Source organism: Ranitomeya imitator, chromosome 5 (assembly GCF_032444005.1).
Source record: "Ranitomeya imitator isolate aRanImi1 chromosome 5, aRanImi1.pri, whole genome shotgun sequence".
Classification (NCBI taxonomy): domain Eukaryota; kingdom Metazoa; phylum Chordata; class Amphibia; order Anura; family Dendrobatidae; genus Ranitomeya; species Ranitomeya imitator.
In genome coordinates, this window is record NC_091286.1 from 570,029,172 (window position 1) to 570,173,350 (window position 144,179).

The following is a 144,179-nucleotide window of genomic DNA, read 5'->3' on the forward strand; positions in this document are numbered from 1 at the left end:
GGCAATCCAGAAACACAGTGTGCTTAGTAATTAGAGCGCACACAGTGATCTGACAAGTACCCAAAAATACAAGAACGAGCTCTGAGACGTGGAAACTCTGTAGACTGCACACCTGATCCTATCCTAAACACAACTAAAAGCGGCTGTGGATTGCGCCTAACAACTACCTAGGCAACTCGGCACAGCCTAAGAAACTAGCTAGCCTGAAGATAGAAAAATAGGCCTGACTTGCCCCAGAGAAATTCCCCAAAGGAAAAGGCAGCCCCCCACATATAATGACTGTGAGTAAGATGAAAAGACAAAACGTAGGGATGAAATAGATTCAGCAAAGTGGGGCCCGATATTCTAGGACAGAGCGAGGACAGTAAAGCGAACTTTGCAGTCTACACAAAACCCTAAAGCAAAACCACGCAAAGGGGGCAAAAAAAAACCCACCGTGCCGAACTAACGGCACGGCGGTACACCCTTTGCGTCTCAGAGCTTCCAGCAAAACAAAAGACAAGCTGGACAGAAAAAAAGCAACAAAAAAGCAAAAAGCACTTAGCTATACAGAGCAGCAGGTCACAGGAACAATCAGGAGAAGCTCAGATCCAACACTGAAACATTGACAAGGAGCAAGGATAGCAGCATCAGGCGGAGTTAAGTAATGAAGCAGTTAACGAGCTCACCAGAACACCTGAGGGAGGAAGCTCAGAAGCTGCAGTACCACTTGTGACCACAGGAGTGAATTCAGCCACAGAATTCACAACAGTACCCCCCCCCCTTGAGGAGGGGTCACCGAACCCTCACCAGAGCCCCCAGGCCGACCAGGATGAGCCGCATGAAAGGCACGAACAAGATCGGAAGCATGAACATCAGAGGCAAAAACCCAGGAATTATCTTCCTGAGCATAACCCTTCCATTTAACCAGATACTGGAGTTTCCGTCTAGAAACACGAGAATCCAAAATCTTCTCCACAATATACTCCAATTCCCCCTCCACCAAAACCGGGGCAGGAGGCTCAACAGATGGAACCATAGGTGCCACGTATCTCCGCAACAACGACCTATGGAATACATTATGTATGGAAAAGGAGTCTGGGAGGGTCAAACGAAAAGACACAGGATTGAGAACCTCAGAAATCCTATACGGACCAATAAAACGAGGTTTAAATTTAGGAGAGGAAACCTTCATAGGAATATGACGAGAAGATAACCAAACCAGATCCCCAACACGAAGTCGGGGACCCACACGGCGTCTGCGATTAGCGAAAAGTTGAGCTTTCTCCTGGGACAAGATCAAATTGTCCACTACCTGAGTCCAGATCTGCTGCAACCTATCCACCACAGAATCCACACCAGGACAGTCCGAAGACTCAACCTGTCCTGAAGAGAAACGAGGATGGAACCCAGAATTGCAAAAAAATGGAGAAACCAAGGTAGCCGAGCTGGCCCGATTATTAAGGGCGAACTCAGCCAACGGCAAAAAGGACACCCAATCATCCTGGTCTGCAGAAACAAAACATCTCAGATATGTTTCCAAGGTCTGATTGGTTCGTTCGGTCTGGCCATTAGTCTGAGGATGGAAAGCCGAGGAAAAGGATAGGTCAATGCCCATCCTACCACAAAAGGCTCGCCAAAACCTTGAAACAAACTGGGAACCTCTGTCAGAAACAATATTCTCAGGAATGCCATGCAACCGAACCACATGCTGAAAGAACAAAGGTACCAAATCAGAGGAGGAAGGCAATTTAGCCAAGGGCACCAGATGGACCATTTTAGAAAAGCGATCACAGACCACCCAAATGACTGACATCTTTTGAGAAACGGGAAGGTCAGAAATGAAATCCATCGAAAAATGTGTCCAAGGCCTCTTTGGGACCGGCAAGGGCAAAAGCAACCCACTGGCACGAGAACAGCAGGGCTTAGCCCTAGCACAAATCCCACAGGACTGCACAAAAGTACGCACATCCCGTGACAGAGATGGCCACCAGAAGGATCTAGCCACTAACTCTCTGGTACCAAAGATTCCAGGATGACCAGCCAACACCGAACAATGAAGTTCAGAGATAAGTTTATTAGTCCACCTATCAGGGACGAACAGTTTCTCTGCTGGACAACGATCAGGTTTATTCGCCTGAAATTTTTGCAGCACCCGCCGCAAATCAGGGGAGATGGCAGACACAATGACTCCTTCCTTGAGGATACCCGCTGGCTCAGATAAACCCGGAGAGTCGGGCACAAAACTCCTAGACAGAGCATCCGCCTTCACATTTTTAGAGCCCGGAAGGTACGAAATCACAAAGTCGAAGCGGGCAAAAAATAACAACCAACGGGCCTGTCTAGGATTCAAGCGCTTGGCAGACTCGAGATAAGTCAAGTTCTTATGATCAGTCAATACCACCACGCGATGCTTAGCTCCTTCAAGCCAATGACGCCACTCCTCGAATGCCCACTTCATGGCCAGCAACTCTCGATTGCCCACATCATAATTACGCTCAGCGGGCGAAAACTTCCTGGAAAAGAAAGCACATGGTTTCATCACTGAGCAATCAGAACCTCTCTGTGACAAAACCGCCCCTGCTCCAATCTCAGAAGCATCAACCTCGACCTGGAACGGAAGAGAAACATCTGGCTGACACAACACAGGGGCAGAACAAAAACGACGCTTCAACTCCTGAAAAGCTTCCACAGCAGCAGAAGACCAATTAACCAAATCAGCACCCTTCTTGGTCAAATCGGTCAATGGTTTGGCAATGCTAGAAAAATTACAGATGAAGCGACGATAAAAATTAGCAAAGCCCAGGAACTTTTGCAGACTTTTCAGAGATGTCGGCTGAATCCAATCCTGGATGGCTTGGACCTTAACTGGATCCATCTCGATAGTAGAAGGGGTAAAGATGAACCCCAAAAATGAAACTTTCTGCACACCGAAGAGACACTTTGATCCCTTCACAAACAAAGAGTTAGCACACAGGACCTGAAAAACCATTCTGACCTGCTTCACATGAGACTCCCAATCATCTGAGAAGATCAAAATGTCATCCAAGTAAACAATCAGGAATTTATCCAGATACTCATGGAAGATGTCATGCATAAAAGACTGAAACACAGATGGAGCATTGGCAAGTCCGAACGGCATCACTAGATACTCAAAATGACCCTCGGGCGTATTGAATGCAGTTTTCCATTCATCTCCTTGCCTGATTCTCACCAGATTATACGCACCACGAAGATCTATCTTAGTGAACCAACTAGCCCCCTTAATCCGAGCAAACAAGTCAGATAACAATGGCAAGGGATACTGAAATTTAACAGTGATCTTATTAAGAAGGCGGTAATCAATACACGGTCTCAGCGAACCATCCTTCTTGGCTACAAAGAAGAACCCTGCTCCCAGTGGTGATGACGATGGGCGAATATGTCCCTTCTCCAGGGATTCCTTCACATAACTGCGCATAGCGGCGTGTTCGGGCACGGATAAATTAAATAATCGACCTTTAGGGAATTTACTACCAGGAATCAAATTGATAGCACAATCACAATCCCTATGCGGAGGTAGAGCATCGGACTTGGGCTCTTCAAATACATCCTGATAATCAGACAAGAACTCTGGGACCTCAGAAGGGGTGGATGACGAAATCGACAAAAATGGAACATCACCATGTACCCCCTGACAACCCCAGCTGGATACCGACATGGAATTCCAATCCAATACTGGATTATGGGTTTGTAGCCATGGCAACCCCAACACGACCACATCATGCAGATTATGCAACACCAGAAAGCGAATAACTTCCTGATGTGCAGGAGCCATGCACATGGTCAGCTGGGCCCAGTATTGAGGTTTATTCTTGGCCAAAGGTGTAGCATCAATTCCTCTCAATGGAATAGGACACCGCAAAGGCTCCAAGAAAAACCCACAACGTTTAGCATAATCCAAATCCATCAGATTCAGGGCAGCGCCCGAATCCACAAACGCCATGACAGAAAACGACGACAAAGAGCATATCAAGGTAATGGACAGAAGGAATTTGGACTGTACAGTACCAATGATGGCAGACCTAGCGGACCGCTTAGTGCGCTTAGGACAATCAGAAATAGCATGAGTGGAATCACCACAGTAGAAACACAGACCATTCAGACGTCTGTATTCCTGCCGTTCAACTCTGGTCATAGTCCTATCGCACTGCATAGGCTCAGGTTTAACCTCAGGCAGTACCGCCAAATGGTGCACAGATTTACGCTCGCGCAAGCGTCGACCGATCTGAATGGCCAAAGACAAAGACTCATTCAAACCAGCAGACATAGGAAATCCCACCATGACATCCTTAAGAGCCTCAGAGAGACCCTTTCTGAACAAAGCTGCCAGCGCAGATTCATTCCACTGAGTGAGTACTGACCATTTCCTAAATTTCTGACAATATACTTCTATATCATCCTGACCCTGGCACAAAGCCAGCAAATTTTTCTCAGCCTGATCCACTGAATTAGGCTCATCGTACAGCAATCCGAGCGCCAGGAAAAACGCATCGACACTACTCAATGCAGGGTCTCCTGGCGCTAGAGAAAATGCCCAGTCTTGAGGGTCGCCGCGCAAAAAAGAAATAATAATCAAAACCTGTTGAATAGGATTACCAGAAGAATGAGGTTTCAAGGCCAGAAATAGCTTACAATTATTTTTGAAACTTAGAAACTTAGTTCTATCTCCAAAAAACAAATCAGGAATAGGAATTCTTGGTTCTAACATAGATTTCTGATCAATAGTATCTTGAATTTTTTGTACATTTATAACGAGATTATCCATTGAAGAGCACAGACCCTGAATATCCATGTCCACACCTGTGTCCAGAATCACCCAAATGTCTAGGGGAGAAAAAAAAAGTGAACACAGAGCAGAAAAAAAAAAAAATGATGTCAGAACTTTTTCTTTCCCTCTATTGAGAATCATTAGTTTGGCTCCTTGTACTGTTATGTTTGCTAATGACAGGTGTTATGAAGGCAATCCAGAAACACAGTGTGCTTAGTGATCAGAGCGCACACAGTGATCTGGCAAATACCCAAAAATACAAGAACGAGCTCTGAGACGTGGAAACTCTGTAGACTGCACACCTGATCCTATCCTAAACACAACTAAAAGCGGCTGTGGATTGCGCCTAACAACTACCTAGGCAACTCGGCACAGCCTAAGAAACTAGCTAGCCTGAAGATAGAAAAATAGGCCTGACTTGCCCCAGAGAAATTCCCCAAAGGAAAAGGCAGCCCCCCACATATAATGACTGTGAGTAAGATGAAAAGACAAAACGTAGGGATGAAATAGATTCAGCAAAGTGGGGCCCGATATTCTAGGACAGAGCGAGGACAGTAAAGCGAACTTTGCAGTCTACACAAAACCCTAAAGCAAAACCACGCAAAGGGGGCAAAAAAAAACCCACCGTGCCGAACTAACGGCACGGCGGTACACCCTTTGCGTCTCAGAGCTTCCAGCAAAACAAAAGACAAGCTGGACAGAAAAAAAGCAACAAAAAAGCAAAAAGCACTTAGCTATACAGAGCAGCAGGTCACAGGAACAATCAGGAGAAGCTCAGATCCAACACTGAAACATTGACAAGGAGCAAGGATAGCAGCATCAGGCGGAGTTAAGTAATGAAGCAGTTAACGAGCTCACCAGAACACCTGAGGGAGGAAGCTCAGAAGCTGCAGTACCACTTGTGACCACAGGAGTGAATTCAGCCACAGAATTCACAACAGGCACACAAGCAGAAAGGCCAATATTAATCTCCCACTGATTTTTTTTTATTTTTTCAGGGAGACTTTAGAAACCAAGTAAAAAAAATGATTTTTTCAGGGAGAATTTAGAAACCAAATTAAAAAAAAATAGGCTTTCTATGGCCCACTATTTGAGAGAGAGAGATGGCACACCCAGGAGTCAGGAATGGCACACAAGCAGAAAGGCCAATATTAATCTCCCACTGATTTTGTTTGATTTTTTCAGGGAGAATTTAGAAACCAAATAAAAAATAAATAAATAGGCTTTCTATGGCCCACTATTTGAGAGAGAGAGATGGCACACCCAGGAGTCAGGAATGGCACACAAGCAGAAAGGGCAATATTAATCTCCCACTGATTTTGTTTTATTTTTTCAGGGAGAATTTAGAAACCAAATAAAAAAAAAATAAATAGGCTCTTAGGAGTCGAGTTTCCTCTGCTGCACAGGGGGAATCTCGATCCATCTACGCTGCGGTCTCCCATTCTTCTCCAGCCGCAGTGGAGTCTGCTCAGCAGGGACGTCGATCCCAGCGTCTCGCTCAGTCTGACTCTGTGCGAAGAGTTACTGCTGCTTTTCCTGCTTCTGCCATTGAAGCCAGTGCTGGGCAGCGGCGAGTGGACGTTTCTGGATCTAAGTCCTGCTTTTCTCTGTCTGAGCATGCCCAGGGCAGGATCTCTCGTTGGAGATCGAGGGTCACATGCTCAGGTACTGCAGCACATCCCATTGGTCCTTTTGACAGGTCCTGAAAGGGCAAAACTTCTGTAGCTGTTTCCTGTGCTGCAGCTATATAAACTGCGCATGACCGCACGGCCATGCGCTAGTATTGTCTTGTAAATATGTGTGTGTGTTGTGAGTGAAAGTCGCTCTTTAAATAACCCTCCCTATTGAATGTCTGTTCGCGGAAGGTGTATGTTTGCTATCTAGCGCCCGACTTATCCAACAGCACGTAACACACATTACAGCTACCAGTTGCTGTGTCCGCCAGTACGGCGCTGTGCACTTGCTCTGCGCTTTCCTGACCCAAGCCTGGGTGGTTAGTGGCGTCCGTCAGTGCGGCACCGCACGCACTCTTGTGCCTTAATATTATTATTTACGTTCCTCTGACACACCCAGTTGCGGTGTTGTGCCAGCAAGTGTCTAATCGGACTTCAATCCTGTGTAGGGGTTGAGTCCGCTGACTTCTTGCTCACGCTTTATGTGCGGTACTGCGGTCCTGTGACACAACAGGATCACTTCCTTCATGCAGGGTGAAGTTAACCCATGTGTGTATACTTAGTACCGCCATATAGTCCGTCTTACTAGCAGCAGGGTCTTTTACCTGCACGGTGGACCTCGGACTGCGAACGCACCTAATACCATAGCATCTGATTCTTGGTGCGTTCCGCCAGTCCCTAACATAGGCTTTCTATGGCCCACTATTTGAGAGACAGAGATGGCACACCCAGGAGTCAAGACTGGCACACAAGCAGAAAGGCCAATATTAATCTCCCAATGATTTTTTTTATTTTTTCAGGGAGAATTTAGAAACCAAATAAAAAAATAAATAAATAGGCTTTCTATGGCCCACTATTTGAGAGAGAGAGATGGCACACCCAGGAGTCAAGACTGGCACACAAGCAGAAAGGGCAATATTAATCTCCCACTGATTTTTTTTTTATTTTTTCAGGGAGAATTTAGAAACCAAATAAAAAAAAAATAGGCTTTCTATGGCCCACTATTTGAGAGACAGAGATGGCACACCCAGGAGTCAGGAATGGCACACAAGCAGAAAGGCCAATATTAATCTCCCACTGATTTTTTTTTATTTTTTCAGGGAGACTAGAAACCAAATAAAAAAAATGATTTTTTCAGGGAGAATTTAGAAACCAAATTAAAAAAAATAAATAAATAGGCTTTCTATGGCCCACTATTTGAGAGAGAGAGATGGCACACCCAGGAGTCAGGAGTGGCACACAAGCAGAAAGGCCAATATTAATCTCCCACTGATTTTGTTTGATTTTTTCAGGGAGACTTTAGAAACCAAATAAAAAAATAAATAGGCTTTCTATGGCCCACTATTTGAGAGAGAGATGGCACACCCAGGAGTCAGGAATGGCACACAAGCAGAAAGGGCAATATTAATCTCCCACTGATTTTGTTTGATTTTTTCAGGGAGAATTTAGAAACCAAATAAAAAAATAAATAAATAGGCTTTCTATGGCCCACTATTTGAGAGAGAGATGGCACACTCAGGACTGGCACACAAGCCCAAAGGCCAATATTAATCTCCCACTGTTTTTTTTTTTTCAGGGAGAATTTATAAACCCCACAAAAAAAAAAAACAGAAAAATAAAAAGGCTTTCTATGGCCCACTATGTGAGAGAGATGGCACACACAGGGATGGCACTCTAGCAGAAATGCCAATCTTAATCTCCCACAACTTATTTTTTTAGGGAGAATTAAAAAAAATTAAAAAAAAAATCAGGGACTGTCCTACAATTACTATCTCCCTGCAGTAATCTCAGCCAGGTATGGCAGGCAGCAATAAGGAGTGTACTGATGCACAAATTAAATAAAAAGTGTGGACAAACAAACAAGATAGCTGTGCAGAAAGGAAGGAACAACAGGATTTGTGCTTTGAAAAAAGCAGTTGGTTTGCACAGCGGCGTACACACAGCAATGCAGCTATCAGGGAGCCTTCTAGGGCAGCCCAATGAGCTACAGCGCTGAGGGAAAAAAAATGTAGCTTCCACTGTCCCTGCAAACAAAAGGTGGTGTTGGACAGTGGAAATCGCTACAGCACAAGCGGTTTGGTGGTTAATGGACCCTGCCTAACGCTATCCCTGCTTCTGACGAAGCGGCAGCAACCTCTCCCTAGGCTCAGATCAGCAGCAGTAAGATGGCGGTCGGCGGGAACGCCTCTTTATAGCCCCTGTGACGCCGCAGACAGCAAGCCAATCACTGCAATGCCCTTCTCTAAGATGGTGGGGACCAGGACCTATGTCATCACGCTGCCCACACTCTGCGTCCACCATCATTGGCTGAGAAATGGCGCTTTTCGCGTCATTGAAACGCGACTTTGGCGTGAAAGTCGCGTACCGCATGGCCGACCCCACACAGGGGTCAGGTCGGGTTTCATGAAACCCGACTTTGCCAAAAGTCGGCGACTTTTGAAAATGAACGATCCGTTTCGCTCAACCCTACTCACAGTCATTATTTGTGGGGGGCTGCCTATTCTTTGGGGTTCTGCTCTGAGGCAAGGTAGAATTCCTATTTCCATCTATAGGGGTATTTAGTCCTCCGGCTGTGTCGAGGTGTCTAGGTTTTGTTAGGCACACCCCACGGCTACTTCTAGTTGCGGTGTTAAGATCAGGGTTTGCGGTCAGTATAGTTACCACCTACTCCAGTGAAAGTTTTCATGCTGCTCCAAGGTCACCTGATCATAGCACTGGGAACCTGTGGGGCACATTCGGGCTCCGCTGCTCATTGCAGCTTTTAAGCGTAGCGAGGCTCAAGAAGGGGGGCCCTAGGAGGGGGGGTAATGTTAGGAGTCTAGTTCCCGCCGCTGCACAGGGGGAATCTCGAACCATGTCTGCTGCGGTCTCCCATTCTGCATCGGCCACAGTGGAGCCTGCTGAGCGGAGACGTCGGTCCCAGCCTCTCACTGAATATGATACTGTGCAAAAGGTTACTGCTGCCTCTCCAGGCTCTACTATTGTACCCTGCACTGGTCTGCGGCAAGCAGGCTTTTCTGGGACTAAGTCCTGCTTTGCACACACTTAGCATGCCCAAGGTAAGATCTCTCAGTGGAGATCAAGGGTCACATGCTCAGTTACTGGAGCAACTTCCATTGGTCCTCCAGGAAGGTCCTGTACCTGATCAAGTTCTGTGGCAGCCTTCCATTGGTCCTTCTTGGAAGGTCCTGTAGGTGCTTCAGCCATAAAAGGTTCTCATGACCACACGGCCATGCGCTAGTATCAAATAGGTACGAGCTCAGCGCCAGTGTGGTCGTGTGTGTGGTCAGGGACCCGGCTGAAATAAGCCCCTAGAATGCTGGCACCTCCGGCGAGGAGTTTTGTGTATGCAGTCAGGGACCCGGCTGAAATAAGCCATTAGAATTCCGGCTCCACCGGGGAGCAGCTGCGTGTTGGTTGGACTGCATGACCACTGTCGGCTCTACACAGTAGCTGTGTCCCCTGTGAGCTAAACAGGGCACAGCGTTCTCTTTACTACGGGCTCTGTTTGTATTCATTTGCTTCACCGCCTTGCTTAGCAGCAGGTTCTTTCCTGCATGGTGCACCCCGGGTTGCGAACGCACCTGTCTCAGCCAATAAATATATTCGGTGCGTTCTGCCAACCCTAACATATGATGGCTTGGGTTTTTTTTGCAGAAAGGTTTGTAGTTTTGAATGATACTGTGACAACTCTGTTGTCAGTTGTCCCAAGAAAAGGGCTCCATCCCTGTCCCTAACGCAAGTGGCGCCCTAGCTCGCCCTGTTCCCTGGATTACTTCTGATGGTGAAGATGTCGGGGCCACGTACCTTGCCATAGCTCCTGAATCCAGTTTTTTTGGGGGCTATTTTTATGGCATTAATTGTGCTGTAGAAATGACTTGTAAACATCTCCAGATCAGTACAATTACAGGGATACCAAACAGTTACATTTTTTTTTTACTATTTTACTGGCTTAGAAAAATTCAAAATTCAAAATTAATTGTTTGGGTTGCTATTTTCTGAAAACCGGAACCTTTTCCATAACCATCAGCGTGGCTGGTTGGTGAATTAGACTGAAACAGCGAAGTCTAATTAAATAAGACGAAGGAATAGAAATTGTGTGTAAAAAATTATCCGTATTTAATTCCCACAAAGTTATCATTAAGTAAACAGTTTATTTTGAACTGGTGGTCTCCCTCATTGACGTCCTTAACATCTGGTCCTGGCCAAACAAAATTATCGCTAACATGTGGCTTGCGAGGGTGTAGCGCGCCCATAGCACAAGCCCACACACCCATCCAGGACCCCCACTTTCATGAAACGCGACGTGGCATAGGAAACGTATACTTCACCCATAGCTACCACCCAGCGCCACGTTACAGCATCATGGGGGGGAGGACATGGGTGCCTGAACTAATGTAAGTGTCAGACTGCTGCGGATAAAATGACTTGTTACATGAAGAAAGGATATGTTAAAAAACGTTCCTGTGCTGAGATAATCGTATAAATGTGCCCCTGCTGTGTACTGTGTAATGGCCGTGTCTGACTGTGCAGGAACATGGTCTGTTCATACCACATCTCTTGGCCAAAGGACGAAAGAAAAAAGAGTAGAAAAGTGAGTATACAGATGACACAACAGGGGCTTGCAACTCATTCTCTTGTGATGTAAAACATGGTTTAACCACTTAACGCCCTATGACGGATATATCCGTCATAGGGTGCCTCCCCCTCTTTGGTGCGAGCTCAGGCGCTGAGCCCACACCTTTTCTGGCACATGACAGTTGATCTGATTTAGCTGTCATATGCCCCTAACAGCTGCAGGTGGAATAGCGATCCACCTGCAGCTGTTAACATGTTAAATGCCGCTATCAAACTTTGTCAGCTATATTTAACATGACCACACCAGAAGCACGTCTTAGCGCCACACATTGGCGCCCATGTCACATGATTGTGGGTCGCTGATGGGTTGGCATGACAACCCGGGATTTTGCAGGAGACCCCTATGGTTGCCACTGCCTGACTGCTATGAGTGCTGCCCCGTTCAAATCATCCCTCATTTGCCTAATTCAAAATAAAACAATTAATAAAAAATTAAAAATACACACATTTTACATCGCCACATTGAGAATCGCTGGATTTATCAAGATATAAAAAGAATTAATCCGATTGGTAAACTGCGTAATGGGAAAAAAAATCAAGACTGCAGAATTACGTTTTTTTGGTCGCTGCAACATTGCAATACAATGCAATAACGGGTGATCAAAAGTTCTTACCTACTCCAAAATGGTATCAATAAAAACGTCAGCTCTACGCCCAAAAAATAAGCCCTCACCCAACCCCAGATCCCGAAAACTAAAGACGCTACAGGGCTCGGAAAATAGTGACTTTTTTTTTTTAAACTTTGGATTTTTTTTCCACCGCTTAAATATAAAAGAATGCAAATTGTTTCTTCAGAGAGGAAGAGGACCAGAACTCTAGTGCCACCTATTGGAAGTAGCAATCCTAACAGTCAATGTCGACCCTTTAAGGTGGCACTAGAGTTCTAGTCCTCTTACTCTCTGAAGAGACAATTTGCATATTTCCCAGAGGAGCATTGCGGCTTAAAGTCTCCTCATCTCGACATGCTTAACATGTCACTCTCTGCAAGGAGAAACAATACTTCTTGGATCCTAAATATAAAAGAACTTAGATATGTTTGGTGTCTACGAACTCGTAATGACATTGGGAATCATAGTGTCAAGTCAATTTTAGCATTTAATGAACATGGTAAAAAAAAAAAACAATTGTGGAATTGCACTTTCTTTGCAATTTCACCGCACTTGGAATTTGTTTCCCGTACATTGTATGGTAAAATCAATGGTGATGTACAACTTACCCCGCCTAAAGACAAGCCCTCACATGGCCAAATTGACAGGAAAATTTCAAAGTTATGGCTCTGGGAAGAATGGGAGCAAAAACTGAAATGCAATAACGGAAATACCCTTGGTCCTTAAGAGGTTAAAAACGGACATGGAGATGTTTTACCGCACAGAAAGCAGTAGCTGCGATCCCATGCTGTAATGTCTGTATATTCTCTTTTGCTTCCTCCTCTGTCAAGAGCTATGTTATCGTATGTATTGTATAACTGATACAGTGGATTACTAATTCAGTTTATCTGTTTCTTAAATGGAACAAACAGAATATCACAAATGGACATGTGAACAGAGACCTATAGTTATGTCACAATAAACACATACTGTGTACATATAATGTGACAACACAAAGATAAGACACATAGTATGTCACAGTTCAGGAATGATGTACAGAATTAGAAAGTGATAATGCACAGTAATTACACAGAAAAAAACAAACAAAACAAACATCTATATTAATGCAACATTACAGGGAAATGAGAATAGTAATGATAGTAGTGTGCCAGGCCAGGGTCAATGTGCACATCAGTGTCTAAATACAGGGAAGAGGCACGTCGTTGTTTCAAGTACACCGTAAAATAACAATGCATACAGTAATATCACAGCAGAGATACTCCACATAATGTGCAAATAGTGATATCATAATAGTGCAAAATGCGATATCATAATAGTGCACATAGTGATATCATAATAGTGCACATAGTGATATCATAATAATGCACATAGTGATATCATAATACTGCACATAGTGATATCATAATAGTGTACATAGTGATATCACAGGAGTGCACATAGTGTCAGCATAATAATGCACATATTCATATCATAATAGTGCACATAGTGATATCATAATAATCAGGGCCGCATTAAGGGCAGGCAAACCAGGCAGCCGCCTAGGGCTCCCAGCCAGTAGCCGCTATGGGATCCCTGAGCCAGAGGGGCTCGGCACTGCCCCTCCCCACATCTCACATTCAACTTATAGGCATTGTAGATGCTGATGAAGTTGAAAGCAGTGATGAAGGAAAGAGCTTCATGTGACACTCCTTCACTGCCTGTGACTCAGCATATTTTAGCAAAGGAGCTGAGATGCTCTGCAGAATTCAGAACAGCTGTGTGTGGGGGCTGCACTATACTGTGTGTTGGGGGAGCTGCATTACACTGTGCGTGTGGAGGGGTTAGATTATACTGAGTGTGTGTGGGGGCTGCACTATACTGTGTGTGTGTTTGTAGGGGGCTGAATTATACTGTGTGTAGGGCTGCATTATACTCTGAGTGGGTTGCTTTATACTCTGGGGGGCTGCATTATACTGTGTGTGGAGGGTTGTGTTACACTGTGTGTGTGGGGGCTGCATTATACTGTGTGGGGGGCTGCACTATACTCTGTGTGCTTCGGGGGGCTGAATTATACTGTGTGGGCATGGAGTCTGCATTATACTGTGTGTGCGGCTGCACTATACTCTGGGGGGCTGCAATATACTGTGTGTGGGGGGGCTGCATTACACTGTGTGTGAAGGGGGCCGCACTATACTGTGTGTGTTTGTGGGGTGTGCATTATACTGTGTGTATGGGGCTTTATTATACTCTTATACTCTGAGGGGGCTGCATTATACTCTGAGGGGGCTGCAGTATACTCTGAGGGGGGCTGCAGTATACTCATAGAGGGGTGCTGCAGTATACTTTACGAATGACCATGGGGAGTGCATTTTACTATATGTACTATATGGGACCTGCATTGTACTGTATTGAGGACTATCTGTACCAATCATTCTTCCTCAGCCGGAGTAAGGGTAGGTGTACACGGTCAGTAAACGATGCAGGGTTTGACAGATGTTACAGCATAGTGGATGGGATTTTAAGAAATCCCATGCCCACTGTGCATGCACAGACGCCCGCAGCTCACCCATGGAGACGGAGATGTCTCCGCAAGATAAATTTCACCCGTACAATGTATGGGACGTGGTGATTCCGTACGGTTCAATGACGTGCGGATTCACCTGCGTTCATTAGATAGCAACGCTTTGGACGCAGTGGACATGTGCTGCGTCCAAAGCGCTGCCAATTACTGAACGTGTGCACAGACCCTAAAGGGGCCGGGAAACAAGCATCGAATGACTTTAATATTGTCGATCAAGTTCTTTTAGTGTCCTGAACTTAGCGCTTGTAAATACAACAGAAATGGTTCTGTCTGATGGTGCGATATGTGAGCATTTGGGGCTCCACTTTAAACTTTTGCCCAGGGCCTCACTTTGTCTAAAACCGGCCCTGATAATAATGCACATAGTGATATCATAATAATGCACATAGTGTTATCATATGAGTGCACACACATAATAATATCATAGCAGTGCACATAAATAATATCATAATAGCGTACATAGTGATATCATAATAGTGCCAAAACCGAGCCTGTTCACCACTCTGAGGTTTTACATCCTCTATTATTTAAAATAAGTCCATCTTAACTTGTCTGCAACTTCCACCTGACTCCTAAACCACAAAGCTGTGACAGGTTATAAATTCCAAGCCAAATATGACATTTTTAGCCATTTTTACATTTTTTTAAATAAACCACTGTGGTATAAAGTAGATGCCCCTGCAAAAAGCATTAAGGGACGAATCTTGGCAAACCTCCAACTGAGAATAATATCTAAGAAACTCAGAGCATGGAAAAATTACACACTGAATAAAGCTAAAACAACCATATGGAAAAATGTAAGTACCCATCAAGTGATGACCATAATGTGATGTCTAGCTTAGTTTTAGAGTGAATGGCAGACCATTCGGAGAATAGATGTACACAAAGAAGAAAAAAACGAACTAAATGGTCTAATGCAAAAGTAAGCACCAATATGTGGATAAAGTATCAAAAAATGTTTATTAAGGACAAATAAGGAGATAAATCAGTGATGACAGGTAGTAAACAACAGTGTTAATCTGCCAATAACAAAAAAGATGACCACAAAAAGAAAAATAGCAAACTGACATTAATAAATATTAATGGTAAAACAATCACATTGAAGGGAGTAAATGAAAATAACACCAATAGATATTAAATATATAACCATCCCAAAAACTGCACACAATGTGCAAAAAAAGATACCAGGTGAAAGAGTATGTATAATAAAAGTCAGTACGGCAAAAGACCACAGATGTAATAGATAAATAGAACCATGTAATTCACATATGATCTCATGTATGTAACAGGCCAGTGTAAATAAAGTGTGTAATAGAGTACAGGGTTGAGTATGTCACCATTGAACAGACAGACCAACAGTTGAGGAGTTTATTAACAGGAATCAGGTTCTCCTCGCAGGGAGGAAGCAGTGGGAAATAACTAGCAATAAAACTGCACAAATATGGGAGTCAAACGATGTAACAGGAATAAGCAAGATTTCTTGAGAAAAAAACACTTATCAGTCTGATGAGGACTTGCTTGAAGGGTCGTCTTCTCCAACGTAAGCGCCGAGAAACAGTGGCACTTGTCGTCCCTCTGTTGTCCGTGGGCTGAGTAGTCTCTAGGAGCCTGCTGCCTGGGGTTTCGGGAGTTAATGTGGTATGCACAGGCTCTGAGTCTTTAGCTTTTACAGCACAGCCAGGAATCAGGGGCTCTGCACTGTTAAGTCTCTGTACCAGGAATCACAGTCTCTGTACTGATACAGCAGAGACCAGGGGATAGAAGTTTCTTCTCTGTCTCCTGGAAACTGGAAACTACGGGGTTAAGCCTCTGCAGCCTGTTCTCCCTGTGCAGCTGGAAGCAGGAAGTCACACAGCCACTCTGCTGCGAGTCTCTGGATATCAGGCCGACAGTCTCTTTCTGCAGCACGAACACACACACACTGAGCAGTTTCCTTAGTCACACTCAGGGGTCCTGGCTTGTCAGTGCAGTAACCAGGGCTGCGCGCTCAGGTCACTGTAAGGGGATACATAGTCTCAGATTATGGAGGCTTCCAAGTCCCCACTCTCACTCCAGCCTTAGTGCTCTCACGGAGAGCACTCTGTCATGGGGAGCGCGGCACTGCAGCCTGCTTTCTCTCTGGCACGCTGTCCCCTCTGTCTCGCGCGCTCTGCTCTCCCGCACTTTTCTGACCACACCCCCATCTCTTCCTCTGTGCCCCAGCCGTCAGATGGTCCTTTCTGTCCAGGGAAGAAAGTCTTCCCCTCGACAACCCAGCTGTCTGACTAAGTGGTTCCAGGTAAGGAGCAGGGAAAGCAACCTCCTTACAAGTGCATGTGCTCAGAGAATGTGGAAATCATAGTAGATTACCAGACCATGAAAAGAGTATTAATAACAATCAAAAGAAATATCCCCGTGCTGCAGAATAGGAGATCACGGTACAAATAGGAAAATAATCATCCAACAGTCAGGTAAGACTAGTTATAATAGACGCTAATTACCTGTGTAGTCATGGTAGTGTAGGGCAGACACGCGCCCCGACGCGCGTTTCGGATAGAAAATCCTTCGTCAGAGTATGCAAAGCAGTCATCAAAGCAAAAGGTGGATGCATTGAAAAACCTAGAATATAAGACATATTTTCAGTTGTTTCACAGTTTTTTGTTAAGTATATAATTCCACATAGTTTTGATGCCTTCAGTGTGAATTTACAATTTTCATAGTCATGAAAATACAGAAACATCTTTAAATGAGAAGGTGTGTCCAAACTTTTGGACTGTACTGTATATAATGAGAGGTGACTGGAAAAAAAAAATATATATATGTAGCTTGGTCGCCGTAAAAGGAAGGGGGCCCAAAACATATTTCTTGCACATGTCTTGCCCCTGCAGACACTGTATGTTTCCATGCTCTGTCCTCCCATTATTATACGGTAATGGCAGTTATCTGCTTACATCCCTTATTATATAGTCACCAGCACCCAGAACTAACGAAGAATCTGTATAATACAGCAGTAATGTGTCATATATCAGCCATGTCTGCAGGGAGATCACACAGGAGCGGCCTCTTCAGTGTGTGAGGTAAGTTGTAGCAGACACATGAGAGGACATGGTGGCTACATGAATTTCTGAGGTAATATTGATCAAATATATCATGTTGACGGTACTAATACACTAGTGCATGATGTCTGAGGTGAATGTGCTCCTATCATCTGTAATGTGAGGTGATAACACAATTTTTATTCTCCCTGACACTGCAGACATGTGAACTCCAGTTCTTCATTTGAGAGAAAGAGGGAGAGAGAGATAAGACAGAGACTAACATCCTCTATATAAGCCCCACCCTCCTCACAGTAACACCCCAGGCACAGACATACTGTGTTAGGGCTAGCGGAACGCACCAAATAATAAGACTGATAGTGTACGGTGCGTTCGTAGCCCGGGGTCCACCGTGCAGAGATGGAACCTGCTGCTGAGTAATGACGGACTATATGGCGGTACTCATAAGTATACTCGCGTGGGTTAAACTTCATCCAACGTGAAGGAAGCGATCCTGTTGCGTCACAGGATCGCGGTACCGCACATAGAAGGCGAGCAAGCAGTCAGCGAACTTAACCCCAACTAGGATTGAAGTCCGATTAGACCACTTGCTGACACAACACCGCAACAGGGTGTGTTAGGCAAATCTTATAATTAGAGCACCGAAGTGCGAACTGTGCCGTGCTGGCAGGCACCACTAAGCACCCAGACGTGGGTCAGGAAGCGCACTACTGGCGCGTGGCGCCGCACTGGCGGTCACAGCAATAGACGCTGATACGTGTGTGACACGTTGAGTGATTTGTCGGGCGCTAGATAGCAGCCATACACCATACGCGAACAGTCATACAATAGGGTAGGGTGTTGTGAGTTCTGTTTTTGGGCTCCCTCTGGTGGTTACTGATGGTACTGGGTGACTTGTGTTCTCTGCGGTCTCTGGTGTCCACCTGTTCCATCAGGTTATGGGTGTTTCCTATTTAACCTGGCTTTTTTGTCATTTCCTCGCCGGCTATCAATGTAATCAGCGTGTCTTTTTACCTCTTCTCCCTGCGTCTGTTATCTTCAGGACAAGCTAAGTTTTGATTTTCCTGTTCCACGTTTTGCTTAATTTTTGTCTTAGTCCAGCTTGCAGATATGTGATTCCTTGCTGCTGGTTGCTCTAGTGGGCTGAAATTACTCCTCATGTTCCATGAGTTGGCACATGAGTTTAAGTAATTTCAGGATGGTTTTTTGAAGGGTTTTTCGCTGACCGCGCAGTTCACTTTTGTATCCTCTGCTGTCTAGCTTTAGCGGGCCTCATTTTTGCTGATTCTATTTTCATAACTACGTATGTGCTTTCCTCTCATTTCACCGTTATTACATGTGGGGGGCTGCTATTTCTGTGGGGTGTTTCTCTGGAGGCAAGTGAGGTCTGTGTTTCTTCTTATAGGGGAAGTTAATCCTTCGGCTGGCGCGAGACGTTTAGGAATCATCGTAGGCACGTTCCCCGGCTATTGCTAGTTGTGTGTTTAGGTTCAGGATCGCGGTCAGCTCAGGTTCCATCACCCTAGAGCTTGTTTTGTTTTTGTGCTTGTCCTTTTGTGATCCCCTGCCATTGGGATCATGGCAGTATAGCCGGCCATAAAAAATTGGTCATCGTTTTGGCTGAAGTAGGAGGAAAAGTAGTCTGAGGAAGTTTTTTGTTTTTTTTTCCCTCCTCAGTGTTTGCTGCCTAGCCTTAATTGCAGCTTGACTGCTTCTTTCCTCCTCTTAATCCTTGAATGGCTCTGACCTCAGCTGTTTATCATGGACGTCCAGAGTTTGGCTTCCAGCCTGAATAATTTTGCTGCTAAGGTTCAAAATATACAAGATTTTGTTGTACATACGCCTATGTCTGAACCTAGAATTCCTGTCCCAGAGTTTTTTTCTGGAGATAGATCTAGTTTTCTGAATTTTAGGAACAATTGCAAGTTGTTTCTTTCCTTGAAATCTCGCTCCTCTGGAGACCCTGCTCAGCAGGTCAAGATTGTTATATCTTTCCTGCGGGGTGACCCTCAGAATTGGGCATTTGCATTGGCACCAGGGGATCCTGCGTTGCTCAATGTGGATGCGTTTTTTCTGGCATTGGGTTTGCTCTATGAGAAACCTAACCTAGAGATTCAGGCTGAAAAAGCTTTATTGGCTCTCTCTCAGAGGCAAGATGAAGCAGAAATATATTGTCAGAAATTTCGGAAATGGTCGGTGCTTACTCAGTGGAATGAGTGCGCTCTGGCTGCAAAATTCAGAGATGACCTTTCTGAGGCCATTTAAGATGTTATGGTGGGGTTCCCGGCACCTACAGGTCTGAATGAGTCCATGACTATGGCTATTCAGATTGATCGGCGTTTACGGGAGTGCAAACCTGTGCACCATTTGGCGGTGTCTTCTGAACAGGCACCTGAGATAATGCAATGTGATAGAATTCAGTCCAGAAGTGAACGGCAAAATTATAGGCGGAAAAATGGATTGTGTTTTTATTGTGGTGATTCAGCTCATGTTATATCAGCATGCTCTAAACGCACAAAAAAGGTTGATAAGTCTGTTGCCATTGGTACTTTACAGTCTAAGTTCATTCTGTCTGTGACGCTGATTTGTTCATTATCATCCATTTCCGTCGATGCCTATGTGGATTCAGGCGCTGCCCTGAGTCTTATGGATTGGTCATTTGCCAATCGCTGTGGGTTTAGCCTGGAACCTCTGGAAGTTCCTATTCGTTTGAAAGGAATTGACTCTACACCTTTGGCTATGAATAAACCTCAGTACTGGACACAAGTGACCATGCGTATGACTCCCGTTCATCAGGAGGTGATTCGCTTCCTGGTACTGTATAATTTACATGATGTCTTAGTGCTTGGTCTGCCATGGTTACAAACTCATAACCCAGTCCTGGACTGGAAAACAATGTCTGTGTTAAGCTGGGGATGTCAGGGGGTTCATGATGATGCATCTCCGATTTCTATCGCTTCATCTACTCCTTCTGAGGTTCCGGTATTTTTGTCTGATTATCGGGAGGTTTTTGAGGAGCCTAAGCTCAGTTCGCTTCCTCCTCACAGGGATTGCGATTGTGCTATAGATTTGATTCCTGGCAGTAAATTCCCTAAAGGTTGTTTGTTCAATCTGTCAGTGCCAGAGCATACTGCTATGCGGAATTATGTTAAGGAGTCCTTGGAAAAGGGACATATCCGTCCATCTTCGTCCCCTTTGGGAGCAGGTTTTTTTTTTGTGGCCAAAAAAGATGGTTCCTTGAGGCCTTGCATAGATTATCGTCTTTTGAATAAGATTACAGTCAAATATCAGTATCCTTTGCCATTGTTGACTGATTTGTTCGCTCGCATTAAGGGGGCTAAATGGTTCACTAAGATTGATCTTCGGGGTGCGTATAATCTTGTGCGGATAAGGCAGGGTGATGAGTGGAAAACCGCATTTAATACGCCTGAGGGCCATTTCGAGTATTTGGTGATGCCTTTTGGACTTTCTAATGCTCCTTCTGTCTTCCAGTCTTTTATGCACGATATTTTCCGTGAATATCTGGATAAATTTATTATCGTGTATTTGGATGATGTTTTGGTTTTTTCTGATGACTGGGAGTCTCATGTTCAGCAGGTCAGGAAGGTGTTTCAGGTCCTGCGGGCCAATTCTTTGTTTGTAAAGGGTTCTAAATGTCTCTTTGGAGTCCAGAAGATTTCTTTTTTGGGGTATATTTTTTCCCCTTCTACTATTGAGATGGATCCCGTCAAGGTTCAGGCTATTTGTGACTGGACGCAGCCTACATCTCTTAAGAGTCTACAGAAGTTCTTGGGCTTTGCTAATTTTTATCGTCGCTTCATAACTAATTTTTCTAGTGTTGTTAAGCCTTTGACGGATTTGACTAAAAAGGGTGCTGATGTTACTGATTGGTCTCCTGCGGCTGTGGAGGCCTTTCAGGAACTTAAGCGCCGGTTTTCTTCTGCTCCTGTGTTGCGTCAGCCAGATACGTCGCTTCCTTTTCAGGTTGAGGTTGATGCTTCCGAGATCGGAGCGGGGGCGGTTTTGTCACAGAGAAGCTCCGATGGCTCAGTGATGAAGCCATGTGCGTTCTTTTCTAGAATATTTTCGCCCGCTGAACGGAATTATGATGTTGGTAATCGGGAGCTTTTGGCCATGAAGTGGGCATTTGAGGAGTGGCGTCATTGGCTGAGGGTGCTAGACATCGTGTGGTGGTCTTGACTGATCACAAAAATCTGATGTACCTTGAGTCTGCCAAGCGTCTGAATCCTAGACAGGCTCGTTGGTCACTGTTTTTCTCCCGTTTCAATTTTGTGGTTTCATACCTGCCAGGTTCAAAGAATGTGAAGGCGGATGCTCTTTCTAGGAGTTTTGTGCCTGACTCCCCTGGAAATTCTGAGCCCACTGGTATCCTTAGGGATGGGGTGATTTTGTCGGCTGTCTCCCCAGACTTGCGACGTGCTTTGCAGGAGTTTCAGGCGGATAGACCTGATCGTTGTCCGCCGGAAAGACTGTTTGTTCCGGATAATTGGACCAGTAGAGTCATCTCCGAGGTCCATTCTTCTGTGTTGGCAGGTCATCCTGGAATATTTGGTACTAGAGACTTGGTGGCCAGGTCTTTTTGGTGGCCTTCCTTGTCGAGGGATGTGCGTTCTTTCGTGCAGTCTTGTGGAGTTTGCGCTCGGGCTAAGCCTTGCTGTTCTCGGGCCAGTGGATTGTTGATACCTTTGCCTATCCCGAAGAGGCCTTGGACGCACATTTCCATGGACTTTATTTCGGATCTCCCTGTCTCTCAAAAAATGTCCGTCATATGGGTTGTGTGTGACCGCTTTTCTAAGATGGTTCATCTGGTACCCTTGCCTAAGTTACCTTCCTCCTCTGAGTTGGTCCCTCTGTTTTTTCAAAACATGGTCCGTTTGCATGGCATTCCGGAGAACATCGTTTCTGACAGGGGATCCCAGTTTGTGTCTAGATTTTGGCGGACGTTCTGTGCTAAGATGGGCATGGATTTGTCCTTTTCGTCTGCATTCCATCCCCAGACGAATGGCCAGACGGAACGAACTAATCAGACTTTAGAAACTTATTTAAGGTGTTTTGTTTCTGCTGATCAAGATGACTGGGTTTCCTTTTTGCCGCTTGCTGAGTTTGCCCTTAATAATCGGGCTAGTTCTGCTACCTTGGTTTCTCCTTTCTTTTGTAATTCGGGGTTTCATCCTCGTTTTTCCTCTGGTCAGGTGGAGCCTCCTGATTGTCCTGGAGTGGACATGGTGGTGGATAGGTTGCATCGGATTTGGAGTCATATGGTGGACAATTTGAAGTTGTCCCAGGAGAGGGCTCAGCAGTTTGCTAATCGCCGTCGCCGCGTGGGTCCTCGACTTCTTGTTGGGGACTTGGTGTGGTTGTCTTCTCGTTTTGTTCCTATGAAGGTCTCTTCTCCTAAGTTCAAGCCTCGGTTCATCGGTCCCTATAGGATCTTGGAAATTCTTAACCCTGTGTCATTTCGTTTGGATCTCCCGGCATCGTTTGCTATTCATAATGTGTTCCATCGGTCGTTGTTGCGGAAGTATGAGGTACCTGTCGTTCCTTCGCTTGAGCCTCCTGCTCCGGTGCTGGTGGAGGGTGAATTGGAGTATGTTGTGGAGAAGATCTTGGATTCTCGTGTTTCCAGACGGAAACTCCAGTATTTGGTCAAGTGGAAGGGTTATGGTCAGGAGGATAATTCTTGGGTGATTGCCTTTGATGTTCATGCTGCCGATTTGGTCCGTGCTTTTCATAGGGCTCATCCTGGTCGCCCTGGTGGTTCACGTGAGGGTTCGGTGACCCCTCCTCAAGGGGGGGGTACTGTTGTGAGTTCTGTTTTTGGGCTCCCTCTGGTGGTTACTGATGGTACTGGGTGACTTGTGTTCTCTGCGGTCTCTGGTGTCCACCTGTTCCATCAGGTTATGGGTGTTTCCTATTTAACCTGGCTTTTTTGTCATTTCCTCGCCGGCTATCAATGTAATCAGCGTGTCTTTTTACCTCTGCTCCCTGCGTCTGTTATCTTCAGGACAAGCTAAGTTTTGATTTTCCTGTTCCACGTTTTGCTCAATTTTTGTCTTAGTCCAGCTTGCAGATATGTGATTCCTTGCTGCTGGTTGCTCTAGTGGGCTGAAATTACTCCTCATGTTCCATGAGTTGGCACATGAGTTTAAGTAATTTCAGGATGTTTTTTTGAAGGATTTTTCGCTGACCGCGCAGTTCACTTTTGTATCCTCTGCTATCTAGCTTTAGCGGGCCTCATTTTTGCTGATTCTATTTTCATAACTACGTATGTGCTTTCCTCTCATTTCACCGTTATTACATGTGGGGGGCTGCTATTTCTGTGGGGTGTTTCTCTGGAGGCAAGTGAGGTCTGTGTTTCTTCTTATAGGGGAAGTTAATCCTTCGGCTGGCGCGAGACGTCTAGGAATCATCGTAGGCACGTTCCCCGGCTATTGCTAGTTGTGTGTTTAGGTTCAGGATCGCGGTCAGCTCAGGTTCCATCACCCTAGAGCTTGTTTTGTTTTTGTGCTTGTCCTTTTGTGATCCCCTGCCATTGGGATCATGACAGTAGGGGTATTTAATGAACGACTTGCACTCACAACAAACACACGTATTCAAATGTACACTAGCGCATGGCCGTGCGGTCATGCGCAGTTTATATAATTGCAGGACAGGAAGTGGCCACAGAAACTTTGCCCTTCCAGGGCCTGCCAAGAGGACCAATGGAATGCGCTGCAGAGCCAGAGCACATGATCCTCGATCTCCAACGGGAGATCTTGCTCTGGGCATGCTCAGTGTGCGCAAACAAGGACTTAGTCCCAGGGAAGTCCGCTCGCCGCTGACCAGCACTGACTTTAATGGCAGGAGCTGAAGAAGCAGCAGTAACTCTCTGTACAGAGTGAGAGCGAGCAAGACACTGGGAGCGACGTCCCTGCTGAGCAGACTCCACTGCGGCTGGAGGAGAATGGGAGACCGCATCGGAGACGGATCGAGATTCCCCCTGTGCAGCAGAGGAAACTCGACTCCTAACATTACCCCCCCTCCTAGGGCCCCCCCTCCTTGGACCTCGCTACGCTCGAAGGCAGCAATGAGCTGTGGGGCTCGAATGTTTTCAGCAGGCTCCCAAGACCTGTCCTCTGGACCATAACCCTTCCAATCTACCAAATAAAACTTTTTGCCGCGTACCACCTTGCACCCCAAAATAGCGTTCACCTCGTAATCGTCCGTAGACGAACCCGATGTCCCGGCAGATGACTCGGAAAACCGGGACATATATACGGGTTTCAAGAGGGACACATGAAAGGTGTCGGTGATACCCAAGCGTGGAGGAAGAGCCAGGCGGTAGACCACAGGATTAACCTGTACGAGAACCTTGAAGGGACCCAAGTAGCGAGGAGCAAACTTAGTGGACTCAACTCGCAGCCTGATGTTACGGGTGGAGAGCCACACCAAGTCGCCAGGGGCAAAAGTCGGAGCGGGGCGCCGATGAACATCGGCGGAGGACCTCATTCTCTCCTTGGAGGCCCGAATGGCATCCTGCGTGCGATCCCAAATGTCCCGTGCCTCCACAGCCCAGTCTGCCACCCTGGGATCAGCGGAAGACACAGGCATGGGCACAGGAACACGCGGATGCTGGCCGTAATTTAAGAGGAATGGAGTCTGACCAGTAGAGTCGGCTACGGCATTGTTAAGTGCAAACTCTGCCCACGGTAGCAAGGATGCCCAGTCATCCTGTCTGGCAGAAACAAAATGTCGCAGATATGGGACCAAGGTCTGGTTGGCCCTTTCTACCAACCCATTCATCTCGGGATGATATGCCGAAGAGAGATTTAACTCAATACTGAGTAGACGACATAGCTCCCTCCAGAATCGAGACGCAAACTGGGGACCCCGGTCACTAACAATTTTGTCTGGCATACCGTGTAAGCGAAAGATATGCTTGATAAACAAGACAGCCAACGCCCGTGCAGATGGTAGCCGTGGAAGAGGCACCAAATGCACCATTTTGGAAAAATGATCGGTTATCACCCAGATAATGGTGCAATTACGAGACTTGGGTAAGCCAACCACAAAGTCCATCCCGACCATCTCCCAGGGCCTGTCAGCCACGGGCAGAGGATAAAGCAACCCAGCTGGCCGTTGCCGAGGAGTCTTGTTCCTGGCGCAAGAGACACACGCCCGAACGTACTCCGCGACATCACGAGCCATATGCGGCCACCAGTATGTCCTCGCCAGTAACTCTGATGTCCTTTTAGTACCAAAATGTCCACCCACCCTGGACGAGTGCGCCCAAGAGAGAATCTCCGGTCGCAAACTAGATGGAACAAAAGTCTTGCCCGGGGGCACAGACTCCAGCGAAACCGGGGCCACGGTTCTCAAACTCTCGGTGGGGACAATAAGCCGAGGCTCCTCCTCCTCCGCAGATGACACAACGGAGCGAGAGAGAGCGTCGTCCCGAATGTTCTTCTCCCCAGAAAGGAAATGGAGGGTGAAATGAAACCGGGAGAAGAACAAGGACCATCTGGCCTGGCGAGAATTCAACCGCTGAGCTGTCTGCAGATACACCAAATTTTTGTGATCTGTGAAGACTTGGAAGGGAAAACGTGCTCCCTCCAAGAGATGTCTCCACTCCGAGAAAGCCAACTTCATGGCTAGCAACTCCCTGTCCCCGATGGAATAATTCCTCTCTGCTGGTGCGAAGGTCTTGGAGAAAAAGAAGCAAGGATGCTTCCGACCTTGAGCATCCTTTTGGAAGAGGACTGCTCCAGCACCAACAGAAGAGGCATCCACCTCCATGATAAATGGCTTATCAACATCGGGGCGATGAAGAATGGGAGCGCTAGCGAAGTGTGACTTTATAGAGATAAAAGCCTTGGAGACCTCCTCAGACAACAATTGGGGATTCGCCCCCTTCTTGGTGAGGGCAACCAAGGGAGCTACCAAAGTTGAGAAATGCGGGATGAACTGGCGATAATAATTGATGAACCCCATAAAGCGCTGCACCACTTTAAGAGAATGGGGTTCCTGCCAGTCCATCACAGCCTGTAGTTTGGCAGGATCCATAGCCAATCCCTGGGCTGAGATGATGTAGCCTAGGAAAGGTAAGGACTCCTGCTCAAACATACATTTCTCCAACTTGGCATAGAGGGAGTTTGCCCGTAGGAGGTCGAAGACTTTGCAAACATCTCTCCGGTGGGAGTCAATATCTGGAGAGTAGATGAGAATATCATCCAGATAGACTACGACCGAGGTGGAAAGCATATCCCGGAAGATATCGTTCACAAAGTCTTGGAAAACGGCTGGGGCATTACAGAGCCCAAAGGGCATCACCAGATATTCATAGTGCCCATCCCTGGTGTTAAAAGCTGTCTTCCATTCGTCCCCCTCACGGATGCGAATCAGGTTGTAAGCACCCCGCAGATCTAATTAAGTAAATACCCTTGCTCCCCGAAGCCTATCGAACAGTTCAGATATCAAAGGCAAAGGGTATTTATTCTTAACGGTGATGGCGTTAAGACCCCTGTAGTCTATGCATGGACGCAATTCCCCACTCTTCTTCTGCACCAAGAAGAACCCTGCCCCAGCAGGTGACACTGACTTCCTGATGAACCCTCTTGCCAGATTTTCCTGGATGTACTGTGACATTGCCTCCGTCTCCGGGAGAGATAGCGGATAGACTCGACCCCGGGGAGGCTCAGCACCAGGCAAGAGGTCAATAGGACAGTCATAGGGGCGATGGGGCGGAAGGGTCTCCGCCGCCTTTTTGGAGAATACGTCTGCATACGACCAATACAGCTTGGGGAGAGAGGAAAGATCTGCGGGTACCTCAGTTGTAGCTACCTGAACGCACTCCCTCTGACACCTACCCCCACAAGATTCACCCCATCCCAGAATTCTGCCTGAGGACCACTCGATATGAGGAAAGTGGTACCGTAGCCAAGGTATTCCCAACAGGACTTCATCAATTCCCTCTGGAATGACGAGCAGGGAAATAATCTCCTGATGAGATGGCGACATGGACAGAGTAAAAGGGATGGTCTGGTGAGTTATCTGTGAGGGCAGAGTCGACCCATTCACCACTCGTACCGTTACAGGTTGAGCTAGCATAACCAGAGGTATTGCGTGGCGTTGGGCGAAGGCAGAAGACATAAAATTGCCCTCCGCCCCAGAATCCACGCAGAGCTCTACCGAGTGGGAGAATGAGCCTATAGTAATTGTCCCCTTAAAGGACAATTTAGAGGCAAACGTCGCCGTGTCTAGTGTACCTCCACCTACGACCACTAGACGCTGACGTTTCCTCGACCGCTGAGGACATCTGGTGGCTAAATGTCCAGACTGCTGGCAAACATGACAGACCCTGAGTGCACATGCGGTCCGGGACTTAGGTCCCGCTTGTGACACTTCCCTGGCCTCATGTGACTCAGGAACCAGGACCGGAGATTCCAGAGGTTTGGCGAAAGTAGGAGCCAGCCGAAACCTCTGCCTACACTGGGCTCGCTCTAAAATCCGCTTGTTAAAACGGAGGTCAATTCGAGTGGAGACTGTTATTAACTCCTCCAGTGTGGCAGGAATCTCCCTAGTGGCCAGAGCGTCCTTTACATGGTCAGCCAAGCCCCTCCAAAATATGGGGATAAGAGCTTTATCCGACCATTCCAGCTCAGATGCTAAAGTGCGGAATTGGACAGCAAAATGACTGACCAAGGACTCACCCTGAGTTAATGCCAGCAGTTGGAGCGCAGTGTCATGGGTGACTTGAGGTCCTAAAAAGACCTGTTTTAAAGTGCTCAAAAACAGAGGAGCACTCTGCACCACATGATCGCCACGCTCCAACAGCGGCGTAGCCCATTCCAACGCCCTGTCCGACAATAGAGACACAATAAATCCCACCTTAGCCCGCTCTGTGGGGAAACGTGCAGCCAGAAGCTCGAGATGAATAGAGCACTGACTCACGAATCCCCTACAAAATTTGCTATTATCAGAAAATTTTTCTGGCAGCGGGAGGCGAGAAAATGTCGGAACAGGGGTGGCAATGGACAAAGTTGCTGCAGCCACGCTGGCAGCCTGTACAGCAACTGCGGTAACATCCACAGCTGAGGTTGCGCTTTCGAGAGCCGCCAACCTACCCTCCAGCTGCTGTATATACCGCAGGGATTGCTGTTTGTCCGTCATCACTAGCCAGACCCTGGCGCTAGTGTAATGTTAGGGCTAGCAGAACGCACCAAATAATAAGACTGATAGTGTACGGTGCGTTCGTAGCCCGGGGTCCACCGTGCATAGATGGAACCTGCTGCTGAGTAATGACGGACTATATGGCGGTACTCATAAGTATACTCGCGTGGGTTAAACTTCACCCAACGTGAAGGAAGCGATCCTGTTGCGTCACAGGATCGCGGTACCGCACATAGAAGGTGAGCAAGCAGTCAGCGAACTTAACCCCAACTAGGATTGAAGTCCGATTAGACCACTTGCTGACACAACACCGCAACAGGGTGTTAGGCAAATCTTATAATTAGAGCACCGAAGTGCGAACTGTGCCGTGCTGGCGTGCACCACTAAGCACCCAGACGTGGGTCAGGAAGCGCACTACTGGCGCGTGGCGCCGCACTGGCGGTCACAGCAATAGACGCTGATACGTGTGTGACACGTTGAGTGATTTTTCGGGCGCTAAATAGCAGCCATACACCATACGCGAACAGTCATACAATAGGGTAGGGGTATTTAATGAACCACTTGCACTCACAACAAACACACGTATTCAAATGTACACTAGCGCATGGCCGTGCGGTCATGCGCAGTTTATATAATTGCAGGACAGGAAGTGGCTACAGAAACTTTGCCCTTCCAGGGCCTGCCAAGAGGACCAATGGAATGCGCTGCAGAGCCAGAGCACATGATCCTCGATCTCCAACGGGAGATCTTGCTCTGGGCATGCTCAGTGAGCGCAAACAAGGACTTAGTCCCAGGGAAGTCCGCTCGCCGCTGACCAGCACTGACTTTAATGGCAGGAGCTGAAGAAGCAGCAGTAACTCTCTGTACAGAGTGAGAGCGAGCAAGACACTGGGAGTGACGTCCCTGCTGAGCAGACTCCACTGCGGCTGGAGGAGAATGGGAGACCGCATCGGAGACGGATCGAGATTCCCCCTGTGCAGCAGAGGAAACTCGACTCCTAACATACTGTGCTCCTTCTTAACCCCTTTCTACCATTGGACATACTATTCCATCCATTTGACTTGGGCCCTAATTCCCATGGATGGAATAGTACGTCCAATGCGATCAGCCATGCTCACCGGGGGAGCGCGGTCGATCGTGGCCGGGTGTCAGCTGATTATCACAGCTGACATCCGGTACTAACTGCCAGGATCGGTCACGGACCGCTCCTGGCACTTTAACCCTCAGAACACTGTGATCAAACAAGATCGCAGCATTCGGGTGGCATAGGGAAGCATTGCGCAGGGAGGCGGCGTGCTTCCCTGAGACCCTCAGAACAACGCGATGTAATAGCATTTTTCCGAGGGTCTCCGAGGTTCTCCTCCCTGCCGGCCCCCAGATCGAAGATGGCCTCCTGCACCTGTCAGATCGCTAATCTGACACAGTGCTCTGCAAAGTGTCAAATCAGCAATCTGACACTAGATAGTCATGTCCCTTCTTGAAACAATGTAAAAAAGTAAAAAATTTTGTTTTAAATTCCTAAATAAAGAAAAAAATAAAAAATTAATATTGTTCCAATAAATACATTATGCACAGTACAGACCAAAAGTTTGGACACACCTTCTCATTTAAAGATTTTTCTGTATTTTCATGACTATGAAAATTGTACATTCACACTGAAGGCATCAAAACTATGAATTAAGGCTACGTTCACATTAGTGTTGCGCGCCGGTGCGTCGGCGACGCAACGGCGACGCAACGCGCGACGCACCAAAAACGCGCGCAAAAACGCTGCGTTTTGCGACGCGTGCGTCGTTTTTTGACGAAAATCGGACGCACAAAAAATGCAACTTGTTGCATTTTCGTGCGTCCGACGCTAGCGTCGAAAACAACGCACATGTCGAAAAACGCAAACAAAAAAAACGCACGCGTCCCGACGCAACAGCGACGCACATTAGCGTAACGCTAATGTGAACGTAGCCTAACACATGTGGAATTATATACTTAACAAAAAAGTGTGAAAGAACTGAACTGTTGTCTTATATTCTAGGTTCTTCAAAATAGCCACCTTTTGCTTTGATGACTGCTTTGCACACTCTTGACATTCTCTTGATGAGCTTCACCGGGAATGGTTTTCAATTCACAGGTGTGCCCTGTCAGGTTTAATAAGTGGGATTTCTTGCCTTACAAATGTGGTTGGGACCATCAGTTGTGTTGTGCAGAAGTCTGGTGGATACACAGCTGATAGTCCTACTGAATAGACTGTTAGAATTTGTATTATGGCTAGAAAAAAGCAGCTAAGTAAGGAAAAACGAGTGGCCATCATTACTTTAAGAAATGAAGGTCAGTCAGTCCCAAAAATTGGGCAAACTTTGAAAGTGTCCCCAAGTGCAGTGGCAAAAACCATCAAGCGCTACAAAGAAACTGGCTCACACGAGGACCAACCCAGGAAGGGAAGACCAAGAGTCACCTCTGCTTCTGAGGATAAGTTTATCCGAGTCATCAGCCTCATAAATCGCAGGTTAACTGCAGCTCAGATAAGAGACCAGGTCAATGCCACACAGAGTTCTAGCAGCAGACACATCTCTACAACTGTTAAGAGGAGACTTTGTGCAGCAGGCCTTCATGGTAAAATAGCTGCTAGGAAACCACTGCTAAGGACAGGCAACAAGCAGAGGAGACTTTTTTGGGCTAAAGAACACAGGGAATGGATATTAGACCAGTGGAAATCTGTGCTTTGGTCTGATGAGTCCAAATTTGAGATCTTTGATTCCAATCACCGTGTCTTTGTGCGACGCAGAAAAGGTGAACGGATGGACTCTACATGCCAGGTTCCCACTGTGAAGCATGGAGGAGGAGGTGTGATGGTGTGGGGGTGCTTTGCTGGTTACACTGTTGGGGATTTATTCAAAATTGAAGGCATACTGAACCAGCATGGCTACCACAGCATCTTGCAGCGGCATGCAATTCCATCCGGTTTGTGTTTAGTTAGACCATCATTTATTTTTCAACAGCACAATGACCCCAAACACACCTCCAGGCTGTGTAAGGGCTATTTGACCAAGAAGGAGAGTGATGGGGTGCTACGCCAGATGACCTGGCCTCCACAGTCACCAGACCTGAACCCAATCGAGATGGTTTGGGGTGAGCTGGACTGCAGAGTGAAGGCAAAAGGCCAACAAGTGCTAAGCATCTCTGGGAACTCCTTCAAGATTGTTGGAAGACCATTCCCGGTGACTACCTCTTGAAGCTCATCAAGAGAATGCCAAGAGTGTGCAAAGCAGTCATCAAAGCAGAAGGTGGCTACTTTGAATAACCTAGAATATAAGACAAAATTTCAGTTTCACACTTTTTTGGTGAGTATATAATTCCACGTGTTAATTCATAGTTTTGATGCCTTCAGTGTGAATGTACAACTTTCATAGTCATGAAAATACAGAAAAATCTTTAAATGAGAACGTGTGTCCAAACTTTTGGTCTGTACTGTAAATAATAAAACAAACAATAAAAGTATCCATATTTAGTATCGCCGCATCTGTAACAATAACAACCCGACCTATAAAACTGTCCCACTAGTTAACCCCTTCAGTGAACACTGTAAAAAATAAAAATAAAAAACTAGGCAAAAAGCAATGCTTTGTCATCATACCGCTGAACAAAAAGTGGAATAACACGCAATCAAAAAGACGGATATAAATAAATAAATAAATATGGTACCGCTGAAAACAGTATCTTGTCCCGCAAAAAAAGAGCTGCATACAGCATCATCAGCAAATAAATAAAAAAAGTTATAGCCCTCAGAATAAAGCGATGCAAAAATAATTATTTTTTATATAAAATAGTTTTTATTGTATAAAAGCGCCAAAACATAAAAAAAATATAAATGAGGTATCGCTGTCATCGTACGGACCCGAAGAATAAAACTGCTTCATCAATTTTACCAAACACGGAACGGTATAAACGACTCCCCACAAAAGAAATTCATGAATAGCTGGTTTTTCGTCATTCTGCTTCACAAAAATCGGAATAAAAAGTGATAAAAAAGTGATGTGCCCGAAAATGGTACCAATAAAAACATCAACTCATCCCGCAAAAAACAAGACCTCACATGACTCTGTGGACCAAAATATGGAAAAATTATAGCTCTCAAAATGTAGTGATGCAAAAACTATTTTTTGCAATAAAAAGAGTCTTTCAGTGTGTGACAGCTGCCAAACATAAAAACCGGCTATAAATAGTAAATCAAACCCCCTTTATCTCCCCCTTAGTTAGGGAAAAATAATAAAATAAAAAAAGGATTTATTTCCATTTTCCAGTTAGGGTTAGGGCTAAAGTTAGGGTTGGGGCTAGAGTTAGGGTTAGGGTTTGGATTACGTTTGCGGTTCGGGTTAGGGTTGGGATTAGGGTTGGAAATAGGGTTAGGGGTGTGTCAGGGTTAGAGGTGTGGTTAAGGTTGGGATTAGGGTTAGGGATGTGTAGGGGTTAGGGGTGTGGTTAGGGTTCGGATTATGGATAGGGGTGTGTTCAGGTTAGGGGTGTGGTTAGGGTTATGGTTAGGGTTGGGATTAGGGTTAGGGGTGTGTTGTGTGGTGGGATTAGGGGTGTGGTTAGGGTTGGGGTTAGGGGTGTGTTGGGGTTAGGGCTGGAGTTAGAATTGGGGTGTTTCTGGGTTTCCACTGTTTAGGCACATCAGAGGCTCTCCAATCGCAACATGGCATCCGATCTCAATTCCAGCCAATTCTGCATTGAAAAAGTAAAACGGTGCTCCTTCCCTTCCGAGCTCTGTTGTGCAGTCAAACAGTGGTTTACCCCCACATATAGGGTATCAGCATTCCATCGTCTGCATTCCAAAACGCCACTACTTCCCTTACAAGCCATGACATGTGCCCAAACAGTAGTTTTCTCCTACATATGGGGTATCAGCGTACTCACAGCAAATTGGACAACAACGTTTGGCAGCCAATTTCTCCTGTTACCCTTGGGAAAATACAAAACTGGGGGCTAAAAAAATAATTTTTGTGGAAAAAAAAAGATTTCTTATTTTCACGGCTCTGTGTTATAAACTTTAGTGAAATAGTTGGGGGTTCAAAGCTCTCACAATACATCTAGATAAATTCCTTGGGGTCTAGTTTCCAATATGGGGTCACTTGTGGGGGGTTTCTACTGTTTAGGTACATCAGGGGCTTTGCAAATGCAACGTGACGCCTGCAGACCAATCCATCTAAGTCTGCATTCCAAAACGGTGCTCCTTCCCTTCTGAGCGCTGGGGTAAACAGTGCTTTACCCCAACATATGGGGTATTAGCGTGCTCAGGACAAATTGCACAACTTTTGGGGTCCAATTTCTTTTGTTACCCTTGAGAAAATAAAAATTGGAGGCGAAAAGATCATTTATGTGAAAAAAAATATGATTTTTTATTTTTACGGCTCTATATTATAAACTTCTGCTCACCACACATCTAGATAAGTTGCTTGGGGGTCTGTTTTCGAAAATGGTGTCACTTGTAGGGGGTTTCCACCGTTTAGGCACATCAGGGGCTCTCCAAACGCAACATGGCGTCCTATCTGAATTCCAGCTAATTTTGCATTGAAAAGTCAAATGGCATTCCTTCCCTTCCGAGCTCTGCCATGCTCCCAAACAGTGGTTTACCCCCACATATGGGGTATCGGCATACTCAGGACAAATTGTACAACTTTTGGGATCCAATTTCTCCTGTTACCCTTGGTAAAATAAAACAAATTGGATCTGAAGTAATTTTTTTGGGAAAAACATTAAATGTTCATTTTTTTTATAAACATTCCAAAAATTCCTGTGAAGCACCTGAATGGTTAATAAACTTCTTAAATGTGGTTTTGAGCACCTTGAGGGGTGCAGTTTTTAGTCTGGTGTCACTTTTGGGTATTTTTCTATCATATAGACCCCTCAAAGTGACTCAAAATGTGATGTGGTCTCTAAAAAAAATGGTGTTGTAAAAATGAGAAATCGCTGGTCAACTTTTAACCCTTATAACTTCCTAACAAAAAAAAATTGGTTTCAAAATTAAGCCGATGTAAAGTAGACATGTGGGAAATTTTAGTTATTAAGTATGACAATATGTCATGAGAAAACAATGTCAGAATCACCGGGATCCGTTGAAGCGTTCCAGAGTTATAACCTCATAAAGGGACAGTGGTCAGAATTGTAAAAATTGGCCCAGTCATTAACATGCAAACTACCATTGGAGGTAAAGTGGTTAACCCCCGGAGGTATTTTTGGCTTTGCATTTTCGTTTTTTGCTCCCCTTCTTAGAGTCATAACTTTTTTTATTTTGACGTCAATATGGTCATGTGAGGGCTTGTTTTTTGCAGGATGAGTTGTACTTTTGATCGACATCATTGGTTTTACCATGTGGTGTACTAGAAAACGGGGGGAAAAAAATCCAAGTGCGGTGGAATTGCAAAACAATTGCAATCCCACACTTGTTTATTGTTTGACTTTTTACTAGGTTCACTAAATGCCCCAGCTCCTATCTGCCGTATTTTACTGATCCGTATTATACGGCTTTCTACGGCCATAGAAAATCGCAGCATGCTGCATTTGTCACCGTATTGCGCAATAAAATCGTCAATGCAAGTTTATGGGGGCCCGAAAAATACGGATTACACACGGACCAGCAGTGTGACTTGCGAGAAATATGCAGCGGTGTTAGTGAGAAAAGCCGGCAACTCAGTGCGGTGTACAGTAAAATCACACTGACAGCTTACATTAGAATAGGTAGAATAAATGTGTACACATAGAATAGGTATATATATATATATATATATATATGTCATTGAGACACATATATGTATATATATTAATATTTCATCCAGCGCTATATAGCTTAAAAGCCGGTAATTCAATTGCCGGCTTTTGCTATCTCCTTCCTAAACCCGACATGATATGAGACATGGTTTACATACAGTAAACCATGTCATATCCCTCTTTTTTTTGCATATTCCACACTACTAATGTTAGTAGTGTGTATGTGCAAAATTTGGCCGTTCTAGCTATTAAATTAAAGGGTTAAATGGTGGAAAAAATTGGCGTGGGCTCCCGCGCAATTTTCTCCGCCAGAGTAGTAAAGCCAGTGACTGAGGGCAGATATTAATAGCTTGGAGAGGGTCCATGGTTTTTGGACCCCCTGGCTAAAAACATCTGCCCCCAGCCACCCCAGAAAATGCACATCTGGAAGATGCGCCTATTCTGGCACTTGGCCACTCTCTTCCCATTCCCGTGTAGCGGTGGGATATGGGGTAATGAAGGGTTAATGTCACCTTGCTATTGTAAGGTGACATTAAGCCAGATTAATAATGGAGAGGCGTCAATTATGACACCTATCCATTATTAATCCAATTGTATGAAAGAGTTAAAAAAAACACACATTATTAAAAAGTATTTTAATGAAATAAACACACCGTTTGTGGTAATCTTTTATTGTACGCTCAATCCACTGGCTGAAGACCCTCGCTCTGTGACAAAGAAAAAATAATAAACCAACAATATACATACCTTCCGAGGATCTGTAACGTCCCACGTTGTAAATCCATCTGAAGGGGTTAATTTTTTTACAGCCAGGAGCTCTGCTATAATGCAGCTATGCTCCTGGCTGTAAAACCCCAGCGAATGAATGGAAACTAGGTCAATGACCTGTAGTTACCTTCATTCGCGGTGAGGCGCCCTCTGCTGGATGTCCTTCGAGCGTGGGAAAAATTCAGAAAAGTTCCCAGGCTCGAGTTCATATGAGGACAACCAGCAGAGGGCCATATCCCACCGCTACACGGGAATGGGAAGAGAGTGGCCAAGTGCCAGAATAGGCGCATCTTCCAGATGTGCCTTTTCTGGGGTGGCTGGGGGCAGATGTTTTTAGCCAGGGGGGGCCAATAACCATGGACCCTCTCCAGGCTATTAATATCTGCCCTCAGTGTTAGGACTGGCAGAACGCACCAAGAAAGGTGATATAGATGCGTTCGCAGTCCGGGGTCCACCGTGCAGGTGAAAATCTGCTGCTAGTAAATGCAGACTATATGGTGGTACACTAAAGTATATACACGTGGGTTCAACCTCACCCAGCGTGAAGGGAGCAATCCTGTTGCGTCACAGGATCGCGGTACCGCACCTAAAGCGCGAGCGAGTAGTCAGCGTACTTAACCCCAACTGGGATTGAAGTCCGATTAGACCCTCGCTGGCACTACACCACAACTGGGTGTGTAAGGAAACTAAGTTTAAATATATAAATGCACAGGAGTGCGAGCAATGCCGCACAGACGGACGCCACCAACCACACTGGCTTGGGTATGGAAAGCCCAAGGCAAGCGCACGGCGCCGTACAGGCGGACACAGCAAGAGGACGCTGTAATGTGTGTATCGTGCAGATGATTAGTCGGGCGCTAGATAGCTACCAACATCCGCGAGCAGACAACAACTCTAGGGAGGGATATTTAGGAGCTTTCATCCATCGACATACATTCATCTACACACACACATATAACGTTATGAGACAATACTAGCGCATGGCCGTGCGGTCATGCGCAGTTTATATAGTTGCAGCACAGGAAGTGGCTACAGCACTTTTGCCCTTCCAAGACCTGCCAAGAGGACCAATGGAATGTGCTGCAGAGCCTGACCACATGACCCTCGATCTCCAACGGGAGATCTTACCCTGGGCATGCTCAGTACGTGCAGACAAGGACTTAGTCCCAGAGAAGTCCGCTCGCTGCTGACCAGCACTGACTTTAATGGCAGAGACTGGAGAAGCAGCAGCAACTCTTCGCACAGAGTCAGACTGAGCGAGACGCTGGGATCGACGTCCCTGCTGAGCAGAGAATGGGAGACCGCAGCGGAGACGGATCGAGATTCCCCCTGTGCAGCAGAGGAAACTCGACTCCTAACATTACCCCCCCCTCCTAGGGCCCCCCCCTCCTTGGGCCTCGCTACGTTCGAAGGCAGCAATGAACTGCGGAGCCCGAATGTGCTCAACAGGCTCCCAGGACCTGTCCTCGGGGCCATAACCCTTCCAGTCTACCAAATAAAATTTTTTACCACGCACCACCTTGCACCCCAAAATAGCGTTCACCTCATAATCGTCCGTAGACGAACCCGATGTCCCAGCAGATGACTCGGAAAACCGGGACATATACACGGGCTTCAAGAGGGACACATGAAAGGTGTCGGTGATACCCAGGCGTGGTGGAAGGGCCAAACGATAGACCACAGGATTAACCTGCTCGAGGACCTTGAATGGGCCCAAGTAGCGAGGAGCAAATTTAGTGGACTCAATTCGCAGCCTGATGTTACGGACGGAGAGCCACACCAAGTCGCCAGGAGCAAAGGTCGGAGCGGGGCGCCGATGAGCATCGGCGGAGGACCTCATTCTCTCCTTAGAGGCCCGAATGGCATCCTGAGTGCGGTCCCAAATATCCCGTGCCTCCACAGCCCAGTCTGCCACCCTGGAGTCGGCGGAAGACACGGGCATAGGCACAGGTACCCGTGGATGCTGACCATAGTTGAGGAGGAATGGGGTTTGTCCAGTGGAGTCGGCTACGGCGTTGTTCAGTGCAAACTCTGCCCATGATAGCAAGGATGCCCAGTCATCCTGCCTGGCTGAAACAAAATGTCGCAGGTATTTGACCAAGGTCTGGTTGGCCCTCTCTACCAACCCATTCGTCTCGGGATGATAAGCGGAAGAGAGATTCAACTCAATACTGAGAAGACGACAGAGCTCTCTCCAGAACCGAGACGCAAACTGGGGACCCCGGTCACTGACAATTTTGTCTGGCATACCATGCAGGCGGAAGATATGTCTAATGAACAACGCTGCCAAGGCCCGTGCAGAAGGTAACCGCGGCAGCGGCACCAAATGCACCATTTTTGAGAAATGATCGGTGATGACCCAAATGATGGTACAGCCGCGAGACTTGGGCAAACCCACAACAAAGTCCATCCCGACCATCTCCCAGGGCCTATCTGCCACCGGCAAGGGATAGAGCAAACCAGCTGGCCTTTGACGCGGAGATTTATTTTTGGTGCAGGAGACACACGCCAGAACATAATCCCTGACATCCCGGACCATATGCGGCCACCAGTACGTCCTCGCCAGTAACTCAGATGTCCTCTTTGTCCCAAAGTGTCCACCCACCTTGGACGAATGAGCCCAAGAGAGAACCTCCAGTCGCAAATTAATGGGCACAAAAGTCTTGCCCGGAGGCACAGACTCTAGCGAAACCGGCGCCACGGTTCTCAGGCTCTCGGAAGGGACAATAAGCCGAGGCTCCTCTTCCTCCTCCTCAGTTGACATAAGTGAGCGAGAGAGAGCTTCAGCACGGATATTCTTCTCCCCGGCGAGATAATGAAGGGAAAAGTGGAACCGGGAGAAGAACAGAGACCATCTGGCCTGGCGAGAATTTAGCCGCTGAGCTGTCTGCAAATAGACCAAATTTTTGTGGTCCGCGTAAACTTGGAAGGGAAACCGCGCACCTTCCAGAAGGTGTCTCCACTCCGAAAAGGCCAACTTCATTGCTAGCAACTCCCTGTCCCCGATGGAGTAGTTCCTCTCCGCTGGCGTGAAGGTCTTGGAGAAGAAGAAGCATGGATGCTTCCGACCTTGAGCATCCTTTTGGTAGAGGACTGCTCCAGCACCAACGGACGAGGCATCCACCTCCAGTAGGAATGGCTTATCCACATCGGGACGATGTAAGATGGGAGAGCTAGCAAAGTGGGACTTAATAGAAGTGAAGGCCTTGGAGACCTCTTCTGACCACAATTTGGGATTCGCTCCCTTCTTGGTGAGGGCTACCAAGGGAGCTACCAGAGTTGAGAAGTGGGGAATGAACTGGCGGTAATAGTTTATGAACCCCATAAAGCGCTGCACCGCTTTAAGAGAATGGGGCTCTTGCCAGTCCATCACAGCCTGTAGTTTGGCAGGATCCATAGCCAATCCCTGGGCGGAGATAATATAGCCCAGGAAAGGTAAGGACTCCTGCTCAAACACACACTTCTCCAACTTTGCGTAAAGAGAGTTTGCCCGTAGGAGGTCGAAGACTCTGCCAACATCTCTCCGGTGGGAGTCAATATCTGGAGAAAAGATGAGAATATCATCCAGATAGACTACTACCGAGGTGGAAAGCATATCCCGGAAGATGTCGTTGACAAAGTCTTGGAAAACGGCAGGTGCATTACAGAGCCCGAAGGGCATCACCAGATACTCATAGTGCCCATCTCTGGTGTTAAATGCCGTTTTCCACTCGTCCCCCTCATGGATGCGAATCAGGTTATAAGCACCCCGCAGATCTAATTTAGTAAACACTCTAGCTCCCCGAAGCATATCGAAAAGCTCAGATATCAACGGCAAAGGGTACTTGTTCTTAACTGTGATAGCATTAAGACCCCTGTAGTCTATGCATGGACGTAGTTCTCCATTCTTCTTCTGCACGAAAAAGAACCCTGCCCCAGCAGGTGACACTGACTTCCTGATGAACCCTCTTGCCAGATTCTCTTGTATGTACTGAGACATTGCCTCCGTTTCCGGGAGAGATAATGGATAGACTCGACCCCGGGGAGGCTCAGCACCAGGCAAGAGATCAATAGGACAGTCATAGGGGCGATGGGGCGGAAGAGTCTCCGCTGCCTTTTTGGAGAATACGTCTGCATAAGACCAATATTGCTTGGGGAGAGAGGAGAGATCTGCGGGTACCTCTGTAGTAGTAACCTGAACGCACTCTCGATGACACCTGTTCCCACAAGATTCACCCCATCCCAGAATTCTGCCTGAGGACCACTCGATGTGAGGAGAGTGGTACCGTAACCAAGGTATCCCCAAGAGAACCTCATCAATTCCCTCAGGAATGACGAGTAGAGATATAATCTCCTGATGAGATGGTGACATGGACAGAGTAAAAGGGATAGTTTGATGTGTAATCTGTGTGGGCAGTGTCGACCCATTCACCACTCGTACCGTTACTGATTGAGATAGCATGACCAGAGGAATTGCGTGACGTTGGGCGAAGGCTGAAGACATAAAATTGCCCTCCGCCCCAGAATCCACGCAGAGTTCCACCGAGTGAGAGGATGAGCCCAATGTTATTGTCCCCTTAAAGGACAATTTGGAGGCAAACGTCGCCGTGTCTAGTGCACCTCCACCAACTACCACTAGACGCTGACGTTTCCTCGACCGCTGGAGACATCTGGAGGCAAGATGTCCAGACTGTTGGCAAAGATGACAAATCTGGAGTGCACGAGCGGTCCGGGACTTAGATCCTACTCGAGACTCTACTACAGGCTCATGGGGCTCAGGAGCCTGGTCTGGAGATTCCAAAGGTTTGGCGAAGGTGGGAGCCAGCCGAAACCTCTGCCTACACTGGGCTCGCTCTAACCTCCGCTCGTGAAAACGGAGATCAATACGAGTGGATAGAGTAATTAATTCCTCCAGTGTGGCGGGAATCTCCCTAGTGGCCAGGGCGTCCTTAACGTGGTCAGCCAGCCCCCTCCAAAATATTGGAATGAGGGCTTTATCCGACCACTCCAGCTCAGATGCTAAGGTGCGGAAGTGGACGGCAAAATGACTGACCAAAGACGAGCCCTGAGTCAATGCCAACAATTGGAGCGCCGTATCATGGGTGACACGAGGTCCTAAAAAGACCTGTTTCAGAGTGCTCAGAAACAACGGAGCACTCTGCACCACATGATCGCTACGCTCCCATAGCGGCGTAGCCCACTGCAACGCTCTGTCCGACAGAAGAGACGCTATAAATCCCACCTTAGCCCGCTCTGTAGGGAAACGAGAGGCCAGAAGCTCGAGATGGATAGAGCACTGACTCAGGAAACCCCTACAAGACTTACTGTCACCAGAGAATTTCTCTGGAAGCGGGAGGCGAGTTAGAGTCGGGACAGGAGCGGCAGTGGACAAGGTGGCTGCAGCAACACTAGCAGCCTGAACAGAGACAGCAGTGACATCCACAGCTGAAGTTGAACGCTCAAGAGCCGCCAACCTTCCCTCCAGTTGCTGGATGTACCGCTGTGAACGCTGATCGTCCATCATTTACGAGCCAGACCCTGGCGCTAGTATTCTGTTAGGACTGGCGGAACGCACCAAGAAAGGTGATATAGATGCGTTCGCAGTCCGGGGTCCACCGTGCAGGTGAAAACCTGCTGCTAGTAAATACAGACTATATGGCGGTACACTAAAGTATATACACGTGGGTTCAACCTCACCCAGCGTGAAGGGAGCAATCCTGTTGCGTCACAGGATCGCGGTACCGCACCTAAAGCGCGAGCGAGTAGTCAGCGTACTTAACCCCAACTGGGATTGAAGTCCGATTAGACCCTCGCTGGCACTACACCACAACTGGGTGTGTAAGGAAACTAAGTTTAAATATATAAATGCACAGGAGTGCGAGCAATGCCGCACAGACGGACGCCACCAACCACACTGGCTTGGGTATGGAAAGCGTAAGGCAAGCGCACGGCGCCGTACAGGCGGACACAGCAAGAGGACGCTGTAATGTGTGTATCGTGCAGATGATTAGTCGGGCGCTAGATAGCTACCAACATCCGCGAGCAGACAACAACTCTAGGGAGGGATATTTAGGAGCTTTCACCCATCGACATACATTCATCTACACACACACACATATAACGTTATGAGACAATACTAGCGCATGGCCGTGCGGTCATGCGCAGTTTATATAGTTGCAGCACAGGAAGTGGCTACAGCACTTTTGCCCTTCCAAGACCTGCCAAGAGGACCAATGGAATGTGCTGCAGAGCCTGAGCACATGACCCTCGATCTCCAACGGGAGATCTTACCCTGGGCATGCTCAGTACGTGCAGACAAGGACTTAGTCCCAGAGAAGTCCGCTCGCTGCTGACCAGCACTGACTTTAATGGCAGAGACTGGAGAAGCAGCAGCAACTCTTCGCACAGAGTCAGACTGAGTGAGACGCTGGGATCGACGTCCCTGCTGAGCAGACTCCACTGCGGCTGGAGGAGAATGGGAGACCGCAGCGGAGACGGATCGAGATTCCCCCTGTGCAGCAGAGGAAACTCGACTCCTAACACTCAGTCACTGGCTTTACTACTCTGGCGGAGAAAATTGCGCGGGAGCCCACGCCAATTTTTTCCGCCATTTAACCCTTTAATTTAATAGCTATAACGGCTAAATTTTGCACATACACACTACTATCATTAGTAGTGTGGAATATGCAAAAAAAAGGGGGATATGACATGGTTTACTGTATGTAAACCATGTCTCATATCATGTCGGGTTTGTGAAGGCAATAGCAAAAGCCGGCAATTGAATTACCGGCTTTTAAGCTATCTCGCGCTGGATGAAATATTAATATATATATGTGTCTCACTAACATATATATATATATATATAGACAGTATATATGTTTTTATTATTTTTTGAGCACATGGATGCCTTGTATATCCGTATGTCGGTTCTGCAAGCCTGCGAGAAAATCTCACAGTACGGATGCCATACGGATTACATACGGAGGATGCCATGCACAAAATACGCTGACACACCCTGCCTACGGAGGAGATACGGACCACTATTTTGGGGACTTTTCAGCGTATTACGGCCGTAAAATACGGACCGTATTGTCTTACGCCGAGTGTGATGCCGGCCTTAATAGCTGCGGGTGGATCGTGATTCTACCTGCGGCTATTTTGGGCATATGTCAGCTGTTTGAAACAGCTGACAAGTACCTGGAAAGATGTGGGCTCACTGCCAGAGCTCACATCAAAGGGAGTGAGTCCGACATCGGCGTACTATTACGCCCGATGTCGGAGAGGGGTTAAAGCAGACTCACTCTTGCTTAAAGTCTACACAGTGATACAAACAAAGCTGCAAGAGTTAAAGTTCCACCCTTCCTAAAATCACGTTCCTATCTGCTTAACGCTCCGGGGTTTCTTTCGTTGCAGAATTATTTTAATTTAATTACATTAGGGAGTGTTAATGCAAAATGTCAATGGGATTCAAAACAGATGTAAATCATTCAGGTGCGGCAATGAAAACTAAATCTCCGAGCACTAAAAAATACTCGGAGGTACCTGAGCATGCTCGGGAAATCTCGAGTCATGAGTATATTCGCTCATCACTAATGCTGAAAGTATTCAAGGGCCCTTGGGTTCGGACATGCAGTAGCCATGATGGCTCATACTTTTATTTTTGCCTATAGGTTATCATACAGAATAGTAATTTGAAATACTCATCAGAGGGGCCAAGATTAAAAGTTGTCCCACCAGCTCCTCCACACCTGCCATAGCCTAATACTCAGCTGTAACATTCAGTCGGAAACATCTCTACATTTGTCCACTCCTGCAAGTTTTTATGACGATCCTAAGGCCTACCGTGGATTTGTGAACCAATGTACTGTATACTTTGAGTTGTGTTCTCAGCATTTTTTTTGTGAATGGTTCCAAGTGGCATACAGTGGGGAAAAAAGTATTTAGTCAGCGTCCAATTGTGCAAGTTCTCCCACTCAAAAAGATGATAGAGGCCTTTAGTTGACATCATAGGTAGACCACAACTATGAGAGTCAAAATGAGAAAACAAATCCAGAAAATTACCTTGTCTGATTTAGCAAGATTTATTTTGCAAAATATGGTGGAAAATAAGTATTTGATCACCTAAAAACATGCAAGATTTCTGGCTCTCACAGACCTGTAACTTCTTCTTTAAAAGGCTCCTCTGTCCTCCACTCACTGCCTGTAGTAAAAGCACCTGTTTGAAATTGTTATAAGTATAAAAGTCATCTGTCCACAACCTCAAACAGTCACACTCTAAATTCCACTATGGTGAAGACTAAAGATCTGTCGAAGGACACCAGAAACAAAATTGTAGCCCTGCACCAGGCTGGGAAGACTGAATCTGCAATAGCCAACCAGCTTGGAGTGAAGAAATCAACAGTGGGAGCAATAATTAGAAAATGGAAGACATACAAGACCACTGATAACCTCCCTCGATCTGGAGCTCCACGCAAGATCACACCCCGTGGGGTCAAAATGATCACAACAACGGTGAGCAAAAATGCCAGAACCACACGGGGGGACCTAGTGAATGACCTGCAGAGAGCTGGGACCACCGGTGGGAGTTTGATGGAACACTGACCTGAAGGACACAGCACCAGGCTGGCGTTTCTGCACTGGAGAACTGTGAGTAAAGTGTTGGAAACTGCACCTTACTGTGTCCTTGCGTTATTTCTACGACACTGCCCGGCCTACCACAGCCACCATCATCTCATCATTTAATTCATACAGTTGCCGTGGGGTCTAGCTCTACCTGTGGAGAGCTGTACCAACACTGCTTCATCAACTTCAGCCCCATCGGACTCTGAAGCAGCGTCGGCTAACATCTTCTATTTGCCGAATACCACAGGTGGCGTCACAAACTAACTTTTATAAACTTTATTCCCATTTACTTCAGCCCTTTTCATTGGATGCCCAGGGCCATGGACCGGGTTACTGCTGCCATGACACATCCCCTTTAAGAACTGGCCCGGTACCGAGTATTCCCATGGCCCTTGGGGATGCTCCACCAACCTTGTGAAGACTTACAGAAAATGTTTGACCACTCTCATTGCCAACAAAATATTGAGATGAAATTTTGTTAATGACCAAATACTTATTTTCCTCCATAATTTGCAAAATAAATCTTGCCAAATAAGACAAGGTGATTTTCTGGATTTGCTTTCTCATTTTGACTCTCATGGTTGTGGTCTACCTATGATGTCAGTTACAGGCCTCTCTATTCTTTTTAAGTGGGAGAACTTGCATAATTAGTAGCTGACTAAATATTTTTTTCCTCGGGCCCATGTCTGTTTCCTTTAGTTCCTCTGTGTTCACAGGACAAGCATTCATTGATTCTAGAGCAGCAGATTAATTTATGAACTTCCCTCAAGCTAAAAGGATGAAAATTACTTTAGTTTTTTTGCAGAATGGCTCAACAATTCCAGGTGGTTATATCTAATTCCGGCCAGTGAAAGTAATTCTTTAGGTTGATGCACTTCATGTTGAGGATATTTATTTTTTAATGTTGCCACTTTATGATGCACTGGTGCTTTTGTGACGTCGGTGGATATGGCTATGTGAGTGGTAGCAGGGCCGTAGTCATGGCTGACATATATTGCTCAATTGCGTCATGGTTCCCCGTCACATGAATACAATGTCCCCTTTTCAGCATACCTTCTGCTCTACCTTGTGCACCGTCAGAATCCCATCGGGGCTGCTGAAGTTCTGCTGCTGGCGTTGTTACGCATAAAGATACAGAGTCCAAGTTCAACTTAAAACAGAGAACTTTACTGGTTCCTTTCTCTGCACGTCCAAATCCATTACAGCATTGACATAGGGTTCTGCACAGCTGATATATTTCTCTTTCCCTATGCTCTACCTCATGTCCTTCAGCATGTTCCTGGCTCGTGCCACCTGGTTCGGGACCACAGCGTCCTCCCTGTCCAGCTTCACTACTTTTAGGTGTTCCCCTGCCTGTTTCGCAAAATACATAAGGGATTCTGCCCATGTAGTAAGCTTCCACATGATAAAGCCACCTGCGTTCCTGTGCTGCTGTAATCTCCATTTCTTAAGCTCTGGTCTTATCTTGTGAACATTGCGGGGTCACTGTTTTGTCACGGGCTCTAGGCCCTACAGGACTGTCTGGGCTCCCTGGCACTACTGACTATGATCAGGAAATGCTCCTGGCTTACCCACAGTAGACTCCTCTTACGTGAACTATGTACACTAATATACCCCATCTAGTGTCCTAATTAACGTATTACACTATCACTATTCACAATATGCACATCACAGCAGTTAGGTAGATAATACAATATACATAGCAGCATTTGGTAGTAAAACATACACAGTTAGAACATTAAACAGCAAGAGAAGGGTGGGGATCTTCTCAGTCTTTGTAACCCCTCTCACTTCATCTTCATAACTGCTTCAAAATTCTGCCTCACTTTTCAAGCAGTCTGCTCTGCATCCGCTGCCTCTAACTTTTCTGCCCCCATCAGAACTTCTTAGATGTCAAAGGGAACCACAAAGAAAGACATGACTGAGCCTGAGTGTGTCATTGCTTCTGCCTCTTTGGTTTCCAACTCTCCAGGCTGTTCTCTGACCCTCAGCAAGTCCTCTTCTACAGTTAAAGCAGTTCCTGATTCTGAACTAATAACGGCCTATTAAAGCAACCTAGTTCTGGACTGTGAAATAACTCCTTCCTGGTCCTAAGAAGAGATGCTGGGTACCTAAAAAAGACATAGATGCAGCTATTCTGCTCAAGACATGTTAAGAGAGGCCGTACGGGGCACCCGGCCCTAAGGGGAGGTCAGCATGACTGGGTAACATGGGAGTTAGTGAGCTGACAGGGGTTTTTGGGAGGGGTGGTGTGCTTGGGGTTAATGGTACATGTGGAGAGGGGTAATGTTTAGCTTTGAAATCAAGGAGGAGGCGGGGTTAAGGGAGAAGGGGCAGTATAAGAGGGGGCACCCATCATTTTGAGTACCCACCTGAGGAATAAGGAAGCTCCCACCCACCCTCCCTTTGTTAGGAGTTAGGGTCGAGGGCTTGTTTATGGTCATGTTTTCCGACGATGGGGAATGTTTTAAAAAGCTAATTGTTTTGTGGTATTATTGAATATTAGCATAACAAGTTGTCATGGCAGTGTGCCGGGGGGAGGTCCTCAAAGTCGGTGGAAGTAGAAAATGGCGGATTAGTGGGGGGGGGGGATCTTGAGAGGTCCTGGACTCCCCCTGGGTGAATTTAAGTAAGCAGGGTTCGAATATCCCACTGGAGTGGTATTCAAGGAACCTTGGATGGGTGTTTGGTTTGACCAGGTTGTTATCTATCCCTGAGCTGGTGCATAGCGGCTGGTGGTAAGACTTAACCTGGGGGGCCAAAGTGGGATTTGGATATTTGAGGTTTATAATTTTGAGGCTTTGAGGACCACCCCCTGTCCGGTAGTTTATTGTTAAAATTGTTTTATACTTTATGTTATGGCCATTTAAATCCAAATAACGCTTCGAGTGTTTATAGGGTTTTTACATTAGGTTGGTTTGGTTGGGGGACTTGTTATCAAAGGTAAAAGGGAGGATTATCTTTTAAGCTCACAGGAGTCATGTATACCCTTTTGTCATGCCAAATATCCTCTTTTTGTTATCACTGACTCATCTGGGAGGGGGCCTAAGAGGAGCAAGGGGTATTGCTACACACCTGTCCTGGGTATCCCGATCTCTGCTTCCTTCCCCTGGGTCCACTGCCCTCTGTTGTGCTACACATTAGGTTTTGCAAGTTGCTTGGTGTGGATCAATGACATTATCTCCTTAGACCTATTTAACGCCCATTTAGACGTGCACCTGGGTTTTGGAATTGAGACTCTAGTACTATGTTTGCTCTGATCCACTAGCACATGATAATGTGTCATGTGGCTGGCTTTCACGGGGCTAGTTCCCAACTATGTTCTTGTTCAGGCCTCTCCCAGCTTCTCACTAAGCTGTATTCCCAGGTTATAGCTTCTGTCACTTTCTTGAAGGATTCCTGTTCTGACAGACTCTGCTTCCTGTCTGGCTGATGTTCACTTTTGTTGTAACTACAGGCACTCCGGTGAATTAGGCCCCAACAGCCCCTTATATAACCGAAGCTCCTCCCTAAACATCGCAATAATTGCTAACCCTTTCCTTACCATGCAGTACACAACACAATACAATCAATATATTATCTTCAGAGGTGCAGATCATTTTCCACTCCTACAACATCATCAAATGAATGCGCTTGACATAACAGCATTTAAAAAGAGCTCAGAGTGAATTCTCAGTACAGAAAGCTAAATATTGGTGATATGTTGTCATAGTACTGACAAAAACCATATAAAAATGTATTTTAACATGTCATCTACCATACAGAAGTTGATGACGCAGTGCAGGCATTATCCAATACTATAAGGTAGCGATAGCACAGAAATAATGTGAACGGTGATGACACGTGTAGGAATGATGCACATTGTGATGTTTCACTAGAGCAGGGGTGTGGAACCTCAGGCCCCAGGGCCATTTACGGCCCTCGATGACCTTTTATCAGGCCCCCGAGCAGATTCTCAGGGACCACATTCTTGGGTAGGGAGGTGTATTTTGATTGTTACAAGCTCATTAATTTCTTCTTGCTCTGTTAGCACACACACGCAGTGTTCACTACTGAACACTGAAGGGCATGCAATGAAAGATTACGTGCTGACACCAGTGTCAGAGTCAGGATGCAGTTTGTGGGTGGTGTTTGTACGGCCCCCAAGGGTGGTATAAATATCCAAATGGCCCTTGGCAGAGCAAAATATTCCCCACCCCTGCACTAGAGGAATAATCTACAATTTGATGTCACGGTACAAGTCTAATCTATAGTGTGATTTTACAGCATAGAAATAATGAAAGCAGTAATGTGCCAGTGAATTAGGAATATTTTGCTTGTTGGTCAGGATGCCATCTAATACTAAGATTGTGAAAATGTTAATAAATGTGTAATTATATCAGCCATGGAACGTGAGAAAATGTGTAATTCCAGGGCAATCATTCCAATCACATACGCTGATATGAATGTTGGAGCATTATTAAGCACATTTCTGTATCATGTCCAGGCAAGTCATTTGCCAAAGGCAAAACACAGAATTTCAGCAGTCAGCTTGCTGTAATCTGTCCCCTAAAGCACTTGTGTGTCAAGAATATTGTATATCAATACCTGGGACAAGAAGCCCGTGGGAAGATAAAAGGGGATTATGGGTCAGAGAAGAGTCAATTGTGCTTGCAGATGTATATCGCCTACAGTTAGTACGGTAACTCTTTCATTACTAGCTGTCTATAATTCAATAATCATATCTTAACGCTCATGTAAGAAAATGATTATAATGGGACTGTATGTGTGTAACACTGTAAATGGCAAAATATTCATTTTTTCCTCCATCTCTTTGACTCTCATCAAACAACAATGGTATTTTTAGACTTTTTTTTTATTTTTACTGTTTTTAAATTAATCCTACCCAGAGTCGTTATGGAGTTTTGAAGTCTTTTTTTTATTTTTACATTTTTAAATTGTATGCTAAATGTTTTGGCCCCCATTCATTTAGCAGTTTTTGACAATTTTCTGGAGTAAGAATGGTTGAAATGTTGGAAAAAGAATTTTGCGACGTTGGTGTTTTTAAGACAGTCCTGACATTTTTTTTTTTTAAAGTGTGAAAATCTTAGCCAAAAGATGATGCGGCCAAGCACAGCCGACAAAGTCATCATAATTTATACCAAAAAGTAGTGTAAATTAAGTCGAAAATGTTCTCCAGGTGTAAGGCAGTTGAGAGATGAGAAAAATTCATTAAAAGGCACACGCCTTTGTAATGAATTTAGTTCATTCTTCTCCAGTGGATCTTCATTTTGATAAATCAGGACCCTTTACTTTTTCTATATTTGCAAAACATATTTGCTCTTCTTTTACCATCAAAATGGATCTATTATTTATTCAGTTTGTGGGCATTATATTGGAAAAAAAGACAAAATGAAATAAAAAAATTTCTCTTGTATATTGGTTGCTTTTATATGTGTCATTTTGATGCAGTTTTATGTGGTTTTTTAAAGCTGATCAAGTAGTTGATACTAATGTGTGGGAGAGATTCTACTTCTCTACATTGCATTGGACATGCAATTTTACAGGCTAAGTTCACAAAAGCGTATAAAATAATTGTAAAAATTTTATATAATAACCTCCAATTTTTTTCCTCTCTTGTCATCGATGAAACAATCCATTTATTTACAGCAGCAGCTATTAATAATTTACAGGACCATTTACAGTTTCCTTTGATACAGAATTGCAATACTGTATATCCGTACAAAACGAATGCTATACTACAGCATCCGATTTTTTAATCCAACATTCAGAAGAATCTAGTGCATGCTGCAAATCTTTTACCTCACAGATTTGGGTAGCAAAAAAAAAATCGCTCATTTGTACTGCCCAATTAAATACAGTACCTTGCAAAAGTATTCGGCCCCCTGGAACTTTTCAACCTTTTCCCACATATCATGCTTCAAACATAAAGATACCAAATGTAAATTTTTGGTAAAGAATCAACAACAAGTGGAACACAATTGTGAAGTTGAATGAAATTTATTGGTTATTTTAAATTTTTGTGGAATTCAAAACCTGAAAAGTGGGGCGTGCAATATTATTCGGCCCCTTTACTTTCAGTGCAGCAAACTCACTCCAGAAGTTCATTGTGGATCTCTGAATGATCCAATGTTGTCCTAAATGCCTAATGATGATAAATTTAATCCACCTGTGTGTAATCAAGCCTCCGTATAAATGCAGCTGCTTTGTGATAGGAACACGACAGGCAGGTCCGTGATGCTGTTGTGGAGAAGTTTAAAGCTGGATTTGGATACAAAATGATTTCCAAAACTTTAAACATCCCAAGGAGCACTGTGCAAGCGATCATATTGAAATGGAAGGAGTATCACATCACTGCAAATCTACCAAGACCCGGCCGTCCCTCTAAACTTTCATCTCTAACAAGGAGAAGACTGATCAGAGATGCAGCTAAGAGGCTCATGATCACTCTGGATGAACTGCAGAGATCTACAGCTGAGGTGGGACAGTCTTTCCATAGGACAACAATCAGTCGTACACTGCAAAAATCTGGCCTTTATGGAAGAGTGGCAAGAAGAAAGCATTTCTCAAAGATATCCATAAAAAGTGTTGTTTAAAGTTTGCAACAAGCCACCTGGGAGACACACCAAACATGCGGAAGAAGGTGCTCTGGTCAGATGAAACCAAAATTGAACTTTTTGGCAACAATGCCAAACGACATGTTTGGCGTAAAGACAACACAGCTCATCACCCTGAACACACCATCCCCACTGTCAAACATGGTGGTGGCAGCATCATGGTTTGGGCCTGCTATTCTTCAGCAGGGACAGGGAAGAGGATTAAAATTGATGGGAAGATAGATGGAGCAAAATACAGGACCATTCTTGAAGAAAACCTGATGGAGTCTGCAAAAGACCTGAGACTGGAACGAAGATTTGTTTTCCCAACAAGACAATGATCTCAAACATAAAGCAAAATCTACAATGGAATCGTTCACAAATAAACGTATCCAGGTGTTAGAATGGCCAAGTCAAAGTCCAGACCTCAATCCAATCAAGAATCTGTGGAAAGAGCTGAAAAACTGTCGTTCACAAACGATCTCCATCAAAACTCACTGAGCTCGAGCTGTTTGCCAAGGAAGAATGGGCAAGAATTTCAGTCTCTCAATGTACAAAACTGATAGAGACATACCCCAAGCGACATGCAGCTGTAATCGCAGCAAAAAGTGGCGCAACAAAGTATTAAGTTAAAGGGGCCGAATAATATTGCACGCCCCACTTTTCAGTTTTTGAATTTCCACAAAAATTTTAAATAACCAATAAATTTTGTTCAACTTCACAATTGTGTTCCACAAAAATTTACATTTGGTATCTTTATGTTTGAAGCATGATATGTGGGAAAAGGTTGAAAAGTTCCAGGGGGCCGAATACTTTCGCAAGGCACTGTAACATTGGTCATGGTGCTGTCTACATGCGGTCTATTTTTCACAGACAGCACTCTGTCTGAAAATACGTTTGTGTGAACTTGAACAAATAGCTGTTTCAGGCAAGACATGCATCCATTTAACAATCAGTTTGAAAAACCACATAAGCTGCATTATTCCACCATCCCTTTCAGCAGCATCAAGGCCATGTCACTTCTGTCTTGTCTGGTCTTACCCGAAGTTATTTGATGATATGTTTGGGTCCTTCAGCTGGGAACTAAAAGATCAAAGGGAATACAGCACGTGACAATCTTCCCAGAGTCTTCTGTGTTAGTTTTAGATTAGCTTACCTTTGGAAGACCACCTAAACCTGTATTGTAAAAAGACACCACTGTCATCCAAGGCAATTCTCACAATTTTTGTTATGCAAAATTGCAGTTCTTAACTAAATTAAAAAGTGTCACATACTTAAATGCCATCCTTCCACATGTGTCCTCACTCCTCACTAACCTCTTCTAGCCTACTGCTAAAGACACTGATGACCACAGCAACTTGACAACTGAGCAGTACTGGCTGGAGCCACCGGCGTTGCTGCTTAGAAAATACTGCAACAACCAACCACCGCACTTGACATCCGTTGTTTTGTCTCTGGGTCAGCCACAGTTTAGTAGACTAAAGTGGGGGATTTCTGATATTACAGAATTCTGGTAATTAAAATTTTTAGATGCTTTACATTATAGGTCAACAACTGAATTTAGATGAACCTTACATGAAAAATCAAAGCATTAAAAGTGAACAAGAAAAAGTCCTTAATTTATGTCTGACGTGTATTTACCTTCACTTTCAATATTAGCTTAAAACACCACTCCAGTGTTTTTTTTATTACGGCAGTGGAGTGCTTCCACTAATTTAAGTTCCCTGCCTTTAGTACTTTAGTATTCTACTTACCAGCTGCCATCTTCTCCTCTTCCCGATGTCACTCCAACACCATCTTGTAACCGCAACTTCTAACTGACTGGAAGTTAGAGGTTCCGGTCATAAGTTCTCAATGTAAGTCTATGAGGCCTCGTTCTGAGCCCATAGACTTGCTCCTCTGAGTTGTGACCTTCAGCTCGCCCAGCAAACACTGAAGCAACCCGGAAGGTCACAACTTGCAGAAGACCGACCAGATCGGTATCAAGAAAAGAAGAATGCTGTGGCTGGTAGGTATAATACTAGGGGCAATGAACTTAGATTAGAGACATCACTTCAGCGGTAAATAAAAAAAAACGCTCTTGTGGTGCTTTAAATAAGCTGTTAATATGGAGGAAACAAAAATATACAAAAAAAAATTCTGGCAACTGAAAAAAGTGTATCTATCGATCTATGACAAATAAGGGGTTAAATATGAGGAGGATGTGTTAATGATCAATAACAAGAGGAAAGTCTATGCAGGTGAGCTGCTGATCGAACTGTTTTACCTAACTCCTCTCCATTGATCGGTGCATACACATATATTTGTTTCTTGCAGCAGTAATAGATGGAGAAGTAAAAGCTATAGGCCATTTGTTTTGTCTTTCATTGAAAAACGCATCATGGCATAAGTTAAGTAGGCTAAAGTCAGAGCATGTGGACACTGCATGAGACATTGCTAGCTTCCTGCTACTATAATGAGTTTCTACACCCTTTAAAAAAGCGCCCAGAATTCTGTAAACTAATGAATAAATCATTACTCAAAGACGTATTACTCCCCTGCTACCATTCCAATGTGGCTCAGGTCCAATCCTGTACCCTGCACCCCAGGGCTCTGCTCTTCCTGTTTGCCGCAGCCAGTAGGTGGTGCCAACTTCACATGCCCATCTAGACACTGCACATAACAGGAAGTACAGGGAATGGTGGGGAAACCAGGCAGCTAGAGAATGGGAGTGTTAGGCTGCCGTCACACTCGCAGTATTTGGTCAGTATTTTACATCAGTATTTCTAATCCAAAACCAGGAGTGGAACAATTAGAGGAAAAGTATAATAGAAACATGTCACCACTTCTGTATTTATCACCCACTCCTGGTTTTGGCTTACAAATACTGAGGTAAAATACTGACCAAATACTGATAGTGTGAGGGCAGCCTTAGGGCTAGCGGAACGCACCAAATAATTAGGGAAAAGGAATAAGGTGCGTTCGCAGCACGGGGTCCACCGTGCAGAGATGGATCCTGCTGCTAAGCAATGACGGACTATATGGCGGTACAATGAGGATGCACACACGGGATAGCTTCACCCTGTGTGAAAGAAGCGAACCCTGTTGCGTCACAAGGCCGCAGTTCCGCACGTAACAGAAATAATAATTAAGTAGCACGAGAGTGCATGCGGTGCCGCACTGGCGGACGCCACTAACCACCCATACTTGAGTTTGAAAAGCGTGGTGATAGCGCACGGCGCCGCACTGGCAGTTCACAGTAATAGACGCTGTTTGTGTACCAGTGTTGGTAACAAGTCGGGCACTAGATTACAATCATCCTCCTTACGCGAGCATTCAAACACAAGGGAGGGGATGATTAAAGAGCGACTTTCACTCACAACACACACACACGTAAACAAGTGTATACTAGCGCATGGCCATGCGGCCATGCAAACCTTTTATAGCTGCAGCAAGTTCAGGACCTTCCTAGAGGACCAATGAGAACTGCTACAGTAACTGAGCAGCTTCAGGACCTTCCTAGAGGACCAATAGGAGCTGCTGCTGTACCTGAGCATGTGACCCAAGACCTCCACTGAGAGGTCTTCCTTTGGGCATGCTCAGAAGGGGAAAAGCTGGACTTAGTCTCAGAGACGTCTGCTCGCCGCTGATCAGTACAGGCTACAATGGCAGAGCCTGGAAAGGCAGCAGTAACCCTTTGCACAGAATCAGACTGAGCAAGACGCTGGGACCGACGTCTCTGCTGAGCAGGCTCCACTGCGGCTGATGCAGATTGAGAGACCGCAGCAGACATGGTTTGAGATTCCCCCTGTGCAGCGGCGAGAACTCGACTCCTAACAGGGAGTGGTGGGGGATTGGTAAGCTAAGTATTACTTATTTTATTATTTTACAGCATTCTTCGTGATTTTAAAAACAACGTTAGTGACTGGACAACCGCTGCTAGATTTTTCATCTATATGACATGATGTTTTAATATATGTGACCTTACTACAGCAGCAGGTAAAGCTCCATAACGGTGGTCCTCCCACGCAGAACCTTAGCAATGAACCAGAGTGGCCATTCAGGCAGGCCAGTATTGAATGCTACTTTTCTGTGCTGTGGCCATAAATGTCCAGACATGGCTTATAGCAGTATGCCCGTGGTTAGATAAGCCAGGACTGTGGCAGGCCAACTTTTCTTTCAGTAGGAATTTTCTTCATGAGACAACCTGTCATCTGATTATTGCTGCCAAAATCAATGGCAGCATGAATCAGATCCTGGCTACATATTTCAGAGAAATTATAGTTTGAAAATCTAGCTGGGGAGTACAGCTAGAAATGAGACTAATCCAGTGCCGCACTGCACCCTTTTCCCAGCATCAGTCCAGGTAATTAACCGGTCTCTCACATAGCATGGCAAGAAATCTCTCAATTACTTGGAGAGGTGCTGGAAGAAGCCGGCGCATGCATGGGGAAAGGGTGCCGTTACATGGTGCACTACATTACTTTGCTCTGTCCTCAGCAGGGCACACAGAAGTATGCCTGTGCAGAAGCGCGATGGGGGCACGATGTAGATTATGTAGGACGCATCATCCACATGAAGCAAGAAAGAGAATGACGATCGCGAGAAAAGAGGAAGCGCCGTATCAAGACCAGAGACGCCCATCGGACCGGACCATGCTGTAGATGAGTATGATAAAGGCTATTTTTGTGCTATGCAGAGCACAATGGGGACTTATATACAACATTATAGAATGTTGTATATAAGGGTGTACAGGTGCTGGCCGTACTCTATATGAGAAAAATTTGGTGACAGGTTCCCTTTAAATATGGAAAGTAATAATACAAAAATGTTGTGCTATGTTTACGTAGATTCCTTTTTCAGAACAACACTTTGCTTATAAATCAAGGAACATTGCTAAACAGGCAAATTTCTTTAGTAATTAGGTGTATATTGAATATCGAACTAGAACTTGTCATCTCATACTAGAACCATTGTGTGAATCATCGGTTACATCCCGGCAGAAGTGACTGTTACAAGAACAATAAACTTCAGTATGTGAGAACTTTGCAGTTAGATAAGATGTAGGATGTGTGGAAATGTGTGTGTCACACTAATGATGGGCTTGAAACTCCTTATCACACACTGTAGCGTCAGACCAAAGAGCAAAGGTCCAGCGGTTTTATCTAACCGGGAAATCCGTGATGGGAAGTCGTGTCTTTCATTTCAGAAGATCTTAACTTATACGTTTTCTCAGGGTTTTAAGGTTTTTAGGGTCATTTTTGTGAATCTGCCGTCATGTCTACTGCCTTGGAATTGGTTGGATTTTGCTTGGGCTTGGTTGGAAGTTTGGTAACTGGAGTCACTTTGTCAACTGAAAGGTGGAAAACGTCGACTTTAAGCGGCAGCGTGATCACTTCGTCCATCCTATATGAGAACTTGTGGAAGAGCTGTGCGACGGCCAGTACTGGAATCACCAACTGCAAGACGTTCGACTCTTTGCTGGATCTACCTTGTAAGTTCACTATACATGCCCTAAGTACTGGTAATATAGCCCAGGCTTGTATACTTCACATAGACTTCGCTTAGGATAGATTTCACGTGCAGCTCTTGTACCTATTATAGTCTATGGAACTCTTCACATGTTCGTGTATTTTTGCAGACCGAAGGGTCCATTTAAAATTATGGAGACCTGTCTGATTTTGTCACAGATCAAACTCAACAATGCAAGTCTATGGTCAGTGATAAAATAGGGAGCTCTCAAATGCCGTCTGTGTGCTGTTTTTAACAGACTGTTTGATGGGAGAAGCTAAAAAAAATCTTCAGCATTTTTTAACTGAGAAAAATGAATGAAACTCTGTTGTTAAAAACTGACACACTGACCAAACTCTGATGAAAATCTGATAAAAAAAATAAGGAAACTCGGATCATTTTTTTTGCTAACGATCACTGACGACTGAATGAGCCCAAATTTGTTCAATTCCATCTTAAAATTATTTATTTTTTTCTAAAAACATTACAATTTCGTCTCTGAACAGATCCTAGGTAGGACAGAATATTCCCTAGTTAGAAGACTTCATGTCTAATAGATCCTAAGGGAGTGACCGATTTACAGCCGCCATTTTATAGTCTCCACCGAATTGCCACGTGTGTGCCAGAAACAATGTAAGAACATTTATATCAAGCGAGCTGAAATAGGATAGACTAGCTGTATTTTTGTGATCCCTGAGACGTCAATGAAGACCAAATGCACCGAGATCCCTCTTAATAAACTGTAATGCATTTCTACCTCCCCATGCACCCGTTGCAGTTACAGTATGTGAAGTCTGAAGAGAGGCACAATGAGTCCCTCTGGCTCCAAAAATAAAAAACTTGTGGCATTTTAAGGTCATTATTTGCAGATTCTTGGAGTCACTTTTCTTTTTTTATGTTTTTTTGTATTCGCTGATTTTTTTTTGTGCCAAATTCTTCAAAATAGCGCACGCAGAAAATCCAAAATGCTCTTTAGTTTTGTCTTCATCTGTTTTTTTTGTGACCGTTTTAGCACCAAAAATGAATGACTTTTAAAAAGTCATTCATTTTTTGAAAAAAATAAATAAAAAATGCGACAAATAGAAACCTGACTCTAGATAGAGACTGCAGATGAGCTCAAAAGATGCGACAATTCTAAAACATTAGGATAAGGAAAGAAATGCCTAATAAAGAGACCCGACTAGTCTTGAGAGCTTGCCATTATAATAATAATAATTTTTATTTATATAGCGCCAACATATTCCGCAGCACTTTACAATTAAGCGGGGACATGTACAGACAATAAATTCAGTATAAGTTAAGACAATTTAACCCCTTAATGACCGCCAATACGTCTTTTAACCCCTTCCCGACCTGTGACACAGCGTATGCGTCATGAAAGTCGGTGCCAATCCGACCTGTGACGCATATGCTGTGTCACAGAAAGATCGCGTCCCTGCAGGCCGGGTGAAAGGGTTAACTCCCATTTCACCCGATCTGCAGGGACAGGGGGAGTGGTAGTTTAGCCCAGGGGGGGTGGCTTCACCCCCTCGTGGCTACGATCGCTCTGATTGGCTGTTGAAAGTGAAACTGCCAATCAGAGCGATTTGTAATATTTCACCTAAAAAAATGGTGAAATATTACAATCCAGCCATGGCCGATGCTGCAATATCATCGGCCATGGCTGGAAATACTAATGTGCCCCCACCCCACCGATCGCCCCCCCAGCCCCCCGATCTGTGGCCCGCTCCCCTCCGTCCTGTGCTCCGCTCCCCCGTCCTCCTGTCCGCTCCCCCCGTGCTCCAATCACACCCCCCCGTGCTCCAATCAAACCCCCCCGCACTCCGATCCCCCCCCGTGCTCCGAACCACCCCCCCTGCACACCGATCCACCCCCCCTGCACACCGATCCACCCGCCCGCACACCGATCACTCTCCCCCATGCTCCGATCCCTCCCCCCCCGTGCTCCGACGCCCCCCCCGTGCCCTGATCTCCCCCCCCTGTGCCCTGATCTCCCCCCCTTATACTTACCGATCCTGGCGGGGTCCCGTCCGTCTTCTTCCCCGAGCGCCGCCATGTTCCAAAATGGCGGGCGCATGCGCAGTGCGCCCGCCGAATCTGCCGGCCGGCAGATTCGTTCCAATGTGAATTTTGATCACTGTGATATAATCTATCACAGTGGTCAAAATAAAAAAACAGTAAATGACCCCCCCCATTTGTCCCCCATAGATAGGGACAATAATAAAATAAAGAATTTTTTTTTTTTTTCACTAAGGTTGGAGTTAGAACTAGGGTTAGGGTTAGGGTTAGGGGTAGGGTTAGGGGTAGGGTTAGGGGTAGGGGTAGGGGTAGGGTTAGGGGTAGGGTTAGGGGTAGGGTTAGGGGTAGGGTTAGGGGTAGGGTTAGGGGTAGGGTTAGGGTTAGGGTTAGGGTTTCGGTATGTGCACACGTATTCTGGTCCTCTGCGGATTTTTCCGCAGCGGATTTGATAAATCCGCAGTGCTAAACCGCTGCGGATTTATGGCAGATTTACCGCGGTTTTTCTGCGCATTTCACTGCGGTTTTACAACTGCGATTTTCTATTGGAGCAGTTGTAAAACCGCTGTGGAATCCGCAGAAAGAAGTGACATGCTGCGGAATGTAAACCGCTGCGTTTCCGTGCAGTTTTTCCGCAGCATGTGTACAGCGATTTTTGTTTCCCATAGGTTTACATTGAAATGTAAACTCATGGGAAACTGCTGCGGATCCGCAGCGTTTTCCGAAGCGTGTGCACATACCTTTAGAATTAGGCTATGTGCACACGGTGCGGATTTGGCTGCGGATCCACAGCGGATTGGCCGCTGCGGATCCGCAGCAGTGTTCCATCAGGTTTACAGTACCATGTAAACCTATGGAAAACCAAATCCGCTGTGCCCATGGTGCGGAAAATACCGCACGGAAACGCTGCGTTGTATTTTCCGCAGCATGTCAATTCTTTGTGCGGATTCCGCAGCGTTTTACACCTATTCCTCAATAGGAATCCGCAGGTGAAATCCGCAGTAAATCCGCAGGTAAAACGTAGTGCCTTTTACCCGCGGATTTTTCAAAAATGGTGCGGAAAAATCTCACACGAATCCGCAACGTGGGTACATAGCCTTAGGGTTAGGGTTGGGTTGGAATTAGGGTTGTGGTTAGGGTTAGGGGTGTGTTGGGGTTAGGGTTGTGGTTAGGGGTGTGTTGCGGTTAGGGTTGTGGTTAGGGTTACGGCTACAGTTGGGATAAGGGTTAGGGGTGTGTTGGCGTTAGAATTGAGGGGTTTCCACTGTTTAGGCACATCAGGGGGTCTCCAAACGCAACATGGCGCCACCATTGATTCCAGCCAATCTTTTATTCAAAAAGTCAAATGGTGCTCCTTCCCTTCCGAGCCCCGACGTGTGCCCAAACAGTGGTTTACCCCCACATATGGGGTATCAGTGTACTCAGGACAAACTGGGCAACAATTACTGGGGTCCAATTTCTCCTGTTACCCTTGAGAAAATAAAAAATTGCTTGCTAAAACATCATTTTTGAGGAAAGTAAAATGATTTTTTATTTTCACGGCTCTGCGTTGTAAACGTCTGTGAAGCACTTGGGGGTTCAAAGTGCTCACCACATATCTAGATAAGTTCCTTGGGGGGTCTAGTTTCCAAAATGGGGTCACTTGTGGGGGGTTTCTACTGTTTAGGCACACCAGGGGCTCTGCAAACGCAACGTGACGCCCGCAGACCATTCCATCAAAGTCTGCATTTCAAAAGTCACTACTTCCCTTCTGAGCCCCGACGTGTGCCCAAACAGTGGTTTACCCCCACATATGGGGTATCAGCGTACTCAGGAGAAACTGGACAACAACTTTTGGGGTCCAATTTCTCCTGTAACCCTTGGGAAAATAAAAAATTCTGGGCTAAAAAATTATTTTTGAGGAAAGAAAACGTATTTATTATTTTCACTGCTCTGTGTTATAAACTTCTGTGAAGCACCTGGGGGTTTAAAGTGCTCAATATGCATCTAGATAAGTTCCTTGGGGGGTCTAGTTTCCAAAATGGGGTCATATGTGGGGGATCTCCAATGTTTAGGCACACAGGGGCTCTCCAAACGTGACATGGTGTCCGCTAATGATTGGAGCTAATTTTCCATTTAAAAAGCCAATTGGCGTGCCTTCCCTTCCGAGCCCTGCCGTGCGCCCAAACAGTGGTTTACCCCCACATATGGGGTATCAGCGTACTCAGGACAAACTGGACAACAACATTTGCGGTCCAATTTCTCCTATTACCCTTGGCAAAATAGGAAATTCCAGGCTAAAAATCATTTTTGAGGAAAGAAAAATTATTTTTTATTTTCATGGCTCTGCATTATAAACTTCTGTGAAGCACCTGGGGGTTTAAAGTGCTCAATATGCATCTAGATAAGTTCCTTGGGGGGTCTAGTTTCCAAAATGGGGTCACTTGTGGGGGAGCTCCAATGCATAGGCACACAGGGGCTCTCTAAACGCGACATGGTGTCCGCTAACAATTGGAGCTAATTTTCCATTCAAAAAGTCAAATGGCGCGCCTTCCCTTCCGAGCCCTGCCGTGTGCCCAAACAGTGGTTTACCCCCACATATGAGGTATCGGCGTACTCGGGAGAAATTGCCCAACAAATTTTAGGATTCATTTTATCCTATTGCCCATGTGAAAATGAAAAACTGAGGCGAAAAGAATTTTTTTGTGAAAAAAAAAGTACTTTTTCATTTTTACAGATCAATTTGTGAAGCACCTGAGGGTTTAAAGTGCTCAATATGCATCTAGATAAGTTCCTTGGGGGGTCTAGTTTCCAAAATGGGGTCATTTGTGGGGGAGCTCCAATGTTTAGGCACACGGGGGCTCTCCAAACACGACATGGTGTCCGCTAACGATGGAGATAATTTTTCATTCAAAAAGTCAAATGGCGCTCCTTCCCTTCCGAACCTTACCATGTGCCCAAACAGTGGTTTACCCCCACATGTGAGGTATCGGTGTACTCATGAGAAATTGCCCAACAAATTTTAGGATCCATTTTATCCTGTTGCCCATGTGAAAATGAAACAAATTGAGGCTAAAAGAATTTTTTTGTGAAAAAAAAGTACTTTTTCATTTTTACGGATCAATTTGTGAAGCCCCCGGGGGTTCAAAGTTCTCACTATGCATCTAGATAAGTTCCTTGGGGCGTCTAGTTTCCAAAATGGGGTCACGTGTGGGGGAGCTCCAATTTTTAGGCACACGGGGGCTCTCCAAACGTGACATGGTGTCCGCTAAAGAGTGGAGCCAATTTTTCATTCAAAAAGTCAAATGGCGCTCCTTCCCTTCCAAGCCCTGCCGTGCGCCCAAACAGTGGTTTACCCCCACATATGAGGTATCAGCGTACTCAGGACAAATTGGACAACAACTTTCGTGGTTCAGTTTCTCCTTGTACCATTGGGAAAATAAAAAAAATGTTGCTAAAAGATAATTTTTGTGACTAAAAAGTTAAATGTTCATTTTTTCCTTCCATGTTGCTTCTGCTGCTGTGAAGCACCTGAAGGGTTAAAAAACTTCTTGAATGTGGTTTTGAGCACCTTGAGGGGTGCATTTTTTAGAATGGTGTCACTTTTGGGTATTTTCAGCCATATAGACCCCTCAAACTGACTTCAAATGTGAGGTGGTCCCTAAAAAAAATGGTTTTGTAAATTTCGTTGTAAAAATGAGAAATCGCTGGTCAAATTTTAACTCTTATAACTTCCTAGCAAAAAAAAATTTTGTTTCCAAAATTGTGCTGGTATAAAGTAGACATGTGGGAAATGTTATTTATTAACTATTTTGTGTCACATAACTCTCTGGTTTAACAGAATAAAAATTCAAAATGTGAAAATTGCGAAATTTTCAAAATTTTCGCCAAATTTCCGTTTTTATCACAAATAAACGCAGAATTTATTGACCTAAATTTACCACTAACATGAAGCCCAATATGTCACGAAAAAACAATCTCAGAACCGCTAGGATCCGTTGAAGCGTTCCTGAGTTATTACCTCATAAAGGGACACTGGTCAGAATTGCAAAAAACGGCCAGGTCATTAAGGTCAAAATAGGCTGGGTCATGAAGGGGTTAACTGACCTGAGATATAAGAGAATAGTATCCCCATACAGATGACAATCCAGCATCTGTTGGTTGTACACTATAGCTGACAACTTGCTGTATCAGCCACGATCAGTATTTGCACCTTCTAAATCTGTTTAACCCCTTAGATGCTGCTGTCAATAGTGACTACATCATTATAAATGGTTAACAGAGTGTGGGGGCTTCTTCGTTGTCACAATTGGTGCCCTCAGATCATGATTCTGTTGTCCTGATGTTTGCCATGGCAATTCATGACCAAATAGCGGCCTTAGAGTCTGACGGCTGTAGTAATCTGTTTAGAAGTTAGCAACATTTAGGTGGTAAAAATACACATTTTCATTTCTGTCATACCACTTTGCATTAATTCCTGTAAAGCACCTGAAGGGTTAATAAACTACCTGACAGCAGTTTTCAATATGTTTAGGGGTGCTGTTTCTAAAATGGTATCACGTTTGGGGGTTTCCCAATATATGGGACCCCTAAAGTCACTTCAAACATGGATAAGTCCCTAAAAAATAAATGTGGTAAATTTCTTTGAAAAAATGAAAAATTGCTGCTACATTTTTAAACCTCCTAAAATGCTAACAAAATAAAATAACATTTTACAAATGGTGCTGATGTAAAGCAGACATGTGGGAAATGTTATTTATTAATGGTTTGCTGTTGTATGACTATCTGGATTAAAGGGATAATCATTCAAATTTAGAAAATTGCTAATTTTGTAACATTTTTCTCAAATTTTTAATATTTTTTTATAAATAAACACAAAAAATGTTGAACTAAATTTACCATTATCATAAAGTATAATGTGTCACGAAAAAACAGTCTCAAAATCACTGGGATTTGTTGAAGCGTTGCAGAGTTATTACCACATAAAGTGACACTGGTCAGATTTCAAAAATTTGGCTCGGTCACTAAGGGGTTAAACAGTGACATTAGGGGTGAGGTCCCTGCTCCCAAGCTTACAATCTACAAGGCCATTAAAAACTATCAACTACTGAGGACTCTCAATTTTTTATATTTTTCTAAAGAGGAATAAAAAAAGACTTAGGAAATAGATAACTTAAAACGTCACAAAATGTATAAAGAATAAGGCGCATATACTAAAGACACTGAAAAAAGAGCAAATTACTCCAGAAAAATATAGAAACAGCAATTATAAATTGGGGCCATTGCTTCTGGAATTGCCTCCATAAGGCGGCATCTAGTAGGATTTGCAACATTATCTTTTGGACAAAATGGTTAAAGACAAGCATAAAAACAATGTCTTTTTTTTAATGCAAACTTTATAAACCACGTTCACCATTTTGAAGAATTTCTCATAAGAACGGCAACAAATACTACAATGCAAAAAATAAAAGTAAAAAAAATGCAAATGTTCAATGGGGTCTATACGCATTATGTACCCTCTGCATTGTAAAGTCTTTAACCTGCTGTGGAAAGTGTATTTGTTCAAAAGAACGGGCAAGCAGCATGGTTAAAAATCTGTAAAATATACTGATTAATGCAGTATGTGAAAGAGGATTTGAAATGTACTGCCGTATACTGTAATTAATCACAGACTTTTGGCTCATAATCCACATTAAAAATCTATGGCAAGTTCTATAAATATGGCCTAAGTGTGAATGAACCATTAAAGGAAGCCTGTCAGCAGGATTGTGCACAGTAACCTACACAAAGTGTCAGGTCGGCGCCGTTAGGCCGGCTTCACACTCAGCGTATGAAAATACGGTCCGTATATTACGGCCGTAATACGCTGAAAAGTCCCGAAAATAGTGGTCCGTAGCTCCTCCGTAGGCAGAGTGTTTCAGCGTTTTTTGCGCATGGCATCCTCCGTATGTAATCCGTATGTCATCCGTACTGCGTGTTTTTATCGCAGGCTTGCAAAACCGACATACGGATATACAAGGGATCCATGTGTAAAAAAAAAAACATATATACTGTCTATATATATATATATATATATATATATATATATATACGTCAGTAGACACATATATGTATATATATTAATATTTCATCCAGCGCGATATAGCAGAAAGCCGGTAATTCAATTACCGGCTTTTGCTTTCTCCTTCCTAAAACCCGACATGATATGAGACCTGGTTTACATACAGTAAACCATCTCATATCACCATTTTTTTTGCATATTCCACACTACTAATGTTAGTAGTGTGTCTATGCAAAATTTGGCTGTTCTAGCTAGTAAATTAAGGGGTTAAATGGCGGAAAAAATTGGCGTGGGCTCCGCTAGAGTGGTAAAGCCAGTGACTGAGGGCAGATATTAATAGCCTGGAAAGGGTCCATGGTTATTGGCCCCACCCTGGCTAAAAACACCTGCCCCCAGCCACCCCAGAAAAGGCACATCTGGAAGATGCGCCTATTCTGGCACTTGGCCACTCTCTTCCCATTCCCGTGTAGCGGTGGGATATGGGGTAATGAAGGGTTAATGCCACCTTGCTATTGTAAGGTGACATTAAGCCAAATTAATAATGGAGAGGCGTCAATTATGACACCTATCCATTATTAATCCAATACTAGTAAAGGGTTAAAAAATACACAAACACATTATTAAAAATTATTTTAATGAAATAAAAACAAAGGTTGTTGTAATATTTTATTTAACGCCCAATCCAATCACTGAAGACCCGCGTTCTGTAACACATAATAAACCAACAATATCCATACCTTCCGCAGATCTGTAAAGTCCAACGATGTAAATCCATCTGAAAGGGTTAAAATATTTTGCAGACACGAGCTTTGCTAATGCAATGTTGATCATGTCTGCAAAACCCCGGAGAATGAAGGTAAAGTAGGTCAATGACCTATATTTACCTGCATTTGCGGTGAGGCGCCCTCTGCTGGTTGTTCCTAGATCGTGGGAACTTTCCTAGAAAGCTCCCAGGCTCGAGTTCATATGAGGACAACCAGCAGAGGGCGCCTCTTATGATCTCGAGCCTGCGCTTCTTATTGGTTAAACAGGAAGTTAGGGACAAGCCGCTGTGGTGGAAGCAGATAAATACCTTGATAAAGGCCGGTGATGGCGAAACGTTGGTTACTGTGTGACTGATCATAATAAATTTATGAGTTTTGCATAAGATTTTCTAATTTTTGTGCCTCAGGTTTTTCATCTTATATAGTTACTGTTTTTCCTGAGCGGCACTAAACCTTGTGGATTGCTATTCCCCTCATCTTTTTTTTGTAAATTAATTACGTGCACATTCCATATCCATATGCGATTATGCCACAGCGCAGGCACCATCGCCACTGCCTGCCTGCAGAAGGGTTTAATTTTCCCCCAAGCTATATATATAATATTCATTATAGAAAATAGGGAGCAGGACCTGTCAGAAGCCCATAGACATGAACACTTAAGCAGAGCACCACATGAAGACCCCCACAGGCCGCCCCGGAGCACGAGGATATAATTAACGCAAAACTGAAAATAAAGATTAAACAACAACCACAAGACAGATTTCACCAACCAAGGTATCATTTTAATCAGTATAACAGTGCCGACCTGACACTGTCTGTAGGTTACTGTGCACAATCCTGCTGACAGGTTCCCTTTAAGACTGGTGCTACATGATGAGATTGCAAAACCAATGTCGTCTTAAGCCGTTGCTGCATTGTATAGTAACCTGAGTGTATGGGATTGCAAAAAATCTAACTGGTTCTGGTTTTTTGCAACTTGCATGTTGCAGTCACAGTACCTTGTGGGTCGCAATGCAACCTCATTGACCAGAATCATACTGCAATGTAGCATCAGCATAGGAAGATTTTTTTGTCATATGGCCTATGTCACAGACAAAATCATTGTGTAGCCCCAGCCTAAGGCTACTTTCACACATCAGGTTTTCGTCGTCAGGCATAATCCGGCGAATTTTGAAAAAAATGGATCCGTCGGAAATTGATGCAACAAATCTGTTTTTCGCTGGATCCGAGTTTGTGGATCTGCTGGCTATTTTGGATTCTGGGGAGGAGAGAGAGAAAGATTCCATCATTTGACCTCACGTTTCACCCATTCTTCGCCGGATCCGTCGCTGTCCGTTTTTTCAATGGACAGAAAAAACGTTCCTATGTCCGTTTTCTCTGGCCGCCGGAAAACGGATTTTCGACGGATCCAGCAAAAAATGGATGAAACGTGAGGCGATCCGTTGCAATCCAGTGCTAATACAAGTCCATGAGGAAAAAATGGATCCAGCAGCAACTTTTGCTGTATCCGTTTTCTTCAAAATTCGCCGTATTGAGCTTGACGGCAAAAAACTGATGTGTGAAAGTAGCCTAACCCCCTCTCACCCTGCACTACATAGTTACAGCACAATGAAAAATGGTTGATAATAGAGATGAGCAAATTTCCCCAAATTTGGGCAGATTCACCCAAATTGGATGACAGATTAAATTGTGTCCAAATAAAATTTGATCAGAATTGAATCTGTCCTGAAAAGACATTTATGTGTGGTCTCTCCATACCACAAAACATAATGCAGCTCACCTCACCCACATCACTTGCATCTTGAGTGCAAGGCAGCCTGAACAGGCAAAGGGCTCATTTCCACTTGAGAGAAAAAAAACGGTCCGATTTACGGACCGAAAAAACAGAGGTAAATCATGCGATTGTCATGCGGGTGTCATGCGATTTTTTTCTTTATCGCAACATCCGCATGACATCCGTATTACATCCGTATTGCTGTCCGATTTTTACGCACCGGAGTCCTTTGAAAAGCCGGCAAATCAGTTCTGTGTACAGTAAAATCACACTGACATATTAGAATAGAAAAGATAGAATAGACACATACACATAGAATAGGTATATATATATATATATATATATGTATATATATATATATCTATAATATAACGCTGGGAGCGTCACTCTGTCCGAAGCCTCTATAGACTGCGCAGGCGCAAGCGCCGGCGCAGTCTGGGCCTCACAGAGTGACGCTCCCGGGACATCGCGGTATGCGTTCACACTGAACGCACACCGCAATCTCCAACAGAGAAGCAGGAACCGCCAGGAGGGTGAGTATGAGCTATATTCACCTGTCCCCATTCCATCGCTGAGCGCCGCCATCTTCCCGGTCTTCGGCCTGTAACCTTCAGTTCAGAGGGCGCGGTGACGCGCTTAATGCGCGCCGGCGCCGCCCTCTGACTGAACAGTCACAGCCAGGAGACCGGGAAGATGGCGGCGCTCAGCGATGGAACGGGACAGACAGGTGAGTATAGGAAGTGCTGGGGGGCCTGAGCTGGCGGCGATACCGGCACCTGACCCCCCACAGCGTGCCGGTGTCCCCGCCTGCTCAGGCCCCCCAGCACTCGGCGCCGAGCGGGTCAGAGGCAGTATGGGGACGCAGGATGGAGCAGCACATAAGGATGGGGACGCATAATGGAGCAGCACATAAGGATGGGGACGCAGGATGGAGGAGCACATAAGGATGGGGACGCAGGATGGAGCAGCACATAAGGATGGGGACGCAGGATGGAGCAGCACATAAGGATGGGGACGCAGGATGCAGCACATAAGGATGGGGACGCAGGATGGAGCAGCACATAAGGATGGGGACGCAGGATGGAGCAGCACATAACAGTATGGGGACGCAGGATGGAGCAGGACATAAGGATGGGGACGCAGGATGGAGCAGCACATAAGGATGGGGACGCAGGATGGAGCAGCACATAAGGATGGGGACGCAGGATGGAGCAGCACATAAGGATGGGGACGCAGGATGGAGCAGCAGATAAGGATGGGGACGCAGGATGGAGCAGCACATAAGGATGGGGACGCAGGATGGAGCAGCACATAAGGATGGGGACGCAGGATGGAGGAGCACATAAGGATGGGGACGCAGGATGGAGCAGCACATAAGGATGGGGACGCAGGATGGAGCAGCACATAAGGATGGAGACGCAGGATGCAGCAGCACATAAGGATGGGGACGCAGGATGGAGCAGCACATAAGGATGGAGACGCAGGATGGAGCAGCACATAAGGATGGGGACGCAGGATGGAGCAGCACATAAGGATGGGGACGCAGGATGGGAGCAGCACATAAGGATGGGGACGCAGGATGCAGCAGCACATAAGGATGGGGACACAGGATGGAGCAGCACATAAGGATGGGGACGCAGGATGGAGCAGCACATAAGGATGGGGATGCAGAATGGAGCAGCACATAAGGATGGGGACGCAGGATGGAGCAGCACATAAGGATGGGGACGCAGGATGGAGCAGCACATAAGGATGGGGACGCAGGATGGAGCAGCACATAAGGATGGGGACGGAGGATGCAGCAGCACATAAGGATGGGGACGCAGGATGGAGCAGCACATAAGGATGGGGACGCAGGATGCAGCAGCACATAAGGATGGGGACGCAGGATGGAGCAGCACATAAGGATGGGGACGCAGGATGGAGCAGCACATAAGGATGGGGACGCAGGATGGAGCAGCACATAAGGATGGGGACGCAGGATGCAGCAGCACATAAGGATGGGGACGCAGGATGGAGCAGCACATAAGGATGGGGACGCAGGTTGGAGCAGCACATAAGGATGGGGACGCAGGATGGAGCAGCACATAAGGATGCGGACGCAGGATGGAGCAGCACATAAGGATGGAGACGCAGGATGCAGCAGCACATAAGGATGGGGACGCAGGATGGAGCAGCACATAAGGATGGGGACGCAGGATGGAGCAGCACATAAGGATGGGGACGCAGGATGGGAGCAGCACATAAGGATGGGGACGCAGGATGCAGCAGCACATAAGGATGGGGACGCAGGATGGAGCAGCACATAAGGATGGGGACGCAGAATGGAGCATCACATAAGGATGGGGACGCAGGATGGAGCAGCACATAAGGATGGGGACGCAGGATGGAGCAGCACATAAGGATGGGGACGCAGGATGGAGCAGCACATAAGGATGGGGACGCAGGATGGAGCAGCACATAAGGATGGGGACGCAGGATGGAGCAGCACATAAGGATGGGGACGCAGGATGGAGCAGCACATAAGGATGGGGACGCAGGATGGGAGCAGCACATAACAGGATGGGGACGCAGGATGGAGCAGCACATGAAAGGATGGGGACGCAGGACGGAGCAGCACATAAGGATGGGGACGCAGGATGCAGCAGCACATAAGGATGGGGACGCAGGATGCAGCAGCACATAAGGATGGGGACGCAGGATGGAGCAGCACATAACAGGATGGGGACGCAGGATGGGAGCAGCGCATCACAGGATGAAGACGCAGGATGGGAGCAGCGCATCACAGGATGGGAGCAGCGCATGACAGGATGGGGATGCAGGATGGGAGCAGCGCATGACAGGATGGGGACGCAGGATGGGAGCAGCGCATGACAGGATGGGGACGCAGGATAGAGCAGCGCATGACAGGATGGGGACGCAGGATAGAGCAGCGCATGACAGGATGGGGACGCAGGATGGAGCAGCACATACCAGGATGGAGACCATATACCAATATAAATGCTCGCCACCCGGGCGTAGAACGGGTTCAATAGCTAGTATATATATATGTCAGTGAGACACCTATATATATATATTTATATGTAATGTAATGTAATTCAATTGCCGGCTTTTGCTATCTCCTACCCAAACCTGACAGGATATGAGACATGGTTTACATACAGTAAACCATTTCATATCCCTTCTTTTATTATATATTCCTGACTACTAATGTAAGAAGTGTCTTTGTGTAAAATTTGTTGGCTCTAGCTGTTAAAATAAAGGGTTAAATCACGGAAAATATTGGCTCCCACGCAATTTTTTCCACCAGTGACTGAGGGCAGATATTAATAGCCTAGAGAGGGACCATGGATATTGCCCCCCCCCCCCCCCCTCCGGCCAATATCCCCCCCAGCCTATTGTAAGGTGACATTAAGCCTGGTTAATAATTGAGAGGCATCAATAAGACACCTATCCATTATTAATCCAATACTAGTAAATGGTTAATAAAACACTCACACATTAGGAAAAAAGTATTTTAATGAAATAAAGACACAGGGTGTTGTAATAGTTTATTATACACTCAATCCAATTGAAGACCCTTGTCACCTGAAACAAAGTTAAAATAAAAAATCAACAATATCCCATACCTCTCTGGCGTTACAGTCATGTCCCACGCTGTAAATCCATCTGAAGGGGTTGAATAATTTTACAGCCAGGAGCCTGCTAATGCAGCTGTTGTCCCTGCCTGTAAAAACTGGGGAATTAATGGAATACAGGGGAACGTAGCTACCTAGACTTGCGATGCTGCGCCCCCTGCTGGCATAAACTCATATGAACTCTAGCGTGAGAAAATATTCAGAAAAATTCCCACGCTAGAGTTCATATGAGGTTATGCCAGCAGGGGGCGCAGCACCGCAAGTCTAGGTAGCTACATTCCCCTGCTTTCCAATTCATTCCCAGCTTTTACAGGCAGGAGCACAGCTGCATTAGCAGGCTCCTGGCTGTAAAAATATTTAACCCCTTCAGATGGATTTACAGCGTGGGACTTGACTGTAACGCCGGAGAGGTATGGGATATTGTTGATTTTTTATTTTAACTTTGTTTCAGGTGATAAAGGTCTTCAATTGGATTGAGCGTATAATAAACTATTACAACACCCTGTGTCTTTAGTTCATTAAAATACTTTTTTCCTAATGTGTGTGTGTTTTATTAACCATTTACTACTATTGGATTAATAATGGATAGGTGTCTTATTGACGCCTCTCCATTATTAACCAGGATTAATGTCACCTTACAATAGCAAGGTGACATTAACCCTTTCTTACCCCATATCCCACCGCTACAGGGGAGTGGGAAGAGAGTGGCCAAGTTCAAGAATAGGCACATCTTACAGATGTGCCTTTTCTGGGGTGGCTGGGGGCAGATGTTTTTAGCCGGGGGAGGGGGGCAATATCCATGGTCCCTCTCTAGGCTATTAATATCTGCCCTCAATCACTGGCTTTACCACTCTGGCGGAGAAAATTGCGCGGGAGCCCACGCCAATTCTTTCCGTGATTTAACCCTTTATTTTAACAGCTAGAGCCAACAAATTTAACACAAAGACACTTCTTACATTAGTAGTCAGGAATATGTAATACAATAAAGGATATGAAATGGTTTACTGTATGTAAACCATGTCTCATATCCTGTCAGGTTTGTGAAGGAGATAGCAAAAGCCGGCAATTGAATTACCAGCTATTCTGCTATCTAGCGCTGCATTAAATATAAATATATATATAGGTGTCTCACTGACATATATATGTATATATACCTATTCTATGTGTGTATATCTATTCTATTCTAACCTGTCAGTGTGATTTTACTGTACACCGCGCTGAATTACCGGCTTTTCAAAGGACACCGCTGCGTAAAAATAGGACAGAACTCGCATGGTGCGAGTGCTGTGCGATTTTTCTTTCTTGCACCCATTGACTTACATTGGCGAGTCTTGTCCGAGAATCGCAGCATGCTGCGATTCTTTTCTCAGTCCGATTTCGGCTGAGAAAAAAATCGCAAATGAGATGTCACCTATTGAAGAACATTGGTCCGAGTGCAATCCAATTTTTTATCAGATTGCACTCATCCCTTTTCCTCGCAAGTAGAAATGAGCCCAAAGAGGTATATCAGCAGAAGAAAGTCGGCACTGCGTTTTCCTTGGTTCAATACTTTATTGGAAATTAATGTGCACAAAAGACATACAGTGCAGTCTTCAACAATTCTTACACGTTTTGGAATATCATTGCTTAGTCATAGATCTATGATTATGGAATGATATTCCGAAGAGCGTAAGATTTCTTGAAGACCGCACTGTATGTCTTTTGTGCACATGAATTTCCAATCAAGTATTGAACCAAGCAAAACGGAGTGCTGACTTTTTTCTGCTGAAAAACAGAGGGTTGGTAATGGTTTAAATAAAAACTAAATTTGATATTTCCCTGTCGATTTTCAGTCTTCGGTCCAGATCTTCATTATCTGACTAGGCTCGATGTAATACTGTGTAGCACCCCACCCTACATGATGCCATGAGACCTAGTTAGTACTCGAAGATCCAGACCGAAGACTGATCCAAAGCTGGCAAAGGACCTGTTAGTTTGGGGACAGGTGAGAGACGGGCCTAGCCCAGGTGATTACAATATTTTATTATTTTTTTAACCCCTTCCTGAACCTATAAAAATACATCTAAATTAAGAATTGAATCCCTAAAAATATGGATTTCATAGAATCAAATTTGATTTTTATGTCTAGTGAATAACTGAAGCCATGTAGAGTACTGCAACAACATCAAAAGCTACTTGTAAAAGCCAAGCTTCTGCTGCAAAGGATTCAGAGCTGGCTCCAATGTCGGACATTGAACCACTTGGATGGATGTGTAGCTGGATTACTATATCAGCCAGAGGCCTATCAATTGCCACTGGGTCTGCTATGTATAAAAGTCTATTAGACCTTGTGGTAAATATGTTTTCTTTGTGATAATACAGAGACTTACAATGATTTCTTATAAAAATGGACATTTTTTGCAGTATTCATGAAGGTTGGATTGGTGGTTGCATTAAAATAGATATTTGTGTATATTGAAAGACCAGTCAATTTTTCCAAGCAAAGCTCTGTTCTTGTTTTGTTTTTTAAAGGAGTTGCTAAAATAATAGCTTGGCAACTATATAGGTTACTGAAATGCTTCAATTAAGCCCGTTGCCTCCAGCTTTCAGGTTTGGTAACTTCTGGTGCTGTGCTTGATACAGCAGAACGTCCCCTCTGTCGGTATGTGACCAGTGCTGTGAGTGAAGGGGGCTATCTGACTGTTTATTTCAGTAGACACAAAATCAGGTTGGCAGGGGAGCTTGTAAAATGTCTTACACCATATGGGTATATGGCATAAACTCCATACAGATGTAACAAGACTGCCCAAGAAATACAATGGACGGTAACAAATGCATAATCAAATGTAAATGTCCAAGAAAACTGCCAAGATGAAAAAACAAGATGCTTGAAAAGTAAATATATGCTAAAGTAGCATTAAATGACAGTGGCTCACCAGACCCCAGATGAAGTAATTGCGAAACGCGCCTTAAATGTATCTGGTGGGTGAGCTACTTGTATTCATATTTGTGACTGCCTTAATTCTGCACTCTATCACTCTTATGTCGGTTGTTGATTGATTTATGTGTATTTGTATTCCTTATTTTTCCTCGAGTCATTAACTTGGGGTTTGCTTATTAGAATGACTAAACCAGCCCCCTTTCCTGTCTATGGATCTGCTATATCAGAGCAGGGTGCTGGCTTAGTAACTGAAATTAACTATTAAAACAGCCTCTTTCTCACACTGCCCTGGTCATATGCCCGCACAGGAAACTCTTTTCTGTGTTGATAACAAGATCAGAAATTGAGTTGCCGAGACCGAGGCTGGAGCCCTATAACTTATAATTAGCTTTTTAAAGCGCATGTGTGCATTTTTTTCAGGCTGGATAGCCTCATTAAACTAAGATTTCATTCAAACACCACATAGGTTTAAATTAAATTAGAATTACAGTGGGTACGGAAAGTATTCAGACCCCTTTAAATTTTTCACTCTTTGTTTCATAGCAGCCATTTGGTAAATTAAAAAAGTTCATTTTTTTTCTCATTAATGTACACTCTGCAACCTATCTTGACTGAAAAAAAACAGAAATGTAGACATTTTTGCATATTTATAAAAAAGAAAAACGGAAATATCACAGTCATAAGTATTCAGACTCTTTGCTCAGACACTCATATTTAAGTCACATACTGTCCATTTCCTTGTGATCCTCCTTGAGATGGTTCTATTCTTTCATTGGAGTCCAGCTGTGTTCAATTAAACTGATAAGACTTGATTGGGAAAGGCACACACCTGTCTATATAAGACCTCACAGCTCACAGTGCATGTCAGACCAAATGAGAATCATGAGGTCAAAGGAACTGGCCAAGGAGCTCAGAGACAGAATTGTGGCAATGCACAGATCTGGCCAAGGTTACAAAAGCATTTCTGCAGTACTCAAGGTTCCTAAGAGCACAGTGGCCTCCATAATCCTTAAATGGAAGAAGTTTGGGACCACCAGAAGTCTTCCTAGACCTGGCCGTCCAGCCAAACTGAGCAATCGTAGGAGAAGAGCCTTGGTGAGAGAGGTAAAGAAGAACCCCAAGATCACTGTGGCTGAGCTCCAGAGGTACAGTAGGGAGATGGGAGAAAGTTCCACAAAGTCAACTATCACTGCAGCCCTCCACCAGTCAGGCCTGAGTGGCCCGATGGAAGCCTCTCCTCAGAGCAAATGCATGTAGAAAAGTCACGGAGACACCATCACGTGTTTCTCAACGCAAGCAATAAATAGCCAGGTCTTTCACCGGGAAGGAACAACCACGGGAAGGGCAGCATCCAAAAAGGAAAACCACCTATGCCAAAACATGGTATCCATCCACAGACAGCTGTTTTGGGGTATTTGCCCCTCATCAGTGTGGAGTAGGAAACTGGCTATTAGGAGCAGTGACAGGTTAAAGGGCTATAAACATAAGGATGAATGACCTCAGGGAGATCAAAACATCCAACACCGCGGAGACACCATCACGTGTTTCTCAACACAGCGATCCAGAACACTGCCCCCATCCCTTATGGGAAATATGCAAATGCATGTAAAAAAGCCACGGAGACACCATCACGACACCATTGGGGATCTGCGCTAGCGGGATCGGCAAACGCGATCCCTCTAAAGACATTGCGTTAGCGCAATCCGCTAGCGCTATGCGCTTAACGGATTGCCCTAACGCAATGTGAACCTAGCCTAATACAATTAAGCTCATGTCCATGATGCTGTGATCTGGGATGCAAAAATGTTTTGCCACAGGTAGATCCATTCTTTTTTCTCTTATTGTGTGTCGGTGAGAGTTCATCCTTGTTCTCAGTTTTTCCCCTGTCTCCCCTCCCAGTTGGACATTTGGTACAAATAATTTGGTACACCACATTAGGTGTGATGCAGCTAAAAGTACCTGGTATCTTGTAGTCCTGATGTGAATTGGGGATATTTATCTTGTCAGTGGTCATTATAAATGGATAGGTTTTACAGTTTTCCTGGTTGCAAGGAAAGGTACCTGCAGCTGTTGGAGAGGACAGGGAGCTTCTGACATCGATGCTTCTTATATTTGGGGGCTGCCTAAAACACAGTAATGAGGGGTCTGGAAAAATGGATTGTAAGCGGGCATCTTTTTGCAGTAAAGGTTGTGATTTCCGTGCCGCTCCCCTTAGCACCTCCAGATTTGGATTGTAGGTGACTACTAGAGGTACCCGGTTATTTTCTTCTTTAGCTTTGTAATGTAGGAGATGATTCCTTGATATTCTAGCTGCTCTTGTAATTTGGTTTTGAATTGTTCTTGGATGGTAGCCCTGATTCAAAAAGGTCTATCTGAGGTGACCAAGGTGCTCATCCCTATCCATGGGGTTGGAACATATACAATTGTATCTGATGGCTTGGCTGTAGACAATGGAGTTTTTTATGTGCTTTGCATTAAAACTGTCCCATGTATGTTGGACGGTTGATTGGCTTCTGATACAGAGATGTTTCTATTTCATTGTTCTGCAGCTTAATGAGGGTGTCCTAAAAGTTAATTTCAGTGCTGGAGTAGTTGAGTGTTGAGTTGATGGTAGGATGAAATTGAATTTTATAAGTTTCAATACAGAATCCGCATCAGTCCCTGTGTTTTCCAGGAAGAATTTGCAGGCATTTAATCCATCCTGGTGTGGGATATTTGAGTACAAAGATTCCACATTCATGGTGGCCAGGATGGTTCCTTCTGGTAGAGGATCTATTACTGATAGTTTATTCAATAGATCAGTTGTGTCCTGAATGTAGCTGGGAGTATTCTTTACCAGTGGTGTAAGAATACCCTCTACCCATCCAGATACCAGCTCAGTAAGGGTGACTGCCCACACATTAAATAATTGGTCTTCCTGGATTTCCAGATTTGTGGATTTTGGGATGCATGTATAATGTCCCTATTCTTGGACTCTCTGGTATCAGGTCATCGGCTCTTGTGGATTCGTCAGGCAGACAAGATACCAACTTGTTTAGTTCCTTGTAACAGTCCTGTGTAGGAACTGACTCCCAATTTTTTGTAGTAGCGTGTACAATAGAGTTTTTTATGTGCTTTGGATGGAAACTGTCCATTTAAGGTATGCTGGATGGTCGATTGGCTATATTTATACAGTATATATATTTTTAGATTTACCGTATATACTCAAGTATAAGCCGAGATTTCCAGCCCAAAAAAACCCCTCTCGGCTTATACTCGAGTCATGGAAGGCAGGGGGGTCGGTGGGTGAGGGGGAGTGACGCCTGTCAAATACTAGAAAAAAAGAAAGAACACTGCACTCATCCGGTTAAGTTCTGCTTAAGTGAATGTTTTTATTTGAAGATGTGGATTCAAGATGAAACAGTAGTAAGGCAACCAGTTAACGTTTCGGCCACACAGTGGCCTTGATCACAAACGGTGCCTTAATGTCTGATAGTGACGCATCATATGAAGGTAGGGATATAGATATATACACAGGTGGAGATGATCCAAAAGTGACCCAACTAGTGGATACAGTGTCTTAGTTTTCAACTTTCAACTTTCAGCGAAGACTGTTACAGACAGTCAAGTAGAGGTATCAAGTCATCAGCAAAGGAAGCAAGTTTGGCTATACTTGTTAAATTGCTAGCTCCTATATGATCCTATATGCCCCACAGGGGGAGGGTAATGAGGACAGAAAAAAAGATTCTGTTTCCTTCGGAGAATGGCTGCACACCCTGATGGTCCAGGCCGTAATCATACAGGCCGTAGTCATACAGCAATTGGTGGCGCAGTGGGGGCGCAGTCAGGGATCATGGCGTTCGCATTGGTGGTGCAGTGGAACGAGCCGACACACACAGTGTCCAGGCGAGGAGAAACGGTCTGTCAAACGGCCTGTCAAATACTCACCTGCTCTCAGTGCTCCTGACACGGTCCCCGCATGTCCCACGGTCTTCGGGCGCGGCAGCTTCTTCCCCTGTTCAGCAGTCACTGGTACCGCTCATTAAAGTTATGAATATAGACTCCACTCCCATAGGGGTGGAGCCGTATATTCATTACTGTAATGAGCGGTGCCACGTGACCGCTCACTACAGGAAGAAGCTGCCGCTCCTGGAGACGTGGGACATGCAGGGACCGTGTCAGGAGCTCTGGGAGCAGGTGAGTATGTCATATTCACCTTTCTGCGTTCCACCACCGCCTCGTCTTCCGTGTCCTCTGCAGTGACTGTTCAGACAGAGGACCAAATCCTGACTGATAGCCGTCCATTCTTGCATAATCAGTGCTTGCATTTTGCCAGAATTTGTTGGTTTTTGTTTGTCCACCCGTCTCTTGATGACTGACCTGTTGTGAATTCTGTGGCTGAATTCACTCCTGTGGTCACAAGTGGTACTGCAGCTTCTGAGCTTCCTCCCTCAGGTGTTCTGGTGAGCTCGTTAACTGCTTCATTACTTAACTCCGCCTGATGCTGCTATCCTTGCTCCTTGTCAATGTTTCAGTGTTGGATCTGAGCTTCTCCTGATTGTTCCTGTGACCTGCTGCTCTGTATAGCTAAGTGCTTTTTGCTTTTTTGTTGCTTTTTTTCTGTCCAGCTTGTCTTTTGTTTTGCTGGAAGCTCTGAGACGCAAAGGGTGTACCGCCGTGCCGTTAGTTCGGCACGGTGGGTTTTTTTTGCCCCCTTTGCGTGGTTTTGCTTTAGGGTTTTTTGTAGACTGCAAAGTTCGCTTTACTGTCCTCGCTCTGTCCTAGAATATCGGGCCCCACTTTGCTGAATCTATTTCATCCCTACGTTTTGTCTTTTCATCTTACTCACAGTCATTATATGTGGGGGGCTGCCTTTTCCTTTGGGGAATTTCTCTGGGGCAAGTCAGGCCTATTTTTCTATCTTCAGGCTAGCTAGTTTCTTAGGCTGTGCCGAGTTGCCTAGGTAGTTGTTAGGCGCAATCCACAGCCGCTTTTAGTTGTGTTTAGGATAGGATCAGGTGTGCAGTCTACAGAGTTTCCACGTCTCAGAGCTCGTTCTTGTATTTTTGGGTATTTGTCAGATCACTGTGTGCGCTCTGATCGCTAAGCACACTGTGTTTCTGGATTGCCTTCATAACACCTGTCATTAGCAAACATAACAGTACAAGGAGCCAAACTAATGATTCTCAATAGAGGGAAAGAAAAAGTTCTGACATCATTTTTTTTTTTTTTTTTTCTGCTCTGTGTTCACTTTTTTTTTTCCCCTAGACATTTGGGTGATTCTGGACACAGGTGTGGACATGGATATTCAGGGTCTGTGCTTTTCAATGGATAATCTCGTTATAAATGTACAAAAAATTCAAGATACTATTGATCAGAAATCTATGTTAGAACCAAGAATTCCTATTCCTGATTTGTTTTTTGGAGATAGAACTAAGTTTCTAAGTTTCAAAAATAATTGTAAGCTATTTCTGGCCTTGAAACCTCATTCTTCTGGTAATCCTATTCAACAGGTTTTGATTATTATTTCTTTTTTGCGCGGCGACCCTCAAGACTGGGCATTTTCTCTTGCGCCAGGAGACCCTGCATTGAGTAGTGTCGATGCGTTTTTCCTGGCGCTCGGATTGCTGTACGATGAGCCTAATTCAGTGGATCAGGCTGAGAAAAATTTGCTGGCTTTGTGCCAGGGTCAGGATGATATAGAAGTATATTGTCAGAAATTTAGGAAATGGTCAGTACTCACTCAGTGGAATGAATCTGCGCTGGCAGCTTTGTTCAGAAAGGGTCTCTCTGAGGCTCTTAAGGATGTCATGGTGGGATTTCCTATGCCTGCTGGTTTGAATGAGTCTTTGTCTTTGGCCATTCAGATCGGTCGACGCTTGCGCGAGCGTAAATCTGTGCACCATTTGGCGGTACTGCCTGAGGTTAAACCTGAGCCTATGCAGTGCGATAGGACTATGACTAGAGTTGAACGGCAGGAATTCAGACGTCTGAATGGTCTGTGTTTCTACTGTGGTGATTCCACTCATGCTATTTCTGATTGTCCTAAGCGCACTAAGCGGTCCGCTAGGTCTGCCGTCATTGGTACTGTACAGTCCAAATTCCTGTACAGGATATTTTAACAAATGTTTAATAGGTTAAAGTAGAGAAGGACACGGCCAAAAGAGTCTACTTTGTTGTGGTGGCGGTTTAAAAAAATCTTTTAGCCAAAACAAAAGCTGCTGAGAATCTATTTTCCTTGTTGTGGAGTCTCAGAGTTCAGGACCTGATAGATGCTGCTGCGCAGGCACCGCTGGCACCATTTTGCTAGAGAAAAAAATTGACTCCACCAAGATGGCACCGGCGACACCTGCGAATCAGCATCTATCAGTGATCTGATAGATGCTACTGAGCGCAATTTTGAGACAGAATTTTTGTTTTTTTTTCTGAATAAATTTATATCAGCAAATAAAATAATTAAACATTATACATATGATCATGCTGCAGCGCAGATGTCACCTGCTTGCTAAATGATAATTTTTTTTCCAATGCATATAATATTCAGTATGTAAACTAGGGGGCAGGTTAGTGAGAGATCAGTGACCAGAAGGCATACTGATGAATTCCTAATCAGCACTACATGCAGAACCCCCCCATCCCTGAGCCCTGCCCTGGAGCACGGGCATATCATTAACTCAAAACTGAAAATAAAGATTAAACAACAACCACAAGACCAATTTCATCACCCAGCAGGGCCGTATTTAGAGTTTCTGCTGCCCTAGGCACTCTTAGTGCTGCCTCCCCCATTGGTGAGTATGACACTATCGGCAGTGACTTTGGCAAGAATCGCTGTTGTGAAAGTCGCCTTTTGCAGCAGATCGGGCAGTTTTTCTGCATCTGCCACGTAACGGATCACTTACGGCAACACCGTATTTGGTTTCATTCATTCCCTATGGGATTTGCGGTACTTGCTGTGATCTGGGAAATGCGGTACCATACCTCCCAACTTTTGAAGAAGGGAAAAAGGTGTAAAGGTTGCGGCGCGGCAAATTTTAGGCCACGCCTCTGACCACACCCATTTCACAACTAATCACACCCATATCCAAGTCCCAACCACACCCATTCAGCACTGCTGATCTCACTGTTTCATATACAATAATTAAAACCAAAAAAATATGGCCACGCAGTGCTCCATACTGTATAATGGCCACACAGTGCTCCACATACTGTATAATGGCCCTACATGATGCTCCATACTGTATAATGGCCACACATGATGCTGCATACTGTATAATGGCACCACATGATGCTCAATACTGTATAATGGCACCACATGATGCTCAATACTGTATAATGACCTCACATGATGCTCAATACTGTATAATGGCCGCACATGAAGCTCCATACTGTATAATGACCACACATGATGCTCAATACTGTATAATGGCTGCACATGATGCTCCATACTTTATAATGGCCCCACATGATGCTCAATACTGTATAATGACCTCACATGATGCTCAATACTGTATAATGACCTCACATGATGCTCAATACTGTATAATGACCGCACATGATGCTCCATATTGTATAATGACCGCACATGATGCTCCATACTGTATAATGGCCATACATGATGCTCCATACTGTATGATGGCCCCACATGATGCTCCATATTGTATAATGACCGCACATGATGCTCCATACTGTATAATGGCCATACATGATGCTCCATACTTTATAATGGCCCCACATGATGCTCCATATTGTATAATGGCCATGGCTCATATCCCCCCCTCCTCCTGTATGCATGGCTCATAATTTCCCCCCTGTATGCATGGCTGATGGCTCATAATTCCCCCCCCCTGTATGCATGGCTGATGGCTCATAATCCCCCCCCTGTATGCATGGCTGATGGCTCATAATCCCCCCCCGTATGCATGGCTGATGGCTCATAATTCCCCCCCCCCTGTATGCATGGCTGATGGCTCATAATTCCCCCCCCCCTCCCTCCCTATGCATGGCTCATCTCTCCACCCCCTCCCCCGCTCCTTCTCCTGGGCCATCTTGCATGGCGCGGGTGGCTTACCATCCTTCCCCCGCCCCCCGTCCCTCATACTCACCTGTCAGCTGCCTGTCCCACACGCCGCGCCGACATCCCTCCGGCTCTATCCCGCCGCAGCGCCTTCTTCCTGAGTGAGCGGTCATGTGGTACCGCTAATTAAGGTCATGAATATGCGCATATTCATGACCTTAATTAGCGGTATGACATGACCGCTCACTCAGGACGCGCTACAGACGCTGAGACCAGGCATCGCTGGAGCAGGTGAGTATCGTCTTCAAGGAGGGTGGGTGGGACTCGGAGGCGGGGGGACTCGGAGACTTGGAGGTGGGGGGACTCGGAGGTGGGGGGGACTCGGAGGCTGGGGGGCGGGGCCGTCGGTCGCGTTTTTGACCCGGGAGTTATATAAAAAAAACAAACAAACAAAAAAAAACACCTTGCTCAGGTGCCGCCCCCCGCAATGTCGCCGCCCTAGGCACATGCCCTTGCGTGCCTAGTGGCAAATACGGCCCTGTCAACCAGGTATCATTTTAATCAGTAATCAGTATAACAGCACCGACCTGACAGGTTACTCAGCACAATCCTGCTGACAGGTTCCCTTTAAATAAAAAAAACCTATTCATGTTTCATGTCTGCGAACTCGCACTTGGATTTTTTCCTGTTTTCCAGTACACTGTATGGTAAAATCAATGGTGTCATTCAAAAGTACAATTCGTTCCACAAAAAACAACGCCTCACGTGGCCATATTGACGGAAAAAATAAAAAACGCTATGGCTCCTGGAACAAGCGGAGCAAGAAATTAAAGAGGAAAAATGGAAAATCGCAAGGTGGTGAAGGGGTTAAGGACAACAGAGAGAGGAAAATCTGAGTATTGAAAGTATTGAAACTGATAAGAATGTTCAACTTTTTGACAATAGGACTCAATCTAACACCTGGATTTATGACACACTACATAGACACAGTTCACACCTCCACCAGATGGTCTCCAGATCACCAAAATATCACTGCCACCACTTCTCCATATGTAACAAAAACACCTTAATTTGAGGTCTTTCGCTTATCTTTAGGAAGCATCACCCTTCCACCCTATGCACAAATGTCCTTTGTAATAACTCTTCACTGTTGCGATCTTGTCTAAGTACCGTAATTAATTTGTATTTATAGCCTGAAGAAGGAGCCTCAGAGCTCTGAAAACTGCAAACATTATTCTTCTGGTTGGCCAATAAATGTATCACTTCAAGAATATTTTTGTCGTTTTGGGGCATAAAAGTATTTACATCGAACCTTCCCAGCAGAAAACTATCAAGACAAGAAAGATTTGTGTAACTGATGTACTTTGTACATAGGATTTTCTGAACCAAATACAATTGTATCAAGCTTTCCAGTGTCAGCAAAGCTAAATGTTTGGCCACATGGTGACTTTGGCCATGCAACATTACAATGAGGTGGTGTGGCAGCAAGTAGCCATGACCATGTCATGCAAATCCCCAGGAAGCTAAAACTGCTGGGTTTCTGCGGACTGGCATGTCACAACACCATGTGTATGACAGCGAAACCACATTCACTTTCATTATGTTGTGATATAGGTTTGTGATACTCCATTGTCCGGTCACACATTGGGGCCGATACTTCAAAGTGAATATTCCAGAAAACTGGCTTAAAACACTTTGAATAGTTGCAAATTATTGCACAACATGGAGTTGTATAAACCTTTTGCGACTTTTGGGCAGATCCTGTGTTGACCAGCTCCGCCATGATGGGAATGCTGAGAGGTTGGGACGGGGTATACTGTAGCTACACCCGACCATCAAACTCAGCAAAAGTGGCAGTGCTTCTTACACCGGAAATGACTGAAGAAACGTTTCTGACCATTTCTGTCCGGAGGTACACGCCATTGATAAGATGTGCAGAATTCATTAAGTTGATTCATTGAGTTGGCCTCTTATTAAATTCAGCACATCTTATTCCTGCCCACCCCTCATTAAGACTAGAATATGAATTACCTTTATTCCCCCCAACAGTATTCGGTTTCAGTCACGGGTGCGCCACCGTTGCGTGTTCAGTCATGGGCAGCTGTAACTGCGCCCCTGGCACTGACTGACACTAGCTTTGCATTGGGATGGCTATCAGTCATTACCAGGGACGCGGTTACAGCCGTCGCTCTCTATACTCAGTGGTGACTGAACTCGCACCGCCTCTGCCCCATGACAGAAACCGGAACGCTGCCGGGGGGAATAAAGTTCATTTTCTCCCCACTGCGTTCGGCTAAGTGTGGGTGTTGGGCAGGTTACTAACTGGCGTTAGTAACATGCAGATTAACCCCATATATTCAGGTTAATAACGTTTTTTTATATGACAGGTTCCCTTTAAATACTTGTTGTACAATGAAAATTATATGCCAATGACAGAAAAATCACCTCTGGATCATTAATGGACTCAATAAACTGATGTCTTGTCTTTCTCCCACAGCTTATGTCCAAGCATGCCGTGCCCTGATGATCATCTCTCTCATCTTGGGTCTCTTTGCTTGTTTAATCTCCTTGTTTGGACTGAAATGCACAAAATTCGGAACTAAAAGTGACCACACCAAAGGAAAAATAGCTCTTTCTGGGGGACTTGTCTTCATTTTAGCAGGTACTGTATTTGGGCTACCTTTCAGCTTTATTCTGATCACATCAGGCGTACACGGCTTCTAAAAAAATTAGATAAAGAAGCACTCTCATCAAAGTTTTATCTTAATAAATTGCAATCATCATATTATACAGCACTGTGTACTTACAATTGCTTGTTTTGCCTTTCTATCTTGCTAACTCTTTTCATTTCCATTAGGTCTATGCCATCATGTAGGAGGAGGTCTCTTTTCCCTGCATGAGTCATAAGTCACTGCGGAAGTCCCAGTCAGGGGTAGGAGGGAGCAGCTGGGTCAGGCGTTGAAGAGGGGAATGAGTCAAGCAGGGAAAAGAGACTTCCTTTTTCTGCATAGAGCAGAAAAAAAGAGAATAATTAAATGGGTAGTAAGGCAAAATGAGCAATTGTAATATAATGATTCCAATATATTAGAAGGATAAAAACTTTGATGGGATTGTTTCTTTAAGGGATTGTCTGGTTTTCAATTGCTCTTTTAAGAAATTTTGAGTAGAAGGTGTAGGGTTCATTGCTCAGGTCTTTAATCTAGTGGCCAGAGCAGAACACAGATAGAATAAGTGTCTCTTTCCACTTCACTTTTCCTGAAGAAGCACTGTAGGAGAATTTATCAATTGCTGCCAGGGTTCTTGACAGATATCAGCTAGTTTCTGGGATTCTCAGCTTTATAATACTTGTGATTTTAAGGGGTAACTTCCTTCATTGTTGAGAGGGTGAAGCTGGGGAAAGGACACTTATAGGCCATGCAATTCTCCTATGGGAAATTAAATATGCAAATTGTCTATAAGTCTCCTTGCCCCGGCATGGCTCTCTCCAGAATAAGAAACGTTACCCCCTTCATCTAGAAAAATCAAACCTCTTGTTTTGCTCTGAGGAGGGGCAAACACCTGGAAACACATGTCACAGATAGAGCATCTGGTTTGGCGATTATCTTAAGTCATGTGGCAAGGCTCGTTAAAGGGTCGATACTAACTTTAATTTAGGATTGCTACTTCCAATGGGTGACGCTATAGTTCATGTCCTCTTCCTCTCTGAAGAGACAATTTGAATATTTGAGATTAACATATGGTCTCTGGGCCCTTGTAACAAGAAAAGGGATCATCTAACCAGGGCAACCCTTTAATAAACAGTATTCATACAAACTGTTCTGTCAAGAAATGTAATTGCTGCCCAAAGTAACCAATCAGATCCCATGTCGGCGTACACCATAGTGATTTGTGACAGGTTGAGGATTTGCTTCCCACCCTGGACCACCAAGAATTATTTTTTTTTCCTTTTGGTTACTTTGGAACAAATAGAAAAATTTCAAGATACTTTATTATAAAAGTAGAAAGCAGAGAATTTATGTGTGCTGTAGCCTGTCTATCATACCATGCCCGGCTCCTCGGACTGCTCTTGGGTTACGAATACTTTAGGATTTATGTTTGTTTGAGCCCTGTGACAATGCTATAAATTACAGATTATACACAAGTAGGACTTTGCAGGAGAAAGCAGACATTGCTGACTTTGCGAATGATTTAAGTCCTGGATAGAGCCTGTGCCAGGTAAACAGAGCTAAAAAATGCTTGATAAATATTAAATAGAACAAGAAAAAAAGGATATTTGTATATATGTATTTGTTAGCACAATGTCAGCTCAGAATTGTATTCCAGTGAATGGGTTTGAGCTGAAATGCTAGATATTGCTCATGCACAATCAGCACAGTTTCTGTAAAATCAAAAGTTAGATTTTTTTTTTCAAATACAAGCACCTCTTTATAAGTTTTGGTATAAAATGTATGTGGACACAGAGATTTTTTGAGGTGGTCAAAAATCATGAGCAAACCACTGTAGGAAACGCTTTTTCTTCGAGTTTTTTTTTAAGCGTTTTTAGTTTCTTGAAGTGATTTTGATGAATTTTTTAACACTTTTTTGACCTGAATATTTTTCTGGAATCCTCTTGTCTAATTTGGTTCAAATTCCATCAAGAGCCTCTTCAAAAAAAAGTGACATGCACTTTCCCCTCTGTTCTCCTCCGTCAAGCGCTTTTCAAAATCTGAAAAGGAAAAAATATTCGAAAGTCTGCACATATAAAATGCTTTTACAATAGAAATAAATAGGAAGAGTTTTTTAAGCATTTTTGTGTGATTTTTCAGGTGTATTTTTTAAGCAGACCCTTTCCAAAAAAACTGTCTCAAAATTCTGTGTTGACATACCCTAATATCTTGAATTAGTAAAGCACCTGGTTTGCCAACACTTTCTTCATCCTTGTGTGCTTCTCTGAGCAGGTTTTTTGCTTGTTTTGCACTGTATCTAATCAATACAGCGCTGAACGAGGATCTGTCACCAGATTTCACAATGTACACCGCATAGATTATTGCAGAGCTCTCATAGGCAGGTATACTTACTTTTATACGACGTTTATACGTACGTTTATACAACCATTCTGAAAGTTTCAAATCCGTTTCCACCCACCAAACTTGATTGACCGCTTCTCAGTGTCCCTCCTCCCTGCTGCTGCTGAGATCTGCTCAGTACAAGCTGCAGTTATCGGTCAGGCTGGGTAGGAGGAGACTGAATACACTTAGATTCACGAGCTCCCACTTTTTAGACTTATTAAATGCTCATTTTAATATTAGGATTATATAGTTATTCTGATGTGGATTTTCTAAGTAATTACATCAGCCTCATCAGGCCTTGGAGATTTGAAAATGAAAACACTTATGCTGACCTCCTGTGCCAAGGCCATTCAAGGTGTCGACTCTCCCGCCCCCGGGTCTCGCATGAGGTTGTTATGTCATGTGAGGCCGGCGCCCAATCAGCGCTGGCGTCACTGTCCCCGCCTTCGGATGTATAAGTAATCACGAGGAGGTGAGCGGTCAGCCGCAGCTGTCACTGCCTTCATAAGTAAAGGTGTAATGTCTTTACCTTGCAGAAAGTGACATGACCATATAAACAGTTTAGGGGGATCATGCTGTAAGATTCCCTTTTAATCCAAAGTCACAGTTTATAATTTAATTTGATCAAAAAATACTAAAATACTATGACGTGGCCATTTATTTAAATACACCTCCCCACCTGCGTGTGGCCCCTCTATCTTCATCCCCTCCTTAATTGATTGACATCTCTGGCTTCATAAAATCAGAGATGGGAGGAGATAGATGGAAAATAAGCAGGTGGGAAGGTGGATATAAATGATTGGCCCCGCCGTGATGTCTTGAGCACTCGTACTTGATTTGCGGAGTGAGTCCCTTTAATTAGTAATCATACATTAAAGGGAATCTGTTAGCAGCTTTTTGCTATATATGATAATCCAAGGACAGTATGATGTAGTGGATGAGACACAGATTTCAGCGATGTGTCACTTGTTGGGCTGTTTGATATTGTTTCCATTCAATGAAAGTTTTATCACCAGATTATCATTGCGATGACCATAGTGCACGCGAGCCCTGGTCTGACCAGCTTCCTGAGCTCTGCTACATGCTAAATCTAAAAGCTATCATTGTGTCACAACTGTTGCCCTCAATAAACTAAGTGATACATCGTTGGAATCAGGGTCTCATTTCCTACATTATGCTGCTCTCAGTTGATGTAGCAAGAACTTGGTGACAGATTCCCTTTAAAAGGTACATAGAAACACAGCGATATAAAGATATTGACTGAATATGCACACAATGCCATAATGTAACACTGAGTAATCCATTACCATTCCATACAGGTCTCTGTTGCCTGGTGCCCGTATCCTGGTATGCAGCCAGTATCACGCAGCAGTTTTTTGATCCTCTCTATGGTGGAATAAAGTGAGTGTGTTTTATATAATAATATTAGATCTGTAATATAATGTTGCATTATAATTCAAACACACATTAATCAATTAGCCAGTTTAGGATATAAGAATAGCATAGAAAGGAGTTATCTTCATCCATAGAATATGGGGTATAGTCTTCTAGTCTTCAAGTTAGAAAAGTTGTTTGCAAGTACAGAAAACATAGGTTTATGGAGTATTGGGCAGATAGATGATAGATACAATTGTAATCGTGATAATTCAAGCCCCAGTGTGAATTACTGTAGTTTCTATAGGAAAAAAGTAACCTTCTGGCTGTTAAGAATAAGCCAATGAAACAAGAACAAAGTATATAGCTCCACACAGCTCGTCTAACAAGTGGTCTCTCCAAGTATAATACAAATGCTGCTATCACCTCCCACTGCGCTCTCAAAGTTAGTCAGTCCCTTCATGACAAGCGTCTCTACTACTAAGCAGCGCTCCTTCGGCCGGGTGTGCTACTTCTGGTTGAACCTCTGAGAACATTTCATGCCTTTGCTCTTTTTCATCTTTTTTCCTTGTTTGTGCAAGGTCATAATCTCTTAATTTTCGGACTACTCTCGACAATCCAAAAATACTAGTGAAGTGGAGACAGGGGCATACATATAAATCATGAGGCCCCGTAGCAAAAGTTCTAATTGGCACGTCTTGTGGCACGTCGTGTGACATGTCTTGTGGCATGTACACAGTTGTCATGACCCTATCGAAGCCCCTACACCCCAAAGTGTTCTCAACCATGATCACCTTTCATGGCCATTATAGAGTAGGATGTTCCCAAAATTGCCAACCCCCCCCCCCCCCACATAGTGTGATACCCCCACAGCGAATCCTCCCTCACAATTTCATTCCACAGTCCCCACATGTACTATAAGAAGCCCCCACAGTGCCCACAACACATGTAATATGCCCACAGCATAATGCCCTTAAAGTTCCTCTCCCGCAGTATGATGTTCCCATGGTTCCCTCAAACACAGTATCACAGCCCCCGCTCAGTATGATGGCTCCTTAATATGATGCGGCAGTCCCTACTCAGTATAACAGACCCTCACTAAGTATGATGGATCCACAGAACTCTACTCAGTATGACGACCTCCACAGCCCCTCACTCAGTATAATCAATCCCACACCCCCTCTCTCCGTATGATGGCCCCTACAGCCTCTAACTCAATATCATGCCCACACAGCCCCTCATTTAGTATCATTCCTCCCCACATACCTTTGGCTCCCTGATCCACCAGGATGTGGATACTACTGAAATTGTAAAAATGGGTGGTATGTTCAGGGTGTAGTGCCCAGGGCCCCATAGTACCTGTGTGGTCTGCCACTAAGGACAGTACACCCCTAACCAGAGGCAATTACCCATGAGGAATATGCTAAGATTCCTCAGGAACATTGCCAGTAGCTGTCAAATAAATCACCTTTACAGCAGGTCATAACAGCAAAAGGGCACTCTGCTAAATACTAAAAATGCTTGTCATGAAAGGGTCATTAAATGTGGAATTTTGTGTTAAATTTGGAGAAACCACATGTTATATTAGTTGTTTCCAGCGATTTAAATTGTTCATAGATAGATAGATAGATAGATAATTAGATACTGTAGATTAGGAATATTCTGCAGATACAATATTAATACCATATTTCCCTATCAGGTATGAGCTTGGCACTGCATTGTATATTGGATGGGCTGGATCGGTACTGGCTATTCTTGGTGGTTCTCTTCTGTGTTGTTCTTACAAGAAAAAGAATAAAACTGCGAAAAAAGGGTAGGTACAATAATCACATAAATATGTGTGTGTGTGTTCATGTGGATACGCCTCTCTCTTTTTTTCTAAACTGAACAGATTTAATTTTTCTAACATCCTATTATAAGGTGAGACGGCCGTATAAATCGGACCACAATGAACAGACTGGCCGGCGTCTCTCCGGACTTGGGCTTGGCAGCTCCATATATTTCTGTGCAGCTGTCACTCTTGGGTGAGGAGAGCAGTGACAGTCCGTGCATTGCGGGCAGATTTATACGGCCGTCTGTCAGCGCCCTAAAAGAGACCTCCCATCCTCCCGTTTAATAATTGCGTTGTTTGCCTTTCAACTATCAATGTAAGTATGTGGAGCCCAAAGCTGGATCCTATCTTCTAGATGTGGCCTTACTAGGGATGTTTATAGGGGCAATATCACACAGGATCGCAGATTTTTATCTCACTTTTTAATCTCTCTTATCTTTATATGTCACATCTATGTCAAGGTCACCAAATGTATTGCTTTCCGTGACAGGAATAAAGCCCTTTTGTAGATATAGCTCCATCAATAGCACATCTGCTTCACCCACAAATCGCCATGATGGCTGCCAGTATCTGATAGTAGCTGATGGCATGCAGGCAATAGGCAGTCCCACTCCAGAAGGGCTGCCTCCAGCCTTGGTGTAAGGATATCCATTCACCTACTGGACCATTACACTCTTTTGTGAAGCAGAAATTATATGGACGATTTCTGAAACTGTCTAAAGAAAAATATAATTGTTGCCTAATCAGATCACAGCTCTCATTTTTCATGAGTACAATACAATGTGAAAGCTGTGGCGTGATTCAGTAACAAAGACAGTTTGTCTTTTCGACACTTTCATAAATCTATACTGATATCTTTAGGTACATTGGGAGGACAATCAAAGTGTAATGGTTCTCTGTCAGTGGTCACACTGATGGCTACCAAAGCATACCTAGCGCTAAGTTATCTTGACTTACACAGGGGCCTCTGGGTTGGGGCCACGGAGCAGGCTGCTGGCTGGTAGAAGTGGTCAGGTAGCTGGGTAAGAATCTGGAGGGCAGTCAAGTTACAAAATCAGGAGACAGACAAATAGTCAGTAAATAGGTTCGTGTCAGAACAAGAACCTCATAAATAAAACAGGGGCTGAATAGTAGCGCCAAACCAGAGGAAAAATGTGGCACCTACCAGCAGTAAGCGGAGAGCTTTAGTAGGGTGCTGTCCAACTGAGTGAAGCAGGGAGCTGATTACTCCTGCGAGTCAGCACACACTCATTCTGCCAGACAAGAAGGCGCTACCGCCGGCACCTCCCTAATCTCGTGGCTCTCAGTTCACAGGAAGTTGAAGACTGACTTCCTGTCAACACATGGGAGCATGTTCTTGGACTGGAGATCACACAACACAGCTGTCCATAATAAAGAGGTCATAGATGCAACTAGCTAGAATACTGCTGCTGAATTTACATTACATGAGCAAAAAAAATTGCTGAACTGTTACTTTAAATATATATTTTTAAACATACTTTCCAAGTTCAGGTTAATTTTAAGGGAATAAATATTTATTTTTTAAATAAATGCTTTATAAGTCTTTATGGGAAGCAATAACTTTAATGGAAAACTTTATTAACATCATTGTTCTAAGAACTTGTGGTTTCTAGAGAGAGGAGAGTAAGTAGATTTAGTAGATTAAGCAAGTGGAGTACAGTAGTAGTTCTAGTAAGGAGATTGTTAGACATTTAGGGCTGTACTTTGCATAGTAGCTACTTGGGGAGTTGCAGAACTGGGTGAAGATGTTCATCTGTTTGGTGCTTAATAGCGTCTCCTGCTGCCAGTCCCCAATATCAAGTCCTAATGACATCATGTGTCACTACAATGACCTAAGTGTGCAGAGCAGCCGACAATCCAGACAATATGTCAGCAGCGCCATAGCAGCTGACAGCGAAGTAGGCCATGGTGGCCATAACTATAGTTTAAGGGGCTTTTTAACAATTGCCCTATAGCATGAATTATTATTTATTTCACATTTGTTAAATGACTGTTTAGTGAAGACTTTTTACTTTATTTCCCAGATGTAACATGGTTATTGTAAGTTTTACACCTTCAATATAAAGGGGAAATCCAATAAAAAATAAACCAAGATCACCCTTTAAATGGGCACCTTCTAAAAAACCTAAATCAAATCTGTATTGTGTGAACCTTACAAAAAGATGGACCTGTTCCTTCTAAGAAAAAAGTGACAGTAGATGAAATTATAATTTTTTACTCTAATATACTGTATGTCATTAGCAAATTAGATGATTTAGCTCAATATTACAAGAAGCGGGTTTTGCTTTCACTGGACCTGGTAGAGCGCAGCTCTGAGACTCTCTTCTCTAAGGCTACGTTCACATTAGCGTTGCGCGCCGCTGCGTCGGCGACGCAACGCACGACGCACGCAAAAACGCGTGCAAACGCACGCAAAAACGCTGCGTTTTGCGACGCGTGCGTCGTTTTTTGACGAAAATCGGACGCAAGAAAAATGCAACTTGTTGCATTTTCTTGCGTCCGACGCTAGCGTCAAAAACGACGCACATGTCGGAAAACGCAACGCGAAAAACGCATGCGTCCCCCATGTTAAACATAGGGGCGCATGACGCGTGCGTCGCCGCTGCGTTTCCCGACGCTGCGTCGGGAAACGCTAATGTGAACGTAGCCTTAGACCTCTTCTCTGCCAATGCGAGGGGGACGATGTCAGATGCTAAGATCTGGTCGGGGCCTGTTTTGCCCTTTGGATTAACTTGTTGGTCCATAAAACACAATGGGTAAATCGGATCAGCTATTTTCTTTCATAAATTTGGAAATAGTAAAGAACAAACATGATGAATTAATTCATCAATGCATATCAGCCATGATCTTGGATGACCTTGTGTATTATTCAACACAGAAAAAGAAGGCTAAGCTTCTTCTAAAGGGTTAATCTTCTAGAGTTGGACATAGCTGCTTGTAAAAGCTTAAAGGGAACCTGTCACTGCCCCCCCTCCCCCCGGCGTTTGTAACTAAAAGAGCCACCTTGTGCAGCACTAATGCTGCATTCTGACAAGGTGGCTCTTTTAGTTCGGGTTCCTGGCACTGCTGCGATAATCGCTTTTGCAGTTTGTCCCTCATACCTGTGATATCGTCCGGGGGGCAGGTCTTTCCCCCTAATCCAGACGCCTCACATCCGTCACTCATGGCCTCTGCGTGCCGGGTGCCGCCTCCTCTTCCTTCAGTAGCGTCCCCGGCACCTGCGCTGTTATTTTTTGGGGGGGCATGCGCAGTTGCGCTGCCCTTCGAACTTACAGCGCAGGCGCCGGGGATGCTACTGAAGGAAGAGGAGGCGGCATATCCAGAGAACTGTTTATCCCTTGGAAGAATGCTATTACAGGTTCTCCATTTAATATCTACTTTATAATTGTCTAAGGGTCACTTCTGTCTTTCTGTCTGTTTTTCTGTCTGTCTGTCACGGAAATCCCAAGTTGCTGGCCGCGACCAATCAGCGACGGGCACAGTCCGGCCGTGAAATGGCCGCTCCCTACTTCCCTGCAGTCAGTGCCCCCTCCATACTCCCCCCCCCCAGTCAGTGCCCGCCACCCACATAGCGTTGTAGCAGTCCGTTAAACCGACTGCGTTACACCGCGGCATAACGCGGTGTAATGCAGTCTGTTAACGCTGCTATTAACCCTAGTGACAAACTTTTTACTATTGATGCTGACTATGCTGCATCAATAGTAAAAAGATCTAATGTTAAAAATAATTTAAAAAATAAAAAATCGTGCTATTCTCACCTTCCGGCACCTTTCCCGTTCCTTGCGACGCTTTGGGCCATTCATTGCGGTCTCGCGAGATGATGACGTAGCGCTCTCGCAAGACCGCTACATCATCATCTCGCGAGACTGAAATGCATTCTTGGGACCGGAGTGACGCGAGGAGCATCGCTAAGGCTGGTTTCACACTTGCGTTTTGATCTGCAGCGTTTTTAACGCAAACACATTTAAACGCATTTGGTGCAAAAACGCGTTTAAACGCTGCGTTTTTTAGGCGCATGCGGTTTTGCATGTTTTTGACGCGTTTACAAGTGGTTTTTCCTGCGTTTGCGTTTTTGAAACGCATGTTGAGAAGTGTGTGACAGCTGCCAATCATCAAAATCAACTAGAAAACCCACTATAAACAGAAATACCTAGGGTTAGGGTTAGGATCCCTAGTAACCCTAAAACACAAACTCTAACCCTAACCCAAACTCTAACCCTAACACAAACTCTAACAAACTCTAACACAAACTCTAACCCTAACCCTAAAGTACAAACTCTAACCCTAACCCAAACCCTAACCCTAACACAAACTCTAACAAACTCTAACACAAACTCTAACACAAACTCTAACCCTAACCCTAAAACATAAACTCTAACCCTAGCCCAAACTCTAACACTAACCCAACACAAACTCTAACAAACTCTAACACAAACTCTAACCCTAACCCTAAAACACAAACTCTAACCCTAACCCTAACCCAAACTCTAACTCTAACCCTAACACAAACTCTAACAAACTCTAACACAAACTCTAACCCTAACCCTAAAACACAAACTCTAACCCTAACCCAAACCCTAACCCTAACACAAACTCTAACACAAACTCTAACACAAGCTCTAACACAAACTCTAACCCTAACCCTAAAACACAAACCCTAACCCTAACACAAACTCTAACACAAACCCTAACACAAACCCTTAACCCAAACTCTAACCCTAACCCTAAAACACAAACTCTAACCCTAACCCTAAAACACAAACTCTAACCCAAACTCTAACCCTAACCCTAACACAAACTCTAACAAACTCTAACACAAACTCTAACCCTAACCCTAAAACACAAACCCTAACCCTAACACAAACTCTAACAAACTCTAACACAAACCCTAACCCTAACCCTAAAACACAAACTCTAACCCTAACCCAAACCCTAACCCTAACAGGGTTAGGGTTAGGATCCCTAGGGTTAGGGTTTGTGTTAGGGTTTGGGTTAGAGTTTGGGTTAGGGTTTGTGTTAGGGTTAAGGTTTGTGTTACAGTTTGTGTTAGAGTTTGTGTTAGGGTTTGTGTTAGGGTTTGTGTTAGAGTTTGTGTTAGAGTTTGTGTTAGAGTATGGGTTAGAGTTTGGGTTAGGGTTTGTGTTAGGGTTAGGGTTTGGGTTAGAGTTTGGGTTAGGGTTTGTGTTAGGGTTAGGGTTTGTGTTAGAGTTTGTGTTAGAGTTTGTGTTAGGGTTTGTGTTAGGGTTTGTGTTAGAGTTTGTGTTAGAGTTTGTGTTAGAGTTTGGGTTAGAGTTTGGGTTAGGGTTTGTGTTAGGGTTAGGGTTTGTGTTAGAGTTTGGGTTAGGGTTTGTGTTAGGGTTTGTGTTAGGGTTTGTGTTAGAGTTTGTGTTAGGGTTTGTGTTAGGGTTTGTGATAGGGTTTGTGTTAGGGTTTGTGTTAGAGTTTGTGTTAGAGTTTGGGTTAGAGTTTGGGTTAGGGTTTGTGTTAGGGTTAGGGTTTGTGTTAGAGTTTGGGTTAGGGTTTGTGTTAGGGTTTGTGTTAGGGTTTGTGTTAGAGTTTGGGTTAGGGTTTGGGTTAGGGTTTGTGTTAGGGTTTGGTTTAGAGTTTGGGTTAGGGTTTGTGTTAGGGTTAGGGTTAGAGTTTGGGTTAGGGTTAGGGTGTTTTCTTGTGTTTTTCTATAAAAACGCATGCAAACGCATGTGCTTAAAAACGCCTGTGTTTACATAGACATCAATACTTTTTTTGCCGCGAAATAATGCATGCGTTTTTTTGCGGCAAAAAAAACACCGCAAAAATTACTACATGTTGCATTTCTGGAACACAATGCATGCAGAGAAAAAACGCATGCATTGCAAAAACGCGTCAAAACGCATGCAAAAAAACGCATGCGTTTTAATGTTAAATATAGGGGGGAAAAACGCATGCGAAACTAGCCTAAACGCCTCGCCTGGATCCGGGGGCCGCCGGAGGGTGTGAGTATATAAATATTTTTTATTTTAATGTTTTTTTTTTTTAACGGGGATATGGTGCCCACACTGCTATATAGTACTTGGGCTGTGTTATATACTGCGTGGCTGCTATATACTACGTGGGCAGTGTTATATACTACGTGGGCTGTGCTATATATTACGTGGGCAGTGTTATATACTACGTGGGCAGTGTTATATACTTCATGGGCAGTGTTATATACTATGTGGGCAATATTATATACTACATGGGCAGTGTTAAATACTAAATGGGCAGTGTTATATACTGCGTGGGCTGTGTTATATACTACGTGGGCAGTGTTATATACTACGTGGGCAGTGTCATATACTACGTGGGCAGTGTTATATACAGGTCCTTCTCAAAAAATTAGCATATAGTGTTAAATTTCATTATTTACCATAATGTAATGATTACAATTAAACTTTCATATATTATAGATTCATTATCCACCAACTGTAATTTGTCAGGTCTTTTATTGTTTTAATACTGATGATTTTGGCATACAACTCCTGATAACCCAAAAAACCTGTCTCAATAAATTAGCATATCAAGAAAAGGTTCTCTAAACGACCTATTACCCTAATCTTCTGAATCAACTAATTAACTCTAAACACATGCAAAAGATACCTGAGGCTTTTATAAACTCCCTGCCTGGTTCATTACTCAAAACCCCCATCATGGGTAAGACTAGCGACCTGACAGATGTCAAGAAGGCCATCATTGACACCCTCAAGCAAGAGGGTAAGACCCAGAAAGAAATTTCTCAACAAATAGGCTGTTCCCAGAGTGCTGTATCAAGGCACCTCAATGGTAAGTCTGTTGGAAGGAAACAATGTGGCAGAAAACGCTGTACAACGAGAAGAGGAGACCGGACCCTGAGGAAGATTGTGGAGATGGACCGATTCCAGACCTTGGGGAACCTGAGGAAGCAGTGGACTGAGTCTGGTGTGAGGCGTGTGCAGGAAATGGGCTACAGGTGCCGCATTCCCCAGGTAAAGCCACTTTTGAGCTACAGAGAAGCAGCACTGGACTGTTGCTAAGTGGTCCCAAGTACTTTTTTCTGATGAAAGCAAATTTTGCATGTCATTCGGAAATCAAGGTGCCAGAGTCTGGAGGAAGACTGGGGAGAAGGAAATGCCAAAATGCCTGAAGTCCAGTGTCAAGTACCCACAGTCAGTGATGGTGTGGGGTGCCATGTCAGCTGCTGGTGTTGGTCCACTGTGTTTCATCAAGGGCAGGGTCAATGCAGCTAGCTATCAGGAGATTTTGGAGCACTTCATGCTTCCATCGGCTGAAATGCTTTATGGAGATGAAGATTTCATTTTTCAGCACGACCTGGCACCTGCTCACAGTGCCAAAACCACTGGTAAATGGTTTACTGACCATGGTATTACTGTGCTCAATTGGCCTGCCAACTCTCCTGACCTGAACCCCATAGAGAATCTGTGGGATATTGTGAAGAGAAAGTTGAGAGACGCAAGACCCAACACTCTGGATGAGCTTAAGGCCGCTATTGAAGCATCCTGGGCCTCCATAACATCTCAGCAGTGTCACAGGCTGATTGCCTCCATGCCACGCCGCATTGAAGCAGTCATTTCTGCCAAAGGATTCCCGACCAAGTATTGAGTGCATAACTGAACATTATTATTTGTTGGTTTTTTTGTTTGTTATTAAAAAACACTTTTATTTGATTGGATGGGTGAAATATGCTAATTTATTGAGACAGGTTTTTTGGGTTATCAGGAGTTGTATGCCAAAATCATCAGTATTAAAACAATAAAAGACCTGACAAATTTCAGTTGGTGGATAATGAATCTATAATATATGAAAGTTTAATTGTAATCATTACATTATGGTAAATAATGAAATTTAACACTATATGCTAATTTTTTGAGAAGGACCTGTACTACATGGGCAGTGTTATATACTACGTGGGCAGTGTTATATACTACGTGGGCAGTGTTATATACTACGTGGGCAGTGTTATATACTGTGTGGGCTGCGTTATATACTACGTGGGCAGTGTTATATACTACATGGGCAGTTATATACTGCGTGGGCTGTGTTATATACTACATGGGCAGTGTTATATACTACGTGGGCAGTGTTATATACTACGTGGGCAGTGTTATATACTGTGTGGGCTGCGTTATATACTACGTGGGCAGTGTTATATACTACATGGGCAGTTATATACTGCGTGGGCTGTGTTATATACTACATGGGCAGTGTTATATACTACGTGGGCAGTGTTATATACTACGTGGGCAGTGTTATATACTGCGTGGGCTGCGTTATATACTACGTGGGCAGTGTTTTATACTACGTGGGCAGTGTTATATACTGCATGGGCTGTGTTATATACTACATGGGCAGTGTTATATACTACATGGGCTGTGTTATATACTACGTGGGCAGTGTTATACACTACGTGGGCAGTGTTATATACTGCGTGGGCTGTGTTATATACTGCGTGCCTGTGTTATATACTACGTGGGTTGTGTTATATATTATGTGGGCTGTTATGATCTGGTGGCCTAGGAGTAGCATGTGACGTACTCTGGAGAAGGTGGTACCTGTACTGACCGCAGACCCTGAACTTAGCATCGCAACTAGAAGTAGCCGTGGGATGTACCTAACACTCCCTAGACACCTCGACACAGCCTAAGGACTAACTTCCCCTAAAGATAGAAACGGGAAAACTATCTTGCCTCAGAGAAAATCCCCAAAGGATAGACAGCCCCCACAAATATTGACTGTGAGAGGAGAGGGAAATGACATACGCAGACTGAAATCAAAGGCCTTTCTAGCTAAAAAGAAAGAATAGGACAGAGAACTATGCGGTCAGTATTAAAACACTAGAAAATATCCACCACAGAAAATACAAAACTCCACATCTGACTAAAGACATGGAGGGTATATCTGCATCTCCAGAGATACAGCTTGGCTGCAAAAAAATCCTTACACAGACAAAGCTGGACAAGACAAAACATGAAAATGCACAGATCTATAAGGCCCACAGCATGTGGACAGCAAAAACAAAGCCAGAACTTATCTTTGTTGAAAAGAACAGCAAAACAGGAGAGACCAGTCTGGGATGTGAATCCTCCAAAAACAATGGACGACTGGCACTGACTAAAGGATCAAGCAAGACTAAATAGCCCAGTCCAAATTGCAATAAGTGGACACACCTGATAAATGCTGCGATCCAAAGACAGCAGCACTACCACTCATAACCACCGGAGGGAGCCCAAGAGCAGACTTCACAACAGTACCCCCCCCTTGAGGAGGGGTCACCGAACCCTCACCAGAGCCCCCAGGCCGATCAGGACGAGCTAAATGAAAGGCACAAACCAAATCGTCAGCATGAATATCGGAGGCAACAACCCTCCTGGCCATAACCCTTCCATTTGACAAGATACTGAAGCTTCCGCCTCGAAAAACGAGAATCCAAAATCTTCTCAACCACATACTCCAACTCCCCATCAATCAACACCGGAGCCGGAGGATCAACAGAGGGAACAACGGGCAGCACATACTTCCGCATCAAAGATCTATGGAAAACATTATGGATGGAAAAAGAGGCTGGAAGGGCCAAATGAAAAGACACTGGATTGATAATCTCAGAAATCCTATAAGGACCAATAAACCGAGGCTTGAACTTAGGGGAAGAAACCTTCATAGGAACATGATGGGAAGACAACCAAACCAAATCCCCAACCCGAAGCCGGGAACCAACACACCGACGACGGTTAGCAGAACGCTGAGCCTCCTCCTAAGACAAAACCAAATTGTCCACCACATGAGCCCAAATTTGCTGCAGCCTGTCAACCACAGAATCCACACCAGGACAATCAGAAGGCTCAACCTGCCCTGAAGAAAAACGAGGATAAAAACCAAAATTACAAAAAAAAGGCGAAACCAAGGTAGCAGAACTAGCCCGATTATTAAGGGCAAACTCGGCCAATGGCAAGAAAGCCACCCAATCATCCTGATCAGCAGACACAAAGCATCTCAAATAAGTTTCCAAAGTCTGATTAGTTCGCTCGGTTTGGCCATTTGTCTGAGGATGAAATGCGGAAGAAAAAGACAAATCAATGCCCAGCCTTGCACAAAAGGCCCGCCAAAACCTAGAAACAAACTGGGAACCTCTATCAGACACAATATTCTCCGGAATGCCATGCAAACGAACCACATGCTGAAAAAACAACGGAACCAAATCAGAAGAGGAAGGCAATTTAGGCAAAGGTATCAAATGAACCATCTTAGAAAACCGATCACAAACCACCCAGATAACCGACATCCTCTGGGAAACCGGAAGATCTGAAATAAAATCCATAGAAATATGCGTCCAAGGCCTCTCAGGGACCGGCAAAGGCAGAAGCAACCCACTAGCACAGGAACAACAAGGCTTGGCCCGCGCACAAGTCCCACAGGACTGCACAAAAGAACGCACATCCCGCGACAAAGAAGGCCACCAAAAGGACCTACCAACCAAATCTCTGGTACCAAAAATCTCAGGATGGCCAGTCAACACAGAACAATGAACCTCAGAAATCACTTTACTAGTCCATCTATCAGGAAAAAACAGTTTCCCCACTGGACAGCGGTCAGGTTTATCAGCCTGAAATTCCTGAAGAACCCATCGTAAATCAGGGGAGATGGCAGAAAGAATCACCCCTTCCTTCAGAATGTCGACCGGCTCAAGGACCCCACGAGAATCAGGCAAAAAACTCCTAGAGAGGGCATCAGCCTTAACATTCTTAGAACACGGAAGATACGAGACCACAAAATTAAAACGGGAGAAAAACAGGGACCATCGAGCCTGATTAGGGTTCCGTCGTTTGGCAGACTCGAGGTAAATCAGATTTTTATGATCGGTCAGGACCACAATACGGTGCTTGGCCCCCTCAAGCCAATGTCGCCACTCCTCAAATGCCCACTTCATAGCCAACAACTCCCGATTGCCGACATCATAATTGCGTTCCGCAGGCGAAAACTTCCGAGAAAAGAAGGCACTCGGTTTCATCAAGGAACCATCAGAATTCCTCTGAGACAAAACGGCCCCTGCCCCAATCTTAGACGCGTCAACCTCAACCTGAAATGGAAGAGAAACATCCGGCTGACGCAACACAGGGGCAGAAGTAAATCGGCGTTTAAGCTCCTGAAAGGCAGAAACAGCCGCGGAGGATCAATTCGTCACATCAGCGCCTTTCTTCGTTAAATCGGTCAGAGGTTTAACCACACTGGAGAAGTTGGCAATGAAACGACGATAAAAATTAGCATCACCCAAGAATTTCGGAAGGCTCTTCACAGATGTGGGCTGAATCCAATCATGAATGGCCTGAACCTTAACCGGATCCATTTCTATAGATGAGGGAGAAAAAATGAAGCCTAAAAAAGAAACCTTCTGCACTCCAAAGAGGCACTTAGACCCCTTCACAAATAAAGCATTCTCACGAAGGATCTGAAATACCATCCTGACCTGTTTCACATGAGACTCCCAATCATCGGAAAAAATCAAAATATCATCCAAATATACAATCATGAATTTATCAAGATAACTCCGAAAGATATCATGCATGAAGGACTGGAACACAGATGGGGCATTAGAGAGTCCGAATGGCATCACAAGGTATTCAAAATGGCCTTCGGGCGTATTAAATGCAGTTTTCCATTCGTCACCCTGCTTAATACGAACAAGATTATATGCCCCTCAAAGGTCAATCTTAGTAAACCAACTAGCCCCCTTAATCCTAGCAAACAAATCAGTAAGCAAAGGCAAAGGATATTGAAATTTGACCGTGATCTTATTCAAGAGGCGATAATCAATACAGGGTCTCAAGGAGCCATCCTTCTTGGCAACAAAAAAAAACCTGCTCCCAATGGTGAAGAAGATGGCCGAATATGCCCCTTCTCCAAAGACTCCTTAATATAGCTCCGCATGGCGGCATGTTCTGGCACAGACAGGTTGAAAAGTCGGCCCTTAGGGAATTTACAACCTGGAATCAAGTCAATAGCACAATCACAGTCCCTATGCGGTGGAAGGGAACTGGATTTGGGCTCATCGAATACATCCTGGAAATCTGACAAAAACTCAGGAATTTCAGAAGAGGGGGAAGAGGAAATTGACATCAAAGGAACGTGACCATGAACCCCCTGACAACCCCAACTAGTCACAGACATAGATTTCCAATCTAACACCGGATTATGTACCTGTAACCATGGAAAACCTAGCACAATAGCATCATGCAAATTATGCAACACCAGAAAACGACAATCTTCCTGATGGGCTGGCGCCATGCACATGGTCAGCTGTGTCCAAAACTGAGGTTTATTTTTAGCCAACGGTGTATCATCAATGCTCCGCTCGGAGGACAACGCCACAGTGTGCACAACTCTGCGCTCGCGCAAGCGCCGATCAATCTGAATGGCCAGAGACATAGAATCACTCAGACCAGCAGGCGTGGGGAACCCCACCATAACATCTTTAACGGATTCAGAAAGACCCTTTCTGAAAATTGCCGCCAAGGCATCCTCATTCCATTTAGTCAATACAGACCATTTTCTAAATTTCTGGCAATACGATTCTGCCGCTTCTTGACCCTGACACAGGGCCAACAAGGTCTTCTCTGCATGATCCACTGAATTAGCTTCATCATACAATAACAGTAGCGCCTGAAAAAAGGTGTCTACATTAAGCAAAGCAGGATTACCAGATTCCAGTGAAAATGCCCAATCCTGAGGATCACCACGCAGCAGGGAAATAACAATTTTAACCTGCTGAATGGGATCACCAGAAGAACGGGGTTTCAGAGCAAAAAACAGTTTACAGTTATTTTTAAAGCTCAAAAATTTGGACCTGTCCCCCAAAAAACAAATCAGGAGTAGGAATTCTAGGCTCTAAAACCGGAGTCTGAACAATATAATTGGAAATACCCTGTACTCTAGCAGCAAGTTGGTCCACACGATAAACCAATTCCTGAACCTCCATGCCAGCGCCTAACTCCTGAGCCACACAGAGGAAAAGAGGGAAGGAAAGACACAACAGACTACAGAAAAAAAATGGCTCAGCACTTTCCTTCCCTTCTTCTGAGATGCGTTTAACTCATTGTTGGCCAGTTGTACTGTTATGATCTGGTGGCCTAGGAGCAGCATGTGACGTACTCTGGAGAAGGTGGTACCTGTACTGACCGCAGACCCTGAACTTAGCACCGCAACTAGAAGTAGCCGTGGGATGTACCTAACACTCCCTAGACACCTCGACACAGCCTAAGGACTAACTTCCCCTAAAGATAGAAATGGTAAAACTATCTTGCCTCAGAGAAAATCCCCAAAGGATAGACAGCCCCCCACAAATATTGACTGTGAGAGGAGAGGGAAATGACATACGCAGACTGAAATCAGGATTTAGCAAAGGAGGCCTTTCTAGCTAAAAAGAAAGAATAGGACAGAGAACTATGCGGTCAGTATTAAAACACTAGAAAATATCCACCACAGAAAATACAAAACTCCACATCTGACTAAAGACATGGAGGGTACATCTGCATCTCCAGAGATACAGCTTGGCTGCAAAAAAATCCTTACACAGACAAAGCTGGACAAGACAAAACATGAAAATGCACAGATCTATAAGGCCCACAGCATGTGGACAGCAAAAACAAAGCCAGAACTTATCTTTGTTGAAAAGAACAGCAAAACAGGAGAGACCAGTCTGGGATGTGAATCCTCCAAAAACAATGGACAACTGGCACTGACTAAAGGATCAAGCAAGACTAAATAGCCCAGTCCAAACTGCAATAAGTGGACACACCTGATAAATGCTGCGATCCAAAGACAGCAGCACTACCACTCATAACCACCGGAGGGAGCCCAAGAGCAGAATTCACAACAGTAGGCTGTGTTATATATTACGTGGGCTGTGCTGTTATGATCTGGTGGCCTAGGAGCAGCGTGAGACGTACTCTGGAGAAGGTGGTACCTGTACTGACCGCAAACCCTGAACCTAGCAGCGCAACTAGAAGTAGCCGTGGGGGGTACCTAACACTCCCTAGATCCCTCGACACAGCCTAAGAGCTAACTTCCCCTAAAGACAGAAACAGGAAACCTATCTTGCCTCAGAGAAAATCCCCAAAGGATAGACAGCCCCCCACAAATATTGACTGTGAGAGGAGAGGGAAATAACATACGCAAACATGAAATCAGGATTTAGCATAGGAGGCCATACTAGCTATAAAGAAAGAAAAGAACAGAGTACTATGCGGTCAGTATTAATACACTAGAAAATATCCACCACAGAAAATACAAAACACCACATCTGACTAAAGACATGGAGGGTATATCTGCATCTCCAGAGACAAAGCTTGGCTGCAAAAAATCCTTCACAGACAAAGCTGGACAAGACAAAACATGAAAATGCACAGAACTATAAGGTCCACAGCAGGTGGACAGCAAAAACAAAGCCAGGACTTATCTTTGTAGTAAAGCACAGCAAACAGGAGAGACCAGAAGGGATGTGAATTGTGAATCCTCCAAAAACAATGGACAACTAGCACTGACTAAAGGATCAAGCAGGACTAAATAGCTGAGTCCAAATTGAACACACCTGATAAATGCTGCGTCCACAGACAGCAGCACTACCACTCATAACCACCGGAGGGAGCCCAAGAGCAGAATTCACAACAGTACCCCCCCTTGAGGAGGGGTCACCGAACCCTCACCAGAGCCCCCCGGCCGATCAGGACGAGCCAAATGAAAGGCACGAACCAAATCGTCAGCATGAACATCGGAGGCAACAACCCAAGAATTATCCTCCTGGCCATAACCCTTCCATTTGACCAGATACTGAAGCTTCCGCCTCGAAAAACGAGAATCCAAAATCTTCTCAACCACATACTCCAACTCCCCATCAATCAACACTGGAGCCGGAGGATCAACAGAGGGAACAACGGGCACCACATACTTCCGCAACAAAGATCTATGGAAAACATTATGGATGGAAAAAGAGGCCGGAAGGGCCAAACGAAAAGACACTGGATTGATAATCTCAGAAATCCTATAAGGACCAATAAACCTGACTAAAGGATCAAGCAGGACTAAATAGCTGAATCCAAATTGAACACACCTGATAAATGCTGCGATCCAAAGACAGCAGCACTACCACTCATAACCACCAGAGGGAGCCCAAGAGCAGAATTCACAACACTGTGCTATATATTACGTGAGCTGTGTTATATGCTACGCGGCTGTGCTATATACTACGTGGGCAGTGTTATATACTAAGTGGCTGCTATATACTAAGTGGCTGCTATATACTACATGGCCATGCTATATACTACGTGACTGTGCTATATACTACGTGGCTGTCTGTGTTATGTGGGCTGTGTTATATACTGCATGGGCTGTGCTATATACTACGTGGCTCCTATATACTACATGGCTGTGTTATATACTACGTGGCTGCTATATATTGCGTGGGCTGTGTTATATACTACGTAGCTGTGTTATATACTACGTGGCTGCTATATACTACGTGGCTGTGCTATATACTACGTGGCTGTGCTATATACTACATGGGCTGTGTTATATACTACGTGGGCTGTGTTATATACTACGTGGCTGTGCTATACACTACGTGGCTGTGCTATATACTACGTGGACTGTGTTATATACTAAGTGGCTGCTATATACTACGTGGCTCCTATATACTATGTGGCTGTGCTATACACTATGTGGCTGTGCTATATACTATGTGGCTGTCTGTGTTACGTGGGCTGTGCTATATACTATGTGGCTACTATATACATACATACATATTCTAGAATACCCGATGCGTTAGAATCGGGCCACCCTCTAGTAGAATATAAAGGAGATATAACCCTCTCATCTGTCCACATGAGTGCAAAGGATCCAAATTCGAGGTTGATAGCAGTCCAAAACACGCTTGATCCAGCACTTCGATAAAATTGAAACTTATTGAAATCCAGTTAAAATCATATTCATGACTTCTAAATCATAAGTTATGTTATGGTTATAATAAAGAAGTCTTGCACTTTGAAACTTTTCAACCTATTATTCTCCAAATGGGTTTTCCTCTGATATGATTGTACCATTGTACCAAAATGGTGGATTTCAGTAAAAGTTTCAATTTTATCGAATTACTGGTTCAAGCTTGTTTTGGACTGACTGCTTCTTATTATACAATACCTGGTATACTTACGAGTGAGCAAGGAATGTATTTTTTTAATATGTGATAAAAAATAATCTATTAGCCTCCATACCAAATCAGACACATATGGGGACATCAGAACAGACCCCTTGCACTTGACCGGGAACCCGACTTTGTACGAGACATCTGTAATATGGCAGTGTGTATTCCACCACCGAGAATCTTCATTGACAACCATATGTCTCTACACCCTGATAACACATGTAATTTAAGCATTTTTCTCTTTCTTGCAGAGGCAATATATACAACTACAACAAGCCACCTGACAATGAGTTCATGCAGTTCAAAGAGATGAGAGAAAGTACTTCAACTTCTAAAGCTTATGTCTAGCCCTTGATCAGTAGTCGCCTGCCGGAGTTGCATTTAGCCATTTTATACTGAATCTTTTTCTTTTTAATGTGAAGACCTATGTGTTGTTTTTTTAAGTGCACACGATTGTTACTGGTACACTACATGGGAAGGACAAGAATAAGGGCGCGTGTTCAGGATAATTCTGCAAATCTCAGCATTATGTTTTATACCTGGTGACTGTTTCTATATTTGTATGACATTGGGGACCAGTAAACGTTTTAATGCAAATCATTGATGTTTGTTTCATTATTTATATCAATTTCTTCTTCAATTCCTTGACTTAAAGTTGAGTTCAAAGTAAAGATTATCCTGAAGAGGTAAATAATGGCATATATAGTCTTTACTTTCTTGTTATTTTATTACTTGTGGCCAGCCCAACAGTTTTAAGTTTGTTTTTCTCTTTTAAAAAATCATACTTGCCAACTCTCCCAAATTGTTTTGGAGACTCACCGAGAAAAGGGAGCCAGCCCTGAAAATGTTGGCAAACTTACCAGGTACCAATAAAGCCTCCTTAATTCCCAAAACAAGGGCTTTTGCAGGTCTATTATGTATTGCACCAGGATGATCCATCATCAGATGAATCACACATTCGAGCAGAGCTGTGGAGCCGGAGCCCATTTTGATGGAGTCGGAGTCGGTATAAAATGGACCGCCTCCTAAAATATATAATAAATTGGGTACTGTAGTTCAATGCAGTTTGTGGGGGAATACTTTTTTTCATAAGAATTTGGGAAAGTTATGCAATGTTCTACAAATGTCTGTCCCATTCCTGATCTAAGGTCTAGACTTTTAGCTGAGATGAATCTGTGCTGAAGTTTATGTTCATGATAAGTTCCTCCTCTACAGATAAGGGGAAAAATAACAAACACACAGGGAAGGAAAGCCTACATTCATCTCAGAATTTCTGGAGTGAACAGGAAAGCAGGATTAAAGAAGATAAGTACTTCCTAAAGCATGTCTAAACTATCAATAAACTGTGCATAAATCAATAGTCCAGTATATGTTGTCTCTGTATGCTTGATGTTTTAGTTTGTTTTTTCTCTTAGCTCATGTTTGGAGAAATTAGCTGCTCTGATGACTTATATACACTATACATAGAATATCAGGGGAAAAAATATTTTCTAACATCTCAAATTCAGAAATAGACTAACAGGATCGATGAGGACATATATTTGTGTGTGTGTTCTGGAATGTGATTCAGCACAGATATTACTACAGAAGATTGTTGAAGCTGCTTCACACCTCTTTCCTATTCATCACATGCGCTGTGTTCTGCACACGCTGCAGCTGGCAATAAGAGAAAGTCTGCAAGAGGGACATGCTGGAACTCTGATTAGCAAAGTGAGGAAATTGGCTATTGCTGCCAGAACCCTTAAAATTGATTCCATCTTGAAGAGACGTGCTGGAAAAGGGGCAATTGTGGATCAAGCCGCTCACTGGAGCAGCACTTATTTTGAATGATTGAGCGATTGCTTGAGCTGAACTCCTTCCTTGTAGATATGACCAACCCTCAAAACACTACATAAAAGGCAAAGGACACAGGTGGCTGAATTGAATGAGTTGCTTCATCACCCATTTACAGTGACTAAAAAGTGACAAGCCGAGGATTTAACTCCTGGCATTTTTATAAAGCAGTGGAAGAACTTGTTGTTTTGCCTGTCCCAAAGAGGAGGTTTAATCGCAGATGGCATTGCTGCTTAAATGAAACTGAGAGAGACACTGCTATTAAAAAATTAAATTCTTCTGGCAGCTGTTTATGTGGTCCAGAGTCATCGTATATTGCTGGATGATCAACAGCTACTAAAGGAAAAGAAGCTCTGATTGAGGTAGCAGTTAGGATGAGTGGGCTACAGAACGGCCAAGAACAAGAGGACTTCGCTCCTGCCAGTGTTCCTGCTGCCATTCCTTCATCCTCATCAGATGAGGAGTTTGATTTCGACAAATATTTGGATGACATGGAGCAGGAAAAGTGTTGCTGCAGAGAAAAAGATTCCACTCCCATAGAAAACAGATTGACCATATTTCAGCAATGTTTTTCACTTCCTCTCAAAGAAGTAGAGGAGTTCAATCATTCATCAAAACTGACTGTGCACGAGGCTTCCTTTATACCCTGAAATTGTTAGAGATGTTGCCCATGTGGTTACTGCTTTGCAAATGTAACGACTGTTATGCCGGTCGCTGCTCGAGAACAGAATACGGCGCTGCTATGAATGACTCAGGGCACAATATGATATTAAACCAACTTTTCTTTATAACTTATGCAAAAAATGACAGAATTTTCTCTCCCAACACAATATGGGCCACAACAGCCACAGCTCACAGAATACAAGTTATGCAGCCTGAGAGACCCCAAGTGCCAGCTTCACAGACAGGAATCAGACTACCCCACAACTATACCACTCCCTCCCTTATGTGTAACGGGTCTACACGGGGTTATACTGTGCCTGTGACACGTGGTCCTCTCAGGAATACAATCTTACACCCGCCTCCCACCTAATTTACAATAGATCACGGGTACCCGGTTTATCCCAACATATACAGTGGGGCAAAAAAGTATTTAGTCAGTCAGCAATAGTGCAAGTTCCACCACTTAAAAACATGAGAGGCGTCTGTAATTTACATCATAGGTAGACCTCAACTATGGGAGACAAACTGAGAAAAAAAAATCCAGAAAATCACATTGTCTGTTTTTTTAACATTTTATTTGCATATTATGGTGGAAAATAAGTATTTGGTCAGAAACAAAATTTAATCTCAATACTTTGTAATATATCCTTTGTTGGCAATGACAGAGGTCAAACGTTTTCTGTAAGTCTTCACAAGGTTGCCACACACTGTTGTTGGTATGTTGGCCCATTCCTCCATGCAGATCTCCTCTAGAGTAGTGATGTTTTTGGCTTTTCGCTTGGCAACACGGACTTTCAACTCCCTCCAAAGGTTTTCTATAGGGTTGAGATCTGGAGACTGGCTAGGCCACTCCAGGACCTTGAAATGCTTCTTACGAAGCCACTCCTTCGTTGCCCTGGCGGTGTGCTTTGGATCATTGTCATGTTGAAAGACCCAGCCACGTTTCATCTTCAATGCCCTTGCTGATGGAAGGAGGTTTGCACTCAAAATCTCACGATACATGGCCCCATTCATTCTTTCATGTACCCGGATCAGTCATCCTGGCCCCTTTGCAGAGAAACAGCCCCAAAGCATGATGTTTCCACCACCATGCTTTACAGTAGGTATGGTGTTTGATGGATGCAACTCAGTATTCTTTTTCCTCCAAACACAACAAGTTGTGTTTCTACCAAACAGTTCCAGTTTGGTTTCATCAGACCATAGGACATTCTCCCAAAACTCCTCTGGATCATCCAAATGCTCTCTAGCAAACTTCAGACGGGCCCAGACATGTACTGGCTTAAGCAGTGGAACACGTCTGGCACTGCAGGATCTGAGTCCATGGTGGCGTAGTGTGTTACTTATGGTAGGCCTTGTTACATTGGTCCCAGCTCTCTGCAGTTCATTCACTAGGTCCCCCCGTGTGGTTCTGGGATTTTTGCTCACCGTTCTTGTGATCATTCTGACCCCACGGGGTGGGATTTTGCGTGGAGCCCCTGATCGAGGGAGATTATCAGTGGTCTTGTATGTCTTCCATTTTCTAATTATTGCTCCCACTGTTGATTTCTTCACTCCAAGCTGGTTGGCTATTGCAGATTCAGTCTTCCCAGCCTGGTGCAGGGCTACAATTTTGTTTCTGGTGTCCTTTGACAGCTCTTTGGTCTTCACCATAGTGGAGTTTGGAGGCAGACTGTTTGAGGGTGTGCACAGGTGTCTTTTTATACTGATAACAAGTTTAAACAGGTGCCATTACTACAGGTAATGAGTGGAGGAAAGAGGAGACTCTTAAAGAAGAAGTTACAGGTCTGTGAGAGCCAGAAATCTTGATTGTTTATTTCTGACCAAATACTTATTTTCCACCATAATATGCAAATAAATTGTTAAAAAAACAGACAATGTGATTTTCTGGATTTTTTTTCTCAGTTTGTCTCCCATAGTTGAGGTCTACCTATGATGTAAATTACAGACGCCTCTCATCTTTTTAAGTGGTGGAACTTGCACTATTGCTGACTGACTAAATACTTTTTTGCCCCACTGTATATATATATATATTCACAGCATATGCTCAATGTATGCGCAGTGCACTGTCTTATTGTTGAGCGCTCAGATTGTACTCTTTCACAATATATGCTTCAACGGTAAATAACTGAATTTGTTATACAGACGTCCAGCAGCGGATTATATAGGTATTTGAGCCACCAAATCTTCTGATGCAGATCCAGATAAAGTTCACAAATCATTCCAGGAATATCCCACAACCAGAATCGTGAAGCGCAGGAATCCACACAGTGTCTATTAGTTATCAGGCAATCCTTAATACAAGACTGTCCTTAATTAGGCTGTGATTCCTATCTAGCTATCCCTAGCTAACTACACAGTCGGTGTCACTTCTCTGTTTACTCACAAGAATAGCTTTCTTGAAGTCCGGTCACACTTCTCTGTTTACTCACAAGAATAGCTCTCTTGAAGTCACACAGTCCCAAAACAGGAATGCCTCAAGATCTGGATTCCCCACTCTCCATCACCGCGCTGCTTCTTCTCAAACACCCAGAAACTCTCTCTGAGGTAACCGTCCTGTTTCCAGAATCTTCTTGTCTTTAACTCATGGGTGACCTCCGGTGGCTGAACAAAATTACTGCAACAACATTGTAATTATCCTAATACTCAAGGGTGACCTCCGGTGGCTGAACACAGTTACTGTATCAACACTGTTTATGATAGAAAAAAAGACATCACCACTTTACACCACCAACCCAAGTTAGTGTAGAGAGGTTGTTCTCTAGCCTTAAAATAATTAGGTCAGATTTTAGGTCATCTATGAAGGAGAATCTGATGGAGGCGATACTATTTCTCAGAACAAATTCATAGACTGCACAAATGCTATTCAGTACGTTTTTGTTGAAAACTGTCTTTTTCCACTTACTGCAGAGTGTATAATAAATTGTAAATATGCAAAAAAATTTTATCTTCTAAAGTTGTATTCCAATAAATATATTTTATGTTCTATCTAAATGGCTTAATTATTGTATCATAATAATGATTGAAAGCCCGATGTTACCATTTTACTACAGTAAATTTATCACTTAAGCTTAAACATGAGCCATATACAGTACAGAATAAAAGTTTGGACACTCCTTCTCATTTAAAGATTTTTATGTATTTTCATGACTGAAAATTGTACATTCACACTGAAGGCATCAAAACTATGAATTAACACATGTGGAATTATATACTTAACAAAAAAGTGTGAAACAACTGAAATTATGTCTTATATTCTAGGTTCTTCAAAGTAGCCACCTTTTGCTTCGATGACTGCTTTGCACACTCTTGGCATTCTCTTGATGAGCTTCAAGAGGTAGTCATTGCGAATGGTTTTCACTTCACAGGTGAGCCCTGTCAGGTTTAATAAGTGGGATTTCTTGCCTTATAAATGGTGTTGGGACCTTCAGTTGTGTTGTGCAGAAGTCTGGTGGATACAGAGCTGATAGTCCTACTGAATAGACTGTTAGAATTTGTATTATGTCAAGAAAAAAGCAGCTAAGTAAAGAAAAATGAGTGGCCATCATTACTTTAAGAAATGAAGATCAGTCAGTCCGAAAAATTGGGAAAACTTTGAAAGTGTCCCCAAGTGCAGTGGAAAAAACTATCAAGCGCTACAAAGAAACTGGGCCACATGAGGACCGCCCCAGGAAAGGAAGACCAAGAGTCACCTCTGCTTCTGAGGATAAGTTTATCCAAGTCACCAGCCTCAAATCGCAGGTTAGCAGCAGCTCAGATTAGAGACCAGGTCAATGCCACACAGAGTTCTAGCAGCAGACACATCTCTACAACAACTGTTAAGAGGAGACTTTGCAGCAGGCCTTCATGGTAAAATAGCTGCTAGGAAACCACTAAGGACAGGCAACAAGCAGAAGAGACTTGTTTGGGCTAAAGAACACAAGGAATGGACATTAGACCAGTGGAAATCTGTGCTTTGGTCTGATGAGTCCAAATTTGAGATCTTTTGGTCCAAGCACCGTCTCTTTGTGCGAAGCAGAAAAGGTGAACGGATGGACTCTACATGCCTGGTTCCCACCGTGAAGCATGGAGGTGGAGGAGGTGTGATGGTGTGGGGGTGCTTTGCTGGTGGCACTGTTGGGAATTTATTCAAAATTGAAGGCATACTGAACCAGCATGGCTACCACAGCATCTTGCAGCGGCATGCTATTCCATCCGGTTTGTGTTTAGTTGGAACATCATTTATTTTTCAACAGGACAATGACCCCAAACACACCTCCAGGCTGTGTAAGGGCTATTTGACCAAGAAGGAGAGTGATGGGTGCTACACCAGATGACCTGGCCTCCACAGTCACCAGACCAGAACCCAATCGAGATGGTTTGGAGTGAGCTGGACCGCAGAGTGAAGGCAAAAGGGCCAACAACTGCTAAGCATCTCTGGGAACTCCTTCAAGATTGTTGGAAGACCATTCCCGGTGACTACCTCTTGAAGCTCATCAAGAGAATGCCAAGAGTGTGCAAAGCAGTCATCAAAGCAAAAGGTGGCTACTTTGAAGAACTTAGAATATAAGACATAATTTCAGTTGTTTCACTTTTTTTTTTATTAAGTATATAATTCCACATGTGTTAATTCATAGTTTTGATGCCTTCAGTGTGAATGTACAATTTTCATAGTCATGAAAATACAGAAAAATCTTTAAATGAGAAGGTGTGTCCAGACTTTTGGTCTGTACTGTATGAGGGAGTCGGTGTCATGGGAATTGAGGAGTCGGAGGTTTGGCGTATAAGCATTTTCAATCATCTGTGTCAGAAACTGCAACTGCAAAAAAATTTCTGGCATGCATAAAGGATGAAATGAGCACTGACATCAGCTCACCAGGTATGGGAAAATGTCTTAAATAAGGCCCCAGACCGGCTTCTGGGCAATGAAGACAGCAGAAAAAAACTAATGTGGTTCCAGCATCCGAGAAAAAAATGAAAACATCACATTTATTAATGTTACTAAAAGCAGGGAAAATCTAAAATCATGATGAAAAAGGGGTAAAAGAGAGACACCGGATCTACACATTTCGGCCAATATCAGGGCTAAGAGTGCTGAGCATGAACCGCGTAGACCCGGTGTCTCTTTTTTCATCATGATTTTAGATTTTGCTTTGTTTTAATAATATTAATAAACATGATACTTTAATTTCACCCATTTTTTTTTTTTTTTCATGTGCTGTTACCGCATTCATTTTTCCTGCTATGCATAAAGGATCATGGGATAAATGTGGGAGGGAAAATAGACACCAGGCCTTATCTCCTTTGGGGCAAAACCCATCAAGACAGTAAGGAGCCAGTTTTATATTTCCCCATTGTCTTCTATATATACTATTTATTGCAAATGTGTGTCACTCTTTATTGCCAATCTGTGTCCATGGCAGAGGTGAATCTACGTTTTCCTGTACTCAGGGCAAAAACTCAGTTTGGTACCCTCTCTGGTACACAGTTAAGCAGTCTGAGTAGTCATCATGTGAATATACATGTATAAGGGGTGCACCCCTGCACAAGTCAAAAAATAGGGTGCAAAACCTGGTCTGTAAAGTAGTCTAGACAAGGCACAGAGAGAGAAAGACAAGACCAAAAGAATGGTATGCACTCCCAAAATGTACAAAGATCAATATATAAACTTTAATAGCACCTCAAAAAACAGCAAACACAAAATAAAACCATTTAAAATAGGCCTAAATATAGGACCAAAAAGCCCCACCCCTATACAATAGTACAAGATATTGTGACGCCCAGGAGACCGGGATACCCAGCACCGGACCAATGGAGTCTGTCTCTTGAGGGGGATGTCACGGGTGGCTTGACCCGGTGCTGTGGCCTCAGGCAATGCACAGTGTAAGGGGTATCGTGAGGGGACAGGCACTTACTTGATCAGCAGCAGGTTCTCCCAGCGGTGACGATCCCGATCCTGGATAGATGGCTATTGTCCAAATGAAAGACTGAGGCACTGAAACGTTTAACCAGTTTACTTTAACATAAAAGGATTTACAACCAGTCCTGTCACCGGAGTCTGTATGGGAACTCTGAGTTACTTTGACCCTGCCGGGGTCTTCGCCTCTTATTGTGCGCAATTTCTGTGTGGCCCTGCTGCTGTATGTGAACTGGCTGCCGGCCCAATCTGTCCCCTCCGGGTCCTGGTTCGACGGGCAACCCGAGTCCTTTTATCGGTTTACCCCCTCTGGGAGTACCGCTGAACTCTGCGTCTGTTGCTGCGTCCGGCCCTAGTGAAGCTGATATCACCTCACGTTTTTCCGGTTGCTGTATTATATGTAATGAATACAGCCACGGATCCGGTATCCGTCTTTGCGCCTGTTCTGGGTAGTGATTAATGCTACCTGGTTCTCACAATGTCCTTTTTCTCTATCCCTCTTCTCCTCAGGCCGGTGATTTAGGCCTGGTAACAGTCACAGGGCTGTTAGAGATTTAACTGTATGACCTCTCACTATCAGCTCCTTGGCCCAACTGCCATTTCTTCTCTCAGACCAGAATGGATCAAGGGGAGTCTCTGGAGCTCCCCCTTCTGGCCGGAGGTGGTAGTGCAGTTTTGCTATCTTAGTATTTGTATTTATTGTCAGTAACTATTTTTGTGGCAAATACCTCTAGGGGTGCCACATTCCCCCTTAGTTAAGAACAGTACTCCGGGACTGTGGGACAATAACATTTTGAAATAACAATTAATATGTACAGAGTCTTAAAAATGAAAAGTTACAAAAATCACTCAAAGAAACAAAAATAGAGTTCTGTAAAAAGTCACTTCAAATAGCGTCCATTAATACAGTCCTATCCTTGAAGGTACTAGGAAAGGCACTGCACTTTATGCCCAAGAATTTAGTTCCATTTTTTCAACGGAGTTGCCAATATAAAGTCTAAAGAAAGTTCAAAAAGAGCAAAAAGCAAAGTTCAAAAAACAGTCTTTCCGGAGCTTTGATTTAGTGCCTCCGGGCTGATAAAAAGTTCAAGAATATGCAATAAGTTCATGCAGACAAGTCTCTGTAGCTACTGGGCTTAAACGTTGCAGACTGATAACAATGACTATACTACACTTTCTGTTTAACTATATACGGCATAACATATATACAATTCACATTATGAGCTTTATAGTTGGTAATCTGCATACCTGGCCGGTAATTGACCCTGGGTACTACGCTGTGATCTACGTAATAGCGGTGTCTCTTCATGTGGTGTACTACTGTCTACTGCGGATGTAGTATCTGCCCGCTCTGCTAAAGATAATTCCACGACTATGGAGTTGGCAAGTCCACCGTGAATGGGATTACTCTGACCAGGAATCTGTTCTTCCTGGCCTGGAACCTCCTGTAGTACGGGGTCAGCCTCTTCCTGTCTTGGGACTTCTGGTATTGGGTTCGGTGTTGGGTAAAAGGCCACCATGGGAACCACTACTGCACCATGGTATGTTAGTAGGGTTTTGGGAAAGTCTCCTATACAGGTGTGATACACTTCCTCTTCTTTTTCCTTTACTGGTTGAACCTGTATGGGTTGAATAACTTCTGGTTCTGGCTGGACAACGTCTGGCTCTTTCAATGCTTCCGGACATAATTTAAGATTGTCTCTTGACACTAGTACAGATGTTAAGCCTCCGTTTTTGCTAATGAGACACATTTTAGGATTATCCACTCTTGTTGGTAAAACTGTGTAGGGTACGGCTTCCCACTGATTGTCCAGTTTATTGGTTCGACGATTTCTCTTGAGCACTTGGTCACCCGGTCTTAATGGGGTCGCTAGAGCATTCTGGTTGAAAGTTCGCTCTTGTCTTTCTCTAGTTTGCTGAAGGCTTCTTTCCACACTCTCTTGCACTTGGCGATACTGCTTTTGCCGTATGATATCCCAATTGGAGTCTTGAACTTCTGCGTCTGGTTTCAGAATTCCCATTTCTAGATCGATTGGTAATTGGCCGGGTCTTGCACGCATAAGGTAAGCTGGGGTGCAGTTGGTGGAGCTCACCGGGACATGATTATACAGATCCACCAAGTCAGGCAATTTCTCTGGCCATTGATTCCTTTCTGTCTCAGGTAAAGTCTTTAGTAGGTCTATTACAATATGGTTCATCTTCTCGCATAAGCCGTTTGTTTGTGGATGATAGGCCGTCGTCCGGATCTTTTTGCAACCATACATATTACAGAATTCTCTGAAGATCTCTGATTCAAAGGCTGTACCTTGGTCGGTGAGAACCTGTTCCGGATATCCATGGGGTCTACAAAAGTACGTTTGGAACGCTTTGGCTGCTGTTTTTGCTGTCAGATCTTTTACGGGTACTACTACCAAGAAGCGTGAATAATGGTCCACGATGGTCAAGGCATAGACATAGCCGGACCGGCTTGGTATTAACTTCACGTGGTCTATGGCTACAAGTTCAAGTGGTTGTTTGGTGATTATGGGCTGCAGTGGTGCTCTTTGGTTCTTTTGATCGTTTCTTCTGAGGTTGCACGGGCCACAATTTCTGCACCACTGTTCGATTGATTTTCTCATCCCGACCCAATAAAATCTTTCTCTTAGAAGTACTTCTAACTTTTTCCAACCGAAGTGACCAGCACCATTATGGTAAGCTTCGAGGACCATCTTCACATCTTGTTTAGGCACGATAATCTGCCAAACCAATTCATGTGTTTTCGGATTGGTGTACCTTCTACAGAGCTTCCCTTGATACAGGAACATTTTTCCTCTCTCTTTCCAGAGTTGATGTGTCTCTTCTGGGGCATCCTCATCGGGATATGCACTTTGCTCAGTTAACAGTTCCTTCACCAACTTCACAGCCGGATTGCTGTCTTGGGTGTCAGCCCATCTATGGTGTGCTAACAGATTAAAATTCACCTCTTGTTGTTTCTGATAGGTACTTGACTGATGATGTTTTGCCTTGGGATGATGGAAGGCTGGTAGTTCAATTTTTTCAAGCTCCCCCGTTTCTTCTTCTACATCTCTCAAGTGTGGCATCCGGGATAGGGCATCAGCATTTCCATTCTTGCGACCTGCTCGATACTTGATCTTGAAGTTGTAATTAGATAACCGGGCTATCCATCGCTGTTCTAACGCACCTAATTTGGCTGTGTCCAGGTGGGTCAACGGATTGTTGTCAGTATAGACAATAAATTCTGCAGCGGCCAGATAGTGTTTGAAACGTTCAGTCACAGCCCAAACTACTGCCAGTAGTTCCAATTTGAAGGAGCTATAATTTTCTAGATTTCTTTCAGTAGGCCGGAGCTTTCTACTTGCAAAGGCGATGACTTTCTCCCGACCTTCTTGCTTTTGTGACAGCACCGCTCCTAGTCCCACATTACTGGCATCGGTGTAGAGGATGAAAGGTTGATGGTAATCTGGGTATGCCAGAACCTCTTCTCCGGTTAGTGCCTTCTTTAGTTGTTCAAAGGAGTCTTCCCTTTCGTCGTTCCACTGGAAAGGAGGGTTTCGGTTTGAAGGTTTCTTCGTCTGCCCTACCAAGGCGTCTTGCAAGGGTGCTGCCAACTTGGTAAATCCTTTTATAAATCTGCGATAGTAACCCACCAATCCCAGGAATTGCCTCACTTCTTTTGCGCTGGTAGGTCTCGGCCAATCCCTTATGGCGGTTATTTTCTCGGGATCCGGTGCTACTCCCTCCGAACTCACGATGTGTCCCAGGTACTGTACCTTTGGCTTGAGAAGGTGACATTTGGATGGCTTGATTTTCATGCCATACCTGGATAAGGCTTCGAACACTTCTGCCAGGTCTATTAAGTGTTGTTCGTAAGTCTTTGAGTAGACGATCACATCATCTAGGTACAGGAGGACGGTCTCGAAGTTCTTGTGTGCGAGGCAGCATTCCATCAGCCGCTGGAAGGTACCGGATGCATTGCAGAGTCCGAACGGCATGCGATTAAATTCACTTAGACCCATTGGTGTGGTGAATGCCGTCTTTTCCTTATCTCTCTCAGCCACAGGGACTTGCCAATACCCGCTTGTTAAGTCTAAGGTGGAAAAATAATTAGCAGATTTCAAAGCAGTCAAGGACTCTTCTATCCTAGGCAAGGGGTAGGCGTCTTTATGGGTGATGTTATTAATCTGCCGGTAGTCTACGCACATTCTCATGGTTCCATCTTTTTTTTTGACAATCACCAGAGGGGCCGCCCAGGGGCTACAGCTGTCTCTTATTACCCCGGCCTGTTTCATCTCCCTCAGCATATCTTTTGCACATTGATAGTGAGCGGGCGGTATGGGTCTATATCTTTCTTTTATTGGGGGATGGTCACCGGTGGGGATTGTGTGTTCTACCCCTTCTATCCGTCCGAAGTCCAATGGGTGTTTACTGAAGACTTGTTCATATTCCATCACTAGCCTATACACCCCTTGTTTTTGATGGGTAGGTGTTGAATTTATGCCCACGTGTAGCTGTTGGCACCAATCCTCCATTTCTCCATCTGAGCCATTGCCTTCCACCTGACAGGTTGGTTCTAAGGGCTCAATGGTTGTGATGGCATTGTTGTCAACAGTATATAGCTTTGCCATTGTAGCATACCTTGGCAAAGTGACCTCTTCCTCTCCACAGTTCAAAAGTCGTACCGGCACTCGTCCCCGGTGTACCTCGACTATCCCTCGTGCTGTGAGTATAGTGGGCCTGCTGTCGGTGTACACTGGTTCTATTAAGGCTTGATAATCTCGTCCCTTAGTACCAATGGCTGCTCTACACCATACCAGCATTTCTGTTTTTGGTGGGATTACAATAGACGTTGGATCACTTACCCTCACACTGCCGATTTCTCCACCTGCAACTTCTACCTGTTGCCTTAACATCAATACTTTTATTTCCCTCCGGAGAACTCTCTGCTGGCAGGATTGGGCAGTTTCAGCAATTTGCTGTAAGACAGAAATAACTTCGGAAAAGCAGTTCTCTAACACATTCATTCCTATCAATACAGTTGGTTCACAGTTCCGCCGGTCAACATCAACAACAATTATACCCTGCTTCTTCAATTCTACTTTACCAATCTTTATGGTCATCTCCCTGAATCCTAGTTTCGGTACCAACTTACCATTACTGGCCCATATATCTAGTTCAACATCAGAGGGCCCTTTATCAATATCTGCATCAGCCCAGTACCTCTTATAAAGGATATACGGTATAGATGAAATCTGGGAACCTGTGTCCAGCAAAGCGTTGAGAGGAATTCCGTCCAGCATGATAGGGATAATGGGTCGTCCTCCGATGTACCTGTCGTGCCAGGGTGTTGGGCCTTGAAAGTTCATTCCTGTGAAGCGGCCCGCATTCCCAGGGGATTCCCATTTAAATCACAATCTCGTGCAAAGTGGCCTGGCTGCTGGCAACGGCGGCAAATGGGCTGTCCATCCGGTTGGTAGCGGTCGCGGGGTCGTCCTCTCCATGTCGGGTATCTCCGGGGTCTCATCCATGGAACATCTTCTCTACGGTTTGCCAACTCCATCTTGGGTCCTCTCATCTCCTGCATGGTTTTAGCCATTGAAGCAACAACATCAGTTAAAGAGTCAAGCTTTTGTTGAAGAGCCTCATTAGTACTGGGCCCCAGGGGCTTAGCAATGGCCCCGGACATAGCTGATGTCACTGGTACTCCATGTTGTTGAGGAGCCTCTGCCATGAGTTGCGCAGGCTCCTGATCCCGAGGTGCTTCTGCCAGCTGGAGACGTATAACGCTCTCCTTTAATTGTGCAAATGTCAATTCAGGGTTCTTAAAAACAAGCATGCTCACATGCCCCCGGTGAGAAGGGGTGTAGAGTCCCTCAATTAATTGATCTCTTAGCAGTTTATCCGCTCCGGTGTTAAAAATGGGTTCAGCCAGTGTAAGTGATTTAAGGGCTTCCTGCAGGTTTAAGGCAAAGTCTCTCACGCCCTCATTAGCTTTTTGTTTGCAATTAAAGAATCGTACTTTAGCTTTGCTGCCGGCAGTGGTTTCAAATGTAGCTTTTAATCCAGCAAATATGCGTTCAACAGTGCCTTTTAGATCAGCTGCCCATGCTGTGACTTCTCGCTTAGCATGGCCACTTAACTGCATCATCAGGAGACTAACACGCTGAACTTCACCCACAGGGAACATGTCAAAATGGGCCAGCATCTTTTCTCTGAAATCGTCAAGGGTATTAGGTTCACCTTCATACATTGGAAGCCATGGACCACCCGGGGTATATGGCATCAGCACCGGCATGATGGGCGCAACTCTTTGCACCGCTGCGCTACCGGACTCTCTATCGACACTCTGTCTTTCAGCTGCATTAGCGTCGCCGGGTGCTGCGGCGTCTCCGTGCTGCGACATACTGTGCCCCCTTAGTTAATCCGGACCCTTCCGGTCCTCCGCTTCCGTCGGGATAGTGTAGATTCGTTCCGCTGTGCAGCAGGATCGGTTTTCCCCTTGCTCTGACGTCAGAGCGCTCAGCTTGGTGCCGCCCACAATGACACGCCCCCTGCTGCTCCCACCCGCCGCGCGCTCTGTAATGGCGGATTCTGAAGTTTTTCAGTTAGACTGGGGCTCAGGTGATGGCGCAGCTCAATTAACAGTCTCGTGCCTAACGGTTATGAGGTGATTACCTCAGGGGATGGCGGCCATCTTTTCTCCATTATAACCAATGGGGAAAAGTCACTTTCAATAGTTTTCAATGGGAAATGGAATTTTCTTTAATAAAGTCAATTTTCAAGATTTTTCATCCAAGTTTTCACAATTTTGGACTCCAATCATGGCACACAATACCCGGTATACGGGCTGGCTGAATCCTGTTCGTGACGCCAATTGTGACGCCCAGGAGACCGGGATACCCAGCACCGGACCAATGGAGTCTGTCTCTTGAGGGGGATGTCACGGGTGGCTTGACCCGGTGCTGTGGCCTCAGGCAATGCACAGTGTAAGGGGTATCGTGAGGGGACAGGCACTTACTTGATCAGCAGCAGGTTCTCCCAGCGGTGACGATCCCGATCCTGGATAGATGGCTATTGTCCAAATGAAAGACTGAGGCACTGAAACGTTTAACCAGTTTACTTTAACATAAAAGGATTTACAACCAGTCCTGTCACCGGAGTCTGTATGGGAACTCTGAGTTACTTTGACCCTGCCGGGGTCTTCGCCTCTTATTGTGCGCAATTTCTGTGTGGCCCTGCTGCTGTATGTGAACTGGCTGCCGGCCCAATCTGTCCCCTCCGGGTCCTGGTTCGACGGGCAACCTGAGTCCTTTTATCGGTTTACCCCCTCTGGGAGTACCGCTGAACTCTGCGTCTGTTGCTGCGTCCGGCCCTAGTGAAGCTGATATCACCTCACGTTTTTCCGGTTGCTGTATTATATGTAATGAACAGCCACGGATCCGGTATCCGTCTTTGCGCCTGTACTGGGTAGTGATTAATGCTACCTGGTTCTCACAATGTCCTTTTTCTCTGTCCCTCTTCTCCTCAGGCCGGTGATTTAGGCCTGGTAACAGTCACAGGGCTGTTAGAGATTTAACTGTATGACCTCTCACTTTCAGCTCCTTGGCCCAACTGCCATTTCTTCTCTCAGACCAGAATGGATCAAGGGAAGTCTCTGGAGCTCCCCCTTCTGGCCGGAGGTGGTAGTGCAGTTTTGCTATCTTAGTATTTGTATTTATTGTCAGTAACTATTTTTGTGGCAAATACCCCTAGGGGTGCCACAATATGGCATAGTGAAACAAAATACCAAAAACAGTAATATGAATGGCTAGATATGGCAACATATGATGTCCCTAGTACAGGATGTATAGTACAAAAAAGGGCTAACGAAATATGTAACCCAAAGGTCTAACTGACCCGATGACACAGCTGAAAAAAGTAACGGTACACAGTATGCTTCAAATATTCCAAAAAATTATTAGCAAAGGAGTGCACATATAAATAATGCCATAACAGATGAAAGGCATGTGCATATATAATTGGTACCATACCAGTAAAAATCATGAGGTACCCATGATAATATGCAGCTAACAGAGAGTAAACCCCAATACATAGTAACATAGTAACATAGTTAGTAAGGCCGAAAAAAGACATTTGTCCATCCAGTTCAGCCTATATTCCATCATAATAAATACCCAGATCTACGTCCTTCTACAGAACCTAATAATTGTATGATACAATATTGTTCTGCTCCAGGAAGACATCCAGGCCTCTCTTGAACCCCTCGACTGAGTTCGCCATCACCACCTCCTCAGGCAAGCAATTCCAGATTCTCACTGCCCTAACAGGTCAATATAAGGTCAATCTGTAAGGCAACTGATACTACCGGAGAAGATGGAAAAGGTAGCGTCAGTGTAAGCAGCTCAAGTCAGTGACCCGAAATAAATGGGACGCAAAGCCAAGTGAGGGGTGAGGCAAGAGCCCCACGCGTATCGCTGCAGGACGCAGCTTCGTCAGGGGAAGTAGATAGTCGGCCGTTTGAGGAGGTATATATACAAGTAGATAATTGTAAAGTAAATACACACCGGTGTGCGGAGCCGGGTAAGAATGTCAGTCGCAGCCGCCGCATGGAGGAAAACAGGAAGTGGCTATAGCCGGAAGTGTATATCATTGTCATGGTGCCATTGCACATGCGCAACGAATACACATAGGAGAACGTACCGCGCACGCGTAGCTGGAAACACCATAGGCCGGCGTGTAGACAAATATAGTGTCCGCCGTGCTCAATGGAAAACAAGGGCAGTCAAGTATAACTCGCGTGGGAGAGAGGAGACACAGAACACTTAGAAAAACCAATGTATGACTAGACTAAGGGGACCATTGTGCCTTCAGGCATGGGACATAGGCATGAGTATGAAAAGGCATGTGGTGTAAAAAGAAATGTCATGCCATGTACCACCTCAAATAATAGCAAGATGTACAGCCACAAAGGGCGTAATAATAGATGGTACAGTATTACAGGTATATCAATAATAGCGCCAATAGAAAGAAAGTAAAACCATAAACAATGAAAAAATACAATAATAATAATAATAATAGTCAGAGAATGGGGGATCCATATACGGAAAGGCTATTCATATAATTATATTATAATGCATACACTATATATAGAGGTAAAGGGTGACAGAAATAACTGCACCAGAATATAGGGTCCCAAAAACTGACTCAGGACCTAATAACTAGGGACCGGACAATAGGATAAAAAATGTCCGGTGCAGGTAGATGGTCAACTGACTGATAGCCGGATACCAGAACAAATAGATAATTAATAGCTAGGTCCAGATACAATAGTATTTATTATTATTATTAGATAAATAATGTGCATATAGTGGAGTCAGTATGAAGTAATATCAACAATTTGTCCTTGTCACGGTCCATATTCCACAGAAGCCCAGAAATACAAGTAATTGCATAGTGACGGTCCAACTGTAAAAGTCCTGTCAGCCGATGTAAGTATAGAGGAGGCCATAAGATCCATCCAAAGTCCAAGGGAAAATTACACGAATCAACCGAAGCTAGGAGTTTTCACTTGAAGGATGTGGGACAGAGCTGAGCCTGTTAGCATGTTGATAATCAATCTTGTGCAAGGTCCATGTCCCACCGAGATCCAAGAATATGATGGAGCTAGATAGGCTCAAATGTAGGCGACGACCGATGGAAACCTCAAGATGATGTAGTCCGATGATATACGAAGCCAATGGCGCCTAGGTACAAAGCCTAGCAAAAGATGGCCCTGAAAAGATGAATAAATGAGTACCATGGCATAAGAATAAAGTACTCTTGTACATAGGGGTCAACATGAATTGTAAAAGACCCATGAGGACCGAAAAACTAGCCCCCTATCTCAGCCCAAGAACCCTGTAAATAAGAGTTCTTCATTAAGGCCCTGTGGCGCCATAGATCTAAGATTGAAAATCCACCTAGATTCAATCCGAAGCAGTAGCTTGTGTGGATTTCCACCCCTACCCCCATACAGGACCTTCTGTAGGCCTACAACACTAGTGTTAGAAGTAGAACACCCATGGGCTGCCAAAAAGTGTGCAGCAACCGGGGTGAGAGGCTTACCCTTGCATTGATCTGTGGCCGCCAAATGGATGGTAGACATGTGTTTCTGTATTCTCTTTCTTAATTCCTGAGAAGTTTGGCCCACATAAGGTTTACCACAAGGGCAGATGATGACATAAACGACATCCTTTGTCCTGCAGTTAATATAATGCTTGAGGGAGTGGAGAGTAGAATCTACCGGGTTGAAAAAGGTATTTTTAGTGGGTGTCATAAAAACACAAACGTTGCACCCACCACAAGGAAAGGACCCCTTGAGTACAACCCCCCTGTTTAATCTAACTGTGGGCCTAGAAAAATGGCTAGACATAAGTAGATCACGCAAATTTGGGGCCCGTCTTGTCACAAGTAACGGTCTATCGCTCGTAACTTCTGCGGTCTGGGCATCAGTCCTAAGAATAGACCAATGTCGATTAATGATGTTCTTTACCTGGTGCCAGCTATTGTTATAGTCCGTAATGAATCGAGTGGTATGGTCAGGGTTTCGAGGTCTAGAGGTCAGTAGTGATGTTTGGTCCTCCCATCGTGCTCTCTGGAAGGCCGATGAAATCACTCGCTTTGGATACCCTCTCTGCTTGAAGCGTCTTGTAAGATCATGAGCCTGTGTTATAAAATCGGCATCATGGGTGCAATTACGCCTCACCCGCAGGAATTGACTGATAGGTACACCCACCTTCGTGTGGAGAGGGTGAAAGCTATTGAACTCAAGCAGGGAGTTGGTAGCCGTGGCCTTGCGAAAAAGGTCCGTAATCAGCCGATGACCCTCAACAGAGATCTTCAAGTCCAGGTATGTAGCAGACACTGTGGACATAGAATGTGTAAGCAGAATGTTAAGGGTATTGGTATTCAAATCCTGCAGAAACTGTACACAGTCGGCCTCAGTGCCCAACCACAGAAAGAACACGTCGTCAATGTAACGATGCCAGTGACGCACTTTTTCTTGGAACATTGAAGACGGGTATACCACCGTCTCCTCCCACCAGCCTAAGAAAATGTTCGCATAGGCTGGCGCACATTTAGCCCCCATAGCCACACCGGATACTTGGAGGTAAAAAGTACGATCAAAAAGGAAAAAATTATGGTGTAACACAAATTTCAAAAGTTCGAGAAGGAACATATGATGTTGGGTATCTTCCTGTTCCCTTTTGGACAGAAAAAAGAAAAGTGCATTAAGACCATCCGTATGCCTGATGTTAGAGTATAAGGATTCCACATCACATGTGACCAAATAGAAGTCGGTGGGTAGACTGATGTCACGAATCACTTCGATGAAGTGAGCGGAATCCTTGACATATGATGGTAGTGATGTTGCAATGGGCTGTAAAAAGAAGTCTATGTAGTTGCAAGCTTTTTCACATAGGCTACCAATACTGGAGACAATGGGACGACCGGGGGGCTGTGTGTCGTCCTTGTGGATTTTTGGAAGCATATAAAATGTTGCGATGATAGGATCCTCCACCCACATGTATCGTTTTTCATTGGGAGTGATAATATCCAGCTCGTTGGCTCTACAAAGTAAGGTTTGATATTTAGACAAGAATACCTTTGTAGGATCTGATGGTAATCTGTTATAAAACTGTCTATTGTTCAGTTGCCTACTAGCCTCCTCCAGGTACATGTGGGTGGGCCACAGGACGACATTGCCCTCCTTGTCCGCTTCCTTAATAATAAAGGCCCCATTATTCCTCAGGGCGGAGATGGCGCGATTTTCTGCAAGGGAAAGGTTAGGTGGTGTGCTCACCTGAGGAGACATAGCCACAATATCACGTTTTACCAACTCATAAAAAATCTTCACAGCAGGAACCAAGGAAAAGGAAGGCGTCCTAGATGATTTATTTCTGTAGGGAAATCTGTTGTTACGGGACGTAGGTTGGTTTTCCTCCAGTAGATCGACCAGATCCTGAAAGACCTGACGTTCATCCTGAGGAATATTGTGCAGAATACTAGGTCTTTTGTACATCACTTGAAAGGTGATGTTCCTGCAGAAAAGATACAAATCTTTAATTAGGGTGAATTTATCTACCCTATGTGTAGGGACAAACGTCAGACCCCTACGGAGTACTGACAGTTCCACCTGTGACAAGGGATAATCAGATAGATTAATAACCTGCAAAACATTATGTTGTACCTCAGGTCCTGGCATAGGGATGTCCCGGATCTCCAAATCATCTACTTGCGTTGAGTGGGGTACTTGTGCCGGTATGGTGATGTCCTCCCCCGGTACTGTGCGAATCGTGTTCTTGTGGGAGGTCTTCTTTCTCCTGCTACGTCTGGTCCGTGGTCGAGCTCGCTCCCCGTAGAGGACAAAAAATCACTCGAGCTGGCCCCTCTGAGGGAGGGTTCAGTGTTGGTAGGGAGATGGGAGTTGCTATTAGCAGATGTGGGACCAGTTCTAGCATTGCCTCTATGCCTCCATCTATACACCTGCTGGTGTTCATAGTCCATTTTATCCCGTTGGAATTTCTTGCGTTTCCCAGAAATGACCTCAGTCTCATATTTGTCAAGTGTCTCTTTAAGCCTGATTTTAAAAGCCCCCACTTGCGTGTCTTCAAATTTATGTAGTTTAGTTTCCAAATCCTTAATATGGGTTTTGGTGGAAGAAAACAGCTCCCTATCGTGCTCAATTAAAAGGGCAATAAGAATGTTCGAGCAACGTGTAAGGCCTTGTTCCCAGATCTTCTGAAATGCGGCTGATGGTTCCCATGCCGGGAAAATAGAAATGCGTAAGCCCCTAGGTACAAACCCAGCCTTGGAATATTCCTCTAGGCCTCTCATATTCCACCAGAGTTTGACCCCGGTTTTGTGGGCCTTTGTGAGTTCCGTACATAGTGCTGAAAAATCCGAGTCTGGAGCAGAAGGCTCCACTGTATGGAATATACTGGTGGACTGTGCTAGCCACGCAGCTTCCCTGGCGTCCCAATCCATAACTGCACACCAATTGCTAAAAATCGTAACAATACAAACTATTAAATACAATGAGTCAGCAGATAACGCTAAAATACGCGTGTGCAACCCCTTGGAAAGAACCCTAAACAGGGTAAAGACAAGACTAATGAATATATATGTATAAGGGGTGCACCCCTGCACAAGTCAAAAAATAGGGTGCAAAACCTGGTCTGTAAAGTAGTCTACACAAGGCACAGAGAGAGAAAGACAAGACCAAAAGAATGGTATGCACTCCCAAAATGTACAAGGATCAATATATAAACTTTAATAGCACCTCAAAAAACAGCAAACACAAAATAAAACCATTTAAAATAGGCCTAAATATAGGACCAAAAAGCCCCACCCCTATACAATAGTACAAGATATGGCATAGTGAAACAAAATACCAAAAACAGTAATATGAATGGCTAGATATGGCAACATATGATGTCCCTAGTACAGGATGTATAGTACAAAAAAGGGCTAACGAAATATGTAACCCAAAGGTCTAACTGACCCGATGACACAGCTGAAAAAAGTAACGGTACACAGTATGCTTCAAATATTCCAAAAAATTATTAGCAAAGGAGTGCACATATAAATAATGCCATAACAGATGAAAGGCATGTGCATATATAATTGGTACCATACCAGTAAAAATCATGAGGTACCCATGATAATATGCAGCTAACAGAGAGTAAACCCCAATAAGGTCAATCTGTAAGGCAACTGATACTACCGGAGAAGATGGAAAAGGTAGCGTCAGTGTAAGCAGCTCAAGTCAGTGACCCGAAATAAATGGGACGCAAAGCCAAGTGAGGGGTGAGGCAAGAGCCCCACGCGTATCGCTGCAGGACGCAGCTTCGTCAGGGGAAGTAGATAGTCGGCCGTTTGAGGAGGTATATATACAAGTAGATAATTGTAAAGTAAATACACACCGGTGTGCGGAGCCGGGTAAGAACGTCATTCGCAGCCGCCGCATGGAGGAAAACAGGAAGTGGCTATAGCCGGAAGTGTATATCGTTGTCATGGTGCCATTGCACATTCGCAACGAATACACATAGGAGAACGTACCGCGCACGCGTCGCTGGAAACACCATAGGCCGGCGTGTAGACAAATATAGTGTCCGCCGTGCTCAATGGAAAACAAGGGCAGTCAAGTATAACTCGCGTGGGAGAGAGGAGACACAGAACACTTAGAAAAACCAATGTATGACTAGACTTAAGGTACCGTCACACTAGACGATATCGCTAGCGATCCGTGACGTTGCAGCGTCCTCGCTAGCGATATCGTCCAGTGTGACAGGCAGCAGCGATCAGGCCCCTGCTGGGAGATCGCTGGTCGGGGAAGAAAGTCCAGAACTTTATTTCGTCGCTGGACTCCCCGCAGACATCGCTGAATCGGTGTGTGTGACACCGATTCAGCGATGTCTTCACTGGTAACCAGGGTAAACATCGGGTAACTAAGCGCAGGGCCGCGCTTAGTAACCCGATGTTTACCCTGGTTACCAGCGTAAAAAAACAAACAGTACATACTTACATTCAGCTGTCTGTCCCTTGCCGTCTGTTTGCTGCACTGACTGCTGGCCGCAAAGTGAAAGTGAAAGCACAGCACAGCGGTGAGTCACACAGCGGTGACTCACCGCTGTGGCTGTGCTCTGCTTTCACTTTACGGCCAGCAGTCAGTGCAGCAAACAGACGGCAAGGGACAGACAGCTGAATGTAAGTATGTACTGTTTGTTTTTTTACGCTGGTAACCAGGGTAAACATCGGTTTACTAAGCGCGGCCCTGCGCTTAGTTACCCGATGTTTACCCTGGTTACCGGGGACCTCGGGATCGTTGGTCGCTGGAGAGCGGTCTGTGTGACAGCTCTCCAGCGACCAAACAGCGACGCTGCAGCGATCCGGATCGTTGTCGGTATCGCTGCAGCGTCGCTTAGTGTGACGGTACCTTAAGGGGACCATTGTGCCTTCAGGCATGGGACATAGGCATGAGTATGAAAAGGCATGTGGTGTAAAAAGAAATGTCATGCCATGTACCACCTCAAATAATAGCAAGATGTACAGCCACAAAGGGCGTAATAATAGATGGTACAGTATTACAGGTATATCAATAATAGCGCCAATAGAAAGAAAGTAAAACCATAAACAATGAAAAAATACAATAATAATAATAATAATAGTCAGAGAATGGGGGATCCATATACGGAAAGGCTATTCATATAATTATATTATAATGCATACACTATATATAGAGGTAAAGGGTGACAGAAATAACTGCACCAGAATATAGGGTCCCAAAAACTGACTCAGGACCTAATAACTAGAGACCGGACAATAGGATAAAAAATGTCCGGTGCAGGTAGATGGTCAACTGACTGATAGCCGGATACCAGAACAAATAGATAATTAATAGCTAGGTCCAGATACAATAGTATTAATTATTATTATTAGATAAATAATGTGCATATAGTGGAGTCAGTATGAAGTAATATCAACAATTTGTCCTTGTCACGGTCCATATTCCACAGAAGCCCAGAAATACAAGTAATTGCATAGTGACGGTCCAACTGTAAAAGTCCTGTCAGCCGATGTAAGTATAGAGGAGGCCATAAGATCCATCCAAAGTCCAAGGGAAAATTACACGAATCAACCGAAGCTAGGAGTTTTCACTTGAAGGATGTGGGACAGAGCTGAGCCTGTTAGCATGTTGATAATCAATCTTGTGCAAGGTCCATGTCCCACCGAGATCCAAGAATATGATGGAGCTAGATAGGCTCAAATGTAGGCGACGACCGATGGAAACCTCAAGATGATGTAGTCCGATGATATACGAAGCCAATGGCGCCTAGGTACAAAGCCTAGCAAAAGTTGGCCCTGAAAAGATGAATAAATGAGTACCATGGCATAAGAATAAAGTACTCTTGTACATAGGGGTCAACATGAATTGTAAAAGACCCATGAGGACCCAAAAACTAGCCCCCTATCTCAGCCCAAGAACCCTGTAAATAAGAGCTCTTCATTAAGGCCCTGTGGCGCCATAGATCTAAGATTGAAAATCCACCTAGATTCAATCCAAAGCAGTAGCTTGTGTGGATTTCCACCCCTACCCCCATAAAGGACCTTCTGTAGGCCTACAACACTAGTGTTAGAAGTAGAACACCCATGGGCTGCCAAAAAGTGTGCAGCAACCGGGGTGAGAGGCTTACCCTTGCGTTGATCTGTGGCCGCCAAATGGATGGTAGACATGTGTTTCTGTATTCTCTTTCTTAATTCCTGAGAAGTTTGGCCCACATAAGGTTTACCACAAGGGCAGATGATGACATAAACGACATCCTTTGTCCTGCAGTTAATATAATGCTTGAGGGAGTGGAGAGTAGAATCTACCGGGTTGAAAAAGGTATTTTTAGTGGGTGTCATAAAAACACAAACGTTGCACCCACCACAAGGAAAGGACCCCTTGAGTACAACCCCCCTGTTTAATCTAACTGTGGGCACACACAGCCCCCCGGTCGTCCCATTGTCTCCAGTATTGGTAGCCTATGTGAAAAAGCTTGCAACTACATAGACTTCTTTTTACAGCCCATTGCAACATCACTACCATCATATGTTAAGGATTCCGCTCACTTCATCGAAGTGATTCGTGACATCAGTCTACCCACCGACTTCTATTTGGTCACATGTGATGTGGAATCCTTATACTCTAACATCAGGCATACGGATGGTCTTAATGCGCTTTTCTTTTTTCTGTCCAAAAGGGAACAGGAAGATACCCAACATCATATGTTCCTTCTCGAACTTTTGAAATTTGTGTTACACCATAATTTTTTCCTTTTTGATCGTACTTTTTACCTCCAAGTATCCGGTGTGGCTATGGGGGCTAAATGTGCGCCAGCCTATGCGAACATTTTCTTAGGCTGGTGGGAGGAGACGGTGGTATACCCGTCTTCAATGTTCCAAGAAAAAGTGCGTCACTGGCATCGTTACATTGACGACGTGTTCTTTCTGTGGTTGGGCACTGAGGCCGAGTGTGTACAGTTTCTGCAGGATTTGAATACCAATACCCTTAACATTCTGCTTACACATTCTATGTCCACAGTGTCTGCTACATACCTGGACTTGAAGATCTCTGTTGAGGGTCATCGGCTGATTACGGACCTTTTTCGCAAGGCCACGGCTACCAACTCCCTGCTTGAGTTCAATAGCTTTCACCCTCTCCACACGAAGGTGGGTGTACCTATCAGTCAATTCCTGCGGGTGAGGCGTAATTGCACCCATGATGCCGATTTTATAACACAGGCTCATGATCTTACAAGACGCTTCAAGCAGAGAGGGTATCCAAAGCGAGGGATTTCATCGGCCTTCCAGAGAGCACGACGGGAGGACCAAACATCCCTACTGACCTCTAGACCTCGAAACCCTGACCATACCACTCGATTCATTACGGACTATAACAATAGCTGGCACCAGGTAAAGAACATCATTAATCGACATTGGTCTATTCTTAGGACTGATGCCCAGACCGCAGAAGTTACGAGCGATAGACCGTTACTTGTGACAAGACGGGCCCCAAATTTGCGTGATCTACTTACGTCTAGCCATTTTTCTAGGCCCACAGTTAGATTAAACAGGGGGGTTGTACTCAAGGGGTCCTTTCCTTGTGGTGGGTGCAACGTTTGTGTTTTTATGACACCCACTAAAAATACCTTTTTCAACCCGGTAGATTCTACTCTCCACTCCCTCAAGCATTATTTTGGGCAGTGAGAATCTGGAATTGCTTGCCTGAGGAGGTGGTGATGGCGAACTCAGTCGAGGGGTTCAAGAGAGGCCTGGATGTCTTCCTGGAGCAGAACAATATTGTATCATACAATTATTAGGTTCTGTAGAAGGACGTAGAGCTGGGTATTTATTATGATGGAATATAGGCTGAACTGGATGGACAAATGTCTTTTTTCGGCCTTACTAACTATGTTACTATGTTACTATGTATATTATATTAACTGCAGGACAAAGGATGTCGTTTATGTCATCATCTGCCCTTGTGGTAAACCTTATGTGGGCCAAACTTCTCAGGAATTAAGAAAGAGAATACAGAAACACATGTCTACCATCCATTTGGCGGCCACAGATCAACGCAAGGGTAAGCCTCTCACCCCGGTTGCTGCACACTTTTTGGCAGCCCATGGGTGTTCTACTTCTAACACTAGTGTTGTAGGCCTACAGAAGGTCCTTTATGGGGGTAGGGGTGGAAATCCACACAAGCTACTGCTTCGGATTGAATCTAGGTGGATTTTCAATCTTAGATCTATGGCGCCACAGGGCCTTAATGAAGAGCTCTTATTTACAGGGTTCTTGGGCTGAGATAGGGGGCTAGTTTTTGGGTCCTCATGGGTCTTTTACAATTCATGTTGACCCCTATGTACAAGAGTACTTTATTCTTATGCCATGGTACTCATTTATTCATCTTTTCAGGGCCAACTTTTGCTAGGCTTTGTACCTAGGCGCCATTGGCTTCGTATATCATCGGACTACATCATCTTGAGGTTTCCATCGGTCGTCGCCTACATTTGAGCCTATCTAGCTCCATCATATTCTTGGATCTCGGTGGGACATGGACCTTGCACAAGATTGATTATCAACATGCTAACAGGCTCAGCTCTGTCCCACATCCTTCAAGTGAAAACTCCTAGCTTCGGTTGATTCGTGTAATTTTCCCTTGGACTTTGGATGGATCTTATGGCCTCCTCTATACTTACATCGGCTGACAGGACTTTTACAGTTGGACCGTCACTATGCAATTACTTGTATTTCTGGGCTTCTGTGGAATATGGACCGTGACAAGGACAAATTGTTGATATTACTTCATACTGACTCCACTATATGCACATTATTTATCTAATAATAATAATAAATACTATTGTATCTGGACCTAGCTATTAATTATCTATTTGTTCTGGTATCCGGCTATCAGTCAGTTGACCATCTACCTGCACCGGACATTTTTTATCCTATTGTCCGGTCCCTAGTTATTAGGTCCTGAGTCAGTTTTTGGGACCCTATATTCTGGTGCAGTTATTTCTGTCACCCTTTACCTCTATATATAGTGTATGCATTATAATATAATTATATGAATAGCCTTTCCGTATATGGATCCCCCATTCTCTGACTATTATTATTATTATTATTGTATTTTTTCATTGTTTATGGTTTTACTTTCTTTCTATTGGCGCTATTATTGATATACCTGTAATACTGTACCATCTATTATTACGCCCTTTGTGGCTGTACATCTTGCTATTATTTGAGGTGGTACATGGCATGACATTTCTTTTTACACCACATGCCTTTTCATACTCATGCCTATGTCCCATGCCTGAAGGCACAATGGTCCCCTTAGTCTAGTCATACATTGGTTTTTCTAAGTGTTCTGTGTCTCCTCTCTCCCACGCGAGTTATACTTGACTGCCCTTGTTTTCCATTGAGCACGGCGGACACTATATTTGTCTACACGCCGGCCTATGGTGTTTCCAGCGACGCGGGCGCGGTACGTTCTCCTATGTGTATTCGTTGCGCATGTGCAATGGCACCATGACAACGATATACACTTCCGGCTATAGCCACTTCCTGTTTTCCTCCATGCGGCGGCTGCGACTGACGTTCTTACCCGGCTCCGCACACCGGTGTGTATTTACTTTACAATTATCTACTTGTATATATACCTCCTCAAACGGCCGACTATCTACTTCCCCTGACGAAGCTGCGTCCTGCAGCGATACGCGTGGGGCTCTTGCCTCACCCCTCACTTGGCTTTGCGTCCCATTTATTTCGGGTCACTGACTTGAGCTGCTTACACTGACGCTACCTTTTCCATCTTCTCCGGTAGTATCAGTTGCCTTACAGATTGACCTTATTGGGGTTTACTCTCTGTTAGCTGCATATTATCATGGGTACCTCATGATTTTTACTGGTATGGTACCAATTATATATGCACATGCCTTTCATCTGTTATGGCATTATTTATATGTGCACTCCTTTGCTAATAATTTTTTGGAATATTTGAAGCATACTGTGTACCGTTACTTTTTTCAGCTGTGTCATCGGGTCAGTTAGACCTTTGGGTTACATATTTCGTTAGCCCTTTTTTGTACTATACATCCTGTACTAGGGACATCATATGTTGCCATATCTAGCCATTCATATTACTGTTTTTGGTATTTTGTTTCACTATGCCATATCTTGTACTATTGTATAGGGGTGGGGCTTTTTGGTCCTATATTTAGGCCTATTTTAAATGGTTTTATTTTGTGTTTGCTGTTTTTTGAGGTGCTATTAAAGTTTATATATTGATCTTTGTACATTTTGGGAGTGCATACCATTCTTTTGGTCTTGTCTTTCTCTCTCTGTGCCTTGTCTAGACTACTTTACAGACCAGGTTTTGCACCCTATTTTTTGACTTGTGCAGGGGTGCACCCCTTATACATATATATTCATTAGTCTTGTCTTTACCCTGTTTAGGGGTTCTTTCCAAGGGGTTGCACACGCGTATTTTAGCGTTATCTGCTGACTCATTGTATTTAATAGTTTGTATTGTTACGATTTTTAGCATTTGGTGTGCAGTTATGGATTGGGACGCCAGGGAAGCTGCGTGGCTAGCACAGTCCACCAGTATATTCCATACAGTGGAGCCTTCTGCTCCAGACTCGGATTTTTCAGCACTATGTATGGAACTCACAAAGGCCCACAAAACCGGGGTCAAACTCTGGTGGAATATGAGAGGCCTAGAGGAATATTCCAAGGCTGGGTTTGTACCTAGGGGCTTACGCATTTCTATTTTCCCGGCATGGGAACCATCAGCCGCATTTCAGAAGATCTGGGAACAAGGCCTTACACGTTGCTCGAACATTCTTATTGCCCTTTTAATTGAGCACGATAGGGAGCTGTTTTCTTCCACCAAAACCCATATTAAGGATTTGGAAACTAAACTACATAAATTTGAAGACACGCAAGTGGGGGCTTTTAAAATCAGGCTTAAAGAGACACTTGACAAATATGAGACTGAGGTCATTTCTGGGAAACGCAAGAAATTCCAACGGGATAAAATGGACTATGAACACCAGCAGGTGTATAGATGGAGGCATAGAGGCAATGCTAGAACTGGTCCCACATCTGCTAATAGCAACTCCCATCTCCCTACCAACACTGAACCCTCCCTCAGAGGGGCCAGCTCGAGTGATTTTTTGTCCTCTACGGGGAGCGAGCTCGACCACGGACCAGACGTAGCAGGAGAAAGAAGACCTCCCACAAGAAAACAATTCGCACAGTACCGGGGGAGGACATCAACATACCGGCACAAGTACCCCACTCGACGCAAGTAGATGATTTGGAGATCCGGGACATCCCTATGCCAGGACCTGAGGTACAACATAATGTTTTGCAGGTTATTAATCTATCTGATTATCCCTTGTCACAGGTGGAACTGTCAGTACTCCGTAGGGGTCTGACGTTTGTCCCTACACATAGGGTAGATAAATTCACCCTAATTAAAGATTTGTATCTTTTCTGCAGGAACATCACCTTTCAAGTGATGTACAAAAGACCTAGTATTCTGCACAATATTCCTCAGGATGAACGTCAGGTCTTTCAGGATCTGGTCGATCTACTGGAGGAAAACCAACCTACGTCCCGTAACAACAGATTTCCCTACAGAAATAAATCATCTAGGACGCCTTCCTTTTCCTTGGTTCCTTCTGTGAAGATTTTTTATGAGTTGGTAAAACGTGATATTGTGGCTATGTCTCCTCAGGTGAGCACACCCCCTAACCTTTCCCTTGCAGAAAATCGCGCCATCTCCGCCCTGAGGAATAATGGGGCCTTTATTATTAAGGAAGCGGACAAGGGGGGCAATGTCGTCCTGTGGCCCACCCACATGTACCTGGAGGAGGCTAGTAGGCAACTGAACAATAGACAGTTTTATAACAGATTACCATCAGATCCTACAAAGGTATTCTTGTCTAAATATCAAACCTTACTTTGTAGAGCCAACGAGCTGGATATTATCACTCCCAATGAAAAACGATACATGTGGGTGGAGGATCCTATCATCGCAACATTTTATATGCTTCCAAAAATCCACAAGGACGACACACAGCCCCCCGGTCGTCCCATTGTCTCCAGTATTGGTAACCTATGTGAAAAAGCTTGCAACTACATAGACTTCTTTTTACAGCCCATTGCAACATCACTACCATCATATGTCAAGGATTCCGCTCACTTCATCGAAGTGATTCGTGACATCAGTCTACCCACCGACTTCTATTTGGTCACATGTGATGTGGAATCCTTATACTCTAACATCAGGCATACGGATGGTCTTAATGCGCTTTTCTTTTTTCTGTCCAAAAGGGAACAGGAAGATACCCAACATCATATGTTCCTTCTCGAACTTTTGAAATTTGTGTTAAACCATAATTTTTTCCTTTTTGATCGTACTTTTTACCTCCAAGTATCCGGTGTGGCTATGGGGGCTAAATGTGCGCCAGCCTATGCGAACATTTTCTTAGGCTGGTGGGAGGAGACGGTGGTATACCCGTCTTCAATGTTCCAAGAAAAAGTGCGTCACTGGCATCGTTACATTGACGACGTGTTCTTTCTGTGGTTGGGCACTGAGGCCGAGTGTGTACAGTTTCTGAAGGATTTGAATACCAATACCCTTAACATTCTGCTTACACATTCTATGTCCACAGTGTCTGCTACATACCTGGACTTGAAGATCTCTGTTGAGGGTCATCGGCTGATTACGGACCTTTTTCGCAAGGCCACGGCTACCAACTCCCTGCTTGAGTTCAATAGCTTTCACCCTCTCCACACGAAGGTGGGTGTACCTATCAGTCAATTCCTGCGGGTGAGGCGTAATTGCACCCATGATGCCGATTTTATAACACAGGCTCATGATCTTACAAGACGCTTCAAGCAGAGAGGGTATCCAAAGCGAGTGATTTCATCGGCCTTCCAGAGAGCACGACGGGAGGACCAAACATCACTACTGACCTCTAGACCTCGAAACCCTGACCATACCACTCGATTCATTACGGACTATAACAATAGCTGGCACCAGGTAAAGAACATCATTAATCGACATTGGTCTATTCTTAGGACTGATGCCCAGACCGCAGAAGTTAAGAGCGATAGACCGTTACTTGTGACAAGACGGGCCCCAAATTTGCGTGATCTACTTACGTCTAGCCATTTTTCTAGGCCCACAGTTAGATTAAACAGGGGGGTTGTACTCAAGGGGTCCTTTCCTTGTGGTGGGTGCAACGTTTGTGTTTTTATGACACCCACTAAAAATACCTTTTTCAACCCGGTAGATTCTACTCTCCACTCCCTCAAGCATTATATTAACTGCAGGACAAAGGATGTCGTTTATGTCATCATCTGCCCTTGTGGTAAACCTTATGTGGGCCAAACTTCTCAGGAATTAAGAAAGAGAATACAGAAACACATGTCTACCATCCATTTGGCGGCCACAGATCAACGCAAGGGTAAGCCTCTCACCCCGGTTGCTGCACACTTTTTGGCAGCCCATGGGTGTTCTACTTCTAACACTAGTGTTGTAGGCCTACAGAAGGTCCTTTATGGGGGTAGGGGTGGAAATCCACACAAGCTACTGCTTCGGATTGAATCTAGGTGGATTTTCAATCTTAGATCTATGGCGCCACAGGGCCTTAATGAAGAGCTCTTATTTACAGGGTTCTTGGGCTGAGATAGGGGGCTAGTTTTTGGGTCCTCATGGGTCTTTTACAATTCATGTTGACCCCTATGTACAAGAGTACTTTATTCTTATGCCATGGTACTCATTTATTCATCTTTTCAGGGCCAACTTTTGCTAGGCTTTGTACCTAAAAAAATAAAGAGCTAGCACTCGACAAATACATAAAGTTTCTTGATGGTGCTAGTGAACGGGATCCAAAGACCCCCAGTAACTGAAGAAAAAACAAAACACTGCACTCATCCAGTTCAAATGCGTTAAGGTGAAAAAGTTTATTGAAGACGTGAGGGCAAAAACAGTAAGGCAGCAAGTTTCAGCAAGTTTTAACGTTTCGGCCACTCAGTGGCCTTGTTCACAAATGGTGCTGTAACAAGAAGATAAAAAATATAATGTATGAACAAAATATATACATAGTGTACAAAATATATACAAGATTATTTACAAGGGAGGTATAGGAACTAGAACCCATGTCATGTCATGTAGAGGAAAGAAATAGGTTCTGCTGATCCTGTCACCGATAGTACAACCAAAGGATATAAAGAAAGGAGGTTGGGTTTATAGAGGATAGGATCACCACAGATGGAGGGATCTGGTAAGAGGTTTATAAACATACCCTTAGGAACTGTTTGTGATACGTCGTGTAAGTACAGGGACAAAGTAATATGTAGCCAGGTACGGGTAGTCCGGCTGTGTCCTATATGGAATGAACATAAGAAGTTTGTCGCTAGAGAAGTAAATGGAGCAACCAATCCACATAAATGGAATAAAATAAAACAAAACAAAAGTATAACGAGCCATAAGAGGTCAGAGTAATGTATATATATATGTATAGATATATATATATAGATATATATGAGAGTAATTACCCTGATGACGGATTGAATTGTTCTATTATGCAATGGTCAGGAACTGTAGTATAGTCCAGTGATAAATTTGAGACATCTGTCCAAGGTCAGGTTGGCTGTAATCTATATGGTATAGGGATGTATACACTATATAAGTGCTAAGATAGACCAGTAAAACCAGTAAATCAGCATAGTTGCTACCTGGATTGTTACGTTGGTTATTTATATGGCTCAGCAGGCTCGAGGTTTCCAGCAGAGGAAATGGGGTGAGGCCGGGAATGTTAAAAGTTCCTTCATGCCGTGTCTGTCACCTTAGTAAGGACCTATGTGCCTATAGAGGGTATGAGCAGGGATACATAGCGTCATATAATGTCCGACCAGAGGTACTTATCTTAAAAGCCGATACCAGTCTCACAGTCATTGGTGATGCAATGGATGCGCGGTCCGGGGTTGCACAATCCGCAGCTGGAGGTGCCGTGGGATGCGCCGACACAGACAGTGTCTAGGCGGTAGGAGTGGCGGTAACTGGACTCCAAAGTGTGGAGTTTTTAAAGGCCATAACCGGTCATGTGACCGGAAGGAGGGGAAGCCCGCCCGCACCTGCGCATTAGCCTAGAAGAGGTCAATGCGACAAGCGTCTGCGTATGGGGCTTGTGTGTCCGGCATCTGCGCATTGAAGGGAAAAGATGGCGCCTGCGCAGGACATCGTCTAAGGAGACACAGCGCAAGAAAGGTGTGCGCATGCGTAAAAATACTAAAGAGGCCGGATCTGTCGGGCGCAACAGCGCTAAAGGGTAGAGCTACTTATGTATAACTGTCTCAGAAGGCACAGCGCAAGAGAGGTGTCCGCATGTATAAAAGTACTACAGAGGCCGAATCAGCCGGGCGCAACAGTGCTAAGGGGGAGAGCTACTTATGTATATACTGTATTAGGGGAGCCAGGAGCTAGATAACTCTATTGAAATAGTGATATAATGGGCACTGGTATAAGCTAACTAGGAAGAAAACTGGGAAAAAAGGGGGTCCTAGTCTTAATGGCTTATCCCCATAAGGGTATGAAGTGGCGGTATGTATCATATGTAGGTATGAAGACATATAGCTAGAGGAAAAGAAAAAAACAGAAGTATGATAGGATACATAGGAGTGCAGTATCATAATAGTAGCACTATAAAAGAGAGAATATATTGCCATTATTCACAACATGATGGTAATATGGTAGGAGTCCAAACCAACAATGATTATTCATAAGGAACCTGAGTTGAGTAGGGAAAAAAAAAAAAAAAAAAAAAAAAAAAGGGAACAAAAGGCTAAATGAAACTTAGGGAGCTCCTAAAGGGTATGTCTCTTACCATCCAGTGGAAATACGATACGAATTCTAACTGTGCAGTGGGTTAGTTTGCCTAGGGGAAAGAAAATCCGGTTAAGATAGCCAATCCAACTCCCTATTGAGTCCTTTAGGATGAAGTGTGTCAAGTGTGTAAATCCAGAAGGATTCCCTCTGTTTAAGTAATTGAATATGGTTCCCTCCTCGCCTAGGGCGATGGACTTTTTCAATAACCTGAAAGCGTAATTGTGCTATTGTGTGGTTGGCTTCTTTAAAGTGGAATGGTAGTGGCAACCAGGTCTTACCACATCTAATAGTAGATTTGTGGCTTGAGATCCTACTTTTGATGGCCTGGGTGGTCTCACCCACATAAAGCAAACCACATGGGCACTTAATGATATATATTACAAAGTTGGAGTTACAAGTGTGGTATTCCTTGATCGAGAAGGCCTTACCAGTGCGTGGGTGAAGAAACTCATTACCTTTTATGACGTTTGAGCAACACATGCAACTGAGGCAGGGAAAAGTACCAGTTCTTTTCTGGCCTGAAAGTGTCAAGAGTGATGGTGTTTTAGATGTACCCAGGTCGGCCCGTACCACCTTGTCTTTTACATTCTGGGGTCGTCGCATGCTCATAAGGGGAGGGTCCTTGAAAATAGGAATGTTGGGGTATGCCTTGGACAACAGTGGCCAATGACCCCGAATCAGGTTGTGTATTCTGTGCATGGTAGGGTGGTGATTATGAACAAACTGAAGTCTAGGGTTCTTGACACCAGTAGGAACTGCAACTTCAGTACTGAGGACTTTAGAGGATTCTAACTCAAGAAGTTTGGTCGGGTAATTCCGGGCCTTAAATTTGTTAGACATTTCCTGAACTCTATTGTTCCTAGTTACTGGGTCGGAAACAATTCTGGCTACCCTTTTGAATTGGGACCTAGGGAGGCTATCCCGGGTAGGTTTGGGGTGGCAACTATTGTAGAGTAACAGGCTGTTACAGTCAGTAGGTTTCACAAATAGGTCCGTACTCAAATTCCCAAATGTGTCTTTCAAGATTTTAGTGTCAAGAAAAGCAATTTCCTTGTTATGGTGTATCAATGTGAATGTCAGCTCTGGTCTAACACCGTTCATTGTTCTAAAAAATTCTTGTAGAGTGGTCTGATCACCTTTCCATATACAGAAAATGTCATCTATATACCTGTACCATGTAAGGGCATGTTGTTGGAACATAGAGTTGGGGTATATATGTGTGCGCTCAAAATGATCCATATACAAATTTGCATATGCCGGGGCCACATTTGACCCCATGGCAGTACCGCATGTTTGTAAAAAGAAGTCATCTTCAAACATGAAGAAGTTCTCCCTAAGGACAAGATTCAGTAGGTCAAGGCACAGTTCTAATAGGTTCGGGTCCATATTGGCCTCACGAAGAGTAAGTGTTACCGCCTCAATCCCCTTGTCGTGTTCAATTGAGGTGTACAGACTATTAACGTCTAAAGTACACAAAATACTGTCAGGAGGAATGTTATTGATTCTGCGAATTTTGTTCAGGAAGTCACCTGTATCTAAAATGTAGGATTTGGTAGAGCGAGCATGGGGGGTGAGAATTTTTTCTAGAAAAATAGATAATGGATTCAATATTGAGTTGGTAGATGCCACTATAGGGCGACCAGGGGGATTATGGAGATCCTTGTGGATTTTGGGTAGGATATATAATACCGGGGTCACAGGGTGGTGATTTATGAGGTATGTTCTAGTTTTCGCATCTATAGTTTTGAGTTGTTGGTGTTTATCTAGAACGGAGGTAATCTTCTGACGTATGTTGTAGGTGGGGTCAGTTTGTAATTTCCTATATGTGGAGGAATCTGAGAGTTGGCGTCTAACTTCCGCAGTATACTGGTTTCTATTCATAACAACTGTGGCACCCCCTTTATCAGCCGGCTTAATAATAATGTTCTTATTGCTACTCAGTGAGCCCAAGGCCTGTCTCTCAGCGGTGTTCAGGTTGTGTTGAACTGGGAGAAGACCCAGGTGTTGATCCTGAAGAGTATTTTTAATGTCTCTGTCCAAGAGACTAATGAAAGTTTCTGCTGCATGATATGATTTGGGTGGCATGAATGTACTGGGGTTCCTGAGTCCTAAAGAGTTGATGCTGATTTTGGGTGTATCCGGGTTGGGTGCGGCACCTGTGGTGTTATCCCTACTAGGAGGGTTAACCTCAAAATGTACCTTCAATCTTATGCTTCTATAGAAGCGTTGAAGGTCTTTTTCTAGCTGAAAAGAGTCCCACCTTGGTGTGGGACAAAAAGACAAACCCATATTGAGAACCTTCAACTCAAGGGGGGACAAAGAATAATCAGATATATTGATTACCGAGTTTGGACTCCTACCTGGGACCTCAGGGTATGTGTCGGTCTGGTGCTCTTCCTCCTCGACCTCCTGGTAGGCGTCCGTTTGGTCCTAAAAAACGAGGGCCTGGTGAAGTCATCTCGCTGCCAGATCCTGCTGAGGAACCATCCGCTGGTGAGGATCCCCCTGAGTGGTAATTTCCTCTTGGTGTCCGACGAAAACGCTGGCGTGATTGTCGGGGAAATGGGTCCTCCCATTTGTAAACCTTATTCGTGAGGTAGTCCTCGGTGTCTCTCTGGAATTTAGTTCTTTTTCTCTCCTCCAGAGTTTTCTGGTGGGTTGACAGAATGGAGTCCACTTTACCCTTTAGCGTTGAAAACTCGGTGTTGCTCAGAGTTGTTGTTAACTGGGTTTCAATTGAAGTGATTTTCTCCTCCGTTGTTTTAATAGCCTCTTGGAGGTACTCAATGGTTAGCAGAATAATGTCGAAGGAACATTTATTGAGGATTTTCTGAAAGGTGGTGCAATATTTCTCGTTGTCTGCAAATAGGGTGGGTCTCAGATTACACCGTAGTCCTCGTGGTATCTTTCCCTGGCGGTGGTATTCACCCAGTGTGGCACAGTGTAGATCAAATGAAATTAGTTTCTTTCTCTCCTTCTCCCAATCCCTTGTCTTGATATCCTTGCTCGGGATATGTAAAAAATCGGTATTTGATCTTATTTTAGACAGGATGGTTGAACCAGTGGCATCGTCATAGACATAGGTCTCGAAACCTACTGACTGTAACAGCCTGTTACTCTACAATAGTTGCCACCCCAAACCTACCCGGGATAGCCTCCCTAGGTCCCAATTCAAAAGGGTAGCCAGAATTGTTTCCGACCCAGTAACTAGGAACAATAGAGTTCAGGAAATGTCTAACAAATTTAAGGCCCGGAATTACCCGACCAAACTTCTTGAGTTAGAATCCTCTAAAGTCTTCAGTACTGAAGTTGCAGTTCCTACTGGTGTCAAGAACCCTAGACTTCAGTTTGTTCATAATCACCACCCTACCATGCACAGAATACACAACCTGATTCGGGGTCATTGGCCACTGTTGTCCAAGGCATACCCCAACATTCCTATTTTCAAGGACCCTCCCCTTATGAGCATGCGACGACCCCAGAATGTAAAAGACAAG

General features: G+C 44.5%; 1 protein-coding gene across 1 annotated transcript; it reads left to right on the forward strand.

Annotated features, from left to right (window-relative positions):
• Positions 1 to 56,134: 56,134 nt before the first annotated feature.
• On the forward strand, positions 56,135 to 106,903 carry LOC138638468 (claudin-10-like). The gene is made up of 5 exons (XM_069727795.1): positions 56,135 to 56,672; positions 84,332 to 84,496; positions 88,202 to 88,283; positions 89,956 to 90,069; positions 106,558 to 106,903. Exons 1-5 carry the CDS (start codon positions 56,456 to 56,458, stop codon positions 106,652 to 106,654), a joined length of 675 nt encoding a protein of 224 aa, XP_069583896.1. The 5' UTR covers positions 56,135 to 56,455; the 3' UTR covers positions 106,655 to 106,903.
• The last annotated feature ends 37,276 nt before the right edge of the window (positions 106,904 to 144,179 follow it).

Bases quoted from the DNA above. Each gene is read 5' to 3' on its own strand.
- LOC138638468 (XM_069727795.1), top strand. From the start codon at position 56,456: ATGTCTACTGCCTTGGAATTGGTTGGATTTTGCTTGGGCTTGGTTGGA. The intron at 84,497-88,201 runs GTACTGTATTTG...CATTCCATACAG, and splicing joins ACTTGTCTTCATTTTAGCAG to GTCTCTGTTGCCTGGTGCCC. The intron at 88,284-89,955 runs GTGAGTGTGTTT...TTTCCCTATCAG, and splicing joins CCTCTCTATGGTGGAATAAA to GTATGAGCTTGGCACTGCAT.